General features: G+C 37.6%; 1 protein-coding gene and 2 non-coding genes across 5 annotated transcripts; 1 reads left to right on the plus strand and 2 right to left on the minus strand.

Annotated features, from left to right (window-relative positions):
* Positions 1 to 233: 233 nt before the first annotated feature.
* HYCC1 (hyccin PI4KA lipid kinase complex subunit 1) lies at positions 234 to 86395 on the plus strand. 3 transcript variants are annotated; one of them, XM_005901252.3, is made up of 11 exons: positions 235 to 442; positions 34419 to 34497; positions 42444 to 42545; positions 46773 to 46952; positions 47801 to 47881; positions 48403 to 48518; positions 48896 to 48991; positions 61590 to 61706; positions 64694 to 64781; positions 65267 to 65426; positions 81568 to 86395. In XM_005901252.3, the coding sequence occupies exons 2-11, from the start codon at positions 34447 to 34449 to the stop codon at positions 82140 to 82142; spliced, it is 1566 nt and encodes a 521-aa protein (XP_005901314.1). In that variant the 5' UTR covers positions 235 to 442; positions 34419 to 34446; the 3' UTR covers positions 82143 to 86395. The 3 variants fall into 3 exon arrangements, with proteins under 3 accessions (XP_070225844.1, XP_005901314.1, XP_070225845.1); XM_070369744.1 differs by lacking the exon at positions 81568 to 86395 and adding an exon at positions 80485 to 80780 and having other exon boundaries at positions 236 to 442; XM_070369743.1 differs by lacking the exon at positions 42444 to 42545 and having other exon boundaries at positions 234 to 442.
* Positions 86396 to 114900: 28505 nt separating this feature from the next.
* Positions 114901 to 115034, minus strand: LOC138987673 (small nucleolar RNA SNORA43). Its single transcript, XR_011464057.1, has one exon. It is a non-coding gene; the product is annotated as a small nucleolar RNA SNORA43 (small nucleolar RNA).
* Positions 115035 to 133424: 18390 nt separating this feature from the next.
* Positions 133425 to 134098, minus strand: LOC102264409 (peptidyl-prolyl cis-trans isomerase A). Its single transcript, XR_001351637.2, has one exon. It is a non-coding gene; the product is annotated as a peptidyl-prolyl cis-trans isomerase A (transcript).
* Between the last annotated feature and the right edge of the window lie 7653 nt (positions 134099 to 141751).

The raw sequence follows: 141751 nt of genomic DNA on the forward strand, positions 1-141751 counted from the left end.
GCAGCTTCAATCTTAACAGTCAATCATCTCTCCTTGGGGACGCCGACCACGTCTTATCGCTCAGACCACGCCCACCAAGTCTCCCTCCCTCCCACCTCATGGCCCCGCCCCGGGCCTAGCAAAAGAAGATCTTCATTGGTGCAGAAGTTGCTCTGATCCCGCCCCAGCGAGCGGCGATACGCCGAGCTGGCGTGGGGCGGTGGTGGTTGGCTGCCTGGGGACGGGTCCCTGGTCTTGCCCGTCAGAGTAGCTGGCGGCTGTGGCGGCGCTCGGGACTGGGTTGTCAGTCAGTGAGCGGAGGGGGAAGATGGCTCGCCAGGACCCGTTCTGCTAGGAAGAAGGCGGGGGCAGGTGGTGCTGCTTATTCGGAGCAGCAGCCGTCGCTGTCGTTGCCAGCCAAACAAGTCGGGGTTCTGGAGGTCGAGCTTGGAGAGCCGCTCTGGTAAGTCCTGTGGAGAGAACCGCGCCGGGCCCCCAGGGCGGCCGGTGACCCATAACTTTTTTTGTCAGGGAGGAGCCGGGGCGAGGCGACGGCGGGGAGGGGACCGGGACTTTGTCCCCGGGGCGGCGGCTTCGTTGGGGGTAACGGCTCCAGCGCGAGGCGCCGCGGATGAGCGCTAGACTGTGCTGGACGCCCAGGAGTCCAAGGGTCTGAGGGGAGGAACTCGGTGGTAGGCTGCGGCCGGCGGCTTCTCGCCCCGAAGTTGGGCGCAGCCCGCCTGCTGCCTGGGCGGCGGCAGCTTTGTGCGCGAGGACTCGGGTCTTTCTCCTTCCCCGGCGAGGAGCCTTCCGACCTCCGGGCGTGACCTGGGTGCAGCCGCCTCGCGCGGACCAGCCGCCCTTCAGCTGGGTTGCCTGGGGTGAGACACCCCACCCCCTGCAGCGGCTGATGCTCAGGTCCGACCTCTCCTACCCCTCCCACCCCTCCGACTCCTCCTTCCCACTTCAGCGAGGCTGCAACTACCCGTCCAGTCTAATGGCCAAAATGGTCAGTGTCGTCCCCCTCGTCTTTGAAAGCAACATTCTTCCCCGTTCCCCCACAAGTCGGAGAGATTCACAAAGCAGCCACGATTCTTTCCTTTGTTATTTACACTGGTGAGCTTTTCATCAGCCCTTACCCTATTTTTACTATGAGTTAGTCCTCCCCAGGTGGTGGTGGTTTAGTCGCTAAGTCGTGTCCGACTCTTCTAATATACTCGAGAATCGTTAGGATTTTGTCCGAAAATTGTTGCATTGAAAGACCCGCCGAAGTTTGCACGCTCTGGCAGAACTGGGTATCCTCCCTTCGGTGTGTACATGTGTGCGTTGTTCCCTCAGAGTATAGATGTTTCTGAAATTTTTAAATTTTGCTCTGGTGGTTTCGTACTGCACAGAATCGGTTCTCCGATACTCTGTCACACGCCGGGCAGCCGCTCGCTTTTCAGGTAGGGGGAGTTTGTTCAGCGGGCAGCTGCTGCTTATCTTTAGAGACCGTCCTACCGGCTGTAGGGCCAGGCTGTCCTTTGGCAAATTATTTGTCTTTTGGGTCACACAGTAGTTTTTGTAGCAGGTATGCCGCCTCTTTGATTCGTGTATCACTTTACAGTTTGAAATTTTCAGCTTTTAAAACCTTACCTGCATAAAGTCATAAATATTGGTGTAACCCTGAGTCAATTAGTAGTCCTGGGAGGCTTGTTTTCCATGAGAACATTCTCCTAACATCCATAGATCACTACTCTGCGTGCCCCCCCGCCCCGTCGCCCAATTTCTAAGCATTTTTCTTTAGGTTAACACATTTTAAGTCCCAGAGCACCGTATTTTTGAAGTGCAGGCAAGAAAGAAAGAAAAAAAATCTTTAGGATATGCTTGGCTGGCCCATAGTAGCTTCAAAGTCGGCTGTTCTAATAATTCATTTCAACAAAGTGGCAAGGGAGAAAATCATTGCCTGTTTTTTTTTTTTTTCCTAATTTTATTTTATTTTTAAACTTTACATAATTGTATTAGTTTGTTTTAGAAAATAAATTCTGGATTTGGAGTATTTATCCTTTCTTGATTTACTATAGTTATAACAACAAAGGGTTTTAAGCCCTCTTAGTTACCAGAATTAACAGTATCTGGATATGGACCTCAGATGAAGCATTGGTTAAGTCAGTGTGTTATCCCTGCTGTGCTTCGTTTTTTTGTTGTATTCCTGTTTTATGAAATCTGCTCTCCATTGCATTTTTAGAGCAGTGGTGTTTTGACAGTCAGAGTTTAAATATATCTTGTAGTCAACTGTTTTATTCAGGATCCTGTTGCCTGATATTTATTTTATAATGAGTATTAGGAGATCTTTAAAAGATGTTAGTATCAAGACTATTTTGGCCCTATCAAGTTTGCATCTTGTAAATAAACGAAATTATGTCAGACATAAATTTGCATTATCCCAGGCCGAATAGGTATACAAAATGAATGTCACAGCTCTTGTCATCTAGGAACTTACTATGCCATATACAAGACAGGTAAGTAAAGTAACAATTATAATACTCTGTGATGAGTGTGAATAGAGACTTGCCTAGCATTGTGGGTGAGCAGAGTAGGAGATGGCTAACTCAGCATGGATGTATGTAAAGTTGGGGGCACATAGTAGAGCTTTAAAGTATGGTATAATTTTGCCAAGTGCATGAGCTAAGTGAATACCTTTCCAGGAAAATAGAGTAAGTGAGAAAATGAGGAGGCAGGAGCAACCCTAGCAATTTAGAGATGTCATTGTCGGTGACAAGTCCAAAGTTAGGAACATTGGTCTTGACTTGAATGTGAGGGTTAGATGGGGTGGAAGATGAGAACAGTGAGGGTGGTAGAGGCCCAACCCAGGATGCCGTATCCTTGGCTAAGGGGATTGCATTGAAAATGATGAATAAGAAACCACGTAATGGATTTGTGTTTTGGGTGCTCATTCTGGTAGAGTGAGGTAGAATCTGATAGATCCTGTCACCTCAGGAAAGAAGGGAGGAAGAATCATGAATCCTGAGGGTTTGACTTGGTTCCATTGATTGGAAATGAGTTGTACATAGAGGGAAGATGATGCCTTCTACTTTGGATTTTTTGAATTTGAGGAAACTGTAGGACATTCAGATGAAGATGTAGATAGGTGTTTGAATGTAGGATGTGGAACTTGTAAAGGAAATCAGGAATAGAGGGAGGATGGGGCGTTGAATTGAAGAAGCTGTATTGACTTGGGTATGTTGAAATGACTCAGATTGGAAAAGACTTTAGCATAATAAAAAGCAGCAATTGGAGAATAAACAAATAAAAGGCAGATAGGTGGAAGAATAGTGTGAAAGAGAATTAGTTAGTATTAGTTAGAAAGATTCGGAGAAGGCAATGGCACCCCACTCCAGTACTCTTGCCTGGAAAATCCCATGGACGGAGGAGCGTGGTAGGCTGCAGTCCATGGGGTCGCTAGGAGTCGGACACGACTGAGCGACTTCACTTTCACTTTTCACTTTCATGCATTGGAGGAGGAAATGGCAACCCACTCCAGTGTTCTTGCCTGGAGAATCCCAGGGACAGGGGAGCCTGGTGGGCTGCTGTCTTTGGGGTCACACAGAGTCGGAAAAGACTGAAGCGACTTAGCAGCAGCAGCAGCAGTTAGAAAGATAGGAGGAACTTCAAGAAGGATGCCAAGGGTGGAGTTTTCAAATAGAGGAGGAATGGGTCAACAATTTTGAAGGCTTTAAAGAGGTGTCAAGTAAGAAGATGACTCCAGGACCAGTGAATTTGTCAGGAGTTCATAGGTGACTTTAACAAGGACAGTTTTAGCTGAGTAGTGGTTTAGAAACTAGTCTCCAGAAGACTGAGAAAGAATGTTGTTTGGTCCGACTCTTTGTGACCCATGGACTGTAGCATGCCAGGCTTCCCTGTCCTACACTATCTCTTAGAGTTTACTCCAACTCATGTCCGTTGAGTCCATCCAGCCATCTCATCCTCTATTGCCTCCCTCTCTGGCCCTCAGTCTTTCCCAGCATCAGGGTCTTTTCCAATGAGTCAGCTCTTTGCATCAGGAGTGGATGATGAAAAAGTAGACATGCTTGCATGGGGCATTTTAAGAAAACTGAGGAAGGACGAGAGAATGATGGCCTTAGAGCAGTGGTTCTCAATCTTATCTACACATTTTCAAATCATCTGAGGGAGTTTTTGAGTCCTGATTTCAAGGGGGAACCCCTATACCAATTTGAAGAGTGAAACAGGACCTAGACTTCAGTATTTATTTCAATAGCTTTATGAAAATATAATTGCCTTGTAATAAACTACACATATTTAAAGTGTGCAGTTGAATGTTTAACATGTTTATATTCATTAAACCATCACCACAATAGAAAATAATGAATATATCCATCACCTCCAAAAGTCTCCTAGTGCTCCTTTGTAATCTCTGTCTCAATCCCTGAAACCACTGGTCTACTTTTTATTACTGTAGATTAGTTGCATAGATACTTCACAGTTCCTTAGGAAATTCCATAGACATAGTTGAAACTGCTGCAGAGGGGTATGAGTTGAAGGGATATTATGCTTGGATTTTTTTTTATATGTGTAAGGAAAGTGAGAAGTAAGAGATTAGGAAAAATGAGATATGTATTGGAACTACGTTCCTGAGGAAATAGTAGATGGAATTCAGAGCTTTGACCAGTAAAGAAGCGAAGACAACATCTTTAACAAAGAAAATGATATTAAAGATAGTGTATTTTTTTCTTATCAGCATCCAGGTTGTCATCATGTATCAAGATTGGTTCTCAGAAGTGCTCAGAAATAATTAGCATCTTAGTGTTATGAAAATGAATGCCCTGTAGAAAAACCCCTTAAATCTAGCCCCTGGTACTACCATGTAATGCTTTGTCATTTTTTGGAGGGGAGCAGATGGAATTAACAGTTTGACTATTGCTTACTGTTGAGAGCCAAGTACTGCTAGAATCTTTTTGACCCCCTTGGAGTTAAGCTGCATATCTGTACTGGGGAAAGAGAACGTTTAACATTTGCAAATCTCCTGTTTAAAGCATCTTTGTTCAGAAGAAATCCTGCTTACTTGCCCTTTGGATATATGCCTTTTAAACACATTGGAGGAAAAAAATCATTCTTCTCTACCAAGGGAGACAGAGAAGAGTTGTGATTGGAAGTTGTCAAAGGTCCATACTTTGTATCCCGAGCAAGGTGGTATCTATATTCCACACTGTCCCTTCCACCTTTTTAAAAAATTTCAGGCTCAAGTTTCAGATGTAGGTGAAAGCTGAGCCCTGCTGGTTCTGAGGTCCAGGGTTTGTTCATCACTTGATTCTTACTACATTTGGCAGGAGCTGAAAGCAAATAGTTAATATCTAAATATTACTTGACATTGCACTTGATCATAAATAAAGATGGGAGTGAAAACTTTTGTCTGATCGTTTTCTAGAGTTCTGAAATTTCTTTCATTGTATTGTTCAGTTACTAAGTTGTGTTTGACACTTTGTGACTCCAGGGACTGCAGCATGCCAGGCTTCCCTGTCCTTCACTATCTCCTGGAGTTTGCTCAAACTCATGTCCATCGAGTTGGTGATTCTATCTAACCGTTTTACCCTCTGCCGCCCACTTCTGCTTTTTGCCTACAAAATCTTTCATTATGATTAAAGTGTAAAAATATGATCAGATATAGAGAGGGTAGGCCTCCCTAGTTTTGGTGCAGCCTAAAAGAGTAGAACTATCAGTGTTAACATGATTTTGGATACTGTTGTTACTAAAGTCAAAGCAATATTGTAAACATTCTGTATTTTCTTAATTACTAATCCAATATGTAATAATTGTAGGCAGTTTGGAAAATTCAGGAAAGCCTAAATGATATAAATAATGCCTTCATCCATTGATGGGCTTCCCAAATGGCACAGTGGTAAAAAAATCCACATGCAATGCAAGAGATGCAAGAGACGGTGGTTCGATCCCTGGGTTGGGAAGATCCCCTGGAGTAGGAAATGGCAACCCACTCCTGTATTCTTGCTTGGAAAATTCTATGGACAGAGGAGCCTGGCGGGCTACAGTCTGTGGAGCTGTAAAGAGTCGGACATGAATGAGTGAGTGTGTGTGCACCTGTTGATAATCATTTTTAACACTGGTGAATATCCCATAGGTCCTTTTTAATGGAATTTACTCTTTTTTTTTTTTTCACCAACTGCCCCCCTCCACCCCTCCCCCTGCCCCCAGCATATTGTACCTACTCTTTTGTTTGTTGTTGATACTGTTTTGTTTCTAGGTTATTTTTACACAATTGAATGAATGCTTACCTGAGTCAATAAAGCATTATTCTTTTACAGCATACCGTCATTTTAAATGTGTGGCTAATAGTCTAGCATTTGGATTTTCCATTGCTTATTTAACCAATATTTCAATTGTTAAAAATTTATCCATCATTTGGATAAAAAGCTGTGGTACATGTTAAAAAGAATACATAATAGTCTAGCATTTGGATTTTCCATTGCATAAATTTAACCAAAGATAATATTTCAATTGTTAAAAATTTAACCTCTTTGAAACATGTGAAATGTCATGTATGAATAATTTGATGGATTAATCATTGGAAGGCCCCAGGGATGGTATATTTTTTATTTTTTTTTAAAAATAAAAAAAGAAAAAAATTCTAAAGTTAAAAGATACACATAATTATTTTTGATAGATATTAATAGATTGCTTTCCAGAAAGTTATGATAGTCATTTTTATTAATTGTGCTTGAGAATGCCAGCAATCTTTCCATATTAAAAAACTGCTATTTTGATATGAAAAGTCTATAAATTTCTTTATTTCATTTGTTACTAGTGACTTTAAATATTTGTGTTTTTTTGTGAATTATCTATTAATGTCCTTTGTTTATTATGCTATTGGATTTTAAAATACTGCGTTATAAAACCTCTTTGTGTATAAAACTATTATGTATTGGTCAAATTGCAATGCAGATAATTTCTCCACTTTGTCATTTGCATCCTAATTTTGTTTTTGGCTTGAATTTTTTATTTTTAAACAGATTTTTATATTTAGTGTAGCTAAATCTATCAAATTTTTCTTTTATGTTATCTACCTGCTTAGACTTTCTTGTGTTTGCATATTCTATAAGTAATTACTTCTTTTTCCTTATATTACTTTCAGAATTAAAAAAAAAATTTATCTTTAATCTATTTGAAATGTATTTTAAGGTAGAGTGGCAAGTCAATTATTTTATACTATTTACTGAATAATTGTCTTTCCCCAGAGATTTTCTGTTCTGCTTCATTTTGCTATATTTTTTGCTCCAATAATTCCAAACAGTTCTAATTATTGTAACTTTTTAATGTATCTTACTATGTGGTTGTGTGAATTCCTGTTATCTTTTTCAAAACATTTTCATAATTTCTCATTTTTTTTCAGATTACCTTTAATCCAATTTGTTAAGAAAGAATTTAATTGAAAATATAAACTAATTTTTTAGAGATAGCTATGATACCTTATGATCTATTTTAGAGATAGATATGAAATACTTTACAATATTTTCATCATTTCTTCAAGTCATCTTTTTTTTTTTTTTTCTTCAAGTCATCTTTTATGACTCAGTGTTTTGTAGTTTTCTTCATGTGGTTCTGCCTATTTTTAAAGTTGACTTTTGGTATTTTAAAACCTCTTGTTGCTATTGTGAGTGAAATACTTTTTCATTGTATTTTAAAGAGGGTTACATCTTCCTGATGGAACATAGAAAAGTTGGTGATTTGTTGTACTATTTTCTAATTGATCATCTTATGAAATTCTATTTTTTAAATTTATTTTTTATGAAATGCTTAATTGTAATAGTTTCTATTGGATTTTATAATAAGGCAGTTATAGAATTTGTGAATGAGTTTTCTTGCCAATATTTAACCTTTTCTTTTTTTAAAAAAAAATTACACTGATTACAGTGTCTAGAAGATTGTTAAATTATATTAATGAATAGTGAGCATCTTTGGCTCATTTCTTATTTGAATGAATGCCTTTAGGGTTTTCATAGTTGTGTATTCTTTTTGACAGGTTTTTTTTTTTTTTTTGGTATGTTAAGGAAGTAGTCTTCTATTCCCCTTTTTTAGAATTAAGTTTAAATTGGATCACATAAATTTCATAATATATTATATGATTATATGGCTTTTCTTCTTTGCCTATTGTTTGATGAATCATATTAAAAGCTTTCCTAATAGATTTCACCAATTTTGTCTCTTTGGAATAAAAACAACTTGGTAATAGCATACTTCTTTAAAGCTAGATTTGATTGCTCTGTAAGATCTCTAGTGTTCCTTTTGTATTATCTTTCTCAGGTTTTGGTTTCTGAATATGCTAGCTTTGTGAAATAGAGAGAATGGGGAGAGAACTTATAAGTTCTGGCACTGTCTTCCTTAAAGGTCTGAAGTAGTATAACTTCCTTGCTAACACTAGCAAGGGAGGCGTTCTCCGTCCCCCTTCTGATGTCTGTGTCAGAAGCTTGCTCTGTCCCTTTTCTTACTTTAATAAAACTCTGCTACACACATACACACACACACAAATGAGGTAGTTTAGCTATATGAAAATGTCCAGGTCTTTTTGGATTGAAAACAGTTTGTTGATATTTTAACATCTGCTACTTTCTAAGTGAGTGAGTGAAGTCGCTGTCGTGTCCATGGACTGTAGCCTACCAGGCTCCTCCGTTCATGGGATTTTACAGGCAAGAATACTGGAGTGGGTTGCCATTTCCTTCTCCAGGAGATCTTCCTGACCTAGGGATTGAACCCAGGTCTCCTGCATTGTAGGCAGATGCTTTACCGTCTGAGCCACCAGGGAAGTCCACTTTCTAAGTACTTTGCATAATTAATTTCATTTATCTGTGTACAACTTTGCAAGATAAGTATTAGTTATCCTTATTTTTCAGATAAACTGAGATGAAAGAGATTAAGATACTTGTTCAAAAGCAACAAGTAGAGGTAGAGTTTAAACTCAATTCCTCTCTGATGCCATAACTCATGATTTTTAATCAATATCCTAATTGTTTTCCTAATTAAGACTCTTTCTTTATTCTTTATTATTGAGAAGTTGGCTTAATTATTTTATTTAAGTGTTTTACTAACTGTTTTCCTCTTTGCCCAGTTAGTTTCAGTTTTTGGTAACCCTATGATAATTATGACTGGTCTGTTCTATGTTGATATCGTATCTTCTGCTGTTTCAACAAACAGTCCAGTATGGTTATGATAAAAGATACTGGAATGGGAATGGGATGGTATTTATTTGATGTACTTTATGTAATTCACATTTTAATGTGTTGGATGTTCAAGATCAGTTTGCATTCCTAAATAACACATCAAGGAGCTTTAGTACTTTACCATTCGAGTTTAAATATTTGTCATTATTGAAGCTTTCATCAGGGTAGCCTTTTAGTAGTAAATGTTAAATGATACTTGTTTGGTGTGTGCTTTCTGGAACAAAGAGTCTTTTGAGTAGCAGATGAACGTTAGTTGACTTCTCATATAAATGTGTAAACATTCAGTTATTTGCACTAGATCTAAGGAAAACAGTATATATGAGTTTTCTTAAGCTGTACAATCAAAAGAAGATATACATTACTCTTCTATAAAGGAACTTAGAGGCTTGAAAATTTAAGAGAATAATGTAAGCCTTAAAAATGCTTAATTTGGGCAAGCAGTTGTAAATTCTATCTTTTTGAGCTCCTCTGTTTTTTTCCCATTTAGATGTAATTAATGTTTAATTAATTCATTATTGGTTATAATCAACATACAGACTATAGTCACTACCTTTCACTAATGAGAGGCAGGAAAATCTGCTAGTCTGACCTGGCATTTATATACTCTTTTGATCTAAATGTCAAAGTTCCTGTTGCTTTGTTAATCCATAGATATTATTGTGGTGGACGGAGTGACCACATAGTCCTCAAAACAGTGCACACTTTAGTAGGTTAGAAGAGGGAGAGACTATTTTTGGGAAATTATGAAACTTTGAGTGAGTTTGGATAAAGGAGTGGGGTGGAAGGTGGAAGTATTATAGAAACAGGTGAGAGGAGACACATCCATTAAGTATGAAAGGTAGAAATATGCAAATCAAATAGACTATTAGAGGAGTACAGAAAATCAGAAGAATGGGTTACATGGATGATAGAAGTAGAATATTGAAGTCAGTGAAGTCTTCTTAGTAGGGTTTCAGAAAGGAAGATCCTTGTTGCAAGGTTAAAGAGAAAGAATGAGTACTGAGACAGAACTAGTAGAATTGTCATTTTTGAGGTCATGGAGAGTATATGATGAGAACCAAATATATATTGTAAAGGGGGTTAAGGAATAAACTGGTGTTGGAATAATTGGAGGCAGTGGCAGTAGATAAGGCTACTAAATCAGAAAGTTAATCAGCGAAGAACAAATAAAGATCGAAGTATTGTAACTGGAGGGTATTAGAAGCTAGTGAAACTTCTCTCCCAATTCCATCCTAATCCCTTACCCCGCTCTCCACAGATCCTGAAATGCATTTTGTTCAGTTGAATGAAATGCAGATTGTCCACCTGAAAATATTTTGTTAGTGATAGTTAGAGCTATGGTTATTGATCATCAGTGATGTGCCAGTGCTTTATTTATATTTGATCCTTAGAACGTTCCTGAAATACAGATGTTATTACTTACTTTTCACAGGGGAGGAAAGTTTAAGTAACTTGCTGGAAAGTGGTTATAGGTTTTTTGGGCTCTGTGTGTGTGTGTGTGTGTGTGTGTGTGTGTGTGTATCTGTATGTGTGTATGTGTGAAATTTGAACAAAATCTGTACTTTAGTTAATAATACTGTATCACATGTTGATTTCCTGGTGTTTTTTTTTTTTTTTTACAACATAGTGTTTCTTCACATTCTCAGAATTGTATTAGAAGTTTCAAGCTTCATTCAGTTTTTTAAAAATCACTAAGGAAATAAATTTTCTAGACTTTAAGCAGTAATGCTGCTGCTGCTGCTGCTGCGTCACTTCAGTCGTGTCCAACTGTGCGACCCCAGAGATGGCAGCCCACCAGGCTCCCCATCCCTGGGATTCTCCAGGCAAGAACACTGGAGTGGGTTGCCATTTCCTTCTCCAATGCATGAAAGTGAAAAGTGGAAGTGAAGTCGCTCAGTCGTGTCCGACCCTCAGTGACCCCATGCACTGCAGCCCACCAGGCTCCTCTGCCCATGGGATTTTCCAGGCAAGAGTACTGGAGTGGGATGCCATAGATGCCAAAATACATGGAACTATATCAAAGTTTTTAGTGAATATGTATTAGAAATATAGCATTCTATTCATACTAAGTCAAACAAGTGGAATAAAAATGTCAAACTTTTTAGATAGGTAAAAATTCACAAATTTTCTAAAATATACATATTATATTGTACATATTATTTATATGGATATGTATACAAAGATTTTCTACTACACTTGATAAAGGCTTGAGAAAGAACAGCAACAACAAAAAGATGAGGAAATTGGAAAACATAAACTAAATGAAATGGGAGTACTAAATATGGAATACAAAAAATAAACTAGATAAAAGTAAAAGGTCATCATATAATCCAGTTGTTTTTAAACTTGACTGTTCATTAGAAACACATTTGGAGCTTTGGAGATAAAGCAATAGCTGGGCATTTGTGTTTTTCAAAAAATTACAAGATAATTCTGATATGCATCTGGATTTTAAAAAGTGATTACAGGTTTTCCTATTAAATGGTAGTTTTAGTGATATAGAATTCTATTATTTTCTGCTGACCAATCATAATACAATGGTATTAAGAGAATAATAGTTACATAATCACAGTAGTAAAAGATGTTTATCAATTTTCACAATCAATAGCCAGACAGTAAATAAAAGATAATTACAATTGCAAACTATAATGAAAACATGATTAACCTAACAATATAAAATAACTACATAAAATTTGGGGGGTCAAGCAGAGTGATGTAGTAAGTGGAAGTGCATACATGCATGTTTTCATTCACCCAGCCAGTCTGTGTCTTTTGGTTGGTGCATTTAATGCATTTATATTTAAGATAATTATATGTATGGGCCGATTACCATTTTCTTAATTGTTTTGAGTTTATTTTGTGTAGATCTCTTCCTTCTCTTGTGTTTCCTGCCTAGAGAAGTTCTTTTAGCATTTGTAAAGGTGGTTTGGTGGTGCTGAATTCTCTCAACTTTTGTTTGTCTGGAAAGCTTTTGATTTCTCCGTCAAATCTGAACAAGAGTCTTGCTGGGCAGAGTGTTCTTGGTTGTAGTTTTTTCCCTTTGCTCACTTTAAATATATCATGCCATTCCCCTTTGACTTGTAGAGTTTCTGCTGAGAAATCAGCTAATAATCTTATGAGAGTTCCCTTGTACGTTGTCATTTTTCCTTTGTTTCTTTTAATATTTTATCTTTGTCTTTAATTTTTATCATTTTGATTACTGCGTGTCTTGGTGTTTCCGTCCTTGGGTTTATCCTGTCTGGGACTCTGCACTTCCTGGACTTGGTTGACTTTCCTTTCCCCTGTTAGGGAAATTTCCAGCTATTATCTCTTCAGATATTTTCTTGAGTCCTTTCTCTCTTCTGCTGCTGCTGCTGCTAAGTCGCTTCAGTCGTGTCCGCCTCTGTGCGACCCCATAGACGGCAGCCCAGCAGGCTGCCCTGTCCCTAGGATTCTCCAGGCAAGAACACTGGAGTGGGTTGCCATTTCCTTCTCCAATGCGTGAAAGTGAAGTCGCTCAGCCGTGTCTGACTCTTCGCGACCCCATGGACTGCAGCCTACCAGGCTCCTCTGTCCATGGGATTTTCCAGGCAAGAGTACTGGAGTGGGGTACCATTGCCTTCTTCCCTTTTCCTTCTAGGACCCCTATAATGCGAATGTTGGTATGTTTAATGTTGTCCCAGAAGTCTCTTAGGCCATCTTCATTTTTATTTTTTTTCTGTTCTTTTTTCTGTATTCTGTTCTGCAGCAGTGATTTCCAATATTGTGTTCTCCAGGGCATTTATGCATTCTTCTGCCTCAGTTGTTCTGCTGTTGATTTCTTCTAGAGTATTGTTCATCTCTGTTCTTTAGGTCTTCTAGGTAAACATTTCTTGCACCTTCTCCTTTCTGTTTCCAAGATCCTGGATTGTCTTCACTATCATAATTCTGAATTCTTTTTCTGGAAGACTGCTTATCTCTATTTCATTTAGTTGTTTCCCTGGTGTTTTTCTTGTTCTTTCATCTGGGACATAACTTTTTGCTTTTTCATTCTGATAAGTCTTCTGCAATGTGGTTTTTGTTCTAGCTGCTGCAGGATTGTGGTACTTCTTGCTTCTGTCTGCCCTCTGGTGGATGACACTAAGAGGCCTGTGTAAGCTTCCTGATGGGAGGGACTGGCCATGGGAAAGACTGGATCTTGCCCTGGTGGGCAGGGCTGTGCTCCTGATAGGTTTGTCCCTGTTAGTTGTTTGACCTGAGGCCGCCCAGCTCTGGGGTCTGCCACCTCTATGGTAGGGTTAATGGTGATCTCCAAGAGAACTTAGGCCAAGGGGCACCAATCCAGGACTGCTTCTGCCAGTGCTCCTGTGTCCACGGTGACCCACTGCTGACCCACATGACCCATACCTCCACAGGAGACCCTCTAACACTAGCAGGCAGGTCTGGTTTGGTTTCCTGTGGGGCCACTGCTCCTTTCCCCTGGGTCTTGGTACATGCAAGATTTTGTTTGTGTCCTCCAAGAGTGGTGTCTCTGTTTTCCCCAGTCCTGTGGAAGTCCTGAAATCAAATCCCTCTGGCCTTGAAAGTCAGGTTCCCTAGGGATTCCCAGTTTTTTGGAATCTTTTCATTATGTCATGTTGCTTATTATTGAGCTGTGTTAAAACACTTGGAGAAGGGGGTGGTTGTCAAAGGAATATAAGGTATGATTTCTCTCCTCATAGGAAGAAGTGGAAGATAAATATTAGTTATGTTTGCTGTAATTTGTGTCAACTATTAATATGTTTTCTATTTAAAATATTTTATAAAGGGATTCCTTTCAATAAACTCTTCTATCATGTATATGTTATTTAAATTTTAACAGTTTTATTTGGAGATGATATTTATCTGTGATAATTTATCTGTGATAATAATATGTTGAGGTTAAAGGAAAGACAGTCCAAGAAAGACAATGTAAAGAAAAGTAAGGGGAAAACTTGTTCTTTCCACTGTGAGAGCTACACATATGTTATACAGTTTTCAGTAGCACTTCAGAAAGACCAGCTTCTTTGTGGAAATCATATTGAATTGGTCGTTGGATGGTAATCAGGGCAGATATTTTTCATGACACCAGGTTATAAAACTCCAGAATTTATTGTAATATAATGTGATTTATTAAATTTGGATTTATCAGTTAAGAATTGGTTATTAGTGACAGAACTCAAAGATATTTAATTTTCTGTTATAAGCCCTTTCTTCAGAAACACTGCATAATTGAATAGAAATACTTAAACTACTTTAGGGATTAAACATTCTTACAGGACTTTCAAATAATTTTGAGAGAACCAAGATAGAAATTTTTGCTGTACTAATTTTAGTTGCACATTCAGCTGCAAAGCAACATCAGTTATACTACCATATAACATTATTAAAAACTTTATTGAAAAAATAAGTTTATAATTCAGCCTCTGCTAAAGCAAATTGACTGTTACCCCAGTGAATCAACATGATCTTACTGAACTGTTTCTTTCATCTTTGGTTACTATAATTTTTTAAACCAAGGAAAAGCAGCTGTATTAATAAGATCCACTGAGTTTCTGATTGAGACAAATAGGATTTTGTAGTGTAGTCAAGATCTGTTGCTTTTATTATTATGGCTCTGTTAGTACACATTACCACCATCAGCTGTGTTTATTTGCATTTTATCATTATAACCCCTCCCTCCCCGCCGCCCTGGCCCCGTTTGTCCTCATCAGTTTCTAATTGAGCATCTGAACTTCTGTTGGCAGGCATCACTAATGGTTGAACATCTCATTCCAATTTTTGAAAGGGCAGTGACTCACCCTAAGACATCAAGCCAACCCATGAGTCACTTGAAATTTGTTTCTCTTAACATTTCTCTCTTCTTTTTCTCCAACACTAGAAAAAGGAAAACTGCTGGTTGAGAATGCAAAAAACTTTGAAGGAATTAAAGTAGAGCTGTGCTTTGGAAAGTGTCTATGTGCTGTTATTTTGGGGAAAGAGAAAGAGGGGCAAGTGATAGCAAAATGATTGCAAGATAATATTTCCACTGGACTTCCTTTAACATTCCTTCTCATTTTCCTCATGGTGTTTGCTTTTATTATTTTGTTTGCTTATACTCTGATTTGCCTTGATTTGTTTCAGAAGAGATGAAAGGACACTCATTTCTGCTGTTTAGGTTTACTTGTTTCCCCTAATAGACTATGAATCCCTCAAGTCAGGGATTATGTCATATTCATTTTTGTAAATCTAGCATCTAGGACTTAGAAGACATTTAATAGTTTATGAATAAATATGGCACCCCACTCCAGTACTCTTGCCTGGCAAATCCCATGGACGGAGGAGCCTGGTAGGCTGCAGTCCATGGGGTCGATAGGAGTCGGACACGACTGAGCGACTTCACTTTCACTTTTCACTTTCATGCATTGGAGAAGGAAATGGCAACCCACTCCAGTGTTTTTGCCTGGAGAATCCCAGGGACGGGAGCCCTGGTGGGCTGCCATCTCTGGGGTCGCACAGAGTTGGACACGACTGAAGCGACTTAGCAGCAGCAGCAGATGATATTTCAGCAACTCTAGTGCAAGAGATGAATTGCTGCAACCCTAGTTTATTGCGTGCAGCTTTGATGGTGTTAACAGGCTGGATTACGTGTCCCTCCACCCCCACTCCAGTCCCTCTTTCATATGTCGAAGTCCTAATCCCCCGTATTTGTTGGTAGGGTCTTTATATAGTTAATTAAGTGAAAATGAGGTAATTAGGATAGCTCCTAATCCAATGTGACTGGTGTCCTTATAAGAAGAAATTTAGGTATATCTTTACAGATAGAAGATAATGTGAAAGCACAGGGAGAAAATGACTTCAAGGAAAAAGGCCTGGAATAGATCCTTTCCTTAACAACTCTCAGAAGGAATCAACCCTGTTGACACCTTGATTATTAGACTTTTAACCTCCAGAACTGTGAGAAAATAATTTCTATTGTTTAAGTCACTCATTCTATGGTACTTTGTTACAGCAACCGTAACGAACTAATACAGCTAGTTTGAATGCTTGGTTGTAGCAGATACTCTTAACTTGCCCATCTCCAAGGAACAATTTGCTAAACTCAGTGCCAAAACCTTAGAACTTTTTAATCTTCCCCTAGGCAAGGCAAGGGAGATAGAAATTTGTATAGCTTAATGGAGAAGGTAATAACTGTTTGTCTCAAATAAATAAATAGATAACTATTTGTCTCCTTCCATCTCCCTAAAAATATAGTCAATGGCAAGCAGCTAGCTAATTCTCTAGTTCAACTGAATTTTGTTTGATTTGGCATGGAGGAAGTATTTATGAGTTATTTATGTTTTAAGTGTTCAGAAGCTTCTGCCAATAAACCTAGTTGCTTTTTCAAAGTATGGAGATGGAAGAGAAAGACCGAATAAAATAGTTTTTATTATGACATTAATTTGAACTAATTGCTTGTACATAATCTCAGCCATCTTACTTTGCCTGTTATAATAACAGCAGGGCAGAGCACTGTGTCTTTTATAGTGTTTTGAGACACTTGGTTGAAAGAGAAAATCTTGGACCTGTACAAAAAAAGAACACTTGGTTTTTCATTATTTGGAAGTAGTTTACCAGAGTACTGAGAATAGGGTAAACTAAATTATCAAACTGAATAAAAGTCTCAGTCCTAGATTAAAAAAAAATTAAAAAATTATTAGCAAAACAAACAACAAAAACCTCCAATTTATGGGCAAATAAAAATTGTAACTTAATTCTGGCATTTAAGCTTCAGTTAGCATCACAGACTCCGTGGGCATGAATTTGAGCAAATTTCAAGTGATAGTGAGGACACAGGAGCCTGGTGTGCTGTAGTCTGTGGGGTCACAACTTAGCGACTGAACAACAACATATCCACACAGTCTGGAGCACCCTTATTAATAGTCTGTTGTTACTGTGGTAATTATCAGTAATATACTTTTTCATCCCCTTTCTCTTCCTTCATTCCAGTTGTTGAGAAAAGCACTGAAACCAAGAATTTTCTCAAAGTCAGATGCTACCAAGTGGCAGAGGTGGGTTTCCCTGTGAAATGAAGAAGACTTTCGCTTGGTCACCCTACCATGTTTTTCTGTGACCCTATAGTTCTCAACCGGAGAAGGCAATGGCACCCCACTCCAGTACTGTTGCCTGGAAAATCCCATGGACGGAGGAGCGTGGTGGGCTGCAGTCCATGGGGTCTCGAAGAGTCAGACACAACTGAGCGACTTCACTTTCACTTTTCACTTTCATGCATTGGAGAAGGAAATGGCAACCCACTCCAGTATTCTTGCCTGGAGAATCCCAGGGACGGGGGAGCCTGGTGGGCTGCCGTCTATGGGGTCGCACAGAGTCGGACACGACTGAAGCGACTTAGCAGCAGCAGCAGCAGCATAGTTCTCAACTTGGCTGCAAAAACAGAATCACGCATGTAATTTGTTTTCCCCCACCGATTTATTTTGAAATGAAAATATTCTAGTTTTCAGTTTAGTATAAAAATGTGAAGAAGTAAAGGATAAAAGAGTAAATTGTTCAAGAGACAATGTACTATAAACTTTGAACTGTTATGTGCTGTGGGTTGGGATTGTTGATAACATGAAGAGTGATTGAGAAAGGGGACTCGAGTTGGGCTGCTTGCATTCTGATCTTAACTCAGCGACTTAATTAGTGTGTGACCTTGGACAGGTTATTTCTTTAAGCTTCATCTTCCTTTTTTTGTGAAATGGAGATTATTTTAATTTACCATTTAGGAAGTCTGTGAGTATTAACTGGAAATTCCCATAAGCACTTAGCAAAGTGCCAGATACATAAGGGCTTGAGAAATGTTAATCATTATCCCAACATCATCCTTGGACATCTGTTGTTGACACATTTGACTTGCACTGTTTTCTAGACTATATTCCTGATGATGCCAATTATATCTGGACCATAAAGGATTTAATGGTCAAATACTCCTGGGAAAATATTTCATTCTCAACACTGTTCTTGGAGGTTCATAACACAGATTTAGCATATTAAAAGGTGCTGAGAAATCCTTTGATTAAAAAGAAAGAAAACTCTTTAACTTTCTTGAATAAAATTTTCACAGGAAAAGTCTTTTCTTCTTTGGTACAACTGTTAATATCTTTTGGAACATTTTTAAGAACAGTTTAGGAAGCACTGCTTAAATTATAGTGCATTTACCTGGTTCAGTGCATTAATAAGGACAGTGATCTTTTTATTTTCCCTGATTATTTGTACTCTGCAGCAAGAATATGATGTGTACTTGAAAGGAGTCAGGGGTTTGGTATTCTACTAGTATTTCTGTAACTGCGTAGAAGAGTGATCTTGTATTTAACCTGTGTATGTGCCTTGATTTCCTAGTGGGGGACGGGGAGGTTATAGCTTCAAAATTGTTTCTTCTACCTCAGAAATTCTGAATTATTGGGCTTTGCAGAGATTTCAAAGAATGTATCTTTTTCCCCTTTAAACGTAACAAAATAAATGAGAAAAATGATTGTAAGCAGCTAGTTACGTTAAAGATTTGTCATTGAAATGACTTGCCTATTAGATTTAACTTTTTTCCAGCCTTAATACCAACTTAGTCATACAGCTAGCATTGCAAATAAGTTATATGGATAGGAGCTATGTTCCTGACAAGTTCAAATTCTGTATTTGGTTTTTGTTTTTAAACAAACTTGATTTAGATTACTTTGCCATATTCTGATAAGTTTGTAGCCTAACTTATTTAAAAAATCATAAAATCTGTCCTCAAATAGAGATAATTTTTAACATACAGAAATCTGTTGTATTTCTTTATACTAACAACAAAATACCATAAAAGAAAAGTTTAAAAAAATCCTTTAAAAATCACACCCGTAAATAAATAAATAAATACTTAGGAATAAACCTGACCAAGGAGTGAAAGAGCTGAGAATTATGAAATGTTGATAAAGGAAACTGAAGATGATTCAAAGAAATGAAAAAAGACTGTGATTGGAAGAGTTAATATTGTTAAAATGGCCATATTATCTAAAGAAATCTACAGATTCAACACAGTCCCTATCAAATTACTCATGACATTTTTCACAGAACTAGAACAGATAACCCTAAAATTTGTATGGAACATAAAAGACCCAAAGTTGCCAAAACAATCCCGAAGAAAAAGAGCAAAGCTAGAGGCATAATAGTTTCAGGCTTTAGACAGTACCACAATTTGTCTGTAGTAATAAAAAAAAACCTAGATAGCATATTGAAAAGCAGAGACATTACTTTGCCAACAAAGGTCTGTCTAGTCAAGGCTATGGTTTTTCCTGTGGTCATGTATGGATGTGAGAGTTGGACTGTGAAGAAAGCTGAGCACTGAAGAATTGATGCTTTTGAACTGTGGTGTTGGAGAAGACTCTTGAGAGTCCCTTGGACTGCAAAGAGATCCAACCAGTCCATTCTGAAGGAAATCAACCCTGGGATTTCTTTGGAAGTAATGATGCTAAAGCTGAAACTCCAGTACTTTGGCCACCTCGTGCAAAGAGTTGACTCATTGGAAAAGACTCTGATGCTGGGAGGGATTGTGGGCAGGAGGAGAAGGGGACGACAGAGGATGAGATGGCTGGATGGCATCACTGACTCGATGGACGTGAGTCTGAGTGAACTCCGGGAGTTGGTGATGGACAGGGAGGCCTGGTGTGCTGTGATTCCTGGGGTTGCAAAGAGTTGGACACGACTGAGTGACTAAACTGAACTGAACTGATACTCAGTAGGCACTCAAGGCTTGTTGAATTATTAATATTGCAATTTTAATATATAATATTTTTTGCATGTATAAAATTACTGAGTAAATTATACACATGACCGATTCTCATCCTATGTCTGTTTTTGTCTAGCCTTGTTCTCTTTTTTTCTTCCTGCTCAGGCCCTGCCTGGCTGCTGTCTGGATAAATTGTATAAGCTAGACAGGGGATGGGTATATAATTTGTCAGCTTGAGGTCCTGGTCTAATGAATGTGTAAAAAGCATTACTGATCACTATACTACTTACTTATACAATAATTACGTCAGTGAATGGTTTTGAGGTAACTTTTGTAGTTTGAAACTTTTATAATCTGTCAACATAAACTTTATAGTTTGTGTCTTAGGTGTCAGGGTATCATGGACTATGATTTACTGAAGTAATACTTAAATCATTTAGTGTATACTGTAATTATGTTTTGTAAAAAACGCTATAAACATTTTGGAAAAATCATAATTCAACTAATAATTGCCCTTGTAGATTTCTTCCCAGTATTAAATATAAAATAATTCAGTTTCTGATTCTTTTATTTTGTTATTATTTTTACTTTATTTTTAAATTACTTTTTTTTGGAGTATAGTTGACTTACAATATTGTGTTAGTTTTTGATGTACAGCATCATTCCATGTTATTACATTCCATGTTATTATTCCATGTAATCATTCCATGATATTACAGAGTATTGAGTAGAGTTCCCTGTGCTATACTGTAGGTTCTTATTAGTTGTCTATTTTATAGTAGTGTATATATGTCAACCCAGTCTCCCAATTTATCTCTCCCTTCCTTTCCCCTTTGATAACCATAAGTTTGTTTTCTACGTCTGTGACTCTGTTTCTCTTTTGTAAATAAGTTTGTCTAGTACTTTTATATTTAATGAAATGCATAACTTCTGTTAGTGGAATCTAGAATTCTTGTAAAAATATTCTTGAAAAAATTCTAGTAAGATTTTTTCTAAGTCAAGGTCAGTCAATCAATCAGTCTTTAAATAAGTCAATCAAATGATGCTTTTGTGGCTCACAGATGTCGTGCCATAGTTCTCTCCTGACCATTTGCCTTGCCAGCCCTTCATCAGTGCAGGCCCTGAGTATTTCCTGGGAAGGCTGTAAAAAACTGAGGCATAAAAGGAAGATATAGTAGAGAGGAAAGGCATAGGCAGGCATGGGGGTTGGAATGACAAGATGCATTTTGGAGAACAGCAGTAAGTAAATTGTGGCTGTATTACAAGGGAAGCTTGAGGTAGAACATCTGACAGATATGATATGGAAAAATGTCATAGTATGTTTCAGGAGAAAAGCAGTGTTTTAGGAAGATTAGTTTGGCGGTAATGTATATAGTGTCCTGGAGAAGAAACAGGAGCAGGAAGGCTGTGACTGGAGCCTACAGAGGCAATAAAAACTGAGACTGAGGGTGTTGCCGTAGAGATGGAGAGCAGATGGCATGTTTGACAGGCATTATGAAGGATTAAATTTATTTCTTTATTCAACAAATCTTTATTGAGTACTTGACTGTATATATTCCTGCTTCTAGTATCTGAACTGAACTTTGCCTGTAATTACCATACAATCTTAAACTTTAAATTTATGTACACTAGTGGTGAAGTTCTTCATAGTATTCTCTTTTCTAGTGATTTGTAATTAAAAAAAAATAATCTTATAGATCTTTTGGCCACCAGATGCGGAGAGCTAACTCATTGGAAAAGACCCTGATGCTAGGAAAGGTTGAGGGCAGGAGAAGGTGGGAGTGACAGAGAATGAGATGGTCAGATGCTATCACCGGCTCAGTGCACATGAGTTTGAGCAAGCTCCGGGAGATGGTGAAGGACAGGGAAGCCTGGCGTGCTGCAGTCCATGGGGTCACAAAGAGTCGGACATAATTTTTAACTGAACAAAATGAAGAGCAAAAGCTTTTTCTTAGCCTTCCAAAATAATTTGTACTTTATTTGATTAACAAATTGAAACCAGCCACTTAATTATAGATATAAGAAATCATCTGGCAGGCAAATGGAAAGTTCTTAACCAGAGGGCTTTATTTTTTAAGAAAGCTTATGTTTATATTTGTAAAGACTAAGAATGTTCTAGTATATAAAAATTCTTTTCATTATAGCCTTGTAATACCAGCTATTACTGTGCCATACTTCTAGCATCTTGTTAGTATGATTTCTGCATCAAAAAAGGCTTAAAGTAGGTTGTTGGTTTAAAAGAAACTGAGGCCTTCCCTGGTGGTACAGTGGTTAAGAATCCACCTACCAGTGCAGGGGACACAGGTTGGATCCCTTGTCTGGGAAGATTCCACATGCTGTGGGGCAACCAAGCCCGTGTGCTGCCAACTACTGACTTTGCATGCCTAGTATCCATCAGCTGCAACAAGAGAAGCCACTGCAGTGAGAAGTCCATTTACCGCAACTGAGAAAGCCCTCTTGTAGCAACGAAGTTTCAGCACAGCCAAAAATAAATAAATAAATAAAAATTTTTAAAAAGGAACTGAAAAGCATTGATACTTTAAGTTCAAGGTCATTTTCTCTGGTTAAAGCCAATGACGGGGCTTCCCTAGTGGCTCAGACAGTAAAGAGCCTGCCTGCAATGTGGGAGACCCAGGTTTGATCCCGGGGTTGGGAAGATGCCCTGGAGAAGGAAATGGCAACCCACTCCAATGTTCTTGTCTGGAGAATGCCATGGACAGAGGAGTCTAGTGGGCTATGGTCCATGGGGTCGCAAAGAGTCAGATACGACTGATTAACACACTTTCTAAAGAATGATGAAAGTAGATGTGAATCTACTCAAAGAGCTACATTAATCGTTCTTATATGATAAAAGAAGATTTTCCTTTTATCAAGTAATGTTGATAATGCATAATGGTTTGTATGTTGGAATATGAGGGCAGAGTGAGGCAATGGAGGTAAATCTTCATGTTATAAATAATTTATTCCCTAGTTTCTTGGGGCTTCCCTGATAGCTCAGTTGGTAAGGAATCTGCCTGCAATGTAGGAGACCCTGGTTCTATTCCTGGGTTGGGAAGATCCGCTAGAGAAGGGATAGGCTACCCACTCCAGTATTCTTGGGCTTCCCTTGTGGCTCAGCTGGTAAAAAAAACCCCTGTGATGTGGGCGACCTGGGTTGGATCCCTGGGTTGGGAAGGTCCCCTGGAGAGGGGAAGGGCTACCCACTCCAGTATTCTGGCCTGGAGGATTCCTGGGACTGTATAGTCCATGGTGTCCCAAAGAGCTGGACATGCCTGCGACTTTCACTTAGTTTCTTGATGATAAAGACTGGAAAATTTCAATTTTAATGGTATTGTCTTCATTGACAACAGGCAAAAGTAATTTTTCTTATGTTTTAATTGTAAAAATCCTGTGACTGTACTGCCTATGTCATTTTTTTTTCTTTCTATTAGATCCCAATGAAAGCACTGGCTTTCAGTGCTTTCATTTCATTGGAACTATTTGTTTACTTTGTTGTCTTCTTGGACAGTCATAAGAGTCATTGTTATAATTCTTGTATACTTTTATTTTCTCCTTGATATTTCTCCTATTATCTGTTTCAGAGATTCGTATTTCTTTGGCTGATCTGGAACTTTGTTCAGCCTAGGCCCCTATTCCTTCTCCATTCTAAACACTGAAAATAGATTTTTATCATGGATATGTACTTAGTTTTGCACCTTCTGTACTTAGCCTGTGTCTACTTTGGGAAAAGTTATTTATTGTTACTGCATTAATAATTTCTTACATATAGATAGCTTGACAACATATCTCTAACCCCATTTCCTTACTTTTCCTCTAGTACAAAATTCCTTGCTTTCAGGATCACTTTTATTGTATGCTGTCATGTCAGCTATGATAGAGAGCTAACATAACAAGGTAAATGTTATATTTAAAAACAATGGAATTCAGGGCCCAAATCAGCAAAGTTTCAAAGGTTTGCTCACTTATTCATTCACTGAGCAAATGTTTATATATCTATGATGTGTGAATCAATCTAAAATGCTAAATTGTCACTTAGATTCTTAAGAGTTGATTGGTTAAGTATAAAATAGGAGTGACCTGGTTTGGAAACAATTTGTATGAAAAAAGTCTTGAGGTTTAGCTAACTCTAAGCATATGAGATCTTTCTGTGAGACAGGATTACAAAGGAAAGTTAAAAAAAAAAAGGTTTTCCTGATTGAAATGTTGTGTCCTGGTATTCAGCTTGTTAGATTTCTCCTGGGATGTTACATCTATAGTAGTTACTAGATACGTTTACTCTTTTTGCCCACACAAAGCCCCTTCAAAATAAACTTGCATCTATATTTGTCTATATCTTTGATCTCAACCGTTAGACCAAGTGGAGATATCTGTCCTCAGATTGGCCAGTTTCCAGGTTGGCTTTGAGTTGTGGTCAGGATCAAAATAAGGAACTGGTACAGAGAATTACTTGAAGAATTTAGATTTGGGAATTGAGAAATGCTGATGTGGTGTGGAGGAGAGTGTGGGTCTGGAGCATAAAGGTTATGATAGGACTAGGATAGCCATGGGGGACATAGACAAGATGAGTTAGTTAGAAAGGCATTCAGCAAATACAGAATGGAACATCATCACTGTGAAAGCAGCCTGTGTTCATCCTGTGTTTTGAGATGTGGCTATTGGACACATGGGTTTTGTGGTCTTATGCATATATCCCTTTCTGTAACTTTAAGATGGTACATTGTTATAACATTTTACTAAACTTTCTTTTGAGTAATTAATCTATATATGGATGTAGGATGAGCAGGGACTTTAAGAATTTTTCTAGTTTACCTCTCAGTTTTTCATGAGAGTTTATAAAATCCTAGACAGATGAAAAATCTCTCACAGTCTATAATAATTTTGGAAATTGTATGTTTCCTCTTAGTTTGGAAACTTAGTTTCCTCTAAGTTTCCTCTTAGCTTATTTTATATTGAGGCTTCCAATAATAAGGGTTATTAATTAATTGTTCTATCAAACCTGAATCCCTTATTGTATCATTTAAAATTTTTTACTATTTCAAAATTGGCAAAGATCTATACTATAAAGAGGGTTTCCCTGGTGGCTCATGGGTAAAGAATCCACCTGCCAATGCAGAAGATGCAGCTTTGATCCCTAGGTTGGGAAGATCCCCTGGAGAAGGAAATGGCAACCTACCCCAGTATTCTTGCCTGGGAAATCCCATGGACAGAGGAACCTGGCAGGCTACAGCCCATGGGGTCGCAAAAAGAGTCAGACACAACTTAGCAATTAAACAACAAACAGTACTATAAAGAAGAAAACCAAGATGCAACATCATTTTTTTAACTGAAAATTTAAGTGAAATCATTTGATGTCTTAGGAAAATTCAGAGGCGCTGGTATCAGGATATGTACAAAATGAGATAGTTTATACCTAATGAATAAAAGCAACTTTTATATAGCATAGTGATGACTGTGATGATTACTCTGATAAGCTTGCTCTGTTGATCAAGCATAGCGTTTAAGATAAGATAGTTATTGAGTTTTGTTTGGCTTTGTGGCTATGGACTTTTCCAAACTTTGAATTCTGGCCAAGCATATCACAATGTCTCATCATTAACAGTAGGATAGGCAAAAAGTATACATAAGCAGAATGTAAACACATTTATTGAACATTCGTAGATTATGTCCTATTTATAATAAGTTTTACTACAAGTTTTTAGAGAAAAATTGAATTCCTTGATGGCAGGGATCGTGTTTTGAAAAATCTGATATTCTCTAATAAGAGGACACTGCCTTGTACGAAAAAGGTATACCCTAGATATTTGATGAAGATGGTGTTCTGGTTATCTGTTGCTGCCTAACAAACCATCCCCAAACTTAGTGGCTTCAAACAGCAAGTATTTTTGATCTCTCACAAATCTGACCTTGACTAGATTAATTATAGCATGGCAGGTCTTCTGCTTCGTGTTGTCAGCTGAAGCTATAGTCATCTGGAGGCTTGGCTTGGTTGGAATATCCAAATGGCTCAGTCTTGTGGCTGGTACTTGGTACTGAGTCTCAGCCAGGGTCTTGGTTCTTTCCCTTGCAACTTTTCATGATGGTCTGGGCTTCTTATAGTATGGTGGCTGGATTCTAAACACATGAAAGTGGAAGCTGCATAATGGTGACCTAGACAGAGAACAGACTTGTGGACTTGGGGAAGTAGAGGGTAGGACAAATTGAGAGAATAGCATGGAAACATATACTTTGAAAAGTGAAAGTGAAATTCGCTCAGATGTGTCTGATTCTTTGCAACCCCATGGACTGTAGCCCACCAGGTTCCTCTGTCCATGAGATTCTCCAGGCAAGAACACTGGAGTGGGTTGCCATTCCTTTCTCCAGGAAATCTTCCTGACCCAGTGATCGAACTTGGGTCTCTTGCATTGCAGGCAGATTCTTTACGGTCTGAGCCACCAGGGAAGCATATGCATTTTCCTTGTGTAAAATAGATAGCAGGTGGGAATTTGCTGTGTAACACAGTAAACTGAGCTCAACCCAGTGCTCTTGTGACAACTGAGAGGGGTGGGATGAGAAGGGAGATGTGAGGGGTGTTCAAGAGTGGGGGACGTATGGACATATGTATACCTGTGGCTGATTGATGTTGATGTATGGCAGAAACCAACACAATACTGTAAAGCAATTATTCCCCAATTGAGGGAAAAAAAAGTGAAAGCTGCAGATCAAGTCACAGCATGTGTTCACTGCATTCTTTTGGTGAAAGCAGCTTATGGGGACGATCCAGACACCAAAGCTGTTGTTGACAAATAGTTTTAAAAAGTTTTTCTCCCTTATATTATTTGAATTCAAATCAGATATCCTTTCCCTGGACAAAAGATTCTTCTGAAGTCTGGGAAGTTTTGAGAATAGGAAGCTGGAAATGGGGAATGAGAAGAGGGATTGCTACCTTTCTTCCATTTGTCCTACCTTTTACAAAAGAAATACACTGGCCTGGTTGCCATAATACTTTGGTATCCCAACACAGTTGTATTTGTCCTTGGGATAGGCAAAAGATGCTGAATTCTAAAGACATTTGCCATAGTAAAAATCTCTGTTCTATTTTTAATAACCAGATATTTTTGATTTATGGGGAAAATAGGCCTAAGTTATAGGTCTTTGGAAAGATTTCCCATGCTTCTGCTACTGGCTGTAAATTCTATTCCTTCTCCCTGTGCCCTGAGAGGAAACTGTTCACTTGAGAACACATGTGGGCAGTGAGGCCGTCAGCACCACTTCTTTTCAAACAACAGCCCAGGTACACTCCTGTTTCATAGACCTCTCCAGTTGATTGGTCATTTTCTAAGCAGTAAAATCACTGAGATTAAATTAAGTTTATTCTGTATCATAATCTGAACATTTCCTTCTGCTCTGTTTTCCTAAAATTCAACCAAGAATCTTGATAATCTTCTAATAGCACTTAATTTACTTATAATGGCCCTATTTCATAGGACAGAAAAGTTAAAACTTTGTGATATGTTATTATCAACTTACAGAAATTTGTTTATTCTTTAGATTTATAGAAACTTGATTTTCATGACATATAAAGCAAATGGTTTTAGAAGATTCAGAATTAATTTCTAGTTAATACTTCATGATGCATGAGAAATAATAGTAAAAATATTTTTTAGAGTTTTGCAGTGAAAATTATAAGTATTCTTTTTGTGTTCTTCCTTAATTGGATGAAAGTAAAACATAATAAGGTATAGACCTTTTGTGACAACACTTTTATGATATGCTTTCTGGAAAGTTTCTTGAGGAATTCAGGAAACATTATCAGGGTTAAAATTAAAATGCAGCTACTAAAGAATAAGAGATTTAGAAATGTTTTATTACATACTGAAAATATAAAAAATTAATTTCACACAGACTAACTCTGCTTGTGAAATATTGCATTGAATCTTAGCAAGCTTTCTAATACAATTTAAAATATTCTTTTCCAAGATATGTTTGAGAAAAATAGGAAGTTAGTTACACAGTATGAAACACCTAATTTTGTTCCTTTTGCCTTTGAGAAGAATAAAGTTGTTTTTTAATGTGAGAATATATTTTAAAATATTACTTGAGATATCTAATTAGTTTTGTAAAACTTCAAAGTTACATAATCAAGACTGCCAGAAATGTTAAAAGATTACATCTTAGATATGAAATGTGGGGGTGAGATAGCAACTGTGGAGAGCTTCTTGCTGAGTGCTGGTAGAGAGAAATGATTTTTAAAACACTGTTTCAATTTTGTGGTCCATTTGCTTCTTGTCCTACCTAGTCTTTAGAGGTACCTTTAGTCATAACTGTTATTCATCATGGAAGCCAGGACTAATGGAGAGATTTTTTAGAGTGCTGCAGTGTGTGGTAAGGACAAAGAAAAACTCTCTCAGCTGGCACACACTATTGCTTTTTCATCTTCTGTTTCTCTAGATACTTATTCTACATTTTATAAAATTCCATTAACCTCTTCTTCATATAATGCATTATTGTTTCCGGTCTCATTTTTAATATTTGTACATTTTCTATTTTTCTTAAGATACTTTTCCTTCTATGAAATTTTAAAAAACTTGTCATCTAAAAGAATTTTTAAGTTTTATCATATTTAGATTTGTTTCAAATTGGCTTGACTTGGTAATTTAAAACTGCATGAATGCCAGTGGAAATTTTTACTTTTTATTATTTTATGGTATAGTTTAATATTTTTATGAAATTACAAATTTAATTAAAAATATTTCTTTTTTTTTTTAATATTTCTATATTGTGCTGAGGATTTTTTACCCCATGGAAAGACAACGAAAATGCTTGAGTTTATTACTGTCCGTAAAACACAACTAATGATAAGTAAACATGATTTGAATTTTCATTCATGTTTATAATTCAGTACTATAATTATTTCCCTTTTTTTAACTTTCAGCAACTAGATAAGAAATCTCTTCATAAATTAGTTTTTTTGTCACCTCAGTTTAGTGCAGAGAGTGAGGTGTAATGGAGGAGAATTTGCTCCTTAGGTTTGAGAAGCCTTTGTATAATGAAGTATTATGAAAGTATTGAAATTGAAGCTCTAATAACGAATGGTGTAGAATGTTGTCAGAAGATATGAATACGTGTTTGTGTGTTGATGTACTTTAATGTTTTGTTTTGTTTTTGAATACAGTATCATTTGGATTGGATACTAGAATAGAAATACATCAGAGCTTCAATAATTTTTTAAACAATTTAAAATTTCTAGAAAAGTTGCAAAGATAACACGGAGAACTCCTATATACTCCATACCCAGTTTCAGTTTCTCCTAATGTCATATTATCATTGTATATTTGTCATTACTATTACATTGCTGTTAACTAAATTTAAGTCTTTATTAGAAATTCACCAAGGCTTTTTTTTTTTTTTTGAAACTATCCCTTTTCTGTTCTGTTCAATATGATCCAATCCAAGTGACCATATTGCATTTATGGTCGTGTATTTGAACTGTGGTGCTGGAGAAGACTCTTGAGAGTCCCTTGGACTGCAAGGAGATCCAACCAGTCCATCCTAAAGGAGATCAGTCCTGGGTGTTCTTTGGAAGGACTGATGCTGAGGCTGAAACTCCAATACTTTGGCCACTCATGTGAAGAGTTGACTCATTGGAAAAGACCCTGATGCTGGGAGGGATTGGGGGCAGGAGGAGAAGGGGACGACAGAGGATGAGATGGCTGGATGGCATCACCGACTCGATGCACATGAGTCTGAGTGAACTCCGAGAGTTGGTGATGCACAGGGAGTCCTGGCGTGCTGAGATTCATGGGGTCGGAAAGAGTCGGACACAACTGAGCGACTGAACTGAACTGAACTGAAGTGTCACCTTAGGCTCTCTGGCCTATTAGAGTCTCTTAGTATTTTTTATTTTTCATGACCTTGTTAGTTTTGAGGAATATAGTTCAGATATTTTGTAAAATGTCTCCAAAATTAAGTTTCCTCTAATGTTGGTATCATGATCGTACTGGGTTTATTGCTTTTTAGAAGGAATATCACAGAGATAAAGTAAGTGCCCTCTCATCATATCAAGGGTACATGATATTCACATGACATCATGGGTGTTGTTAACCTTAGTCAAGCCAGTGTTTATCAGATTTCTCTGCTGTAAAGTTACTGTTTTCCCCTTTTCAATACTCTTTTTCTTTGGAAGCAAATCACTATGACCAGCCCATTTTGGTCCATAGGGAGGCATGGACTAAACTTCCTGAAGGGGGATGTATCTACATTTATTATCTGAAAGGAAGGCTTGTCTCTTCTTCTCTAATATTTATTTATTTAGTCATTTATTTATTTCAATATGGATCTGTATATTTATTTTATACTTTGGATAATAATTCACTACTATGTTGTTTGTTTTGTTGTTCAAATTGTTCCAACTTTGACTGTAGGGTGTTCTTTCCGGTAGGCTCAATAAATTAATATTAATATTTAAAATATTTTTTAATATGGTCCTGACCTGAATTTTTGGTCTAGGTTATGATCATATGACTGAGTTGCTGAGACAGGGAAGAAGTCAGTATTGTTGGAGGAGATTTTTAGGAATTAAGAGTTCACCGAGTGAGAAGAAAACACTAGATTTTAGAAAACACTAAGATTTTAAATATGAATAATTTGAAAGCATGACAATAAGCCAGAGCTAAAATCATCTAGAAATGAAGGAGAGGGATGACTGGAGGGGAGGGATTGCTTGATAGATGACAGCTACATGTGTTTCGGAACAGCGTTGGGTGGATGGGAGAGAGGGAGATTGATCTGAAATGGTAATATTACCTCTAGGACCAGTGGTTTCTTCCAGGATTATGAGATGAAAGGCAGTCAGTCACTCTTTGAGAAGCTTTCAGGGAAAGCGGGTATCTTCAGAGAAGAGCCAGGCTTCTTGTTAGAACAAGAAGAAAGTGACATTCAGAAAACTGTTGAAGATTTAGAGGGTTTTGCTGGTAACAGATTTGTTAATGTCAGAAGGCTCAGGGAGAGAGAACTTCCTTCCAGAATTAGAGTGGAATAGGAGATGGGGGTAAAGTAGAGGGCCTGCAAAGAGTTATGAACATGTGCAAGTGTAACCTGGGAGCTGTAGTTTCTAGTGGTTCCTGACATCAACAGGGGGAAGGGAAAATGACATTAATCCTGATGGACCAGCTGCAGGAAGTGGTGGTGAGGCTGTGAAAGTTTCAGGGTGGAGGAGGTGTTCTGGAGGAGGTGTTCTTTTGGGCTCTGCAGAGGAAGGCAAAGAGGCATGGGGAGGGACAATTTCATGGTTGAGGGCTCCCATTTGACCTCTAACAAGTAAATAAGAGGCCCAGGGTGGTCTGGGGTTACTAATGTGTAATTTGCTGTTGTTCAGTTTCTAAGTCGTGCCTGACACTTTGGACTGTAGCATATGCCAGGCTCCTCTGTCCTCCACCATCTCCAGGAGTTTGCTCAAACTCATATGTTCATTGAGTCGGTGATGCCATCCAACCATCTCATCGTCTGACGCCCCCATTTTCCTCGTAAGTTCTTCCCTTCCCCTGCCCCAGTTTTACTGGGATATGATTGCCAGATAATTATGTATTTAAGGTGTACATGATGTTTTGGTATACCACAATCAAGTTAATTAACAAATCTATCATCACACATAATTACCAATTTTTATGTGTGTAGTGAGAACACTTAAAATCTACTCTTTTAGCAAATTTCAAGTATACATTATTATTAGCTATGGTTACCATACTGCTCATTAGGTTACCAGAACTTATTATATACTGAACTTACTTATAACTGAAAATTCGTACCATTTGGCCAGCATCTCCACATTCCTCCACTGCCGCTGCACCTGCCCCCCCGCCCCGCCCCGCCCCCCCGCCCCAGCCCCTGGAAACCATGACTTTACTCTCTTTTAACATGAGTTTAACTTATTCTACACATAAGTGAGACCTTGCAGTATTTGTCTTTATGTGTCTGGGTTATTTAACTTAGCATAAGATTCCCAGATTCATCCATGTTGTTGCAAATGGCAGAATTTCCTTCTTTTGAAGGCTGAATAATATTCCATTGTATGTTTGTATGTGTGTCGTATTTTCTTTATCCATTCATTTGTTGGCAGACAGAAATTCTTTTAGTGGAGTCCAATTTATAACAATCCCTTTATGATTAGTGCTTCTGTGTCTCTTGTTTAAATTTTTTTTTTGCCTACCTCAAGGTTTTGAAGGTATTCTCTTATGTTCTAAAAGCTTTGTTTTACTTTTTAAAATTAGATCTGTGATCCAACTGCAACTGCCTTTTGCATATGGTGTTAGCTAGTAGGTTATGGTTCTCTTTCTCTACCCCCTATCCCTTGTAGCTGTCTAGTTGACCTAACCCCATTTTTTATAAAGATTACCCTTTCCCTACTGAATTATATTGTCACTTTGGTCATAGATCATATCATCATGTATGTATAGGTCTGTTTCTGGCCATTCTGCTCTGTTTCATTGGATTTTATCAATAGTGATAATATGATAATACCACACTGGCTTAATTACTATGCTTTTGGTAAGTTTTGTAGTAAGCTTTAATATTTAGAAGTCCAAGTCCTCCAGCACTGCTGTTCTTTAAGATTGCTTTGACTATTCTTGATCCTTTTGCATATCCCTCTTGATTTTAACCTTTTAAAAATTAATTTTAATTAGAGAATTATTTTGAACTTTTGTAAAAATTTTACCTTCCCAATTCTTTGCAACTTCTGGTTCTATTTGTGATTGCTTTCTTTCTTAATTTACTAGATGAACAATGGATAAATAAAAAAGAAAACTCATGTGTATTTGTATTTACCTTTCTTCACAAATATATACAAATGTGTATAACAGGATAAAAAAAAAAGTAGATCTAGGTAGGAAGAAAATAAGGGAATGTGTGTAATATAATATTATAAATAAAATTAATCCTAGCCAGCTTTTTTGTGGAGAGAGTTAGGGTAGAAACTTTGACTCCCATTTTATTAAAATCAAAGCAAAGAGAATCTGCTGGGAGATTCACAGTATCCATAATATAAAAGCAAACCAGTTACTCTAAAGGAGACTTTTTCATGGTATTGAAAACTGAAGATGTGAATTTTTTGCTCTTTTGGATTTCAAAGGAGATAACACATGATCAAGCAGCGTTTTCATAACATTTTGGACATAAACTCAAAGCCTGGTTTATGTGAATGAACAGTACTATAAAATGAATAATATGGTACAGATAATATGGTTTTTTAATAGTTTGGCTTGATCCAAGGATAAAATTTAGAATAATAAAAGGGCTATTTTTTAATCCTAAGAAAGTAAAATGCATATCTCTCAAGTAATTCTTCATATATGAGTAAATGAATCAATGAATATATGTATTTTGTTAACCATTTTTAATAGAAATTAGACAATAGAAATATTAGAATGTATTCTTTGTAAACCTGTGTTGTTTATTTAAGATGTATCTGTATACTTTGATAGACAACTAAGCAAAAGTTGTATGAGTTGATAGTCTTCAGTAATAGTATTGCATAGTAAAACAACACTTTTATTGCCAGGTGCTTTTATTTACATTTTTTCATTTAATTTTCACAGTAATCATTTGAAAGTATGTATTGTGGTTTTTCCCATTTCATGAATGAAGAAAGGAAGGCAAATAACTTGCCCAAATTTATACTACAAGTAAGAATAGAATCAAGATTCAGTTTCTGTCAATTTTGCCTCAGTTTCTTCTTACCTGATAATTCTGATGAAAATTAAGAACTCTAATGCAGGGTTTGTGCCTGACTTAGGAGTTTAGCAAATTCAGACTTAGCAAATTCAGATAGAACTAATAAAGTTTTCGCTCAAGAAACAGTCTACTCTTTTATAGATGGAGGTATGAAGAAAACTATATTGTACATTGACAGAAGTTTTGCTTGAGATAAATTTGTTTTGCATTTCCTTTAACTTCCTTTTTTTTCTTATTTATACTTCAGTAAATTCCAGTCTTCTGAATAGCTATTGTTGCATATTGTCATTATCTTGGATATTACCACTTTTACTTCTGTTTTATGAATATTAAGCTTCCAGGAAACCAAGTGGCTTGCCTAGATAGTTATTGTACTAAAGAACTGAAATATAAGCAAATTAAATTACTTTAATGTTTTCGATAAAGTCAAGTTTGGATGCATGTCTTTTTATATTTTCACAATTTTAAAATGTTTTCTTAAGTTGCATTATCTTTTTGGAATTATTTAATTTAAACTAAGGAAAAATGTCCAGTATGTTTTGCAGCTGACATTACTTACTAAAAGCTGAGTGAAAATTGTAGAGCTAATTTCATCATGTTATAATCATTTAAACTTTTGTCATGATTCTTGCATTTCAATACTGTTTGTGCACATTGGTTTTTTATATTAACTCAGTAATTTATGTTTGAAACTTTTAATTTCTCAATAAAAAAGTAGCTAAATTTTATAGGATTACTTCTGTCCTTGGTAATCTGACTATAAAGAAAATGTATTCAAAATTTTAGCGTTTTTCTATGTTAATTTTCAGGTTGAAGATTTAGAACAGATGTGGAAAGATGTTCACTTCAGAGAAAGGGGTTGTGGAGGAATGGTTGTCGGAGTTTAAGGTAATATTTACTGTTTTACTATAATAACTATATTCCAAAGAAGTTTTATCTGAGTTTTAAATTCCAATGGCTTTCTTTTTTAATGACTAAAAAGCTAAATATCTGTGGAAGCAAAAGAATATTCCAAAAAACTTATTGGGGAATTAATTACACATAATAATCTTTCTGGAGAAGGAAATGGCAACCCACTCCAGTGTTCTTGCCTGGAGAATCCCAGGGACGGGAGAGCCTGGTGGGCTGCCGTCTATGGGGTCGCACAGAGTCAGACACGACTGAAGTGACTTAGCAGTAGCAGCAATAATCTTTCTGAGGAAATTGACTCTTTTTTTGCCAGGTGGTTTAAAGGTTTGTCTTCTCCCTTTTATGGCAACATCACAAGAATGGTTAAAGTCTCTGAAAGTTGATGTCACTCTCCCTAACCACCATGAACAATTCACGGTTGAAATGTTTCTCCCAATTTGGGGCGGCAGGGGAAATGGACATGATCAACAATGAGGAGAAGATGGGAAGATACTTGCACAACTTTCTATTAATGCATCTTTCTTTAGTTGGCTAACCCAGTGCCTGTAAAGGGGTATATAACTTTTGGTTAGTGGATGAAAAATAAAAACAATACCTCTGTTTGGTTATCTTATGAACTCTTCTCTATGATAGCTAAAATTATGTTTCTTTAACCAGTTAACTGGAGCTTCCCTGGTGGCTCAGTGGTAAAGAATCCACCTGCCAATGTAGGAGACATGAGTTTGAACCCTGGGTCGGGAGGATCCCCTGAAGAAAGAAAGGGCAACCCACTCCAGTATTCTTGCCTGGGAAATCCCATAGATAGAGGAGCCTGGTGTGTGGTAGACCAAGGAGTTGCACGACTTAGCGACTAAACAATAGCCTTCTTTTTGTCCTCTTTTTCTCACTGTTACACATAATTTATGTGAGCTTCCTATCAGGAACCACAGGAATGGAAAGTTTGGGCTGGCACTTTGGTTTTTGTTTTTTTGTTTTTTTTGGTCCAGCTCGATTAGCCCAAGACCTTGGACAAAAGTCAGAGTTATTAGCTTGTTTCAATGAGGAACACCATACAATAGGTAGTGTGTAGGCATCTCACCAAACAAAAAAATAAATAAAAAATTTAAGGTGTTCAGATGAAATTTAAATGAAATAGTATTTTGATAGGCTCAAGACAAAGCAGAGCTATGTGTAATGGGGTAAAATCAGACCTGGATTGTGAAGTGGACCCATGGTCATGTTGTCTTTAGAAACTACAAAGTTAACATCTGGGTGGAATGTTGGGTTCAGAAACCCCTTATCTGAAGCCTGGTTCTCTGTATCTAGGTGACTCACATCCTCCAGGCAAGCGTGGGATGTTTCATTCTTATTGATACATGTTTAAAGAGCAAAACTTTTGACATCTGTGATTTTAGGTAACAAAGCTTCTCACTGAGTAAGAATACAGAAGTCATTCAAAAATGGAGATTCAAGAAGGAGAGGACATATGTATACCTATGGCTGGTTCTTATTGATGTTTGACAGAAAACAACAAAATTCTGTAAAGCAATTATCCTTCAATTAAAAACTAAATTAGTTTTTTTTAATGGAGGTTTTTATGACACTTTTCAGCTGTAGTATGTCCTTGAGAGAAGAAATATTTCCTGTTAATTTTGTAGCTGGCCATAGCCGTTGTTGTTATCTTATCCTGATGAATGACAGGGATTTTCATTTTGTCAGCTTTTGTAGTCATAAATTATCTTTCTGTGGATCCCCTAATTCATAGAGTGGTATAGTTATGCATGCACTTATAGAAGTGCACTGTGTATAGACTGCATGTAGTGCCATCTACATATTCTAACAGTTTAAATAAATCTGGTGTGTGCCTTTTTTTCTTACATAAGTTGTCTTTGTGTTTTTAAGCTTTTTTTGTTTCTGTTTCATGAGAGTTTAATATGGTTCATTATCATGATTTTTTTGGCAGGTTGATGAAAATTGTCGTTTAACAGCTGACTACCACTTCTGGGATATTCTTATGTTTAATGGTGAAGTAAAATTTGCAAAAGGAAATATAGCCATTAAACCATTTTATAATATGGGAATTGTGGCAAGAGGGCATGATGAAGGTTGGAGAACATAGGGGAGGAGTCAACTATTAAGGCAAATAATTGAAAATTATGGCTAATTCTCTTCCCTTATCATCTGTTTGTTTATTCTCTTCCATTCCTGGGAAGGAAGCTTTTTCATTGAGAGAATAGAAGTAAAATCCTGGACCCCATGAACTGAAAAGTTATTTAACTTTCCCCTAACCATCCAAAAGTAAATATAGTCAATTTGATATAATAAATGATATACATTTTTGTCAAGTATAAGGGAAGATATTTCCTATTCTTTGGTTAATATGGTAGTCATTTCTGAAAATTATTTTGAATTGTGACCCAGATAATCACGATGGTGAGATCACTGACTTAGAGCCAGACATCCTGGAATGTGAAGTCAAGTGGGCCTTAGAAAGCATCACTACGAACAAAGCTAGTGGAGGTGATGAAATTCCAGTTGAGCTATTTCAAATCCTGAAAGATGATGCTGTGAAAGTGCTGCACTCAATATGACAGCAAATTTGGAAAACTCAGCAGTGCCCACAGGATTGGAAAAGGTCAGTTTTCATTCCAATCCCAAAGAAAGGCAATGCCAAAGAATGCTCAAACTACCGTACAATTGCACTCATCTCGCACCTAGTAAAGTAATGCTCAAAATTCTCCAAGCCAGGCTTCAGCAGTATGTGAACTGTGAACTTCCTGATGTTCAAGCTGGTTTTAGAAAAGGCAGAGGAACCAGAGATCAAATTGCCAACATCTGCCGGATCATGGAAAAAGCAAGAGAGTTCCAGAAAAATATCTATTTCTGCTTTACTGACTATGCCAAAGCCTTTGACTGTGTGGATCACAATAAACTGGAAAATTCTGAAAGAGATGGGAATACCAGACCACCTGATCTGCCTCTTGAGAAATTTGTATGCAGGTCAGGAAGCAACAGTTAGAACTGGACATAGAACAACAGAATGGTTCCAAATAAGAAAAGGAGTACGTTAAGGCTGTATATTGTCACCCTGCTTATTTAACTTATATGCAGAGTACATCATGAGAAACACTGGACTGGAAGAAGCATAAGCTGGAATCAAGATTGCTGGGAGAAATATCAATAACCTCAGATATGCAGATGACACCACCCTTATGGCAGAAAGTGAAGAGGAACTCAAAAGCCTCTTGATGAAAGTGAAAGTGGAGAGTGAAAAAGTTGGCTTAAAGCTCAACATTCAGAAAATGAAGATCATGGCATCCGGTCCCATCACTTCATGGGAAATAGATGAGGAAACAATGGAAACAGTGTCAAACTTTATTTTTTTGGGCTCCAAAATCACTTCAGATGGTGACTGCAGCCATGAAATTAAAGATGCTTACTCCTTGGAAGGAAAGTTATGACCAACCTAGATAGCATATTGAAAAGCAGAGACATTACTTTGCCAACAAAGGTCCGTCTAGTCAAGGCTATGATTTTTCCTGTGATCATGTATGGATGTGAGAGTTGGACTGTGAAGAAGGCTGAGCACCAAAAAATTGATGCTTTTGAACTGTGGTGTTGGAGAAGACTCTTCAGAGTCCCTTGGACTGCAAGGAGATCCAACCAGTCCATTCTGAAGGAGATCAGCCCTGGGATTTCTTTGGAAGGAATGATGCTAAAGCTGAAACTCCAGTACTTTGGCCACCTCATGCGAAGAGTTGACTCATTGGAAAAGACTCTGATGCTGGGAGGGATTGGGGGCAGAAGGAGAAGGGGACGACAGAGGATGAGATGGCTGGATGGCATCACTGACTCGATGGATGTGAGTCTGCATGAACTCCGTGAGTTGGTCATGGACAGGGAGGCCTGGCGTGCTACGATTCATGGGGTCGCAAAGAGTTGGACATGACTGAGCGACTGAACTGAACTGAACTGAATGTGCATTGAATTCAGCTCTGTTTATGTTTGGTAAAGAGGTTAAGGTTACCAGACAAAGTTAGCAACATACTAAAAATAATAGAAGACAGGAAAGTACATAAGAACAAATCTCTTACTTTTAAAATTAAAGTATCTTGTCTGTTGAAATGATTTGTTATGTTAGTTACATATTTTGGTTAAAATATTTAAGAAATAAAATTTAGAGATTATTTATCTGTCATTCTATCTGAGTTTCTGCTTGGTTGTTTAAATTAATAACCGTGGTGCTAATAAGCCAAGGTCATCATGACTGATAAAGTAAGTGGTACAGGGTACTTGAGACGGAGAAGTCAAAATTTTCCTCTGGTTTTACAGTGTTGGACAAATCGCATAACTTCTTTGGGTCTCAATATCCTCACCAAGAAAACTAAATAGGTGGTGTGTGAAGATGATTTTAGCTCTACACTTTTCCATGGGTGCAGCCTGAACTCCCAGACTCATAACCTCACTCAGCATTCTCTCAAATGCACAGGATAATGTAGTTTGCTTTGTGCTTTTTTTTTTTTCTTTTTTGCCTTTGGACAAACTAGCATCTACTCCAGCTTTGGGCCTTCATTAATATTCTCTTAGTATACCAACAACTACAATACTCTTGCCTGGAAAATCCCATGGACCAGGGAGCCTGGTAGGATGCAGTCCATGGGGTTGCTAAGAGTTGGACACGACTTCACTTTCACTTTCACTTTTCACTTTCATGCATTGGAGAAGGAAATGGCAACCCAGTCCAGTGTTCTTGCCTGGAGGATCCCAGGGACAGTGGGGTCTCACAGAGTCGGACACGACTGAAGCGACTTAGCAGCAGCAGTATACCAACAAAGTAATTAGACTCAGACTTCATTATTTTAAGATTTCATGAGTTGTTAGTTCAATTTCTATATTTCAAATACTTATTTGTAAAATGTTATCTTACAGATTGTATTGTGTTTTTCTTAATGTTATGTGTAGATTTATATAGCAGATTTTTTTATTTTCTGGTAGTCACTGAATCAGAATATGTGACTCAAAATCTAGTCTTACATGTAATGTTGTTGGTCAGAGTTGTTTTATTTATTGCTTCTCTATCCATCTGTCCATCTTCATTAATTCTCTTCCATCTAACCTGTATCACTTCCTTACATTTTATAAAAGCCATCTGCCAAATGATACTTTAATGTGAAGCATCTGTCTTCTTCAAATTTTGCCAAGACTAATTTCTACCATGTTATCCCATTATTACTTCTTTTGTCTCTAGTTCTGCATTCTTCAAAGTGAGAAAACTTAACTAGTATTTAAGAAGGGCCAGTACCTTTGAACTAGTACAATGTAAATTTAAAGGTTTGTTGTAATGGTATTTAAATCCATAGGCTCTTTTAGATCTTAAGGTTTTCAAAGCACTGTTCATAAACACAGCAATTGTATTTTCTCTCCTTCTGTTGACAAAAGTTAACTTTTTTCACATTCACAAAATGAAATAATGACAGAATTGTACTAAAATGTAATAGCTCACTAATTTTTAGGAGACCTTTCCTCTCATTTAACAGTAGTAGCCTAGGTCCAGAATATTTTCTAGAACTTGTCTTTTTGGAAAAGAACTGTCTTTTTACTTTTGGCTATTTCACAAAAAACATTTTACCTCATGAGGGTTAATTGGTACATAACTAAAAATTGTAATTCACACTTTTAATGACTGTTTCAGTTTTAGGCTAGATAGTGCATGTAAAAATCTTTTTATTCACTAATCATTTTTTAAGATTTATTTTTCAATTCACTTAGTTTGAAGTTTTATGTTTAGACACACATGTGCACACACACATTAATGTGTTTTACATATACAGCTTAGGTTCATTATTTTCCAGGCAATTAGACATCTGTTGTTTATTTGACAGTTACTCCCTTTTATATAAATTCCACCAGTATTAGGTTACTGTTGATCAAGTAACAGAAATGGAATGTTGCCTGGAGATCTTTTGTTACATGCTTTTGAAATATTGAAGAAAGCCCTAATCTCTTCTTTATGTAAGCAGTTGCAGTGAAACTCTCTCCTCCCCACCCAAAGAATGGTGGAAGGTTACCGGATAGTTCACGTTTACTTAACCATTCTGGTAAACAAAACTGTCCTTTTAAATTAAAAAAACAGTCTATTCACTTATATATCCTAAGGTGAAATGTGACCTGTTTTTCAAGAATCTACTGAAGAGTAACAGTGACAGTATTTATTTCTTATTTTGTTCATCTATTATATAATGTCTGCAGCAAAGATTTGAGTACAAGACCTTGTGCTGAATACTGTGGATGGAGAGATAAGATAGGTCTTGCCTTTGAGGAATTCACAGTAAAGTTAAAATGAATCAAATATCCTTATTATAAATATGCTGTTTAATTTTCTATGTCTATTTATGCACACATTTACCTATATATACTAACCATAACCCATTTTAAATCATAAAATACTAGGATATGGGACATGGAAGAAATAATGTATATCTTACAATTACCAGTATCTTGAGACATTAGAAGCAAGGTATCACACGGACCACAGCTTTGTCTGACTCAATGAAGCTAAGCCATGCCGTGTGGGGCCACCCAAGATGGATGGGTCATGATGGAGAGGTCTTAGAGAATGTGGTCCACTGGAGAAGGGAATGGCAAATCACTTCAGTATTCTTGCCTTGAGACAAGGAGATACAACCAGTCCATCCTAAAGGAGATCAGTCCTTTAGGTGTTCATTGGAAGGACTGATGCTGAAGCTGAAACTCTAATACTTTGGCCACCTTATGCGAAGAGTTGACTCATTGGAAAAGACCCTGATGCTGGGAGGGATTGAGGGCAGGAAGAGAAGGGGATGACAGAGGATGAGATGGCTGGATGGTATCACCGACTTGATGGACGTGAGTCTGGGTAAACTCCGGGAGTTGATGATGGACAAGGAGGCCTAGTGTGCTGATTCATGGGGTGGCAAAGAGTTGGACACACTGAGGGACTAAACTGAACTGAACTGAGACATTGTATCTGCTGCAGGATAAACATTGTTGATTAGTTGGTTGATTGATAGAAATACTTTTCCTAGGAAGAAATAAAGACTTGGAAGACAGAAGTTGTTAAAGAAGGCCATACTCTAGAAGGATAGGTTTTTATCATTTGTTTTGAAGTTTTTTTTTTGTTTGTTTGTTTTTCCAGATTTCCCTACTACCTTTACCCAAAACTGTCTGACTTACTACTGGAGTTTTATCTCTTCCCATTCCTTTTTGGTCATGGTGTCCTTTCTGAAAGGGTGACCCTGCCAAACTGTGGTTAGTTGTTGATATTTTAAATGGCATTAGGAAAATTTGTTGGTAGTGTGGCTATCTTTTTCTCCATTCCAAGAAGTAAAAACTTCCCCCCAGTTCTGTAAAGGAGAACAGTCTTACTTAACAGACATTATATGGTCTGTGGCTTTAAGGTTTGAAACATTAGATCCTTATATAACATGTTTATTAAGAAACAGGATAAAATACTGTTAATGAGATTGGTAAGTTGTATGTTGCTACAAAAAATGTATCTCTGGCTTTACAAATGATTCGTATTCTTATTTCCAACTCCAAACTATGATCAAAGATGCAGTGTTGATATTAATTTGTATCCCTGTTGATGTTGAGGATTAACTGTATCTTTTGTTTTATTTTTACCATTTTTTTGTTGAGATATTATTCACATAATGAAAAATTCACTGTTTTCAGGTGATAATACAGAGGTTTTTACTGGTTTTAAAAGGTTGTGCCATTAATACCATCATCTAAGCCTTGGATATTTCCATCACCCCCCCAAAAAAATCTGTATCTAGTTAGTCACTCTCAGTTCTTCCTCTTCCCAATTCCCCCTCCCCCAGTTTCTGACAATCTGCTTTCTGTATTTGGATTTACCTATTTGGGACATTTCATAAAAGTAAAGTGTACTTTTTAAATTTGTTTAGACACTACCAGAAACATCTTTACCAAATTATGCTACAAATTTGAAGGAAAAGAGTTCTTTAGTTTCATCTCTCTATAAAGTTATCCAGGAGCCACAAAGTGAGGTAAGTACTCTCAGAGTTCATCGTGCTAGTAGTTTTCATTTGATTGATTTTTAATTTGTTGTGAAATATAATACATATATTTAAAAAGTAGTAAAAGTAGAGTTTTAAAAACTGTAATATATATTTTGCAGTGTTTAACTGATTCCTTTTGAGAAATGAATAGAGAGGTAAGAATACTTTATATTCAGAAAAATGGCAGAATAAAAAAAATTATGATAAAATGAGCTCCAATGTATCATCTCCTAGGCCAAGAATTAGGATCACCATATTCCAAAGCCATCTCTGAACATGCTGCTGCTCCTCTTTCTGTGTATTATGTATGTATGTGTCTGTCTGTCTCCCCATCTGTGGGGATAACCTTGGAGAGCCTGGGTCACTGCATTCATTTATTCATTCAGCAAATATTTGTGTGTCCGTTATGTGTCAGCTGCAGTGCTAGGCAAGAGAAAATCAAAGATGTACATGGCCTGTGTCCCAAAAGAGGAAATGGAGAAAATAAGTAAATACATACTTTCAGAGCAATGCTTAACTGAGTCCAGATGGATTTGCACACATTTTCCAGTTGTAGAAAGTAAAAGGACATTGCAAGCTGAAGGGAATAGTATATGGAGGTCTGAGAAAATGCAAGAAATTTGAGTAGCTAGTAGTTTGGTTCTGGTGGTAAGTTTTTCCCAGCCCTTGCTTCTTTTCTCTGCCTTCCCCTCTCCTGCATTTCCTTTGCATTTTTAGATAGCAAATTTAGTTTGAAAGTGATAAAGTGAACTGTACTCCCACATTCTGGTGCTTATAAATCCCACCATTCAAAGTAGAAATAGATAAGGATTGGAAATGGTGAGGAAAATAAAAATGCATGGGATGCAGATAAAAGCAAATAATCTATTTTTTAGCCTGATAAATGTGGTAAAGACAGTGTGTATCCTGTATTCTTAAAAAGAAAACTCAGTCTTAAAAAAATGTACTCAGAAGTACTTCTCAGATATAACTGTGTGATCTACTTTCGGGCTTCCCTGGTGGCTCAGCTGGTAAAGAATCCGCCTGCAATGTGGGAGACCTGGGTTTGATCCCTGGGTTGGGAAGATCCTCTAGAGAAGGGAACGGCTACCCACTCTAGTATTCTGGCCTGGAGAATTCCATGGACTGTGTAGTCCATGGGGGTCACAAAGAGTCTCCTTTTGCTCTTTAGAATATTTTGTATCTTAATGTGGAGATATAGTATTCCTAAAAACTTGATGTCATTGTCTGTTGGCATTTTTGAACTTTGAAATGTTGATTCTACTTTATTTGAAATCTGGGAAATTTGGTATTTGGATTTTTACAAGTAGTACCTTTTCATTATGTGGTTAAATTCATTTGATAAATATTCATTGAACACATATAATGTGTCAGAAATCACTTAGAAATGTACAAAGTAGAATAACTTCTTTATCTTATAGATTAGAACTTACATTCTGGTAGGTGAGATAAACATTAAACAAATACCTAAATGTATAATAAAATGTTAGTGGTAAAACTATGAAGATAATAAAGCAGAGTAGGGGAAGTATGTGTTGGGACTGAGGAGGTGATGGTTGAATTAAGGTCTGAATGAATTCGAGCAAGAAAATAAAACTGGGGGCAAGAGCTTTCCAGAGAGGAAATAGTGCAAAGGCCCTGAGGTAGGTATGCGAGTCAGGCTCAAGAAACTGTAAAGAGGCAGTTTATGGATAAAGTGAAGTTTCCTTGACTGGTGCTTTTAATTGACTGTAGCTTTAAGATAGGCATAGGATTAGAGGCTAAAAATGCTTAGGTTTGTTAGGAAGCCAGCTGTTTTTTTTTTTTTTTGAAAGAGCCACATGAAATCTTTTTGGTGTTTTAAACATAGGGAGCCCAGAGTGAGAAGTCAGTTCCCTGGCTACTGGCACCTAAATATTAGTCCCCTCCAACTTCTCTGTATCTTTGTCCTATCCATATAGTCTCAGTAATTGTTCAATGAAAAAAAAGAAGTTTGGAAAATTCTCTTGTAAATTTACCCAAACTTAGCTTTTTCCATCTTCTTTAGTCATTTAAAGGCATTTTATGGTACATTTCTTATTACCATTAAAATTCTCTTAAGATACAGCTTCTTACTTATAAGTGGATGATTGTAAAAATTCATTTGTAACTCAGTTGTTACAGAATTCATAATGTATTTTAGAAGGGAAAGAAGGTACATGATGATTAGACTATAGAAGACCATTTAACATATCAAAATATATTAATACTTGAAGTACAATTCTCTCTTAATATTGTAAAACCTACCCAATCAAGTTTAGTAATGTTTCCTTGAGAAAATGCATTAAAAAATTTGAGCAAGACACTAGGAATGCAGCATATTCTAATGCCCCATTATTTGTCTCAAATATAATCAGGTTAAATAAGTCCAACCCTGCCTGTGTTTCCCACATTGTATGTTGTCTTATTCTTTTCTGACATTTTTCAGGTATGTTTATGAAGTAGTTAAAAAGTCTTGGCTTCAGTCTGGCCTTCCTGAACTGTGTGATTATTTTTGGTTTCGGTAGCTTCTTTGTCTCAATTTGCTTATGTAGAAAGAATACATTGTTAGGGTAAAGACATTGCATCCTAGTATTGTGGGAATTGAATGGGTTTACATATATGAAAGTACTGTGCAAGTGTAAAACCCTGCATAAATATTGGTATTTATCTCTAGTGGTTTGATATACTTAATTTCATCTAATCTTATTGCAATGTGTAACTGCTACATCCCTTTTGAATCTATCTTCATTTGGTTCTGCTTTCATAAATCAAAACTCTGTTTTAGATGTTAAATGAATTTAAAAGACTGGAGTGTTTTGATTAAAATTGATTATGTGCTCATGCAGACTATCAAATAAATTTTCACCATAAAGTTTTATAAATTTTCAAATACTTGTTAGACTATATTGATTTAATCAAAGATTTCCTGGGTATTTAGAGATGAGTGATGTCACACCATAATTTACCAGATTATTGGCACTGGTCCACAAAGAAATTTTAAAAACTCCAGTCTGAAAGCTAAACATTCCCATAACAGTCTTTCTTCCACTACCCGCCTCTTCATTCTTGCAAATTAATTCCTACCCTAAAAACTTTTCTCGTAGTCTTTGAGTGGCGTTACTTTGCCTCTGACCCTTCTGTTTCTGTTATCTTTGCCACGCCACATTGGACACCTTTTGCCCTCTAACAACCATTTTCAGAGTGGAAAAATGTTCTTTAACTGTAAGAAGATAGTATTTCAGTAGGAAAGACCAATTTTGTCGGTTTATTTTTTTTGTCGACGTTTATTAAAAGTATAACTTTTTCTTTACCTTGCATAAATAATTCTGACTTTAATTGTATCAAGTTTACATATTGAACTTTTTTGAAATCAAGGCATCCACTTTAAATCAGTTTCTGTTCATTCCACTTATTTGTAGTAGAAAATCTGTTTCTTAAGTTGATGTAAATCTATTGCGTAAGTTGGGGAAGCGAATGAACTCCCATTCACTGAACTATAATAATAGCCTGTTTGAAAAATAGCCCTGTGAATCTCTTGACATATTTGTAAGTGACCTGTGTGTGATTATTGTATATGCTTTAAAGATCACTCATCTCTCTTAACTGAATACCTGTGGGGGTGTTGGGAGAAAAATGGTTATCAGTAAGTCCAAATCATGTCTAAAACAAAATGACAGAGGTGTTTAGACTATCTAGGGGCAATTAATCATGGTTACAGTAAGAAAGTAGATCTAGGGGCTTTATATTATTTAGCTACTCCACATACCAGTCATTGCAGTCAGATGCTACCTAATTATAAGCTCAGGAAGGCCATGTGACAGTAACTACCTAGGATTCCCATTTCAATTTCTCCAACTCAGTCATTTGTATATTGGCATGTTTTATCTGGAAGGATATTAAGGAAGAAAATTCTTCACAACCTGTTTATTTCAGGAAGTTAAAAAGATATAGTTTTAATAACAATACTACTTTGGAGTTACAGAATGTTTTAAAACTTTACAGAGTACTTGCGTATACACTTAACCTTGCAGTTTGGCCTTCCACTAGAATTCGTAGGTTTACTAACTAGCTTAACTGTGAATAGTCTTGCTGCCAAAAATGGAAATGTTTGCATATTTCAGTACTTACCAATCAGGAAAATGCTTTTATGTTTTATATGTCAGTGTCATTCAAATATAGTCCAATCCTTGAGTTAATGTTTTGTCTTTCTTCCAGTTGTTGGAACCTGTCTGTCACCAGCTCTTTGAATTCTATCGCAGTGGAGAGGAGCAGTTGCTTCGATTTACACTGCAGTTTCTTCCAGAACTGATTTGGTGCTACCTTGCTGTCTCCGCCAGCAGAAATGTGCACAGCAGCGGATGCATTGAAGCTCTTCTTCTAGGGGTTTACAATTTGGTTTGTATTTAATGGAGTTAACAAAATGTTTTAAAATCTAAATATCAGCAAAAATGAATACATAATAGCAACTGTTTTTCATTTTAGTAGAGCTAATGTTTGTTTTTTATTACATCAGATGACTCATACCTCATTCTCCCCAAAATAACCTTATGGAGGCTAAAGCCTGTATGGGCATACATACAATTATGTAAATACACATTTTTTACTGATTGGAGACTAAAAATCAGACCATTTAAATTCTTTTATGGAAATATTTGAAAATATCAGTGTTAAATTTTTAATTTTTTAAACTTAAAAGCCACTGTCTATAAATTGTTGTGACCGTCACAAAAAGTTTGGAGAAAAGATTTAAACTAAGATCTACCACTAATAATTGTATAAAATCTGGACTGTCTCCAGAGTTTACACCATTGATTTAATATATAGTTTGCATTACTGATAATGTTTGTATATTAAATAGTACAATATTCTAGATAGATACTTAAGGTTTGTACTTTTTTTAAATGGAAAAATAATTTAAGGGTCATTTTGTAATATGTTTTAGGACTGTGTTAATTGATTTAGAAAATGGAACTTTTTACATGAGAAAAATCAATGATAATTAAGACAAGACATCTGCATTTCAGCGTTAAAACTACATTACTTACATTTTAAGGAGAAGGTTAACTCCTAATGTTTATAAATAATGGATTATCATAGTTTAAGATTTTAATTGACTTTACAATTTCTTTCTTTTCAGGTCTTTTTTTTTTTCACTAACAATTTATGTGTAAAAAAAATATTTAAATTTATGTGTAAAAAATAAATATTGTGAGACATTTTCTTTTACTTTCTTTTGTTTGTAGGAAATAGTTGACAAACAGGGACATAGTAAAGTATTGAGTTTTACGATTCCATCTTTATCCAAACCATCTGTATATCATGAAGTAAGTTACATTTTTATCAAAGTAAGTTTATTGGTCCTAAGATTTGCAGTTGCTGTAAATTAGGGTTTGGTTGGTTATTGAGGTGAAAAATTTGATCAGTTCGCTAGTACCTTAAAAAGTGTAAAATTTCACACAAAGTATGTTGCTATTCCCAAAGTAAATGGGAAATCAAAATCATTAAAGTTTAAACTAAAACCTGATTGTAAAAGATCTATTAAAAGTATTAATTTTGAATATTTTTCCCTTTATCTGATGAATAAGATTAGATTTTATGTGTGTGTGTGAATTATGTATTTCTGGGGTAGAATTTTTGAGGTTAAACTATTTTGTATTTCTATTTGTGGTTTGTTTTTAGTTATTTGTTAAATCTTTGAGCAGCATACTTGGTAGGCAATCTGAATATTTCTAAGATATATGATGTTTATAGCAGTCATTCTAAATATATATATTGGTATATATATTCTAAATACCACACCTTAAACAGAATGGCTTTTTCTTTATTCACATGTCTTTGTCTTTAGCCTTCCAGCATTGGGTCCATGGCTCTGACGGAGAGCGCCCTCTCCCAGCATGGTTTGTCAAAAGTTGTGTACAGTGGACCTCACCCCCAAAGAGAGATGCTGACAGCACAGAATAGGTATACTGTGGAGACATAACCTACTATTCTACCATGCTGACTTCTAAAGAAATTATTTCAGTAGATTTATAAATAATGTTTAATGAGTTATGTATAACAAGTTTTAAAATGTTGAGTCATTTCATACAAGAGACACCCCATCTTCCCTATTTGTCACTTAGACACTTTGCTTCAGATGTCATCTGGAGCATTGAATTTTTAAGGTAATTTTCGTATAACTGTTACTTCTTTTTCTTTTTGATTTTGTATTGTTGTTGGTGTGATTATATTGGACAGGTCTGTTCTGTAACACAATATCCCTCCCCAGTGCTTGCTTAATTATAGTTGACTTCTTGGAATTCTCAAGATTTGTAAATACTCTTTGGGTTTGTTTTTAGGTTTGAAGTGTTGACATTCCTTTTGTTGTGTTACAATGCTGCCTTAACCTATATGCCCCGTGTTTCTCTTCAATCACTGTGTCAAATTTGTTCAAGGTAAATGCAAATGTTTTTAGTGTTGAAATATATGAATCTAGTATTGCTTGTTTGTTACATATCTATGTTATTTTTTGTTTAATCATTTGTTTGAAACACTAAATAAGTTAATATGGAGCTCCACCTAGTCAACATACAGAAAGCTCCCTAAAGACACAATGAAGTCGCAAAAAACACAACAAAGAGGGTAAAACTGAATAACAATTCAGTGGAAAATTTTGATGAGAAAAGACTTATACTATATAATTAAAAGTATGGAACTGTTATGACTTTTCAGTTTTTGACATGGTTTCTGTTTTGTTTGCTTTTTATCTGCCTATCTTATCTAGTTATTTTTATTGTGTTCTAATTTGGTACCAAGAAATAAGCAGGAGATACTGGTTTTTATTTTTTTATTTTTTTTGAGATACTGGTTTTAAACTTTTCTTGTTAAAAAAAAATTTAGCCAAGAACTTGGTTAAGTAAATTATGATTATTGGGTATTAATATATGCAAATATTTAAGAATTCTGATTTAAAAGAGTATTTAATGATAGTATATATGGTGTGATTTCAACATTGACTGAATATGACCAGAGTATTAACGGTAGTTATGTCTACTTGGTGGAATTATAGTTTATTGTAATTTTTTTCCTGTGTGATTTTCTGTCATTCTCTAAATTTTCTGTGTTGAACATGTTACCGTTTTTTTTGGCTGTGCTGTGAGGCTTGTGAGATCTTAGTTCCCCATTCAGGACTGAACCCACGGCCTCAGCAGTGAAAGTACTGAGTCCTAACCACTGAACCACCAGGAAGACCCTGCCTTTTTTCTTTTTTTTTTTTTTAAGAAAAACAAGATAGAGAAAATGCCCTTTGTAATTCAAGTAAATAAGGGAAAATATAGAATTCAGGAACTTGTAAAGTAATTTTAGATTTGGCAAACTTACTTAGAAAATGTAGCTTTGGGCAGTTAATTAGAGGGAGGGTGCATAGAGCAATACTTAAAAATCAAGTCAAAACAAAACAAAAACCATAAATTGATTCTGTTGATTAGGATAGAAAACCATGCAGGTCAAGAGGGAGAGGAAGGTAACAAGGCAGGGGGATTATTAGAGAAGATAGAGAAGCAGAGAGCCGTTCAACTGTTTCCTGAAGTGAAGCATAATTTCATTGCCTGCCCCTTGGAGGATGGTACCAATGTGCCATCGCTCTCAATTACTTATTCTTCTAATATGTTTCTTGTTTTAACCATTTTAAAGGCAGAAGTGCCCAGGGTTTTTGAATTTCACAGATTTATAAAATTTCAGAAAAGCTGAAGTGGGTATTTACATAATGTTGCCAACTTTTGTCAAGTCATTGTGTTATAAATATCTTACATCAACGTTATTTAATGAAAAGAGAATATTTTTACACCCAAAAAGGGTAGAGTGGAAGGCAAGGACAAAAATTCATAAGTTAAAAGTGGGATGTTTCGCACTTTTCATTCCTAATTTCAGTATGGTCCAGTGAAAATGTTACACTCTAAAATGAGTGTAAGAACCAGCACTTCAGAAACATTGGCTTAAGAGGTAACTCGGAACTTTCACTTGTGGAACTTAAACACACTATTCTAAAGCAGTGTCTTAGGTGGTAGGACCCAGGGAGATGTGTGTGTGTGCACGTGTGTGTGCATACAGATGTTCTACTACAGCCTCCTAAATAAGATCCACTGTTGATGTTTTACTGAAATTACTGATGACAAAGTTAGGAAAAAAATGTGTTGCTGCTGCTGCTGCTGCTAAGTCACTTCAGTCGTGTCCGACTCTGTTCGATCCCATAGACGGCAGCCCACCAGGCTCCCCCGTCCCTGGGATTCTCCAGGCAAGAACACTGGAGTGGGTTGCCATTTCCTTCTCCAATGCATGAAAGTGAAAAGTGAAAGTGAAGTCACTCAGTCGTATCCGACTCTTAGCGACCCCATGGACTGCAGCCTACCAGGCTCCTCCATCCATGGGATTTTCCAGGCAAGAGTACTGAAGTAGGGTGCCATCACCTTCTCCTGTCACAGGTCCTGTGTAACTCCAACGGGCTGTTTTCTAATATAATTACTTTTATCTTCTGGGTAGAAAATAGCTAGTATATCAAGTTTACCTAACCAGGAAATTAGATAACCTTTTTTAAGAATACAAATGGGGCTGATTTTGAAAACAAAGAGAAACACAGATTACTTTAAAACTGTCTACAGGATATTGGCCAAAGAATATTTTAGTAGAAACGTATTAGATTAACTCTGTGCCACAAGAAAACTCATATGTATATTCACCAGCTATAAGAAAATGAAGGAGGAAAGAGATTTATGTAATTCAAAAGACTTAAAAATATTTAAAAATGCTAACTCTTACGGCACAGAACATTCATAATAGGATCTCTATCAGACTTATCATTTCCATCTTTTTTAGTTTGCTTTTGTTTTTATTTTAGATTCTCTATTATTGCATGATTTCAAATCTATTTCTCTTAATCCCTCATTTCCTTAATCATTTATCAAATATTCTAATTAAGGTGTACATTTTTAAAAAATGTATAGATAAAAGTTAGAAAGCACTAGTGGGCTTCCCTGGTGGCTCAGACAGTAAAGAGTCCACCTGCAAGGAAACCCATTCCAGTGTTCTTGCTTGGAGAATCCCCGTGCATAGAGGAGCCTGGCAGGCTACAGTCCATGGCGTTGCCGAGTCAGACACAACTGAGTGACTAAGCACACAGTATCTAATCAAGCAAAGCCTAGTTTATAGCTAGGGAAGGGAAATTGGTTATAGAACTGAGGTGATAAGTTTTAAGTGATTATGATAGTTAAAGTATAAGAGCTTCCTATTGATCTTAGTCCTAATGCAGGTTTTCAAGTGATCACACTGTGCTATGGCTAATCAAGTCATCTTGGCCCTGTAGCAGTTGTTTCAGATTGCTGCTTAGTTTGGATGTTGTTGATGATTATGCAAAATGATTGACTAGGCTATCTAAGAGGACAGATTCATAATACAGCCATAAAAATTTCTTGGAATATATGTAGGTTCCGTGACAGATGTGTTCTGTTCTATTTTTAACCTTCTGATTATAATGAGTTGTGTAATTAAAACAATCCTGGATACTTCCCACCCTCCACTTATCTATTCTACTGGGCAAAAATCTGTTCAGTTAACTCTAAGCTTTGCTTCTTGATTCAGATTGATGGCCAGTTTAATGCTTGTGTTTTCCTCATATGTAGTGTGCACAGACCACTGGAAGGGGAGATCTGAAAGGAGGCTAGATTGAGCTAGATTGAATGAGTTTTAGTCAACAGGTTTTTATCTTGTACTACCAACTCGATGGACAAGAGTTTGGGTGATCTCTGGGAGTTGTTGATGGACAGGGAGGCTTGGCGTGCTCCAGTTCATGGGGTCGCAAAGAGTTGGACACGGCTGAGTGACTGAACTGAACTGAGTACTAAATATTACATTGTTGTTGTTTAGTTGCTAAGTCACGTCTGGCTCTTTTGCGACCCTATGAGCTATAGCCCGCCAGGTTCCTCTGTCCATCAATTTCCCAGGCAAGAATACTAGAGTGAGTTGCCATGTCCTTCTCCAGGGGATCTTCCTGACCCAGGGATCTAACCTACATCTCCTGCATTGCAGGAGAGTTCTTTACCACTGAGCCACCAAGGAAGCCCAAATAGTACATATGACCCTCCTAAAAGCAACATAGCCACCAATTCTACAGATAAGTTTTATTAGTATATGCCTAAGTCTTGTAAATTTGTGAAAATATTTTTCTTTTCTTTGAGCATCTCTTTTAATACAAGTGTGTTTAATAAATGGCTTATCTTGACTTTTGATGTTGAATATAAATATTAAACATGAAAAACTATACTAAGCTATAAGTTAAATTCTCCCCAAAATCAGCAACTGTCCTGATTTTGTTCACTTGGTGAGTTACCTCACTGAGTAACTTGAATATGTACTGCTAGGGATTCTTGATCTGTGTGTTTTTTCCTATATGAACAGTCCTCATTTCTAAGTCAGCCTTCTGATCACCTAATAGATTTGTTCTTGTTTTATGTCTATTAAGGACACCTTTGTGCAAAGAAACCATCCTGTGGATTAATTTTTGTGACTAATAAAAAGAGAGAGGGGGAGGACAGGCTCCTAGCACAGTGTATACCACTTTGTCATCATTCAGTTAAGGACAGCTATTATGTATTGTGCCCCAGTGATGAACACACATTTTCATTGTAGATGCACAGACGCGCTTTCTTTTTTTCCACCTGTTTGAAGTTAATATTCGTTCTAGAGCATACCTTATACTAGGTCATTCCTTGTTGAAGGAACCTACAGTTGACTTTTCACTGCTTATTATTTAATTTGTAAACCTTTCTGCCTTTATAAATCTTCTTCATCCTTCCTTTACAACCGATTTGAAATAATTTTTCCTCCAACAACTTTAGTACTAGTTTTGTATATGGTATTCTCTTTAGGAAAATGAGAGAAGATGCAGCCTTTGCTGCTGCTGCTAAGTCGCTTCAGTTGTGTCCGACTTTGTGCGACCCCATAGATGGCAGCCCACCAGGCTCCCCGACTCCTGGGATTCTCCAGGCAAGAACACTGGAGTGGGTTGCCATTTCCTTCTCCAGTGCATGAAAGTGAAAAGTGAAAGTGAATTCGCTCAGTTGTGTCCGACTCTTAGCGACCCCATGGACTGCAGCCTACCAGGCTCCTCCATCCATGGGATTTTCCAGGCAAGAGTACTGGAGTAGGGTGCCATGCAGCCTTTACTAGGCTGCTAATTTCAAAGAGCATGAGAAAAGAAAAATGCTTATTGCTATATAGGTAATTCTTCCATTTTCTCTTTTCTCCCTTAGTCTTGCACTTTTCTACTCTCCTGGCCTTCTCTTCACCTCCACTCTCACTATTTAAAAAGCAGAGCAGAAAAGGAAGAAGTTTCGAAATTGGTTAGTTTTATGTCATAGTCTATGTTTTATCCAAGTAGATATGGAATAGAACTGGACAGAATTGTAAATATTTCTCAAGCTAAAAAAATAGAAAAATTATTGCTTCCCTTTTTTTCTAACTAGTTTCTACTCATTGGTCTGATGATCTAATGATGGTAGTTAATCTATTTTTTTTTTCCTACTTTAAGTTCTAAATAAATAGTCTCTCCAGTCAGTCCCACTGGAATTCGACTTTCTAATCATTTTGTGGTTTGTAATTCAGTATGTTGACAACAATCTCACAAGTTTTCTTTCAGTCTAAGAATGAGATACTAAGTGTCTCTCAACAGAGAATGAGAATCATGGCAGTAATTTCCCTCACTGACAAATTGATCCTTAGATCTTCTCCCCAAAATATGTTGACAAAATATGCCTTCCAAAAGGAATTTAATTTTATCACGGTTTATGAATTTGGGAGGTATCTATATGTGACCATGTTGTTGTTGTTTAGTCGTTCAGTTGTGTTCAACTCTTTTGCAACCCCGTGGACTGTAGCCCACCAGGCTCCTCTGTCCATGGGATTTTCCAGACAAGAATACTGGAGGTGGCTGCCATTTCCTTCTCCAGGGAATCTTCCTGATCTAGGGATCAAACTTGCATCTCCTGCATTGGCAGGTCGATTCTTTACCATTGAACCACCAGGGAAGCCCATATGTGACCGTAGAATAAGTTTAATACCGCAGTAGGGGTTAGGTCACTCAACTGTTCTTTTGTAAGGTTGAGTTCTTATGTTTTGGATTTGTAAAGGGAAATCACATAACTTCAGGATAACCCTCTAATGCATAATGCATAGAAGAGTCAAGCATTCATGTGACATGTAGCTTTATTGTTGGTTTTTGCTTTGTTATATATCTTATGTAAATTCAGTAAAAATAAAGTAAAATCTATGCAGAAAGAATATCTTTGAAGAGCAATCAGAGTACTGAAGAGTAAATCAGAATTCTTAGGTATTTAAAAAAAAAGAATGGAGAAGAGAAGGTAAACAGATGCCATTATCAGTTAATGCTGCAGCTGTTAGGACTAGATTATTTTGGATGTCACTAAATGTCATCTCCTTGGAGTTGTCTTCCATTATCATCTTTTCTATATAGTAGCATTTTCCTATCCGCCCCAGTTTATTTCCTTTTAGTGCTTATAACACTGTTATTACCTTGTTTGTTCATTTGGCATAGCCTGTCAACTGCTGGGATATCATGACATCAGGAACTTTGATTTTTTTCACTGCTATCTGCTCAGAGTTCAAGAGAAAGGCCTGGCATACAGTAAAACTTAGTAGCTATTTGTTCAGTAAATGAATGAAAGATGATCTCTTCCACTTGAGATTTGTGATCCGATAAGTACAGTTACAATTAAAGGAAATAATTCAGTTTTAATTTGTTTTAAATCTTTCATTGATAAATGAAAAATTCTGTGAAGTTTTAGTAGCTATTAAAAACTATCAGCTAAAAAACAAACCAAAAACCCTAATGTCTATGATCTCAATGTTTGTATTCCCATCCACCCTCAGATTCTTATGTTGGAAGCTTAATGTCCAATGTTATGGTACTAGGAGGTTGGGCCTTTGAGGGGTTCCTCGGTCATTCATGAGGATCCCTCATGAATGGTGTTAATATTTTTAGCCAAGAGATACCACAGATCTCCCCCCACCTTCTGTCATGTGAGGATATGGCAAGAACTCTGCAGCCTTGAAGAGGGCCCTTACCCAACCATGCTGGCACCCTGATTGTGACTTTAGCCTCCAGAACTATGAAAAATAAATTTCTATTGTTCATAAGCCACTCAGTCTGTTGTATTTTGTTACAGCAGCCCAAATGGACTAAGACACTTAACTGTCTGCATTTCTGAATAAAGAAGTAAATAAACCCTCTAATACATGACTGCTTATCTCCTTGGGTAGCTAGTAGAGAAAATGAGAAGGCCTAGATTCCTATATCTTGCCTGAATTGAGAGATCTGGATCTCTAGTTCTTACCTGAAGTAAATTTAACAGTTGGTTGACCATCCTAGAGCCAAGGCAAGGTTGTTTTAAAAAAAAAAAAAAACAACTGTGTAATAATAACAGTAAATGATTTTGACCATATTTTCTTTTCTAAACCATATACTTTTCCCCGTTTTCTAAACCTATGCATCTGATTCAGTAAACATCATTAAAATGTTCCATAAATACCTTATGAAAGTTAGAATTCTTTCTCTTGTAACTGACTGATATCTGCATAAAACTGCATTATATCATCGGGAAAGTTTTTGGCTCCTAGTACTTAGAGAAGATTTCTGAAAATCCCTTGGACAGCAGGGAGATCAAACCAGTCAATCTTAAGGGAAATCAACCCTGAATATTTGTTGAAAGGATTGATGCTGAAGCTGAAGAAGCTTCAGTATTTTGGTCATCTGATGAGAACAGCTGACATATTGGAAAAGACCCTGATGCTGGGAAACATTGAGGGCAGAAGGAGAAGAGGGCATCAGAGGATTAGATGGCTGGATGGCATCACCAATGCAATGGATATGAACTTGGGCAAACTTCGGGAGATGGTGAGGGACAGGGAGGCCTGGCATGCTGCTGTCCATGAGATCGCAATGAGTCAGACCCGACTGGGGGACTGAATGACAACAACTTGGGAAAAGCAGAGATAGAACTGACCTCAGGGTCAACTAGATTCAGAGGCTCAAATGATGTTAGGTTATCATCTGTTGGCATTGTACATTTTTTTTTTTTTGACGATAGGCTTCTTTTGTGTGGTAAGAGCAGTGACTACAGGCAACTAAAAACTGACATTGTCTACCTTTAGTGAACTCAGAAAAAAGAACGTCTCTCCCAGGTTCACTGTGAAAAACAGTCCAGCCCAAGCTTCTGATCTTGCTGTCTGAGGCTTGAGTAAACCCTTCTAGGGCCAAGTTGTATAGCAGTATTGTTGGAAGAATATGTATCAGTTTAAATATTGGTTTGACTGTTTTAACAGAAATAACAGTAACTTAAAGTAGCTATTCACTTTCTTTCACATAAAATCCCAAGCTAATAGATGGTCTGAGGACAGATTGGCTCTGTTTCTAAAGTGTTCATGCTCCTTCTTTCTTGGGATTCTACATTCTCTTCAGTGTCCCTCTTGTCTGTATGGTGATGGCTCACTGCTATTACATCTGCCTTCTATCCTGAAAGTAGGGAGAGAGTGGAAGGCAAGCAGCTGCTTTTTAAGGGTACAACCCAGAAGTCGCACCACTTCAGTTAACAAACCACTGTCTAGAACTAGTCACATGATCAGACTTATGCTAGGAAGGCTAGAGAATATGGGCTCCATCAGGTAACCGTTGTTCTAGCTAAAACTGGCTGGGGAGTGCGGAGGGGTGTGTGCCTTTATATATGTTGTTAGAAGGAAGAAGGGAACGATCTTAGAGTAGCGATCTCTTGTCACAGGCAGTGTTATTGGCAGCCTCACCATAATCACATGGCTATACTTGATTTTATAGGGGAGGACTAGTTCCTAAAGGTAAGAGGGAAAAGGGATTATTAATGGAAGATACTGGAGGTGGAGGAGAGAACATGACAGACAAAAGTGACACCTGTATCATATACCTAAAAATAAACATATCTGAAACTTAGCATCTTCCCAAACAGTATGTGATATTTGTCCAAATTGATTTAATGGCTGCCAGCCAGTCAGCTATCCAAACTAAATGTAGGGCTAATTAATTACACATTTCTCTTATTCTTTCCTTCTCAATCCCTGTTGATACTTAATTGATGTGAGTCCAGTCCCACCGATTCTCCTTCTCCCCACAATTACTTCTTTAGTTCAGGCTCCCTTCCTCCCACTCATGGGGTATTTTGACACTCTCCTCTCTAGTCTCCCAAGATAGCCTGGGTGATATCAAAAGACCAGTCTGATCACGTCAAACCCTTGCTTAAAACAACAAAACAAAAATCTTAGTTGCTTCCCATTGCCTTCATGATAAAGCGCAGCAAATTATAAAATGCTCTGACTCCTAACCAGCTAGCTTCTCTTACTTTTTAGTGTCCTAGCATTCTATTCCTACTAAAATTCTACCAGTCTCCTCAGTATCACAGTGTTTCATCTTTCTCTGGTTTTGCCCTTTACTGTATTTTCACCTAGGGCTTCCCTGGTGGCTCAGTGGTAAAGAATCTGCCTCCAATGCCAGAGACATGGGTCCAGTCCCTGGGTTGGGAAGATCCCCTGGAGAAGGAAATGGCAACCCACTTCAGTATTCTTTCCTGGGAAATCCAAATACCTCTTTTTCTTCAAGGGGCTTCCCTGGTGGCTCAGATGATGAAGAATCCGCCTGCATTGGGAGACTTGGGTTCAGTCCCTGAGTTGGGAAGATCCCCTGGAGGAGGGCATGGCAACCAGTCCAGTATTCTTGCCTGGAGAATCCCCATGGACAGAGGAGCCTGGCAGGCTGCAATCCCTGGGGTTGCAAAGAGTTGGAAGTGACTGAGCAACTAAGTACACATGTAGTTCAAAGAAATCTCTTTTTGGAAAGCTTTCTCTGACCCTCTACTTCTTCCACTAGCATTTACTTCTCTCTCCTTTTTCTACCTCTGTCACTTAGTCATTGCAAATATTTGTTTACTACAGTCTTTTTCATTCGATTATGAATCCCTGTGGGAACTATATCTTTTATCTATATCCCTAGTGTCTGACACAATATAAATCCTTCATAAGTATTTATTGAATGAATAAATGAATTGAGAAATCTTATCTTTCACATAGTGGTTCTCAGTTATTTACTACCATCCCTATCGTAAAGGAGTAAAGTGTAAGAAGAAATTGTTCTAAGTTTGCTTCTTTAGGTAATAAGAGTAGGAGGAGTCTCTTTTCTAATTTGCCTATCAGTTCAGTTCAGTCGTTCAGTCATGTCCGACTCTTTGCGACCCCATGAATCGCAGCACACCAGGCCTCCCTGTCCATCACCAACTCCTGGAGTTCACTCAGACTCACGTCCATAGAGTCAGTGATACCATCCAGCCATCTCATCCTCTGTCATCCCCTTCTCCTCCTGCCCCCAATCCCTCCCAGCATCAGAGTCTTTTCCAATGAGTCAACTCTTTGCATGAGGTGGCCAAAGTACTGGAATTTCAGCTTCAGCATCATTCCCTCCAAAGAAATCCCAGGGCTGATCTCCTTCAGAATGGACTGGTTGGATCTCCTTGCAGTCCAAGGGACTCTGAAGAGTCTTCTCCAACACCACAGATCAAAAGCATCAATTCTTCGGCGCTCAGCCTTCTTCACAGTCCAGCTCTCACATCCATACATGACCACTGGAAAAACCATAGCCTTGATTAGACGGATCTTGGTTGGCAAAGTAATGTCTCTGCTTTTGAATATGCTATCTAGGTTGGTCATAACTTTCCTTTCAAGGAGTAAGTGTCTTTTAATTTCATGGCTGCAGTCACCATCTGCAGTGATTTGGGAGCCCAAAAAAAGAAAGTCTGACACTGTTTCCACTGTTTCCCCATCTATTTGCCATGAAGTGATGGGACCAGATGCCATGATGTTCGTTTTCTGAATGTTGAGCTTTAAGCCAGCTTTTTCACTCTCCACTTTCACTTTCATCAAGAGGCTTTAAAAAAAAAAAAGGCTTTTTAGTTCCTCTTCACTTTCTGCCATAAGGGTGGTGTCATCTGCATATCTGTTTTTATAATATAAAACAAAATTTGAGTTGTTTTATTTCATGTAGAGTTGATTTTTCTGAGCTTATCTCAGGCTGCTATAACAAAATACTGAAGATTGAGTGGCTTAAACAATAGTTCTGGAGGCTGGGAAATCCAAGGTGAAGATGCCAGATTTGGTTCCAGGCAAAGGCCCTGTTCCTACCTTACAGGTGACCAACCACCTTCACATGGCTGAGCATTCTCTGGCCTCTCTCACTCTTTTTATAAGGTCACTAATCCAGTAATGGTCCCCACCCTCATGACCTAGTTACTCTCAGGGTGTCCCATGTTCAAAACCATCATACTGGGGAATTAGGGCTTCAACATACAAATTTTGAGGGAAAGGAAACATTCCATTTTTAAGTATCCCTGCTCCCTCCTACACTTGGTTCTAAAGAATTTTAAGATCCTGTCAATATCAAATGAATTTATATTTATTCTTTAAAGTTGCTTTGAATAAATGATATCGTCAAGGGGGCATTTTTTGAAGTTGTCTGTAGTATACTTGGACATGTTTAAGTGAAGGCTTAGATTTATTGAGTAGACGGAATATTAAGTTCCAAGTAGTAATTGAGGTGGGGGGTAAATTACAGGCTGTTTTCTAGTACTGTATTAAGTGAAGGTTGTGCTGGTGGTTGACGAGGTGATGGGGTGGTGTTGAGAGGTGGGCAAAAATGAGTAAAGGGAGTGAAAATGTACACACTTCTAGTTTTGAAATAAGTAAGTCCGGGGATGTAATATACATCATAGTGACTACAGTTAATACTGTACTGCATGTTTAAAAGTTGCAAAGAGAATAAATCTTAAAAGTTCTTACCACAGGAAAAAATTTGTAACTGTGTGTGATGGATGTTAACTAGACTTATTATGTGATCAGTATGCCATATATACAAATATCCAAACATTTTATGGTATATCTTTGAAATAATATGGCTATATCTCAAGAAAGAATAATAAAGTAAATATTAAATCAGATAATAAAGCAAAAAAAAAAAGTGAGGGCTGTGTTGTATCAGTCACACCATATTATGAGAAAACAACTGGTTTCCAATTTTAGAGATAGAAGCTTAGTGTTTATTTAAAAGCAGTGCATGTGGATTATAGAATTAGAAAATACATAAAAATATAGAGAAGAAAATAGAAAACTCTGTGTCCTTGTATATGATTATTTTACAGTGATACATGCCTTTCACCTACTTGTTTGTTACAAAATGGGATAGGATACATGTGTTTATAATTTTTTCCCTGTCATTTAAATTGACTTTCAAAACATGTTTATTCTCTGTCCCCAGGGTTAGACTTTGAGGTGGCTGCGTATTTACTAAACTAAATACTCTTTAAGTATTCTTTACTAAAGACTAATGCTTATTGTAGATTCTTTCAAAAATGTTAGTAAAATCTATTGGTCTGTAAGATTCTACCTTTGGTGTCATGTTTAGACATGTGAAAACTAGTATTTTATGTTTTATTTATGGTATTTTAACAAATTTCAGTCCATCTGAAATTTATTAAGATGTACTGTATGAAGTTTGAGTATAATTTTAGAATAATTTTTTGGAGCCTGCAGTTTGTGTCAAGAACTTTGTCAGGAATAGAGAGGATCTTATCACTGATCTATTCATGCTAAATAGCACTGAGTTTCATGTTTTTTATGATAACCAAAAATCATTAATAATATGATCAATAATAATGATTGAACAGAATTAGTGAACTAACTCTGAGAATCTAGTTCACTTATATTTTAAGATACCCCTAGCTTTCTACACTTTTTTCTAGTCTTACTTCCTCAGGAAAATGTTCTAGACAAATGTTCTGTTTTGAAAGATTCCTTGTTTCATTGCTATTTGGTTTGTAATGAGAGCATACCTTGTACATTGTTAACTTACAGATGTTAAAAAATATATTATCTATATTTTTACTAATTTTGCAAATATATTTATTTTGGTCTTTCTAGAATCTGTGTTTGTGGATATCCTCGGCAACATGTAAGAAAATACAAAGGTATAAGTAGCAGGGTACCTGTTTCTTCAGGATTCATGGTGCAAATGTTAACAGGAATTTATTTTGCCTTGTAAGTTTATTTCATATACAAAGTTAACCTTTAATCTCTTTGGAAAACTATAGTCTTATTTTATTGTTACTGTATTATAATCTCAATAATCAGCATATTTTTGTGAAAATATGAATCAATATCCTAATAAGTTTTATTATTTAAAATAAATCTTTTAATATTCTAAAGAATTTGTAACCAACTAAACACTTTGTTGTCTTTAATTAAAGGACAGAATGAAAATTATTGATACCTAAATACACTCACAATTTCTTTCGTCATTACTTTTTTTTTTGCTGTAATTTCCAAATAGCATTTTTCCCTAATGAATATCTTTTTTCCATTTCCAGAAATTTTAATTATTTTCCCTAATGAATATCTTTTTTCCATTTCCAGAAAATTTTAATTATTGACATCTTAAAGTCTTTTTTATCACAAAGTTTATTATGAATATGCTGCTAATTTTTAAAATCAACGATATCTTGTTTGTTGCTTTAGGTGTTAATACTTTTCCTTGAACCTGATCTTTTACTTTATAATTCTCTTACTATATATGTTATATTCACTTGATACCCTAATTTTCCCCAGTAGATTATAAACTTCTTCCTTTTTTTTTTTTCCGTTTGGCCACACGACACAGCTTGTGGAACCTTAGTGCCCTGACCAGGAATCTAACCCACGTCCCCTGTGTTGGGGAAGCATGGAGTCTTAACCACTGGACTGTCAGGGAAGTCCTGGTTATGAGCTTCGTAACTGAAGGAAGAATTTATGATCTTTGGACCAAATCTGATCTGCTCCCTTTAAAGAAAAAAGTTTTATTGAAATGCAGTGACATTCGTTTATGTATTGTCTGTGGCTGCTTTTGTGTTACAGTGACAGAGCTGACCCCACGAACCTAAAACATTTATTATCTGGCCCTTTAGGAAAAATTTTGTTGACTTGTGTTAGACCGGTAATATTGTTCCAAAGCTCTTGGATGTTCTGATCTATTTTACTTTTTCTCTTTTTGGCTGTGTTTCTGATTGAGTAATTTCTGTTGATATGTCTTCATGTTCCTTGATTCTTTCCTTGACTGTGTTAAATCTACTAATAAGCCCACTGAGCACATTCTTTATTTCTAGCCTTTTCATTTGGCTTTTTCTTATAGTTCCTCTCTCTGCTAAACTATCCATCTATTCATGCATGTTGCCCCTCTTTTCCACTAGAGACTTTAATATATTAATCTTAGTTATTTCATTTCCCCCAGTAACTGTAGCATTTGAATTCGGTTCTGTTGTTCTTTGTCTCTTGACAGTGGGTTGTTTTGCTTTTGGTTTTTTGTGTGCTTTGTACTATTTGACCATCATTTTGTTCACGAGTAGAACAGTAGAGACTGAGGTAAATATTATTTATGCCTAGAAATGGATATGCCTCTTTTCTAGTATATTAGTAGAGTTATTATAGACAGGAATGAGCTGGGACTGGATTTCATTGTTGCTTAGCAGCAGCAGCAGCAGCATGGTTACCTATATCGTACCATCTACTTCAGATTCCTTTTATGTTACCTGGTACTTACAGCTGGAGAGTTTCTCCTTAATATTCTTGCTCTATCCTTTCAGCTTTTCTGGTATGTCTGTACCTCAGAGAGGGTCTCTCTCCATGTTCTTGCCTCTCCTTTAGCAGCAGAGTGCTGTTGCGTGTTTCTAAATATGTACTAGCCTGTTCGGTGGGGAGGAGGAAGTGGTATTTTCTGGTGTTTTGGTCTAGTCTCATTTCTAAGCAGGCCTTAAGTCCTTGCTTATCAGGGTAGGAGATCCTCAGTGGTCCTGACTCTCCCCTGCAGGTAGAGTTTTTTTCTTTTTCTCCCCTTCACAGCCAGAGTTGGTCTTTGCCTCTGCCCTTGGGGTGAAATGGTTTGCTGGTCTTCCCTAAAGGCTTTAAACTTTTGTTCTACTGAAAGGGTCTGGCTGGCCCTTAGTGCCTTTTCGACTGTGGTGGCCATTCTTTTCCTTCAGGCCTACACTGCCAAGAGCAGCGTTCTCTGGTTCCCTGCTTTGTGCTTAGCTTTTCTTATGAGTGCCTAAATGTGATTTTTGGAGAAGAGCTAATGAGTGGGTATGAATCCTCTTGTATCTACTTCCAGAGTTTCTGTATTCTTGTCTGGCCCACACCTGGCTTTTAGGAATTTGTTGAAAAGTTTAGCTGGATTTCTCTTACCCACCTGCATTTGTGGCCTGACTCTCCTCAGGGGCACTTGACTGCTGTTGAGTGTTGGGCTACTTGGTTGCCCTGTGACCATAGCTCCTTGTTGCATTCATGAGAAGTTATGATTTTTTAGATTACTTGGCTGTATCTTGTGTTTAGGGTGAGAGCAATGCTCCTTCCATTTTTTAGGCCTCACTTGTACTCTTGATGTAATTCACACTCTTATTTTGTTATCATATGAGGAAGCCATTATTTCCCTGTCCATTCCATCATTGAGCCAATTTTTAGAAATGGTTTCACCATATCTGAAAATTAATCCGCACACACTTTTCCCCCTAGTATCTCTGTGATACATGTAGCATATATCATATACACTTTTAACTGACTATGTGAATGCAAAGAAGTAACTACTTAGGATTCTGCAAGCCACAGTAGTTGTAGATTTTCATTAAAAACTGTGGGAGTTACAGAGTAATTTGACCATAAAGTGTTCTGAACATTATTCCAAGGTATATAATTTATTATGCTCTGACTTGCTTTGAAAGCATGAAATGCTTTGAAATGCCTAGCTTTTTGGGTACATGTTCTATAAATAGACATGTTCTTTAGAGAAGAAATGTACATCTATAAAATTTTCTGTTAATAGACTTTCAGATATAATTGAAAGGAATTCAAAGATTAAACAAATATTTTTAATGAGGGTAGAATGCTAAGAAGTGTACTAATATGATCAATTATTTTCCTCATTAAAGATAAAGTTTCTCATTATATCTTAATTCATATAGAATTAATTTAAAATAATTATACTTTACTTAATTTTATAGTTACAATGGAGAATGGGATCTAGCTCAAAAAGCATTGGATGATATTATATACAGAGCCCAGCTAGAATTATATCCAGAGCCATTGCTGGTAGGTGCCTCACTTACTTATGTAAATTTCATAATTTAAAATTTCTCAGCTTAAAACTATAAATTAAGAAGCCATTTGTAGTGCATTAATACATTATTAATACTCAATGATTCATGCTTCTGTTGTAATAGAGAACTTTTATACTTGAAAAAGGTATATATAATTTGAAATTTTCATTAAGCTAACTTCTTAGCCTGATAGTTCTTTTCATATATGTAAGAATGCTTTCTTTAACATGCTAGAGCTGCATTTATTAATTAGCATTAGGAAATATAATGTAATATTTTGGAATTTTAAATTTCATCACATACATTTTTAACTGTGAATTTTGTTCTTACTCCTTAATTTAGAGGATTTATGTATCATGATATATCTTGGAGGAGTTATTCTTTTTAAAAACCTAGTAAAATTTAGCATCTTGTTTTATCTGAGTATAATAATACATCTATTCAATGACAGTCTTAAACTATATTTTTCCTTCTTAGGTTGCCAATGCAATACAAGCTTCGTTGCCTCACGGTGCCATGAGATCTAGTAAGGAGGGTACAAGGTGTATTCAAGTTGAGATCACACCAACTTCCTCTAGAATATCAAGAAATGCAGTAACCAGCATGTCAATAAGAGGTCACAGGTGGAAAAGACATGGTAAGAAATAAAACACTCTTCAGATTAGAGGATTGTTAGTACTATCCTCTTCTTCTCTGTACTTAAGGTGCTGTAACTTCTAAATTTAGTAAATAATATTATGGTGGCATGGAAGAAAGAGCTGTTGACCTTTAACTTTTCATTTACTATCCGTGAATGGCAGTCAATAAGAAAATAGACCCCTTATGTTACATGTATGGATGAAAATTTATTTAAATGTTGACTTGGCTTTAAATTTTATTTCAACACAATAGGATGGTAGGAAATACATGTTTCAATTATTAATATATTTTGGGTTTCTATTCACAACTGCTTGCAAATATTCCTTAATGTTCTTGATTTTTGAACTCTTTAGCAGGTATACTTCTATACTAGAATAGAACAATTATAATATAGGGACTTAAACATTTTCTTCTGAAAGTCTTAGTAAAGAATCCTATGGTATTGATCCAACTCTAGATATTTCTATATTCTGGAAGTTAATTTTCTTGCAAGATTATTTGTTTTAGTATTCGTTCTTGACTGCTTCATTTTATTCTTTAAAAATTCTACTGGAAGTTAATTCTATTTACCATGACCTTCTCAGTGCTTTCCATCACTCTACTTTCTCTCATACCTTATTTTTTATTTGATTTCTTGTTCTTTTTATAACCCTCCTCCTACCTAGAAGTTAACCACAGAATGGGAAACAAAAAGCTGCTTCTTTGCCCCAAGCAAGCATATGTATTGGTGTAAAACAAAATCCACTCTCTGTTTTCTTCTTCCTACAAACTGCAATGAAAATGGTAGCTCCTTTAGTATATTTGATAGTTCCAGTTGTCTCTATGATATCTATAGAGAAAATGCAAAAGTGCCATGATTCACTATGAAATAGAAAGTTGATAGCAGTCACCATTGTTCTACGCAGGGAATCTAGAAGGCTGTATGTCCAAAAAAAAAAAAAAAGATGATGGAATTCTCCAACTTAACCAATGATCATTTTCAATCTTTTCTTTTTTTAAAGTAGTGTGATAAATTCCTGAAGGTCCTTTAGGAAGGCACAAAAAAGTGGAAATATGTTTGCCATTATCAAGGCAAATTCTGCTGTTGTTTAAAATATAGGGTCTAAACATACATCAGTTTCTTCAGTGAAATTTATGCTACAGTTTGACTAGATTACAAATAGAAAGTCATTTAATTAGATATCACCATGTTACCCTAGAGGTCAGTTTTTTGTTTGGGCACTAATAGGTGAAAATAGGCACAGAGGCGATGAACCAGATCATATGGATCCATTGTGGCCATAATTGCTCAAAAACTACCACTACAGGAAATACAAGGATGAATTTTAATTCCTTTTCCACTGTTGCTTCTTTCTATTTAGGTGGACATATTGGGAACTAGGGGGGAAAAATATAGGTCTTGTAGTTAAAAATGTGAAATATTGAAGTTTTAATGCTTAATTGTATTTGTATATATGTACATGTGAAAGAGAAGATTTGCATATGTATCCATAAATGCATTTAACGAAATAAGATGTATACCCAGCAATAAAATAGAAACCATTTTTTCAGAAATATTGTATAGCAGTAAATTACCAAAACAAGAAAAGACTACTTGAATATATTGTATGCACTAGATTCTTACATATCTTCCAGATTTTATTTTGGCTACCACTTGAAGGGTTGGCACAGTGTCTTAAGGCTCCAGCCTCATAGGCTCCAGCCTTTCTTACTACATTTATTCAACCTTCACAACTCTAGCACTTGGGCAACTCCTATTTATGATAACAAAAAAGTCAAGGATGAGGATTTAGAAGAGAATGCACTATGAAAAGCAAGTCAGATGCATGTAGCAGAAACAATATAGCTTAGTCTTGTTGACCATTCATCTTCAGTGTGAATTCTGTTTATCCAGTGGACTCTAAAATATTCCTAGGCCAAGGTCCTTGTTTATCTCCACAGGTAGATTACATTCTCCCTTTTTAGAGCAGTCTTGGCTTTCCTTCCTAGAGCAGTATTTTTCATTGTTTTGCTGAGTTGAAAGCCTTTCCGTTTTCTATCACCATGGTCCTGATTCCTATCTGAACACCTCATCATTGTTCTGGCTCTAGCTGATACTGGCTTCTTGTTGGGAAGATAGGTATCTTTACTATAGTTATTAAATATGTAGATAATTCTCAATTTGTAAATGGATTTTTAAATTAAATGTGTTTATATAGATTATGTTTATTATATTCACATATGAGTTATATATAAATTATAATGAATTTTATTTATACATTAATTTTTACAGAAACAATGTAAAAGGGCCTGTGGATTCCAGGGTGATCCACAAAAGACTTTCTGTCTCATAATGGTTCTAAAGCATAGCACTGTAGACTGTAAGGTTAGTTTATGACTATGTGAAAACACATTCAGAGTTTGTTTCTAGAACGCTAAATGTGTTTTGTGTTCCACCTATATCTGTATCATTCCCTTCCAACACCAACCCTCCCAGAAGGAAGGATTTCTTCTCAGACCCTGAACTGTATCACATGGTAGGAACATGGAATATGCAACTTTAACTCAGTGATGATGAGGGTTGGGGTAGGAGAAGGGACATGAAACATGAATGTTAAGGAATATTTTTTTTTCTCCTTGCTTCTTCCCTTGTTATTGCCAATGCTGGGAAAGAAGAAAGCAGTTGTTCTTTTTCTTTTTTCTTTTCTTGGATCTCTTCCCTTTTTCTTCTTATTTTAAAAATGAGATATAATTGACATGTAACATAGTTTCAGGTATACAGACAGGCATCAATATATGAATACATTGTGAACTGATCAGTAAAGTAAATCTAGTTAATATGCATTTCCACACATAATTACCTTTTGCCCTATCATAATGAGAACTTGTAGGATCTACTCTCTAAGCAACTTTTAAAATACACCATACAGTATTATTTTTAACGAATAATCACTATGCTGTACATTACATCCCATGACTTATGTTTTTATAACTTGAAGTTTGTATCTGTTGATCATTTTCACCCATTTCACCCACTACCATTTCCCACCTCTGTTCTCTGTATCTAGTTCAGAGTTTTTGTTTGTTTTTTATATTTCACATATTAGGAAGCTCACATGGTATTTGTCTTTCTCTCTCTGACTTATTTCTTAGCATAATTCCCTTAAGGTCTATCCATATTGTTGCAAATGACAGGAGTTCCTTCTTTTTTATGAATAAATAACCTATCACATTTTCATTATTTATTCATTTGTTGATGGATGTTTAGGTTGCTTCCATATTTATGTCTTTCTTTATTGCCTCTCTTCTTTTTTCTCCATTTTCCATCCTAGCTGGGGAGAAAAGGGGCAGGAGTAAATAAGGTTTCCGAAGTGGTCAGTCAGAATTTTCTTTTTTTTTACATCTCCCTATTTCATTAAAAAATATAGGTAATTAAGCCATATAAATGTATTTGTTTGTTTGCATAGCTGAGCCACCAAAAATTGCTCATGCAAACAAATACATTAAATTGGAGCACTTAATCACATATTTTCTTTTTCTTGTTTGTAACAACAAATAAAAAGTATCTTTACAGCTAAAACCAATTCATATTTTAGTATGACATTAAGTTTGAACATTTTTAATCATTTGCATTCAAAAGTTTTTTTCTGTACTCTTTTTGAATATTTCAGTATTCTCTGAAGCTTCCCAAAGTTAAGAATTTATCTATAATTTATATATATATTAATGGAAAGCATTCTTTTGGAAAACAAAAAATTGCTTTAGCTTTAGCATTTCCACACATTTCAGAACATATATCTCTTGCCATGACCTTATTATTGTTAAATAACAACCCAAATTTCTAGAGTTATATTTTGGCAATTTCAATTTTTAAATTATTATTATTATTAATAGATTTTATTTTTTCAAGAGCAGTTTTAGGTTCACAACAAAATTGAGTAGAAAGTACAGGTTCCTATATACCCTCTGACCACTACCCTTTATCAACATTCTTTATCCTCCCAACAATCAACACTCCAAGCAAGAGAGATGTTGCAAGGCCCTGTCACTCTAATTTTGATGAGACAGTGATTAAAGAGAATGATTTTTAAAGAAAAGTTAGTTTCTGCTGATGTATTATTTTGGAGAGACCATGTTTGACCATTGGCATCTTTGCCTGATTTTCCCCACTTTTCATTTAGTTTCTTTGATATTGTACTGATGAGGCATAACTTAATGCTGTGTTTTCAGACTTTTGAAATTCTGTGTATAAATTTTTGAGAAAGTTTTAATGAATTTATAATTCCATGTCAATACATATGTTTGGAAACTAAAATTATAATGTAGAATTGCTGCTTTTGACGTTCAAGGGTCATAGTTTCATAATTAATAGCTTTATTTATATATATTATTCATTCTTTCAAACATACTGTGTTTTACTTAGTGTGTAATTTTTAAACCTATATTTTCAAGCCACTTACAGATTGAGGGCTATTTAGAAGTCATAATTTGAAAGTAAAATGCAATTAGAGAATGATAATAACAGAAAAAAGATTTTTAAAAGCATTAAGTAAGGTAAGAGAAGAATGTGAGTAGATTATGACCATAACAAGAATCAAATGAAAATTCCAGTAATAAAGGTAAAACTGTGAAATAATTAATTTTTTTAATTAATAATAAAAATGCAATTTTATTTTCTTAAATGCTTATTACTTTTAAAAAACAGAGCTAAAAGAAAAGCTGAAGGTATTTCTTTATAATAATGCTTCTTGTCTATAGTTATTCTTAAATGTTGCTTCTGAAGCTGTTTTCATTGTCTACCATTTCAGCTATGAGTCCTATTTCTTAAATCCCTGAATAATTCTCTACAATTTATACTTATTTATTTCCTTGTACTTTTCCATTCCTTCTCCTCTTCCAGAGCAAATTTAATTTCTTTTTTTTTTTTTGTCTGTTTCCCCACCACCACCATTATGACTCACTCTTCCATTTTTTAAAATTATCTATACTTGGAACAATGCAATCAACTTTCCTCCTTTCTTTTAAAATGGTATTGAAATACCCATTCATAGAAGTCCCCTAACTAAGTTATAGTTGCAAATAATGAGTACTTATAATTTTTGCCAGCTTGTTATCAGCTGAAGTCTTATCTAGTGAAATCCTAATTTTTTATTACTTCCTACCATTTTCCACTAGTACATTTGTGATATAAATGAGACAAGTCAGTGAAAAGCATTTTGGTATGTTTTAAAACACTACATAAAGCCTGATTGTTTATTAATTAAAAACTATTTGCTTTATTTTATTAACTGCACAATAGTATTCTTGATAAGCTTTTATTAGCAAGCTTGCTATTCAAATGATCCTGTGATTGATTAACTCTTTCATTGACTTTCCTCAATTTGAGACAAACATGTTGAGTTTGAGTATATCAGACAAAAAATATGTGATACATATATGATACAATATGTGATACATATCTGATATAATAGTAACAATCAGTTTAATGATATTTTTTAAATTTCTATAACCCTGAAGTTTAGTACTCTAACTCATATTATCTGACATTTATATCACCATTACAGAAATATATCACATTACAGGAAGGATTTTTTAGAATGTTGTTTCAATACCTGCTGTCTGCATTCCAAATTCACATGTAAATAGAATATATTGAACTTATATTCTCATTTATGTACAATTAGAGCTGTTTGCAACAAGTAAGTATAACAGTAAAAGTGATATTTATAGTCTAGATTCTTTCAATTTTGTCCTACTTTTGGTCCTGGCACATGTTAAGTGATTTATTTTTATAATATTGAATTTCATTATTTTGACTTAGGAGATCCAAGAGTACAAAGCTTTAGATAGTAGAAAAGAATTGAGGGACTTCCCTGGTGGTCCAGTAGGTAAGACTTCACCTTCCAATGCAGGGGGTGCAGGTTCAAGCCCTGTTCAGGGAGCTAAGATTGCAAATGCCTTGTGGCCAAAAGAAATCCTTCAAAACATAAAACAGAAGCAATATTGAAACAAATTCAATAAAGACTTTAAAAATGGTCCACATCAAAAAAACCTGAAAGAACGATGTCTATTTTTAAGCCTTCTTAGTGATATCAAATCAGTACCCTGAGAATTTTAGAGTATTTAGTTAATTATATGGAATGTTTATTATATGGCTTCCCTGGTGGCTCAGAGGATAAATCGTCTGCCTGCAATGAGGGATACCTGGGTTCGATCTCTGGGTTGGGAAGATCCCCTGGAGAAGGAAATGGCAACCCACTCCAGTATTCTTGCCTGGAGAATCCCATGGACAGAGGAGTCTGGTGGGCTACAGTCCACGGGGTCGCAAAGAGTCAGACACGACTGAGCGACTTCACACACACACATGGAATGTTTATGTGAAAAATGAAGCACAATACAGTTCACATAGATTGGATCTAAAGAAAGTGAAGTTTCATGTTGTTACATTTCCAGCATTAAGTTTCTATTTAAAGGATATTAAGGTATTTAAATGAGTTTAAATTATGCCAGAATTCAAAGATAAACTATGATTATGTTTTTTTAAATGACCAAAAAAATGTGATTCATTTCAATTTGCTCAGAGGTTTAGTACTAACTTATTAGATGAGAAAAGAAATGGAATAATAGAAAAGATGCAGTTCATGTTGGAAAATAGTTTATTTAAAACCATTTATTTTTAAAACCTGGTTATTGATTTTTAAAATGTTAATAAATTTCTATTATATATTAATAAAAATAGAGTAATAACTTTCTAATGAACAAATCTGAATAATTATAAAAGATATACTTTAGTTAAATATCATTAAAAATTATTTAAAACATTTAAGCTGGTCTTTCTAGATAGTGCAGAAGGTAAATGCCATAAATCTTGGAATGAAACATTTATTTTGTGAATCAGATTTTATGATTTTATGTAAAATCATTTGGGGAAAAACAAAGTTGCTGATAATTATAAAAGCATTTTGAAAAATGCAGAAATGGTAATTTTAAATTCAAAAGTAGCAAACTAATGAATTGGCTATTGGAATTCTGCATTTGCAGTTAGATATTTATAATACTTATGTTTTTATTTTAAAAGTTGTTTATACTTATTAAAGAAATTTAGAAAAGAAATCATTTTGAGAAACTCTATTATTTTTAGATTCTAAAATGCTATTTGAGGAGCAAACTTTGCTTTCCTGATGTAGATGGTAAAACATTTGGACCAAAAGTAAGCATTTCCTTCTGACCAGACTTAGCATTGCATGAATTTTAACTGACATTTTTGATATTGACCTTCTATTCATGAAAGACAAAATAACATATTGGGCAATATTAGGTGACACAAGGAAAAAGGACATATTAACCAGAGAACTGAAAAACAATTGACATATGTGAAATTAGACTTAAAGAGAAAGATAGTAGTCTTAGAATGCTGGCCAACTTTAGATGAAAACAAAAAAATCTTAATTTATTTCTAGATAAAATAAAGTAAAATAATTTTCTATACAGAGAAGCAGGGTATTTAAAATTATTGGTCTTATGAGACAGAAACGGTTGTTTGTAAATGATTATGTTCTACATTTTTTACTAAGGAGGCCTTATATAATTCTTGTTGTAGTTAAGGAACTTATTTTTTATTTTGTTATTTATTATTGAGCTCTACCTCTTCCCCCCACCTTTTAAGTAGCATTTGGTGCACACTCCAGTACTCTTGCCTGGAAAATCCCATGGACGGAGGAGCCTGGTAGGCTGCAGTCCATGAGGTCGCTAAGAGTCGGACACGACCGAGCGACTTTACTTTGACTTTTCACTTTCACGTGTTGGAGAAGGAAATGGCAACCCACTCCAGTATTCTTGCCTGGCGAATCCCAGGGACGGGAGCCTGGTGGGCTGCTGTCTATGGGGTTGCACAGAGTCGGACACAACTGAAGCAACTTAGCAGCAGCAGCAGAAGCAGTACATGGAGAAAGAAATAAGATTTTATAGGTAGTTTCGTAGTAGATATTCCTTATCTGTTTTTGGCCTGTCTGGTTATGAGGAACTTTAATCATGAAGGACTCACCTGATCCAGCAGCAGTATTGCATTTCTCACAGAGTTTTTTTGTTTTAATACTTGAGACTTAATAAAGATGACAGAAAAAGTTACTGAGAGTGATTGAATCTACCTCGATAAGGAGAATTATAAAAACAAGTTAAAGACTTGACTATTCTTTACTTAAGAAAGTGGATAATATTTCCTAACCAGTGTGTCCATAAATAAATTGTTGTGGTCCAGACTGTGTTTTTCTGTGTAACCCAGGCTGCTCTCTTATCTGGAAATTCTTCTGGCTTCAGGACTAAGATTACTAAATCTCAGTCTTCATTCATGTCCGTGCTCAGAGTGCAGCACCTTCTTAACTGCCAGCACCTTATTCTGTGGTTCTATGTCAGTGCTCTCCTTTCCTCTAATCTGCCTTGCAAATCTGTGGATTTTTACATTGCTGTTTTTTCTAAACCAGGACACACTTTGTGCTCAATATTTTGTGTAAAATGTGACTTCTTTAATAAAGAATGCTAATAGAGTACCCAAGTAATTTATCTCTATACTTGTCAATAGCTGTCTATTTCAGTCAGAACAAAGTCTAAGCTCTAACATTATGGCATAGGTGGCCCTAGTGACACCTTACCTCCCACTGTGACCTCACTTGAAGACCACTCTCACCTTTCCTTCTAACCTTTCAACCCACTAAGACATTTCTACCTTGGGGGCTTTATAGTAGCAATTGGGGACGTTTGAGCTGAGCTTTGATGATTTTGAGAAGAGTCAGCTTAAACTGTCTTCCTCCAGACTGTTGTGTGCCTGCTAAGTCTCTTCAGTTTTGTCTGACTCTTTGCCACCTTATGGACTATTAGCCCGCCAGGCTCCTCTGTCCATGGAATTCTCCAGGCAAATTGAATACTGGAGTGGGTTGCCATGCCCTCCTTCAGGGGATCTTCCTGATCCAGGGATCAAACCTGCATCTATTACGTCTCCTGTGTTGGGAGACAGGTTTTTTACTGCCAGCACCAAGATTATTGTGTAGTCAGTGCTTTTTCATCATTCGGATCTCAGCTCAAACATCCCTTCCTCAAAAAGTTCTTCCCAGACTGTCCATCTAAAGTCTTCTTTACTACCCTGCTTACTCTTTTCCATTATTCATGTCTTCATTGTATTTTCCACTATCTAAAATTCTCTTGTTTGCTTAATTCCCGTTTGTGAGGGCAGTGTCTTTGTCTGGTTGGCCACTGTATCCCCAGAGTCTAAAACAGTGTCTGGTACATAATAGGGGCTCAGTAAATTGTTGAATGCATGAATGAGTGAATAAATGATAAATTTATACTGTAGACTGAGCAATTTCTTTTTTCCTTATTTTATTGAAAAACAGTGCAATAACATGATAGTAAACTGGGTAGAGGAATATTCACTTATAGTCCTGGTACTTAAAAAATTGACGTTTTACAGTTTTTTTCCATATGTATATGTATTTTTCATAGTTATACTCTTTAAATTATTTTTTATATTTTGCTTTCTTCAGTTAGGCTTGTCCAATATTTTCCCAAGTTCTCCTAGTGAGTCCCGTTATTTAAATGGCTACATAATATTACATTGAGCTGATATTCCATCATTTACTTAACCATTTCCTTAATATGCTAAATAATTTGTTTCTAGCTTTTTGCTATTATAGATAACACTGCAATGAATAGCTTAATGAATATAGAAAACATTTGTCTTCCATTGAATAGAATACATTTTAAACTTTAAACTGACAGGATAGTATGCAATTGTTCAGGTATTTTATGACTCTTAAAATATATCTTATAAAAGAATGTGTATAACTTTCTTCTGGGGTCTACTCTAAAATACTTGTCTTTATTGATGTCAATAATTGTATGATACAGATATTTGAGGTACAGATTTTGATTGATTTTGCAAATAAATTTGCAAGTGCCTTAGGGCATAACCAGATTCTTTTTTTTGTTTTTTTCCAGATTCCTTTAGACTTGTGAATCAGTCTGGGTATAGATTTGTGTAAATTCTGTGAATAATAAATTGTTCATTTATTTAAATTATCACTTTCAGTAAAAAGGGGAACTATGAAAAAATAAAACCTAAAGCTCAAATGAAGAGTTTCATGAGCAACATAATGGAATAGATATTTGAGATTCTAAAACTGTATATGAGAGAAATCACAACTTTTCATAATCAGCTTTAATGATATTTGCAATTTTTTTTACCTTTTTCCCCCTCTCAAAGCCAGAAGACATTTTGTAGGGAGAAACGATGCCCTTAACTCTCCTCATTTCTGTATATGGAGAGAAGGTGACCTATTTATAGAGGTTATACAAATAAAATATTCTCTGAGAAGTTTTTATTTGGATGTTTTTTGAACTTTTCGAATTATTTGAAGTCAAATGTAAGTATTGTTTTTTATAGGTATAGAACAGTCATGACACATTTTGCATAAAATTTTAAGTTCTGGGCTTTTAAGCAGATTCTATTTTCTTATGCATTTGTATTCCCTTAAAACATCTCCTTTATAGTCTTTTTCAAAAAAGAATAATTCTTAACTATCTATGTTATCCTCTGGATAGACTTAAAACTATAGACTTAAAAATAACTTTCTGATGTGAACAATCATTTTTTTAAACCTACCTTTAGAGGCAGATACAACACTTTTCTAAAACAAAGAGCCTATGTTTTTCTTTGCCATCTAAAAATTCTTTTAAGCTATATGATATTTTTTTGTTTTATCAAGTCAAGTAACACATTCTCACCTTTCTCATGTCTTTTCTGTGTTCTTTCAACTTTATTTAGGGCTTCCCTAGTGGCTCAGCAGTAAAGAATCTGCCTGCAGTGCAGGAGATGTGGATGTGGATTCAATCCCTGGGTTAGGAAAATCCCCTGGAGAAGGAAATGACAACCCACTCCAGTTGGTTTCTTGCCTGGCAATCCCATGGACAGAGCAGCTTGGCGTGCTACAGTCCATGAGGTCGCAAGAGTCAGACATGACTTAGTGACTAAACCACCACCACCACACCTTGATTTATTCTAATAATAATTTCATCTCATAACTGGAGATTCGTTCAACTTATCAAACAAATTTTATTGGGCACTTACTTAATGCAAGGTACTTTCCTGGGAACAAGGTATACAGCAGTGACCAAACAAGAATCCCTGACGTCTTGGAGCTTCCATCTGGTAGATACGATAAATAAATAATTGTAGGTTAGAAAGTGATGAAGTGCTAAGAAGAAAAACAAAGTAGGGAAGAGAGTGTATGAAACGTGGGTAATATTGAAACTCGATGGGATGATCAGGGGAGATTTCATTGAGAAGGGTAGTTTTGAAAAAAGACCTGAAGGAAGTAAGAAGGTGAGCTATGTAGCTATGTGGGGAAGAGCGTTCCAGGCCTAGGGAATAACAAGACCAATAAGTAGTTGTGTGTAGGAGGAGTGGGTCACAGAATTATATAGGGAAGAAGTTGGAGAAATAAGAGAAAGATCATGTAACAGATGTTTGTTTTTTTTGTAATTATCTTTCTTTATCCTATAATTGTCCTGAGAAATATACTTCTTTTATTCCTAGGTTTTCTTTCTGTGAATTTACTTTAATAAACAGTTTATAAATTTTGTGGTTTTTACCATTTTTGAGTGATAATATACATAAATTGGGGCTTCCCAGATGACACTAGTGGTAAAGAATCTGCCAACCAGTACAGGAGATGCAAGACGTGGGTTTCAATCCCTGGGTCAGAGAAATCTCCTGGAGTAGGAAGTTTTCTAGTATTCCTGCCTGGAAAATTCCATGGACAGAGAAGCCTGGCAGGCTACAGTCCATGAGGCCACAGAGAGTCGGACATGACTGTGTGACTAAGCACACATAAATCTATTAAAGATTTTTGCCTGTGGAAGAACATATCTCATTTACCACTTAGCATTTAATTAGATGATTTTTAAAAATTAGTATTACTGTTTCTTAGCCTGCAGATCTTTACATTTCCCCAGTAAATGTGATTACTAACCCAACTGCCTTGTGCTATTTTATATAATATTCTTGTCATTTCTAGTTTTTCTTGCAAAATTCTAAATTTTCACCATTGCAGCAGCATTTTCACTGATGTCTTTTAAAAAATAAAACCAATTTAAAACATAAATTAACCTTGAAGACTCTGACTTCTTTAGGTTTTCTTAGAGATTTATTTTATCTTGCTCTGTGTTCAAAGTAAATTGTTTGCTTTCTATGAAATGACCAGGAATCTAGGCAAATAAGATTTTTTTTTAATTAAAAAATGTTTGTCAGAGAATATTTAACTCAAATTGACATTAATGAATTGAAGAGTTAGTATTTATAGTATGTTAGAATGGACATTTGATGTCAACAAAAGATTCTACGGTTTAGGTCCTCCAAACAGTAGTTGTTGTAACTGTTTCTGATCTTCAGTTTCCTTGTCTGTAAATGGGAATCAAAATGCCTGCTTCCAGAGGCACACCAGCACATTGTTTTGAGAATATAATTGAATAATACATGTGAATGCTTTCAAGAAAACTATTAAGTGCCAATCAGTGTGGTAGCTTTGTTTTCTATTCTGTTAGGTCACTTATGGTTATCTTTTAAAGTTTTGTTAAATTTTAGTAATCATTGGCTTTGTTAAAATTTGGATAAGAAACCAATTTATAATTATTTTGGACTAGTAAAATCTAACTGAGGTAAATGCCAGAGGCCACTGCAACCGAGAGTAAAATCAGCATGGCACTTGGTCACTTGGGTGACAACCAAGACTTGTCCATTTATGTTGTAGAAGCAGTTTCACAAAGAACTATTAACAAGATCACTGCTGCTGCTGCTGCTAAGTCACTTCAGTCGTGTCCGACTCTGTGCGACCCCAGGGATTTTCCAAATCCCATGGATGGAGGAGCCTGGTAGGCTGCAGTCCATGGGGTCGCTAAGAGTCAGACACGACTGATCGACTTCACTTTCACTTTTCACTTTCATGCATTGGAGAAGGAAATGGCAACCCGCTCCAGTGTTCTTGCCTGGAGAATCCCAGGGACGGGGGAGTCTGGTGGGCTGCCGTCTCTGGGGTCGCACAGAGTCGGACACGGACACAACTGAAGCAACTTAGCAGCAGCAGCAGCAATGATCCTGTTAATAGATCTTCGTTGTGAAACTGCTTCTACAACATAAATGGACAAGTCTTGGTTGTCATCCAAGTGACCAAGTGCCATGCTGATTTTACTCTCAGTTGCAGTGGCCTCTGGCATTTACTTCAATTAGATCTTACTTGCCCTCACTTTGAAGACAGCTTTTAGCAATGGGGAATGGGCTTATTTAGGAATTCTGTCAGGGAAGCTGAAGCAGCAGTGTGTTAAACATTAATACCTCACTGATATCCTCTGGCCAGTTTAGGAAAGGATTTCATTTAGGGTATATGCAGTCAAAAGTTTATGAAGCGCTGCTGCTGCTAAGTCACTTCAGTCGTGTCCGACTCTGTGCGACCCCAGAGATGGCAGCCCACCAGGCTCCCCGTCCCTGGGATTCTCCAGGCAAGAACACTGGAGCGGGTTGCCATTTCCTTCTCCAATGCATGAAAGTGAAAAGTGAAAGTGAAGTCGCTCAGCAACCCCATGGACGGCAGCCCACCAGGCTCCTCTGTCCATGGGGTTTTCCAGGCAAGAGTACTGGAGTGGGGTGCCATTGCCTTCTCCGTATGAAGCACTAGGTAATTGGAAAATTAATATGCCAACATATTGACCTACCAGCCCAGGGCAACATGAAGCTTTGAAAACCCTTGGAGGTGCATATTGCTGCTCGGTAATGGAGTACTCAGGGCATCCATCTTTCAGAATTTGCCACACATTGGTCATGTGGGAAATTTATAAAACCCTAATTCCCAGGTCATAGCTCATACTGTTTAAATCAGAATGTTAAGGGTGAAAGCCAGGCATCAGTAGTTCTTCAAGATGCTCAGCAAAGTGGGGACCCATAGGAATATGTGGCTCGGCCTCCATTCTTCTACCTGTTATTGTTTCACATGCTGTAGCACCATTCACAGAGCTCGATGTTCTATCATGAAACATATTTGAAAGTATTGGGTAACATCACTCACTCAGATTTGTGTTCTACATTTTTAAAGAGTGCATACTGTTTTACATAGTCTTATGTTGTTTTGAACTTTAACTTTCATTACTGGTCCATGGTAGATATATTCATGTTATTTTTTTCCATCTGTTACAGATATTTCCTTGACAACTTTAAATGAACCATGGCTTTGTGATTTGAGACACAAAACAATGTCTACAAGTTTTAACTATTTAGGAGTTTCATTGTTTCAATTACAGATTACCATTTTCAGAATAATGGACCAATAGCCACTTTGATTTTACAAATCCATTTTTATTTATTTCCAGTTTAGTAATGAACTGTTACACGTTAGCCTAAATTTATGGAATTAGTATGTCTGAAGGAATAGACTTTAATTATATCACACCTGCATTAATATTTACTAATATACAAGATGATTGGTGTGTGAAACAAAAACTTTACCTATAGTACTAACCATGATATAAGTGAATAAGCATTTTTCCAACGTCATGGTTTATTAAGGCAGACTTAGTATAATCTAATTAAAATGATTATGCAAGGAGAATTCCTAAATGGCTTGGTTCCTCATGTTGACAGGAAGGAACTAGAGTTTTGGCTGTAAATCCTTGAAAACTTGCGTAAGGCTTGACATAAGTTCAAGTGGTCACAATATTATCTTAAAATAGTAAAAATTCTAAGTTATAAAAAAATTTCTGTTTCACAGTCCATGTCAAATGTGTGTGTGAAAAAATACAGAACATAAAATGATGCTCTGAGTTTTTTCATTGTCATTTGAAATTAAAGAACACGACCCCATTTCTCCAGTACTGTCAGAGTATTGTAAATTATGGGAGTTCCATCAGGGCATATATTTGGCTTAATACTTAAAATTCAGTCGTCCAATTTTTGTTTTGGATCGTTTGCTTTTCTTGCTTTGCATTTTTGTTTTGTTTTGTTTTCAGCCATCATTTTGTCTTATCATCTTCAATTCTAGAGCAACCTGACAACAATAATGATACTACTGAATTGGGCATCCTTGTCATTCCTGAGATTAGTGTCACAAATGTGGCCGGAGAGAGAACCGGGAATGGGGAAAAAGGCAGAACACTAGGAGAGATTGATGCCCAGCATATACAGGGTGTACAGGAAACAGCCACAGATCCTAGAACTGAGAGCAAAGGCTTGCCAGAGATCAGGAGGCAAAAATCTGTAAGAAAAATGATGGAGGATGGAATAAACTCACCTGGCAGAGTGCAGTTTTAGCAGAGCACTTTATAGCTGCACTCCAAGGTATTCATGGCAAAGGGTCACTGCTGCATGTTTTAGGCAACAGTTGCACAGCCACAAAAATTTTGCATGTCGTCTAATCTAAATGCATGAATTATGTACTACAGTTTCTCAATGACTTAATGCTCTTTGGAATGGTCATATCTATACTGTCTCTGAGTAAATTGTTATGAAAATGAGGCAGAAAATGGCTTCCAGAATAATTTACTGCTTGTGTTTTGAGATCTAAAATTACTTTTTTATCCTTGTATTTTTGCCATCTTTGATATAGAAGATAATGTATAAAGAATTTTAACAAGTTTGTGGTTATATTTATGGTCTATATATTTTTCTTTTAGTAAGAAAATCTAGAATATGCAGTGCAACCTTGAAAAAAAGTCTTTAAACTATTTTAATAACTTTTTTTTAAAGTGTTTTGGTATAATCTTTGACTTTACACTGCTTTGCTATTAGGGGAGAGTTTACCCCCTAGTTTTACTGTGTGGTATTTTTCTAATTGTCTCTGATCTTTGCATGAATAGTAATAAAACTTTTCTAAAAACACAGTGGGGTGTGGCTTATGGCATGCTTTTTTATTTAATATACTTTAAATTATTCTAATTTTAATGATAAACTATTGACATTTTATAGAATGTTTTGATTTATCCTTTGATTTTGGTCAGTAGTCTGTTGCTTTACATATTATGCTAAAATTATTCTAAAATTTATTTAAAGTATATTTGATTTGGTATTAATCATGAAAAAAATTACTGTTTTAATATTAATTAACCCTTGTTATTTCTTTGTTTAGAAAATACAGAATTAACAGGTCAAGAAGAACTGATGGAGATATCCGAAGTTGACGAGGGATTTTATTCCAGGGCTGCCTCTAGTACCAGCCAATCGGGTTTATCAAACATTAGTCAAAATTGTAGTAACAAGACAAGTATAGGAAAGACTCAGAGACGGTCAGGAGGAAACAAAACTGGAGGAAAAGAGAAAGAAACTACAGGGGAGTCTTGCAAAGATCACTTTGTTCGAAAACAAACGCAGAGAGCCCAAAGTGAGAATCTTGAGCTTCTCTCCTTAAAGAGACTTACGCTGACAACCAGCCAATCTCTGCCTAAACCTTGCAGTCATGGTTTGGCTAAGACTGCCGCCAGTGTTTTCAGTAAATCCTTTGAACAAGTCAGTGGTGTCTCAGTCCCGCATAACCCGTCATCTGCTGTCGGCTGTGGGGCTGGGACAGATGCCAATAGGTTTTCTGCTTGTAGTCTCCAAGAAGAAAAGCTGATATACACTTCTGAAAGGACTGAACTTCCAATGAAGCATCAAGCAGGTCAGCAGAGACCTCCTAGTATTAGCATTACTTTGTCCACAGATTAATTTGTAAGGGTTTCCTCATGTAAGCAGTGAATCTGGAAATACAACTTGGCTTCTTCACGCAAGTTCCCAGGGTCGTCTTTCATCCCTGCTCCTGACGGGAGCCCTGATGTCTTAAATTCTGATGGCTGCCTTGACTTTATGAAGGGAATAATGTCTAGGTTGTAGTTAAGTTGAAATATGTTTTTGCTATTTCTTGGGTTGTATTTTTTCCCCTTGGCTTGAGTCTTTTTTTTTTTTAATCTTGTTTCTGTTGCCCTAAGATTGACATTGTGATAGTACATTTTGACAGGTTGTGTGATCAGGTTGGTTACATCTCCTGTAAGGTTGTGAATCTTTTTCTTTAATAACTCCTATTTTGGTAGCTATATGTTTGGCCTTCAATGTAAAGGGAATCCATGTATGGAAACTGTTTTTTCAAGAATGAGGCTAGGTACAACTCCAAGAATTTTACAGCTGGCTGTTTAGGAAGCCACTCTGAAAAACAGGCATGTGAAAAAACAAAAATGATTCCTATGAAAAGTGCCTGATAAAAATGTTTGTAGCCAGATCATCTTGAAGATTAGTAGAACAGTAATATAAAGCACTAGAAAATGCCTCATAACTCAGTACCCTAAAATATTATGTGATTCCAGGGAAAGGGAAGAGGAATTGCCATCATTTATTTGGAACATTTTATATAAAAAATCAGGTTGCAAGTAGATGTGTTATTTTGAAGTGTTTGATCTGGATTTAGCAGGTGAAAATCCTTTTCAGTTCCTAAGGTGTAATAGGCCATAAAGCTGGCTTACCCTGCTGCTGGATTTTGGAAATACTGCTTAGTTTGGATTCCCATAATTGAGAGCACACATCATTGAAGACTTCACTGTAAATTTTGTACCTCAGCTCTAAAGATAGCAGTGTTCACCATATTGAATGGTTTGTCTACAAATGAAGGAAATTAGGTAAATTTTTCATCTATTAAATATCATTGAAAGAAAATAAAAATAGTGAAACGTGGACTAAAGACATTTATGTACTAACTAATGTAGGTCATTTATGTTTGTGTTCTTAAATTTAAATTTTTAAATATGAAAAATATTGAATGTGTTTCTTGTTTTTTGAACAGGCCTATTTTAAAAGTTCTTGTTAAGATACGAAGAATAATCAGTATAGTTGCCCCCAGCCAAAAAACAAAAACAAAAAGCTAATTTAACAGAAGCTGAACAAACTTGTATGTAGCTATAGAGGATCGTGTGACCTCCAGATGGATGTAAAAATTTTGATATTTGCTAGTGGTGATAATTTCAGCTATGGTGAGGTTCCTTTTAAATCAAGTAGGCTTAGTTATAATCTAGAGTAAGAGAGAAAAAAGCAGGGTTGAGAATGAGAGAGTAAGTTTACTGGGGAGGAAGACCTAGGAAGCTGTCCCTTTTTCAGTGGTTAGTACACAGTTTTCCTTATTCATAGTCCTTAGCTATAGCCACACAGAAAATGCTAGTTTTCATCTTGTACCTGTTTATGCAGAGCTCAAATATGTGAAAAAGTTGTATGTCTTGAAGACTGCTAAAGTATTTACAGTATGAATACAGTTTTGACTGTAACTACTTTGGCTGTTGTTTTAAATCTAATTTTTCAAAAATCATTAACTAGTTTTCATTGAGTAATCCTAAATAAAATATGGTTTTTAACATAAGTGAACTTGATATTTTTAGTTCCAGTGGTAGAAATGAAGTAAGATCTATTGGCATACATTATAGTTAAAAAAAAAAAAGTCAAGTCAACTGGACAGTGAAAGTTGACAAAATATTAATGTACTGAGAATCCTGTGTTCAATTTAAATCCTGTGTACAATCACTGTGAATTTCCTGTTGTCTTTTTGTAATTCTTTAACAAAGAATTTTTCCTAGGCATAGCTGCTAACAATCTTAATAGTCTTTAATAGTCTTAAGAACTAATTTAAAAGATTGGCATTGGAAGCAAGTTAAGGTGCTTAGGAAATGTAGAAGGTTTTTGGGAAACATTAGTTTGAGGACACATTAGCCAGCACAAATAAGAGATCAGGTTTTAATGTTCAGCTGTTGTAATGGAACCTCATTTTGGTATTATTCTAGATCATTGTGGTCTGAGGAGCAGTAAGGAGCATTGGCAGAATTTCAGAGCCACCTTAGATCTACTGAATCATAACCTGCCTTTTAATAAGATCTCAAGTGATTATTATGCACATTAAAGTTTGAGAAGACAGTATCAAAGCGCAAACAAATTACTTACCTAATATTTAGAATTCTCAGTGGTCTCACAACCCTAGATCAAATATGTTGGATACTATAATCTTCACTGTTTTTAACAGCTAATTAATTTTTTATAGTGTTGACTCACTTAAGTCCCCTAATTCTAAATCTTTAATGAATCCCATTTGTTTTTACAATAAAAATGGTTAACATTTTGTATTTTTTTGATAACTAAAAATGGAATCAGAGCTCTACAGTTTTAAGTATGAAAAGGGTACCACCCTTTTATACAGTGCACAGCAAATCTGCATGTGTTTATTCTTTTAAAAACCCTGAAGGATTACTCAAAGGAATGGTTCTGAATTTTTGCTCCAAGTAATTTTCACCAGTTGATTTTTTGGAATGTGGGATTATATGGAGTTGTGTTAACGAGAAAATTCTTTTGTAGTATCTTTGATGCTATTTCAAGTAAGGATTATACATTTGAAAATTTCTATAGCAATTATAAATACTGGGTAATGCTAACTAACAATTGTAATTGTCTGTACTAGTCTTGTCCCTCTTACTTTTCCAAATTTGAAAGTTGGGGTGGCTTTTGTAGGTCATTTTCTTCTGAAGATGCTGATGTGACCATTTGATCACAGACCTCTATATATTCAGAGTAATATCTTTTATCACAAGAAGGAGTCTGCACAAAACTGGGGCCTTGTACCCCATAGCTCAGAGGATCTCAGTAGACCCTGTAGTCCCATTCCACATTTTAAACCTCTAAAAGATTCTTCGAATTACCCAACCTCTCACTCTTCAAATACCCAACTACCTAGGATATTCTAGTGAAGCTGGATGCCAGATTTTGCCTTTTGGAATCCAAGTGGAGAGAGAAACAAAGACTTAAGGGGATTGTCTAGGGCAGGTGAGCACCCTGGAATCCCTTGTTATACCACCATGGAGCTTTTAAAGGCAACTCTGTAGATTTGAAGAGTAGAAATTCTTAGTCCTTAAATGATTTCAGTGGTTTTTGAAAAAGCAATATTTCATTGTTCTCTTCAATTATGAAGTAACTGCTTAGCGAAGATTATTCATTTAAAGACAAAAGAGTTGAAATAAAGGGAAATAAAAATTTTAAACCAAAATAGATAAAAATGTTCCCATTTTTAGGGGATTTTGCCTGTTTGGAAGAATAAAATTAAAGTGTTGAAACCTTTACATTTAAATTATAAAGAAAAATACACTCAGACTTAATTTTCAGCAAATATTTAAAATAAGGCTATTTAACATTTGAGTCTATAGGCACTGTAAGTCTACACTTTATTAAAGGGAAGCACATCAAGAAAATATGTATGTTAAATAATGTAACTGCAAAAAAAATTTTTTGAAAAGCCATTTAAAAAGAATAATTTGATGGGTACTTAAGCATTGTAGATAAAAATTAGTGTATTAATAGTGTCTTCCCAATCTTTGGATAAAAAAATTAACTCTCTAGTCCTTTGATTAGCATGAATTTATACTTTTAGATTAATTGCTTAGTAAAATTATATATAATGCTTTGAGTTATTCACATTTATATTTAATATTGATAAATTCTTCATCAGAGAATATAAGTATATTGTCTTCTGTATTTTGTAACTTGTGCATATCTAAAGAGACTAACAGTGAACATTTTAGAAGATGCTTTTGTGTTTTTTAATAGTAGAGGTCTAGAATATTAATGTCTTGATATAAAGTTTCTACTAGTAAACTCAAGATCTTGTTTCACATACTGTTATTGTGTACCTCTAATCTTTACTTCTAAGTACGTAGTGATACTAATCTTTTCATAGTAAATATACTTGTTTCTAATTGTATTCCTAGAGTTTACATTCCTAAAGAATAAATTATGACTTTGGATATTTTTATGTGCTCCCTACCTTTTTAAGGTTATGGAAATAAACTGGAGTTTAGTTTTTTGACGTTTTGTATATTTGTGTAATTGTTCTCCATATATAATACTTTTTACAACAGTGCTGCCTCTTGTTTTATTGAAATAAAAACAGAAAAAAAATTTTTTTCCAGATCACTTTACTCATTAAAAAACCATCATAAAATTTTGCAAAAGTCATGTGGAGGAAGAAATTAAAGGAGAAGACTTAGGTGAGTTGAGTCATTGAGAGCTTTTGGGAGTAAGCCATAGGACAATGACATTTCATTCTTGGCTTTATGTTTTACATGGCCTATGGATGAGATGTGTGACAAATTCATTAGTATTCATCAAAAAGAAGATGAGCTCCATGAGTCATGCACCACTGACATTTGTCATACCAAGAGTACAGGCAACTTTAGATAACAATGCTTTGCCCTTTTATCTGTTGTATGAGTCTTTATCTCTTGAATGCAGAGATTATATGCCTCTAGGATAGGACTTTGTGCATTGTAGATATTGAGACACTTAATGAATATGTGAGTTAGGTTGACGTTAGTGTTGGGAAAGAATCAAGGATAAGTTCTCCAATGTATTATATTACAGTAAAATTTTAAAATTCCATTTAATGACTCTAGGAAATCTTCATGACATTACCTTGAATAGTATTACTGTGTGTGCTTAGAAACAAAACCCTCTTAGAAACTTGAAAAAAAAGTCCTGTTTTATAGTTGATTATATATTTGGATAATACCACTTCATCTAAGGAACTGAGTAATTTTGGAAATATTTTCTAAACTACTATTAGAGGAGCATTCACAGAAAACAAGAGAAGTGATTTTTGTAAATCACATGTTAGCCCTATGGAAGAGAAACTCATCTAGTGACTTAACAATCACCATAAATAGTTGACTCCATAGAATCTGTAATACCAGCATAATTATTTTATAATTATTAAGAAAGGCTTTGACAGATAATTCTAGTCACTTGGTAATTTCCCTTGTATTGTTACTGTGGTAGTAGTAATAGCTAATATTTGTAATTAAAATTGTGATCTCATTTAATCTTCAAAACATTCCTATAAAATGATTAGAATCCCCATTTTAAAAAGAGGAAACTGAAGCTCTCAAAAGGACAAATGACTTGCCCAAAGTCACAGAGCTGCTGGGTGGAAAGCTAGGTCTTGTGACTCATTTTTCTATCACCTGGTAAAAGAAAATACTAAGTGATACTATATAACAGACATATTATATATTTGATATTCATTCATTCCATAAGTGACAGTTAAGTTTTAAGGTGAAAATAAAAGTTTTCTAAAAATAAATTATGATACTTTTTGTAGAACTTAAGGTAATTGTGTTTCCTTCAGTGGTAAACTGAATGCTAGTCAGTCAGATATTTAAAACATAGTAAAATATAAATTAAGATTTTGTTTTTTTTTTTACCTGTCAAATAAGGATTTAAAAGATTGAGACTAGTATTGATATAGGAGTTGGAAAATTTAAGTCCATTGGCAGGACTTAAATTAGTACAACTAAAATAATGAGCAACTCAGCAGGATCTATCAAACTTTAAAGTGCATATGTCTTCTGAGCTAGCAACCCCACTCTTCTATGTTTATTTTTCTATATTTTTTGGAAATTTTAGTATAAATGTGTAAAGGTATTCATTGCAGCATTGCCTGTAATAGCAAAAAAAAAAAAAAATCAGTCTAAATAATCATTAATAGAGGACTGGATAAATTATGGTGCATACATACATATAGTGGAAAATGATGTAGCTGTGAAAAACAATGCAGATTTGTATGTGATGATTCAGAAAGATTATTTAATTATAATGTTCCATGGGAAAAAATGTCATAGAACAATTTCATTTTTAGAAGACTTGTGTAGAACATTTAATGTGGATATATATGTATTTATATATACATACATGTACATATGTACAGCACATGTGTGTTTGCTGGTATGTGGGGAGAAAAGCATTATTTCTGTAAGTGTGATCTAATGGTAGCCTGCATCATGGAAAAAATGGTGCTTTTAAAAATAGAGATTCTCAGACCTTGTGCTAAACCCTCTAAATCAGAATCATGGAGTGAAGCATGAAAACCTTTATTTGTAACAAGTTCCTCAGTTGATTCTTATTCAACCTTAACATTTGGTCTACTAGCTAACAGCAGTGAATTGATTATCTTTCTGCTATTAGTCTGTAGTTAGGAAAAACAAATATTTTAAAACGTTAATTGTTAAATTGAGGTGTAGTTTACACATAATGTTAAGTTAGTTTCAGGTATACAACATAATGGTTGAATATTTGTATATACTGCAAAATGATCACCAAAGGTAAGTGTAGTTAACATTCATCACAATACATAGTTTCTTCTTTTGTGATGAGAACTTTTAAGATTTACTCTCTTAGCAATTTTCAAATAAGCAATGCAGTATTAACTACAGTGATCATGCTGTACATTACATCCTCATGACTTTTATAACTGCAAGCTTATACCTTTTGACTCCCTTCACCTGTTTTACCACCTCTCCACCCCTGCCTCTGACTTATTTCACTTAATATAATGCCCCTAATATCCAACCATGTTATCACAAATGACAAGTATTTCAGCTTTTCTATGACTGGATGATATTCCTATGTGCACGTGTGTGTGTGTGTGTGTGTGTGTGTGTGTGTGTGTATAGTATATACCTCATTTTCTTTATCCATTCATCTATTAATGGACACTTAGGTTGTTTCAGAAAGGACAAATTTCTTGAACAGATCTTGTGTTCTAGATGAGGCTTCCCCTAAGATAAAGCCAGTTAACATTGATTAACATTATTAACATAGACCTGTTAGTGAAAAGTAAATTGGCCTGACATAGAAAAATGATTCTTTTGTATCAGTTCAGTTCAGTCGCTCAGTCGTGTCCGACTCTTTGCGACCCCATGAATTGTAGCAGGCCAGGCCTCCATGTCCATCACCAACTCCCGGAGTTCACTCAAACTCACGTCCATCGAGTCCGTGATGCCATCCAGCCATCTCATCCTCTGTCGTCCCCTTCTCCTCCTGCCCCCAATCCCTCCCAGCATCAGAGTCTTTTCCAATGAGTCACCTCTTCACATGAGGTGGCCAAAGTACTGGAGTTTCAGCTTAAGCATCAGTCCTTCCAATGAACACCCAGGACTGATCTCCTTTAGAATGGACTGGTTGATCTCCTTGCAGTCCAAGGGACTCTCAAGAGTCTTCTCCAACACCACAGTTCAAAAGCATCAATTCTTCGGCACTCAGCTTTCTTGACAGTCCAACTCTCACATCCATACATGACCACTGGAAAAACCATAGCCTTGACTAGATGGACCTTTGTTGGCAAAGTAATGTCTCTGCTTTTCAATATGCTATCTAGATTGGTCATAACTTTCCTTCCAAGGAGTAAGCGTCTTTTAATTTCATGGCTGTAATCACAATCTGCAGTGATTTTGGAGCCCAAAAAAAGAAAGTCTGACACTGTTTCCACTGTTTCCCCATCTATTTGCCATGAAGTGATGGGACCAGATGCCATGATCTTCGTTTTCTGAATAGTACATGCCAATTAAATGAGACATCCTTAAAAACAAAAAAACAAATTTTGTTATTGTTGGACTCTATCATCTGATGACCTAATAAAACAAAATTAAGTACTGAAACTTATTGCAGTAAGACATCACACCCACCATCTTCATAAACTTACCTGTGTCTCAGAACCAGAAAATTAGCCATTTGTTGAGTTTTGGGCTCCCCATGGACAGAGGAGCCTGGTGGGCTACAGCGTACGGGGTCACAAAGAGATGAATACGACTGAAGCAACTTAGCACACATGCTATCCTAAAAAGCCAAAGGGTCATGAAATTCTCCCTCTGTTCCAGAAGCCGAAATCCACGCAAACAAGCACGTTGCATGCTTACTATTAATACTTTAGCTTTGCCATGAGAAGTTAGCAGGTGTAGTCTTTGATTAAATTAAACCTCAGGTACTCAAAAGTGAAGTCTAAACAGGTAAGCCCTAATTGAGTAGCTACTTTAAAATGATAAAATATAAATACTAACATGAAAAAATGAGAGCAACATAATTTCTGTTGACTTTCGCGGATTTTTTTCCGAGTGAACATACTTTGGAGAGAACAGGCATACCTCTGAAATATTTTGTTATAGTAACTCACTAGAAGTTAGCTAAAATTAGTTGGCTAGGAAAGCAACAGGAAAATGTAATGATATATTTTATTTCCCAAAGTGATTTGATTGCTTTGGGACCTATGCACAAATGGTTTAAGGCATATCTGTCAAAATAGGGAATTGATTGGATTTGGTAAAGTTAACAAAATGGTTTAGGATTGGTGGACACAGCAAACAAGGGCCTTTAAGAGTCTTCATAAGTAAAACTCTTGTTTGATACCCAGCTCTTTGCCAGGTAGGCAGATCATTGTCTCCATCCCATAGAAAGTTACTTACGTAAGCAAAAAATTAGATTGTTCCTGTCTTTTGGTTTGTTTTGTTTATCACCTTTCCTGGGCAAAGGTTTATTGGAATAAACAATTAACTCATATTGACTAGATGGGCTACAGTCTTATCTAAGCCATATTGACACTGATGGTTTCAGGTCTGTTTTCCTCTCCCCCTTCAAAGATTGTAAGTCAGTACTATGAATATAGTGTATTGACATGTCTTTAATGACTTCTTAGGGTTCTACAGAAGCTCTCAGAGATTTCTTCTGAAGTTACCTGGTCAACCTAGGGGATAAAATGTTAGGCTTTGTCACTCCTCCTGGCAGATTGGACTCTTAGTAGTGGCAGTAATCAGGATAGCCTTGATGAAAGGAAGGCCATATTGTTGAGGTCCATATATATACCCTTCATGCTTCCAGTATAGCCACTTTGTTCATAAGCTGATAGAACAAGAACTGGGATATGAAAGAAAGATCAACTGACATCCTCAGAATTATCTTGAGGATGATTATCATGATTACTTAGCATGTCCTTCAAATGGGGCCTTGGTTGAGTATTTATGTAGGAAAGAAATATTCCTACAATCTGAGCCCACTGGGACAAGTCCGACCATAATTTTAGTGCCCAATTATTATCACTCATCCTCTAAACTTGTTACTTTCATGTCCACCTCCTGGCCAACTATGAGTCATAAAATGGGGGCAGATCTGCACCTTGGGATATCTTTACCATCTGTGAAGAACAGATACTGCTCAGATTTATTCTCCCTGTAAAGAGTTCCTCTCCTAACTGTCCCCCACCACCATTGCTGAGTGGGGCTGTAGTGCCACAGTTACCTCTAACTCATCCCAGCATACTGTGCAGTAGTGCTCATATAGGTTTGATCCCTGGGTTGGGAAGATCCCCTGGAGGAAGAAATCACAACCCTCTCCAGTATTCTTGCCCGGAGAATCCCATGGACAGGAACCTGTCTGGCTACAGTTCATGGGGTCGCACAGAGTTGGACACAACTGAAGTGACTTAGCATGCATGCACACAGCATGTAGACCATTTTAAGGCTCAGCAATTCACTAAAAGGACTTACAGAACTCACTAGAAGCTGTTCAACTCATAGTTTATTACAGGAAAAGGATACAGGTTATCTTCATCTGTATCTAATCTTCTGAAAGGGCATGGGGCAGAGTCCAAGAGAATTCCACATGTGGGATTTTCAGTTGTCCTCTCCTAGTGGAGTCCTGGATAACACCAGCTTCTCCAAGTGATGATGTATAACAACACAGATGGAGTGCTGCCAACCAGGGAAGCCATACCTGAGCCTTGGTATGGTGATTTTATTAGGGCTCAGTCATGGAGATGTGTTGGACCACTACCATGACTAACTTCTAGTCTCCAGTCCCTCTGGAAGCCAAGCTGATGATGCATGGCCAGAAGCTCCTACCCAAAATCTTTCTATTAGCCTGTCAGTGTGGTCCAAGGTGCCCAGGTAAACAAAGACACTCATTAGGTAGGGCATTCCACTGGCTTAGATATCACCTCCCAGCAGCTCAGGGCAAAAACCAGACCTTTCTTGTGGGTGAGATCAATTCTTTACTACCCAAGGCATGAAGATTGGATTCTGGCTTGGGTACAAAATGTATTTGAAGCTGAAAATGTGGCTAGTGGCAGAAAAGAGAATCACTGATACAGTGACAGTGGAGAAGGAGTTAAAGTCATTAGCAGAAGATATAGACCTAAGACATGCATGGAATTAACCAGCAGGTTTAGGGAATGTGGTTTTTATCATTACTTCCCTCCACATTGTACCAGGAGGACCACAATAAGATGTAACAAAACCAAAATCATAAGGAAAAAAAACAAAAACAAAAAAACAGAGCCAAGTTGTGTCTGTGTCCTGGAGCACTGGGGTATGCATTTTCAACAGTGCCACACCAGAATAACTAACCAAAGAAAGCTGCTTAAATTGAGTACGCAATGGAAGTCACAGCAAAGAGGAAACTATGGTTATTAAGGCTCTTGTTATCTAATGAAGAAAACCAAATTCTCCAAAAGAAATTTGTCAAATGGACCTTTCTGCTACTCCATTGTACACTAATCTGCCTGACTCATTTCCCACTTTTCATTACTTAGAATATTTTAAATTATTTCCACTTTAAATTATTAGAAACAAAATTACAGACTCAAAATTTGGGAGCAAGAATGATCTTAAAACTCCTTTAAGTCCACATTTTATCATAAGGATAGCCCCCCAAACTGCCTGCATGAGAACTTTTCTGGACCGATTTCTCAGCCACATCAAAGCAATTTTGGTTCAGTTGATGAGGCATGTGGAGCACAGAAATCTGCATTTTAATAAGCAAGCACAGCCCTCTGTATCTACTTTGCCTTCTCCAGAATGTTTTGCATACACAATGATTTCCTTACAATGATTTGTTTACATTAACTGCAGGAAAACTTTTGTTTCAATGATGTGTCTTGACACCTAGAAAGCCCTCAATAAATATTTTTCAAGTAGTCTTTGATTCTCCTGTTCCAACATATCAGCTAGATTCAAGAGTTTAATTGCAGAGATTGAGGGTTCTCTGTGCTGAGGATACATGGAGGGAACTAGGGTTATATGGCAGCCTCAGCCAGTCGTCAGCTAGGTGTCTCTATGGAATGATTTTTTTTTGTTATTTTTAATCTTTGTTTCATAATAAAGGTGTTTTTTGTTTTTTTTTTTAAATCCAGGCGTATCTTACCTGAACTAATTAACAATAAGTAAGGAGAAAAGGAAATTTTCCCCACCTCTCCTAAACATCTTATTCTTTGATGGGAGATTGGACCAACCTTGGTTGGGTGTATTACTTACACGCTGAATGTGAGAACCACGGGCTTTAGCCAAACCATCACACATAGTTAGAGCAACAAAATCAAGACCAGTTAAATGATTTCTCCAAGGTAGTATCAATACTTTGAACATACGGGTTTAAATTATTTCTTCTATAGTCCCCTAAGTGGAATTACCAATTTAAAGACATTAATTCTTTAATGGCCCATTGCTAGGTAGATTTTCTGAACAATCAAATAAAAATTGCACTGCTGCAAATTATGTATTACTCTCCCTGCCCTCCAACCCCAACTGCCACCAACCAGTGCTTCTAATTTTGAGCCTTAATTTATTTAAAAGTTTTAATTGTTGTGTAATTGTGCCCCACAATGTCCATTTTCATATCAAAGAAGCCTAGCAAGGCTGTGCATTTTTCATTTTGGTAATTTGATATTTGCAAGTCTGCATGTGTAAATAGTTTGTTGATGATTAATAGTTTATTATCTATTTCTCTCTTTATTGCTTTGCTTTTAATACTTTATATGTGTGTCCATTGTGTCATGTATCAATCTATAACTGAGATAAATATGGCAGTCCATTTTTTCTAGCTCTTAAAATAATGTTCAGTGTTCATTTGGAATTACATTTGACCTTTGAACAGCACATGTCCACTTACAGGTGAATTTTTTTCAATATATATGTACTACAAGGTAGACTAAAATTATACATGGATTTTCAACTTAGGAGTCAGCACTGCAACCTCCATGTTGTTCAAGGATCAGCTGTACTTTCACAGTTAATGTATCAGATTCTGATGTATTAGAAATCTCACACCCATCCTCCTGGTTTATTCCTGTCCCACTCTGCTTCTTTGTTTACACTGATATGTGAACTTTCTCTTCATGACTAAGAAGTCAGCAGAAATGGAAGTATTAATTGAGCTAAGTCAGTGAGTCATTCTTGAAAAAAACAGTGGCAGTATTAAGATTATGATGATGGGCGTTCGTGTTACTGAGCGTCGCGGCAGCAGACTTCCTGCTCAGTTCTGCTCCAGTCCCCGGAACAGCCGCTCCGAAGGACGATCAGGCTTCTGCAGGAAGCTTTTCAAAAAAAAAAAAGATTATGATGATGATACTATTACTGCTTCTACTATTCTTCGTCATCATCACCAAGTAATAATAAAGGCATTGTATGGTGGTCTTGTTCACTAATTTTTCCAAATAACGCTATTTATCAAGAGATTGGGCTGGAGACTGAAGCTAGTATTTAATTTAATCTAACTTAGTGAACAATGTTAATGTTTTACTTGAGTCTTTTCAGACAGAAACAAAGTATACGTCTTCATAAATTTATATTCCCCCCTATATTAGTTTAATTTCCCCATAAATAAATTTCTTCTGTTAGGTGGTAAAAATGTTAAAAAATCATGTTAAAAAATCCTACATAACTAATTTTATTTTTATTATGTAAACATAGAAATGAAACATATTTGATATCCTATGTGTAAAACCAGAACATATAATGCAATAAAAATATAGCTGCATCTGGAAAAAGATTAGAAAGAGTTATATAAAATAAAGACATAAGATTATGTTTCTTTTTTCCTTTTTGGCAAATTTTCTTTAAAGATATTACTTAATACTTATGTGAAGAAATTAAAGATGGTGACTTACATAAAATATTTTCTTTTAAGATGTGGGTAAATCCCTTTTCCTCTTGAAATCATACTGGGTATGCCCAATTTTACTTTACCATCCAGTAGTAAGCACTTGGGATCCCAAAGATAAGTTTGTTTAAAGTTTGAATTACTAAGTTTTCTTTAGAATTTTATAATTTTTACATTTTATATCTTATTAATCTTACTATATTATGTATTTTTTTTGCCTTTGTTTTATCAGTTTTCATATTTTTAGTATTTTTATAGCTGTCTCCTAGGTAGTAATAAAATTTGTTGAAATAGAAGAAAATTATATTTCCTAATTTTTCTTCAATACTGTAAAGTAAAAATTTTAAATATTTTAGAAATATTGACTTGGAGAATCAACAATTTTTAATATTTTGCCATGTTTACTTTATGTATATTACACATCTAAATTATAGTTCTGTTTTTGAACTCATATTTTCTCTATTTTCAATAACATGTTCTTCAACAAATATCTATTATGCATCAGTAAATTCTACTAATTAATATTTTCTTTTTCCCTTTTCACTATTTGTGCTAATAGCTGTTTTGATTTTGCAGAATCAACTATTGGTGTTAATTAATTTTATTTTTTCTTCTCCCTAGTATATATTTACTCTTAGTTTTATTATTTCCCTTTTCTTACTTTCTCTTGGCTTGCTAGTTATTTATTTATTTTTTTATCTAAAGTAGGAACACAGTTGATGTTTCTTTTTACTTCTTAGTACTGGAAACCTCTGAAATAATACAATTCTGTTTTTTTTTTTAAAAACTCTTGTGTATTCTGGTGCTTAAGATGCTCCTTGAAAGGATCAGATTTGTTAGATTTCTTTTTCAATCCAGATATTTATCATTTTTTAAAAGGCTTAGCCAAATCACATTTATTATTTTAATCAATTTCTCTGCATTCATATTATTACATTCCTATATAAGCTTAAATATTGTTGCTATGTTGTTGTACTTTTTCTTTTCCTTAAAGGAAAACTAAACCAGTTTTCTTGTGCCTTTCTAAAATCTATGCCTCCCTTCAATTTGATTTTTAGGCAATCACTGTCTGTTTTCTTTACTAAATATTGGTTTTTCCATTTTCTAATATTATATAAATGGGATTATAAAATAATACTTTTTTTTTGGCCTGGCATCTTTCAGCATAATTAATTTGCGATTTATCCATGTTATGGTGTGAATCAATTCAGTTCAATTCAATTCAGTTCAGTTCAGTTAAATCATGTTCAACTCTTTGCATCCCCATGGACTGCAGCCCACCAGGCTTCCCTGTCCATCACCAACTCCTGGAGCTTGTGCAAACTCATGTCCATCCAATCAGTGATGCCATCCAACCATGTCATCTTCTGTTGTCCCCTCTCCTCCTGCCTTTAATCTTTCCCAGCATCAGGATCTTTTCTAATGAATCAGCCCTTCACATCAGGTGGCCAAGTATTGGAGCTTCAGCTTCAGCATCAGTCCTTCCAATGAATATTCAGGACTGATTTCCTTTTGGATGGACTGGTTGGATCTCCTTGCAGTCCAAGGGAGTCTCAAGAGTCTTCTCCAACACCGCAGTTCAGAAGCATCAATTCTTCAGCACTCAACTTTCTTTATGGTCCAACTTTCACATCCATTCATAACTACTGGAAAAACCATATCTTTGACTAGAGGGACCTTTGTTGGCAAAGTAATGTCTCTGCTTTTGAATATGCTGTCTAGGTTTGTCATAGCTTTTGAATCAATAGTCTGTTCTTTTTGTAGTCAGGATAGCTAAATAATATTCTAGTATATGGAAATACTACAATGTGTTTATCCATTCACTTGTTGATAGACATTTAGGTTGTTTTCAGTTTGGGGATGCTATAAATAAAACTCAGAATAAGCGTTTGTGTACAAATTTTTATGTGCAAATATGTTTTCATTTCTCTTTGATACATGCCTAGGAGTGTGTTTTAGCCTTGGCTGCTATAATAAAATACCGCAGGTTGGGTAATTTATAAATAACAAAAATTCATTTCTTGCAGTCCTAGAAGCTGGAATTGTGAGATCAGGACACTGGCATAGTCATTTGAAGGCTCTCTTCATGGTCTCAGACTTCTCTTTGTGTCCTCACCTGGTGGAAGGGGCTGGGAGCTCTGTGGGGTCTCTTTTATAAGAACACTAATCCCATTCGTGAGCGTTCCACCCTCTTGATCCAAGATCTTCCAGAGTATATCTCTGTTCTAATATCATCACATGGCATTAAGATTTCAATGTATGAATTGGGGTGGGAGGGGACACAAACATTCAGGCCATAGCGAAGTAGTATTGCTGAGTTGTTTGGTAACTCTATGTTTAATCTTTTAAGAAACTATTTTCTATGATGGCTGCACTATTTTATACACCCTCCAGTATAGTTCATGAGTGTTGCAATTTCTTTACTTCCTTACCAATACTTGTTATTTTCTGTTTTTTTTTTTTTTTTTTGTCCAGCCATTCATTCTAGTATGTGTGAAATGGTATCTTATTATGGTTTTTATTTGCCTTTCCTTGTTGACTAATGATACTGAGCATCTTTTTATGTGCTTATTGACCACTTATATGTCTTTAGTTGTTGAAGTACAATTTGTCATTTTTCCTTTTGTGATTCACATTTTAGTGTTCTTATCCAAGAAACTTTGTTTTACCCCAAATTACAAAGATCTTCTCCTTTGTTCTCTTCTAGAAGCTTTATAGTTTTAGATTTTACATTTATGTCTGTGATACAGTTTGACTTTACTTTGAAGAAAGAGCTGATACTTATTTTTTCCCATTCATATATGTAATTATTCCAGCACCATGTGTTGAAAAAAATTTTCTTTTCCCATTGAATTCCCTTGGGACTTAAAAAAAAAATTAGTTAACCATATATGTATGCTGTTTCTAGACTGTATTCTCTTCTATTGGTCTACATGTCTACTTTTTACCAGTACCATTTTGTCTTGATTCCTGTAGCTGAGGGCTTCTCAACCTCAGCACTAGTGAAATTTTGGCTCCAATAATTGTTCGTTGGATAGGTAAGAGTTATCCTGTGCATTGTAAGATGTTCAGCAGCATTCCTGGCCTTTATCCAGTGGTCCACATCCACTGTAGACAGTGTTATCTATTAGTTCCTTCTGGTTTGTTTCATTTTCTTTTTTCTGGCTTTGTCTGGGTTGCTTAAACATTGTTTCAGAATTCATGGCATTTTTAAAATTCCATTTTCTTTCAAATCCATATATGTCTTTTTGTGTAAATTGTGCCTTTTGGGGAAATCCCTGGTGGTCCAGTGGTTATGACTTGATGCTTTCACTGCTGAGGGCCTGAATTCAGTCCCTGGTTGGGGAAACAAGATCCCATATGCCATGCAGTGTGGCCAAAAAAATAAATAAAATAAACCATGACATGTAGGGAATATATATTTGGATCTTGCTTTCTTTTCCACTCTAATAATCTTTGCCTTTTAAATAAAATGTTGAGATCATTAACCTGATATGATATTGCTATGGTTAGATTTAGGTCTATAATATCATTCTTATAATTTGTTCCATTTTTTGTTCTTCTGTTCCCACTTTTTTGCTTAAAAAATGTTTCTTACTATTGCATTTTAATTGTTGGTATTTTAGTAACCTCTTTATATTATTATTATTTTTAGTGGCTGCTCTAGGAATTAAAGAGTTCATTCCTAATCAGAACATGTCTTTTTAATTCAGTACATCAAAAGCTATTCTGGAGCATATCTAGCAGATGTTTATTACCATCTTGTCGGCTCAAACTGTGTCTCATCATACCTTTATTGCAGTGTTGTCCACAGGCACTGACTAAGTTAGACAAATTAAGATTCATATTCTGGAAATGGTGGAGAAATCCATCTGCAGTAAAATAGAGGGGCTCTGCTTGCTACCTGAATAAGTCAATAATTTGTTATAGCAAAGAAGGGGTTTGAATATTAGGGTAAACAAGAATCAGTGTCTGTGGCAGTAATTAATTTTATCTATTATTCTTTACCAAGACTTTAACATCAGTATCAGCTCAGTTCAGTTACTCAGTCGTGTCAGAAGCTGTGACCCCATGGAATGCAGCAAGCTAGGCTTCTCTGTCCATCACCATCTCCTGGAGCCTACTCAAACTCATGTCCATCACGTCGGTGATGCCATCCAGCCATCTCATCCTCTGTTGTCTCCTTCTCCTCCCACCTTCAATCTTTCCCAGCATCAGGGTCTTTTCCAATGAGTCAGTTCTTCGCATCAGGTGGCCAAAAGTATTGGAGTTTCAGCTTCAGCATCAGTCCTTCCAATGAATATTCAAGACTGATTTCCTTTAGGAATGACAGGTTGGATCTCCTTGCAGTCCAAGGGACTCTCAAGAGTCTCCTCCAACACCACAGTTCAAAAGCATCAGTTCTTCAGCTCTCAGCATTCTTTTTAGTCCAACTCTCACATCCATACATGACTACTGGAAAAACCATAGCCTTGACTAGATGGACCTTTGTCGGCAAAGTAATGTTCTACTTTTTAATAGGCTGTCTAGGTTGATCATAGCTTTTCTTCCCAGGGAGCAAGCATCTTTAATTGCATGGCTGCAGTCACCATCTGCAGTGATTTTGGAGCCTGGGAAAATAAAGTCTGTCACTGTTTCCATTGTTTTCCCATCTATTTGCCATGAAGTGATGGAACCGGATGCCATGATCTTCGTTTTCTGAATGTTGAGTTTTAAGCCAACTTTTTCACTCTCCTCTTTCTTTTCATCAAGAGGCTTTTTAGTTCCTCTTCACTTTCTGCCATAAGGGTGGTATGATCTGCATATCTGAGGTTATTGATATTTCTCCCGACAATCTTGATTCCAGCTTGTACTTCATCCAGCCCAGCATTTCACATGATGCACTCTGCATATAAGTTAAATAAGCAGGGTGACAATATACAGCCTTGACGTACTCCTTTCCCAATTTGGAACCAGTCCATTGTTCCATGTCCAGTTCTAACTGTTGCTTCTTGACCTGCATATAGATTTATCAGGAGGCAGGTCAGGTGGTCTAGTATTCCCATCTCTTGAAGAATTTTCCACAGTTTATTGTGATCCACACAGTCAAAGGCTTTGGCATAGTCATTAAAGCAAAAGTAGATGTTTTTCTGGAACTCTCTTGCTTTTTCCATGATCCAACAGATGTTGGCAATTTGATCTCTGGTTCCTCTGCCTTTTCTAAATCCGGCTTGAACATCTGGAAGTTCATGGTTCATATACTGTTGAAGCCTGGCTTGGAGGATCTTGAGCATTACTTTGCTAGCGTGTGAGATGAGTGCAATTGTGCAGTCATTTGAACATTCTTTGACATTGCTTTTCTTTGGGATTGGAATGAAAACTGACCTTTTCCAGTCCTGTGGCCACTGCTGAGTTTTCCAAATGTGCTGGCATATTGAGTGCAGCACTTTCACAGCATCATCTGTTAGGATTTGAAATAGCTCAACTGGAATTCCATCACCTCCACTAGCTTTGTTCGTAGTGATGCTTCCTAAGGCCCACTTGACTTTGCATTCCAGGTTATCTGGCTCTAGGTGAGTGATCACACCATCATGGTTATCTGGGTCATGAAAATCTTTTTTGTATAGTTCTTCTGTGTATTCTTGCCACCTCTTCTTAGTATCTTCTGTTTCTGTTAGGTCCATAGCATTTCTGTCCTTTATTGTGCTCATCTTTGCATGCAATGTTCCCTTGGTATCTCTAATTTTCTTGAGGAGATCTCTAGTCTTTCTCATTCTATTGTTTTCCTCTATTTCTTTGCATTGATCACTTAGGAAGGCTTTCTTATCTCTCCTTGCTATTCTTTGGAACTCTGCATTCAAATGGTTATATCTTTCCTTTTCTGCTTTGCATTTAGCTTCTCTTCTTTTCTCAGCTATTTGTAAGGCCTCCTCAGACAACCATTTTGCCTTTTTGCATTTCTTTTTCTTGGGGATGGTCTTGATTACTGCCTCCAATGTCACAAACCTCCGTCCATAGTTCTTAAAGCACTCTGTCTATCAGATCTAATCCCTTGAATCTATTTGTAACTTCTACTGTAGAATCAAAAGGGATTTGATTCAGGTGATATTTGAATGGTCTAGTAGTTTTCCCTGCTTTCTTCAATTTAAGTCTGAATTTGGCAATAAGGAGTTCATGATATGAGCCACAGTAAGCTCCTGGTCTTGTTTTTGCTGACTGTATAGAGCTTCTCCATCTTTGGCTGCAAAGAATATAATCAATCTGGTTTCGGTGTTGACCATCTGGTGATGTCCATGTATAGTCATCTCTTGTGTTGTTGGAAGAGTGTGTTTGCTATGACCAGTGCATTCTCTTGGCAAAATTCTGTTAGCCTTTGACCTGCTTCGTTTTGTACTCCACGGCTAAATTTGCCTGTTACTCCAGGTATCTCTTGACTTCCTACTTTTGCATTCCAGTCCCCTATAATGAAAAGGACATCTTTTTTGGTTGTTAGTTCTAGAAGGTTTTAGGTCTTCGTAGAACTGTTCAACTTCTGCTTCTTTAGCATTACTGGTTGGGGCATAGACTTAGATTACTGTAATATTCAATGGTTTGCCTTGGAAATGAACAGAGATCATTCTGTTGTTTTTGAGATTGCATCCACGTACTGCATTTTGGACTCTCTTGTTGACTATGATGGCTACTCCATTTCTTCTAAGGGATTTTTGCCTACAGTAGTAGATATAATGGTCATTTGAGTTAAATTCACCCATTCCAGTCCATCTTAGTTCGCTGATTCCTAAAATGTCAATGTTCACTCTTGCCATCTCCTGTTTGACCACTTCCAATTTGCCTTGATTCATGGACCTAACATTCCAGGTTCCTATGCAGTATTGCTCTTTACAGCATCAGATTTTACTTCCATCACCTGTCACATCCTCAGTATATTTTAGCATAATTCTTTTTGTTTTTTCATTTTTTTGTCATTAATAATTTATTTTACCAATGAAAGCTATTCCCTTCAAGAAACTACATAAAGTCTAGCTTTTAGTGTTTGTTCCCCTATGCCTCTTATTTCCATTTTATTATTTACAAAATGGGTCTACAGTAGTAATAATTATAATGTATTAGTGAGTAAGTGAATAATTAATGAATGCATTAAAATTGCTATTTTCTGACTGAAAAATCAAATTTGATAAAAGAATTCAGTTTTATTCTAGCAGAATTATTTTGTCATAAAAGAGAGAATCTTAATTAAAATCAAAACAGAAAAGTAAAAAGCTTAATTTATGCTATTGGGTTGTTTTCCATTTTTAAAAATGGTAAGTGTGATAAACAATTGTTACTTGTAATTTTGTTTTAAAAAGTCTGAGTAGCATTTGAGTATGTTTCACTTAATATGTTTTAGCACACCATAGATATTCTTGGAAAATATGCCTCATTAAGGGAAAAATAATTGGCATTTACAAAGCTTAATTACATTTAAAAGGTTTGCCTTATGAAAACCCAGCCTGTGATTTTGAAAGCACTTTTCCTACTTTCTTCTCTAATGGGAGCTTGTAGCTCTCCTTTAATAATGATTGGGTTATAAATTCTCCAGGGCAGAGAATGTATTAGCATCTTGTGTGTGCAGAGAGACTGGTTGTTTAGCCTCATGATGATTTGCAGTTTAATAAATGCATACACAGGCATTATCTTATTGAATTCTTTTAACTTTCCAAGGAGGTACTAAAAATTCTCCCAGTTTATGGATTAGGATGCTGAGGCTGGACAACAATGAATGAATGATCAAAATTCACATGACTTGTATTTTTAGAGTTGAAACAGAGCCACCCCTCAACCTGAGGCTCTTTCTTCTGCCCCAACATCCCCAGATCTCCCATCTGCTGGTATACCACCTCCCTGGAGTTAGCCATATACAATTTGCATGAAGACTTTCCTGCCACCTAGATGTTTTCCAGAGGACTAACATGGGCAGTTGGGATAGGAAATCATTCACTGTGCAGGATTTGACCCACTTAGCATTCCCAGATCTCACCCACTATGTACTGGCACTGGCCCCCAGTCATTGCAACATCCAGAAATGCACCCCCATTACCAGCTTTTAGTTTTGACAATAGTTTTGACAATGCCCCAATAGTTTTGACAATGCATTCTGAACGTCTTTGACCAAACCCATGTCTTTTCATATGCAAGTCTGCTCTAGAATGCAGAAAGAAATGTTTAGGGGAGATAAAGGAGTATATGGTACCCCTGAGCAAGGGGAGTGCCAACGCTTGGAAAAGTATCTACCAGTTGGGGGAGAAGAATCATCTCAAAATCGTGATGATAACAATAGTGATGATGGTAACACTGAGTTATCACTACACGCTAGGTGCTAGGTTACGCCACCTACATGTATTGTCCCATTTTATTCTCACTATAGCACCATTACCTCGTGGTGTAGAGTAGTGAGCGACCATCATCCCTTGTCACAGCCATAAGTTCCCTTCTGGTCTTGCTGCTTCCATGGTTACCCCCATATAGTCCATTCTTCTTGAAATCAACCTGAGCCATTTTTATAATGCGAAATCCGACCATGTCACTCTTCTGATAACTTTCCAACTACTTGGTGACACTGAGTAAATTCTGAAGTCCCACAGTGGCCACAAAGCAGACACGCCCTGGCCACATGTACCTGCCTGACCTCATCTCCTACTCTGCCCAGTATGGCATCACTGTAGTCACACTGGCTTCCCGCTGGCTGCCGTCTGCAGTCACTGTTCTCTCCTTTAAGTCAGACTTACTCCCTTACTTCATTTAGTTTCTGACCCTGCCTCACACCCCAGACAGTGCTTCCCAATGGCTCTGTCTAAAATAGCTTCCCTTTCTTCCTCTTCCCTTCACCATGCTTTACTTTTCTGCACAGTACTTAGGGCCACCTGACATTATTAAATGCCTGTTTATCCATCTGTTCATTATTTCTCCTTTCATAGTAATGAGAGCTTAGTAAGGGCTTTGTCTTCCTCACCCCTTGGGAAATGGCTTGGCACACACTGATTCAATATTTGTTGAATACTTGTGGCATAGAGAAGTTAAGTCATTTGCCTAATGTTCAGAGCTAGCAAATGGTAGATTTGTACTTTGAACTCCCAGACTGTCAGAGAAGACTACTCTTTGAGAAGAAAAAAGATATAGATGGCAGAGAAGCTTAGGACAGGAGATGGGAATGAGACAGGTCTTTCTCTTTTCTGCCAGGAAATGTTCAGTGTAACTTTTTTTTTTAATACATGCAGTAACTAAAGAGAATTGTACAAAAGGAAGAGTTAAGGTGCAAACATGTTCAGAGACTTCAAGTCAGGAGTATGCAGGTAAACTGCAACCAAAGTCCACTTCTCTTCCTGGAGTACAAGTTTTGCCAGATGGTTCCATGCCTTAGCCCGGACACTTAATTTTCATATGAAAGAAATTCATGCAACCTTGAATATGTGACCTTAAAATAGCTCTGTAGAGGTCATTATGAACAAATTAATTCAGAGTTAGTTCATTTCTAATGGTAGGGAACAAACAATAATTTGGTATGTTTTGCACTTACTACCATTTCTTAAAATCTTGAGAAAATCACTGTGTCATCTTTGGGTACTTTTTATTAGGAAAGAAGTTATCTATTCACACTAGAGAGACTGCAGAAGGAATGGAACTTCATCTTGCAATTCTAGAACAAACTTCACAGTAAGAATTAAGTTTTCACAGGGTGGAGAAAAACAAAAGAGAGGGAGAAAATCCCTCAGGACAAGGTTTCTCAAATTTGGCTGCTTTCAAGGACGTATTCTTGGGGGAGGAAACTGCACGTTTTCTTTCATCACATTTTAAATTTTATGTTTTACTTTTGTTCATAGTCTAAAAAAATACACACTTGTTTGGGACTATCTGGACAACCATCTTCTGTAACAGAGTGCTACCACAGGAGCCATACTGCTAAACCAGAACTGCAGTCCATCTGCTAATTCTTGCTTTGCTTCTTTGCTTTACAGGCATGTATTCAATATAGACATTTTCCTCTTCCAGCTCTTAGTATTGTTTCCTTTCGTCCCTTTCTCCTTCTGTACCAAAACTCCCAGGGAGCCTAGCTTGCTGTATGTTGAACCCTTATAATATTTTTTAATAATATCAAGGGACGAAAGGAAACAATACTAAGAGCTGGAAGAGGAAAATGTCTATATTGAGACATCTTTTTGACTAGGAGGAAGCAAGGGAAGTTAACAGAATAGATCCTCAAGTGATATGGACTCAAATTTCTTGTTGGAATTTGCAAAGCCAATTTAAGTACGATCTTATTTGTCAGAAGATTGTTTTTTAAATGTAGAAATTCAAGAAGACAGCCTTTGAGAATGCAAATTTTGAAGAACTTGGAATCTTTTTTTTCATTTCAATTATAGTAGAAACCACAGAGCTCAGCTAGCAGGATATCACAGTGTGTTCAACATAAGGAAATCACAGTAATAAAAACAGCCTCTCTTCCTTGGGTGTTGGGTGCTCTCTTTGCCCTGCACCATTTCCTGTGTGTTATTGATTAGAGGAATAGCAATAAAGAGTTCTACAGGGGTGGAAAATTAAATCATGGTGACTAGCTAAGTAGTGATGAATGGATTTGAGGAGAAGAAATATGATGATTCCTTACAATGTAGAAATGATGCTTCCAGAACTTTTCAAGATTATTTGCCTCTGTTGGGCCGAAATAAGGCTTATGTGAGGACAACAAAAAAGTGATAAGAATGCCTGAAATTCACAGACTGATTAAAACAAAAATGAAGGCAAAACAGTTCACAGGGGAGAGGTACAGATGGAAGAGAGGCCTTTAACTTGAGATATCCCTCATGCCTGCGGGCTTCTGGGGCTTGGGCTCCCAGAGGGATGAGCTGGTTTCAGCACTTGTTGGGACTGACTTGCTGGTCCTGAAACCTCTGGGGATGTCTCCGCACACTAGCATTTACAAATAAACAACTCTATTAGAACTACATTTTTAATAGAGCCCACTACTGAAAAGGGTTACACATGAATGAAGATGAGAAAGAAAGAATGTTAGACCTTCTAATTCAATTTCACTTATTCATCTTTTCACCACACCTAGAAGGCTGTTGGTCACAATGGAAACAAATTATAATTCGAAAGAAATTACTTTATTAAATTCATACCCGTATACAATACACATTGTCATTCTAATCTCTATCTAAAATGAAATTTAGAATGGATTTTTTGATAACTCAAATATTTTCACTTAAAAGGGTAATTTCAAGATTCTAGTCATGCTTTTTCTGAAATCAATTAATATGTGTGGGATGATTCGTGAGAAAAGGAGTGTATATATACACGAACAGCATACATGGAATATTTTTGAGAATTTCAGCCAAACACAGATATAGTAGTTTTAATGACTGCTTTTTAAAGTCCAAAGTGTTTTTGCCAAAGTGCCCATATAATCCAATTTTAATGTACTGATGATTTAAACTTGTTTTACATAAAAGTTGATTTATAACTTGTAATCTGTTCTATCTCTCTGAATTGGAAGCATACAGCAATTTCATCCCCTGATTTCAGCCCTCAAATGTTCAGAATGAAAGAGATATTAAGGAAAATAGAATAATGAGTTTCTATTATTAGCAGGGTAATGTGGGGAGATTTGGGGTGCTGTAGGAAAAACTTAACCACCTGAAAATCACCAACCTCCTTTCATCTAATAGAGCTTGAAAATATATTATTAAAATCAAATTTAAAAAAAAACATTGTTACCCTCAGGAGCCATCTTATACAAAGTCATTTCTTTGGGAGGTATAGGGCAGGCATCTGGTCCTGAGGCTCAGAGATGAGGATGTGTGTATTTACACCATCTTATTCTTTGTGATCTAGACCATTAACAACAACCCTGGGAAGGAGCACTGTGAAGAGTAGTGAAACTGAGAAGGTTCTCCTGCTGTGGGGATTCCCAGAATCAGGACCCTTAGCCTCAGAGGCAGTGGGAAGGCACAGAGGGAAGTCACTGCCGAGGAAAAGGGACCTGCAAGGAAACCGAGGGAACTGCATTACAGTTGTCCTTAGGACCACTCATCCTGGTTTCTGTAGGCTCTAAACTGTTGTGATTAGTGTGGAAAGACTGGGGGAAGGTGGTGGGAGATTGTGGGTGAGGAGATTTCCTTAAGCCCTTCATGGATTTATGTTTAACATTCTATGAAAGAACACTAGGGTTTTCCAATACCTACTTTACTGTAACCATTTTTGACGCAGGCAGGCAGGGAGTCTAAGCAGTGAAGACTAAAAATGGACTTCTCTAGTCAACTTGGAGAGCCAGATGGGATTGGCAGGTTCTGTGCTTGTGTATCTAACTCCATAGACAAGGCTTATCCTGGGAATGAAATAAATTATTTCTGGAGCCCCTCAACGTTGGAGCCCTAGGACTACTATTAGGGAGCAGGTATGCGGATGTGAATAGCAAGAAGAGATAAGAAAGCCTTCCTAGGTGATCAATGCAAAGAAATAGAGGAAAACAACAGAATGGGAAAGACTAGAGATCTCTTCAAGAAAATTAGAGATTTTCTTGAAATTTCATGCAAAGATGGGCTTGATAAAGGACAGAAATGGTATGGACCTAACAGAAGCAGAAGATATTAAGAAGAGGTGGCAAGAATACACAGAAGAACTACAAAAAAGATCTTCACGACCCAGATAATCACAATGGTGTGATCACTGACCTAGAGCCAAACATCCTGGAATGTGAAGTCAAGTGGGCCTTAGAAAGCATCACTACGAACAAAGCTAGTGGAGGTGATGGAATTCCAGTTGAGCTATTTCAAATCCTGAAAGATGATGCTGTGAAAGTGCTGCACTCAATATGCCAGCACATTTGGAAAACTCAGCAGTGGCCACAGGACTGGAAAAGATCAGTTTTCATTCCAATCCCAAAGAAAGGCAATGCCAAAGAATGCTCAAACTACCACACAATTGCACTCATCTCACATGCTAGTAAAGTAATGCTCAAAATTCTCCAAGCCAGGCTTCAGCAATATGTGAACCGTGAACTTCCTGGTGTTCAAGCTGGTTTTAGAAAAGGCAGAGGAACCAGAGATCAAATTGCCAACATCCTCTGGATCACTGAAAAAGCAAGAGAGTTCCAGAAAAACATCTATTTCTGCTTTATTGACTATGCCAAAGCCTTTGACTGTGTGGATCACAATAAACTGTGGAAGATTCTGAAAGAGATGGGAATACCAGACCACCTGACCTGCCTCTTGAGAAATCTGTATGCACGTCAGGAAGCAACAGTTAGAACTGGACATGGAACAGACTGGTTCCAAATAGGAAAAGGAGTACGTTAAAGGCTGTATATTGTCACCCTGCTTATTTAACTTATATGCAAAGTACATCATGAGAAATGCTGGACTGGAAGAAATACAAGCTGGAATAAAGATTGCTGGGAGAAATATCAATAACCTCAGATATGCAGATGACACCACACTTATAGCAGAAAGTGAAGAGGAACTCAAAAGCCTCTTGATGAAAGTGAAAGAGGAGAGTGAAAAAGTTGGCTTAAAGCTCAACATTCAGAAAACGAAGATCATGGCATCCGGTCCCATCACTTCATGGGAAATAGAGGGGGAAACAGTGGAAACAGTGTCCGACTTTATTTTTTTGGGCTCCAAAATCACTGCAGATGGTGATGGTGACTGCAGCCATGAAATTAAAAGACGCTTACTCCTTGGAAGGAAAGTTATGACCAACCTAGATAGCATAATCAAAAGCAGAGACATTACTTTGCCAACAAAAGTCCGTCTAGTCAAGGCTATGGTTTTTCCAGTGGTCATGTATGGATGTGAGAGTTGGACTGTGAAGAAGGCTGAGTGCCGAAGAATTGATGCTTTTGAACTGTTGTGTTGGAGAAGACTCTTGAGAGTCCCTTGGACTGCAAGGAGATCCAACCAGTCCATTCTGAAGGAGATCAGCCCTGGGATTTCTTTGGAGGGAATGATGCTAAAGCTGAAACTCCGGTACTTTGGCCACCTCATGCGAAGAGTTGACTCATTGGAAAAGACTCTGATGCTGGGAGGGATTGGGGGCAGGAGGAGAAGGGGACGACAGAGGATGAGATGGCTGGATGGCATCACGGACTCGATGGATGTGAGTCTGTGTGAACTCTGGGAGTTGGTGATGGACAGGGAGGCCTGGCGTGCTGCGATTCATGGGGTTGCGAAGAGTCGGACTGAGCGACTGACCTGAACTGATGGGGATGTGAACTGGTCTAACAGAATGAAGGGGTGTGGGCAGAGGGGCAGAACTTTGCTGAGGGCTTAGCAACAGGGACTGTGGGCAGTCACAGTACAGACTCCCCAAGTCTTTACCACCTACTGCAGTTCTGAGGGTAAAGGAAAGGAGGTAGGTGACAGTTTGCTGGGGTCTCCCCCTCTTTCTCATCGCACACTGCAATCTTCACATTCAACCTCCCACACACTCCAAATTTTATCACTCTCATCCACACCATAATAGGTCCCTGTTTTCTGTTTTCTAGTTGAAGAATATTTCTTTCTGGTGTCAGTAATGATCATTTTAAGATACATTCTAGATAAAATAATAAAATGAGAGCCATGAAATGGTTACTGTCAACCACCCCTCTCTCCTTTACTAATAAAACATTCCTGGTGGCGATATTGACATGCTGACAAATAGTTCTTCAGGGCTTCCTCTGAAATCTCCAGTAGCAAAGTACCTGAGGAATGGACTGGAACAAGAGAACAACTCCAGAATGCAGACACCTTTTGAATGGAGAACAGACAATGGCTAATATTTGGAAATACAAAAGCTAGTTGTCTTTGTTCTTTAGTATCCTCAGTTCAGTTCAGTTCAGTCACTCAGTCATGTCCGACTCTTTGCAACCCCATGAATTGCAGCACGCCAGGCCTCCCTGTCCATCACCAACTCCCGGAGTTCACCGCTGGACATAGTGCATGTTCATTCAACTGAATGAGCCTTCTTAGGGCACTGAAATCTCTCCCTTTTAGATTTGCCCAAATCTTCCATCTAATATCCTAACTCCTTACCCAGTGGACAGCCCAGATGCAGTTCTTTTCATATCTGTGACTATTCAAAAATATCTTGACTCTTGTAATTTCAAATGAAGCCCACATACTATTGAATACTTTGAGAACATAAAAAGAATGAGGTAAGCCAGACTTTTGTTTATAAATGGGCTGAACTTTGTAGAAAGCATATACCTCTTTGCAGGAAGAACCTCTTCAGGAATCATCAGCTTTTGCCCACTCACACAATTTTCCTCATTCCGATAGCTGGGAGAGAAGTGGTTTTGCTGTCACAATATCCAAACACTGATTATTGTAGCTCTCCCTTTTAGCTTTAGATACTATGTGATCCAGTTCTCCTATTTAATAGATAAGGAGACTGAGTTCTCCTGGTCTACTTCTAGTCAGAAGTGGTAGAACAAAAGAACATTCTCCAAACTCTCAAACTAGTGACATTTCCTCCCACAAGATAACTTTCTGCAAAAGACAGAAGGGGTAAGGGGTTCTCCTCAGATGCATGTAAGCTATCCACTCAGTTATAGGGAATAGACATGCACTGAAGAGAATTAATAAGGTAAAACTATTTATTTATATATATATACACACACAAACATGACAACATTCCAGGCACATGAATTCAAACAGGAGTTGACAAACAGTACAGAGAATGAAGGCATTTATGTAAACCAAAATGAATCATGTACATTTTCCATGGGCCAAGTCTGAAGTTGCATTGCACCCTGATAACAGTGTTTACCTCTGGAGAGGCCTCTAGATCTAGGGGTAGTAGTCAAAGGGGAGTTTGTCCTTACGTGTATTGTTTGTAGCTTTATGAGGAGAATCTACTTATGGGTTAATTATTTAAGAATTAGGCAATGGCACCGCACTCCAGTACTCTTGCCTGGAAAATCCCATGGATGGAGAAGTCTGGTGGGCTGCAGTCCATGGGGTTGCTAAGAGTTGGACACGACTGAGCGACTTCCCTTTCCCTTAAAAGAGTAAAGCTACAATTTTTTAAAATTGTCCTCTATGAGTTCACCGCTGAACGTTTAAGGCTTCAGTTGCCAATGGGTCACTAAATCAGGTGCATCATTCTATCAGCAATGAGCAGTGAGGGGAAAATATTCTCCTTTGGGGAGTAAAGACCCATCTCACAATGATTTCCCAATTACCCTTTCCCTTTACTTAACAACAATAAGAAGAAACATCTTTTAAAAGAGAAAAGCTGCTTCCCTGGGGATGAGTAAATAATCCCTTTTCTCTTCCAATATTGACTTTGGATATGTCAATTTTGTTAAAGGTGTGGAAAGCATGAAGTGGTAAATTTTGAAGTGATTCTTATAGTTTATGTAGAAAAAGGTAATTTTTAGGAAACTGGTCTTCTTCTGCTAAATAAGGAACAGTTTTCTCTCCACCCTCCATTTCTCCCCAGACTTTAGGGATGGTTTTATTACTTCTCTGTTGATGACCAAAGCATCTCAATTCTTCATGAAAAGTCTGAGGTGGATCACAGGGACCTTTATTGGAAATATACAAACATATACTTATGTGTTTGTATACATCAATAATACAGTATGTATGGGTATGCTATTTGATGAAGTGCTGTAAAATTCTTCTCCCATTTCCAAGTGCCATCAAGTTTCTGCCAAGAGAGCTAAATTGGCTTTTCTGATTCCTGCCAAATCCTGTTTAGGGAAACCACCTGTGGTCTCAAAGTTGTGTTACTATTTCCATATACTTGTGAATATTTTCCACTCAAAATAGAATAACTCCCCCTGCCCCCTTCTCATCCATGTGGTGTCACACACGTGTGCATCAAAGGTAAAGTGGTGACACGTCCTTTTTATTCTTTGCCCTACAAGCTCGGGGCCTGGTCCGATTGCCGTTCTTACACTTGTAAATGCAGCAAAGAGGTTCATTTCTCGAGTGCCTGCTCTGTGCCTGACCCTGTGCCTGGGACCTGAGAGAGGGTGGTGAATACAGTGGATGTGAGCCCTGCCCTCATGGAGCTTATGTTACCTCTGCTGCCAGCGGGATCACTCAGGTCCCCAGTTACCAGGGCAACAGCACTTTCAGATGCGTTAAGAAGTTCTAACGAATGTGCAGTATCATGCTCCATTCTGCAAACAAAGCCATTTATTTTAGGCTGAAGCATTTGCAGCAAAATTTAAATAATTTATCTGGATTGTGTCAGATTGAACACTTTGTGATATCTTTTTGGTTTTCTTCAGTAGCACATTTATTCAATAAAAGCTTTGTCATCTTAGATTTTTTTCAACTAACTCTTCAAGCTAGATGTATGAACTAAACAGGAAGATGGGGCCAAGAATCTGCACCTATCTGAGAGAAGTGTTATATAGGTCATTACCAAAGTGAATCAGGACCTCAAGTATTTTTTTACTCAATGCTCAAAGATCTTGGGACAGAAATAACAAAAAAAAAAGAGGCTTTGCTGGGCCACAGCTGCTACTAAACGTTACCTATTCTGAACCTAAGAGCTGGAAACACCCCTGATCCCACCCACCTCCACCCAAGAAAAAGCACTGAGTCCTGAAATTCCCATTAAAAAAAATGGAATCCTTTCGGTTAGCTTAGCATTGCTCTTGGAAAGAGGGCCTGTCAATCTAGGAGAGCCAGCCCTAAACTTGGGCTTGGCATTAACCTTTTGTAAGATTCATATGTGCAGGTCCAAGCCAGGGAATGAGGCACCGCAGGTGAGCATCACTGTTTGAAAGCCTGGAGGGAGAGAGAGAAAGATGCTGGGCAGCCTCATTTGGAGAGACTCGGAGGGCCACAGCCCCGAGAGAGCACTCTGAGCACAGAGGCACAGCATCTGGAGACAGGTTGCTGCTCAGCTCTATACAAAGCCAGTTCTTGTTTTTTCTCTGATTTTTTTTCTTAATTTATTTATTTTTAATTGAAGGATAATTGGTTACAATATTGTGTTGGTTTCTGCCACACATCAATATGAATTAGCCATAGGTATACCTATGTCCCCTCCCTCTTGAACATCCCTCCTACCTCCCACTCCCCACCCTATTAAGTGATTTCTGATATGTTTTAAAGCACAAAATCAAACTTTCTTCTTTCAGAATCTTAACGAGGGATTTCTTTGGTGGTCCAGTGGCTAGGACCCCTTGATTCCACTGCAGGGAGCAGGAGTTCCATCCCTATTGAGGGAACTAAGATCCCACATGCCATTCAGCAAGACCAAAAACAAAAAGAATCTTAACGAATGTTCCTGCGTGTGTCCTAAGTTTTTTCTAAGACAGGGTGTTGGACATCTCCTGTCCTTGCCCCTGAGGCAGGAGAGGTGAGGTGTAGCACCCTATAGGCTTAGAAGGGCCTTGTCAGAGCATACAGTGCTGGGAGGTCCAGGGTAGTAGAACCTGCTGGCCTCTCTTTCCGTAGCCCACAAGACACATTTGTACATCTAGCACTTTCCACACAAAGCAGCCCATGGTAGCAATGCTGGCATGTGGTCCCCGTGCTGTTCACGGCACTGCTCTGTGGTTCATCTTTCTGCACAGCCTCTGGGAGTCCGGCGGGGGAACCACAGCTTCCTGCTGTCCCTGTTCGGTAAGCAGAATGTCAAGGTTTTAGAAATGCCTTGCTTTCACTCCACCTAGAGGTAAAACAGTCGTTAGCAGAAGCACATTTGCTTCTTGGGGATATGTTTGTGAAAACATAACAAAGCCTTTATTTATGAGTTTCATTCATTATTTCAAGCTTAAGAAACGTGGCCTTTGAAAAAGTTGAAAAAAAAAAACTTGTTAAAGATGGAGAAATTATACTATTGTTCCTGGGTTGAATGGTGACACAGATAATTTAGTCAAAACGTATCTCTATTTTTTGTGTGTGATAAGTTTTTGAGTCTCTGATTATAGCTGGCTGAAGGTTTACCCCAAATAATGGGGTTTGGGGCATTAATCATAAACCGATAGCTTTCAACAGCAGTTGCTATGACTTTCTTCATGTGCAATAAAGCACTTCTAATGGATTACACGATTAACTTTCTGCAGTTGAAATGAATGAGATATTAATGGTTTTTGAGAAATCTGATTGGAATTAAGTTAAAACACATTGACTTCTTCCACTTTATGTTCATACTATAGTAGTTTAAATACATTTTTCATTATTTGAAATCTTTTTCTCTCAGCATATACTAATGGTGAGAGAATTAAATGACACTGAAAATTCTGGAAATCAAGAGAAACAGATTAGAACTGCAAGCACCAGGCACATGAAGAGAGAGAAGAGTCGTTAAGGTAGGTCTCCAATTAGACATTATTCTAGTAAGCTCTACTTGAGACGGGGACACATTGCCCCTGTGGAGGCAATAACTGCCACATTGACATCAGCAATGTGAAATTGTCTAGTTCCTCTGAGCATAATGGTTTTAATTAAGTAAAATAGGAAGCTAAAAAAATAAGCAAAGATAATTAAGCAGCATTCGTCCCTTATGCAAGAATGTGCTACAACAGGTTGTTGTGAGGATGGGTGAGTGAGGCATTTTACTGTAGAGAAAAGGTTGAGAGTAAAACTGTCAGAAGTTATATTTTTGTTGTATTTTCTAAGAGAAAGAGTATTGTTATGTTCTCTTAACCTCTGTTAATTACTACTTTGATATTCATTTAAAGCATTGCAAATTTAAATGAGAATCTTTATTTTTTTAATTAAAAAAATTTTTTTATTTTTATTTTTTCCACTGATGTCTGGCTACAAACCATTCTTAGTGCCCACGGTTCTGAGCACTGAGCGTAGAAATAGCCGCTTCCTCTCTGCCCCAACGGCACGGGCGCAGCAGGGCGGCCACACCCGTGGTGCGGGCAAGTCCGGCATCTGCAGGGCAGTAAGAATCTTTAAAGTCAAATAATGACCACCCTGTTTTTGTTGTACTATGTAAATCCTCAGTTCTTTACTTTTGCACTTTCTTCCATTTAGATTTAGTTATATATTCATTAAAAGTTAAATTTTATATGTATAATCTAAGCTTTAAATTTAAACTTAAATTACAAGGGGAGAAAAGTGTTAAAGGTTTAAAAATGTGTTTTCCAGGACACGTCAGCTCCAAGTCAGGTAGTTGGTTCAATCTAGTTGTTGTCCAAGGACTGAATTGTTTTAACATAAGGTTTTCCAGTTCTGGGAGCCTCAGTTCTTTAAAACTCTTTTAAAATTTGTATGTTTAGATTTAAGCAAGACCTTTTTACTCCCCATCAGTTGTGAGATTTAATGCATGAAGCTGATGTGGCTAACAAGTTTATTTTAAGAATTGTTTAGAAATGCTGTTGCTTCAGGTTCTTAAATCACTCAATGCTCCAACTTCTAATCAAATTTTTAAAGACTTACCAATGTTTGCCTGTGTTTGCACTATAAAAAGCACTGGATCCTTCCCATCTATTTGTGCAAAGAATGATCACTTGCAAGGTCAAAAATATAGCCAGATCCAAATCTCTGCCTCCCCTTCCCAAAATAGTTCTCAGTATCTCCATGTAGACTTCCTTTTCTGTATAAAGTTCACTCTAAGATTTCAAAGGCACCGCCTGTTTTACTACATTTTAGTCATGTGAAGAGTCAAGTTGTTTTGTAATAAATAATTGTCTTTATTCATAATAATCTGGTGTGCTAATCAAAAGCCTTGTCTTAATTTTTTGAGAAATGAGTTTAGTGTTTATAAAGTAAATTCCAGTTTGTTAAGTAATGGCTTTGTATTACCTTTCCTGCTAGATTTTTGTTTATTTTCCCTTGGGTTAGGGGCTAAGATGGAGTAGGATGGGGTAGTGAATGTATGTGATGTGATTTGCCCTTGTGTATTACAATCCTTTGTTGTTTTATCACTTAAATGTTGGTAGTTTTCTTCCTGGTTTTCATTTTAGTGGATAAAATTGGTATTTTGAACTCTGAATGGAGACTACCACCACAGCATTAGTTCCACATATTGAACCCTTTAGACTGAAATGATTGTTTTATTTCCTGATTACCCAGTTGGTTGAATATGGGGGAAAAGGGGTGGAGGGGTTGGAGAAATAGGATAGGTTGTATATCGTTTCTATTAGAGAAAGAAGAAAATGGGACTGAATATTTGACAGATACGGTTTTTAGCCACATCTGGCTTAGAAAAGAAGAAAAGAGGTAACCATTTCTTCATCTGTGAAATGCAAATAGTACCTGTCTTAAAAAATTATAAGAGTTGAGGAGACCGTATGTGTAAAATACTTGTTATAAATGTTAATTCCCTTCCTAACACTTTTTTACCTTCCATGGATTTGCCTTGACTCTGGAAATTAGGGCTAAAACTTAGATAATAACTCTTTCACTGACTCTTAATTCATCTTTTTTGTTTGTCATAGTTAAGATGCAAATTGCAGTACACAAGTAGGTCAAATCCTTAAAAATATTTAAATTCCTTTTTTAAAAACTTGAAACAATATTCTTACCAAAGTTAGTTGAGTTTTTCTAATAGAAACAATTGGCTTAGTCCCACTTTTATAGTCAGTTTCAGTTTGACTTATAAACTTAGCACAATGTGAATTTCACTTGCAGCACAACAGAATCATAGGATGTCAGAGCTAGAAGTGACCTTAGAGAGTATCTAATTCATTCCCCTTGTTTTAAGATGAACCATCTGAGGCTCAATGGTGAAATGATGTGTTCAAAGCTATATAACTAATCAGTGATAGCCCAGGCTGGGACATAGTTTGATGGTGAAAAACTTCAAGCTACCTCTCCAGGGAGGTCTCAAATGTTTATTTTTTCAACTATTCTTTATTTTATACCATAACATTCACTACATATTAAATGACACTTTAATACAGTAGGACAATCTTAAATACATATGGCTTCAAATTGTACAATATTGCATTAATGTTTCGGGGGTAAGATTCTTATTTGAAGTCTAAAGTTTGCAGAAATGCATATAGATTTTTTTTTTTCATTTACTACATTCTTCTTGTGTAGCATTAATTGTGTATCATTTAAAATTACTATGTAAGTATATTTTGTCATTCTGTCTATACTTAGCAACAAATTTGCATTTTTATTTGATGTAATAATTGCTTTAATGTAATTTTTGTTAGAAGATTTTGCATTACCTTTATACTTTATATCTAACCTGACAGAATGACTGATTCTTATGTCATTCTAATAGTGTTGTAAATAATCACGTGAAATGTGTGAGATAGAGTACTATATTTGTAAATATAATTTTATGGCTGTTTTCATTTAGTAGAAACTTTTCCATCAGTATGGAAAACTAAGAAAATTGCTTTCTACTGTATAATCTGGCAGTTATCATAGATTAAAGCTTATTTTTCTGTGAATAAAAACTTATCCAATAAAGCACTATTCTTTATAAAAAAAAAAAAAAAATGTGCTACAAAAATCTCATTTGATTTCATTAATTTACATGTCACAGAGCAATTAGCTTTGTTTACCCATCTCTCTCAGAGTGTAGGTGCATCTAAATTCTATCCTAATTATGTTTATAAAGAGTGCAGCTACAAAGGGTGTTGACTATTTAAAATGCACAATTAGCATTGTAGTTACTACAACTATGGGTAAAACATGTCATCTCCTTGTTCATTTTGTCCCACTGCTACATGTAAATTGTGGAGTGGGATGTGGAGTGTCATTTGGGGAAAGGGGAATAAAGTTAGGTAGATCCCCAAACCAAGCGGCTTGCCTCATCGACAGCTTTACAACACACTCAGTGTCCAGAGTCCTTTGCCTCCGTATCTGATTGAGAAGAGTGTTAGGTCATCAGAAGCCCAAGCCCAAATTAGTTTCCAAATGAAAGATGTGTGCCCAAGGTTATTTGGTACAGTCTTAACTCCAAAGCCTTATTCAAGTCTTGCCAGGATCTCCTGGGCTCAGAAACCATCATGGGCTGGACAATGAATCTCTGTTGTTGCAGGAGGAGGGGTTGGTGAATCTTCCTTATCGATTCAAAGAAGAAGATAAAGTAAAACAAAACCCCAAGTCCCATTTGTACCATTCAAATGGAATTTTTCACCATCTATGGAAAGATATTGGAGAAGGCAATGGCACCCCACTCCAGTACTCTTGCCTGGAAAATCCCATGGACAGAGGAGCCTGGTAGGCTGCAGTCCATGGGGTCGCTGAGGGTCGGACATGACTGAGTGACTTCACTTTCACTTTTCACTTTCATGCATTGGAGAAGGAAATGGCAACCCACTCCAGTATTCTTGCCTGGAGAATCCCAGGGACGGGGGAGCCTGGTGAGCTGCTGTCTATGGGGTCACACAGAGTCAGACACGACTGAAGTGACTCAGCAGCAGCAGCAGCATGGAAAGATATTTGGGGTATAATAGAGGAAACTGAATATGGACTAATTCTCAGATACTATCAGAGAATTAGTAATATTTTTAGGAGAGTGAGTGGCATTGTAGTCATGAAGGAAAATTTGGTTACTTTTAGAAGTAAATGCTGAAGGAGTGAGTTATGATATTGACAACTTAATTTCAATATATACTGAAAAGACATATGCAGAGAGATAAAGCAAATATGGTAAATATAAGCAGTAATTAAATTTGATAATTTTATTTAGTTTTGGCTGTGCTGGGTCTTTGTTGCTGTGCAGGCTTTTCTCTAGTTGTTGAAGCGAGCAGGGGTGCTATTCTCTAGTAGAGGTGCATAGGCTTCTCATTGCGGTGGCTTCTCCTGCTGTGGGACATGGGCTCTCAGTGAGCAGGCTTCAGTAGTTGCAACTTTTCCAATGAGTCAGTTCTTCGCATCAAATGGCCAAAGCATTGGAGTTTCAGCTTCAGCATCAGCCCTTCCAATGAATATTCAGGACTGATTTCCTTTAGGATTGACTGGTTTAATCTCCTTGCAGTCCAAGAGACTCTCAATAGTCTTCTCCAACACCACAGTTCAAAACCATCAATTCTTCAGCACTCAACTTTCTTTATGGTCCAAATCTCACATCCATACATGACGACTGGAAAAACCATAGCTTTGACTTGACAGACCTTTGTCATATGGGCAGTCATGGAACCAGTCATTAAGTGTCTGTGTATCATTTGGAAATGTTTCTGGCTGCTAGCAAGAGAAAGCTCAGCCAACAATGGCTGAATCTCAAAGAACCTTCATTACTTACTAAACAAGAAGCGTACAAGTTATCCATTTGGGGTTGGTCCAGCAAGTTAGTCATGCCCTCAAGGTCCTGGCCAGAGAAGGAATGGCATCCCACTCCAGCACTCTTGCCTGGAAAATCCCATGGACAGAGGAGCCTTGTAGGCTGCATGGGGTCGAGAAGAGTCGGACACGACTGAGCTGCTGAGGTCCAGCCCCGGTGCAGTCAGGGGTTTCGAAGGGGAGACGGCATCTGTGAGGATCAGGAAACAATTGCTTAATTAAACATTAATTAAGGATATAAAGAGTAGTAGAATAAGGATAGCTCAGCAGGAAATTCAGTGGAGAAAAGAGGCTGAATAATTCAGCCAGAAGATGAGAGAAAGAACGACATGGGGAGACCAAGCTTCAGTGAACAAGGCCCGCACTTTATTTTCCAAAGTAGTTTTTATACCTTAAGTTATGCATAGAGGATAATGGGGGAAGGGGGTAGAGTCATGCAGTAAGCTTGCATCATCTTCTTGCCCAGAGGCCTGTTAACATTTTAAGACCCTTTCTTCAGAAAACTTATTTTTCTCTAAAGGTGATTAGTCAGGCACCACCCTCCAAAAGCATTAGATAAAGTTGCATTCCTACAGGGCAAATGTGTGGTGGGCTATAACAATAAAAAGAATTAACTCAAGGGTCCAAGGTTACAAACATTAAAGCTACTACTTACATTTCTATACACCAATTATATCAATCAATACACTGCCAGGGACACAGCAGGTAAGGGATATGGAGACTTAGCAGCAAACATTGGCCCAATAAGTGAAAAACTCTTCACCAATACAATTTCTAATCAATCTTTTAATTGCTCAAAGGAATCTGTATTTAGACAGTTTAGAACATCTCATGCCTCTCACAGTTGGGAGGCTCTGAACAATAACATGTGGCCGGAAAAACCTATTCAGACAGGCTAGAGGACTTCCAAAGGAGTTTGTAGGTTGAAACACTGTCACACCCGGGAACTTTATTAACTGGAGCTGTAAGTTAACTCTTTTTTCAGAGAGAGGTAGTGGGGGACAGCCCCCCGTAAAGTCAGAGGTGTAGGTGAGAGCACAAAGCAGAAAGTAGGCAGACTCTGGTTTTGGGGGTAGATGCTCGAGAATTTCCAGGGGGACTCCTGAGGCTCGATCCCGCCTTTGCGTATGCCGAGCCTCCTTCCTCATGACCTTTGCCACAGGCGGAGTTCCTTACGCTGGCTCCCAGCACTGAGCGACTTCACTTTCACTTTCATACATTGGAGAAGGAAATGGCAACCCACTCCAGTGTTCTTGCCTGGAGAATCCCAGGGACGGGGGAGCCTGGTGGGCTGCCGTCTGTGGGATCGCACAGAGTCAGACACGACTGAAGCGATTTAGCAGCAGCAGCAGCAAGGTCCTGGCTGTTCTGCCCCTCTGTCTGGTCACCCTCAGCCCATCAGCTTCTGACAGCATCAGTTCATCATTGCAAGGCTGCTGCTGCAGCTCTAGGCATCGTGGCCACATTCAAAACCAAGGGGGTGGGCAAGGAATAACAAAAGCCAGCTCTCCTTCTTTGCTTGCTTCTTTTATCAGGAAGCGAAATCTTGGAGTTGGTAGGAAAAGGATAAATTTGGAATTTGAGATTTACAAAAACTGACTACTATATGGTACTCAGACAGTAAAGAATCTGCGTGCAATGCAAAAGACCCAGGTTCAGTCCCTGGGTTGGAAAGATACCCTGGAGAAAGGAATGGCAACCCACTCCAGTATTCTTGCCTGGGAAATCCCATGGACAGAGGAGCCTAGTGGGCTGCAGTCCATTGTTGTTGTTGTTCAGTCCCTAAGTCCTGTCTGACTCTTTGCAACCCCGTGGACTGCAGCAGGACAGACTTCTGTGTCCTTCACTATCTCCCTGAGTTTGCTCAAACTCATGTCCACTTGCTCAACCTCAGTGATGCCATCCAACCATCTCATCCTTTGTCACCCCCTTTTCCTCCTCAATCTTTCCCAGCATCAGGGTCTTTTCCAATGAGTCCGTTCTTCGCATCAGGTGACAGAGTATTGGAGTGTCAGCGTTAGCAACAGTCCTTCCAATGAATATACAGGACTGATTTCCTTTAGGATTGACTGGTTTGATTTCCTTGCAGTCCAAGAGACTCTTAAGAGTCTTTTCAAGTACCACAGTTTGAAAGCGTCAATTATTCGGCATTCAGCCTTCTTTATGGTCCAACTCACATCCATACATGACTACTGGAAAAACCATAGCTCTGACTAGACAGACCTTGGTTGGCAAAGTGATGTCTCTGCTTTTTAATACACTGTCTAGGTTTGTCATAGCTATCCTTTCAAGGAGCAAGTGTCTTTTAATTTCATGGCTGCAGTCACTGTCTGCATTGATTTTGGAGCCCAAGGAAATGAAATCTGACACTAATTCCACCTTTCCCCCATCTATTTGCTATGAAGTAATAAGACTGAATGCCGCGATCTTAGTTTTTTGAATGTTGAGTTTTAAGCCAGCTTTTTCACTCTCCTCTTTCACTTTCATCAAGAGGCTCTTTAGTTCCTCTTCACTTTCTGCAATTAAAGTCGTATCATCTACATATCCAAGGTTGTTGATATTTCCTCTGGCAATCTTGATTCCAGCTTGTGCTTCATCCAGCCCAGCATTTCCCATGATGTTCTCAGCATATAAGTTAAATAATAGGGTGACAATATACAGTCTTGACATACTCCTTTCTCAATTTTGAACCAGTCTGTTGTTCCATGTCCAGTTCTAACTGTCACTTCTTGTCCTGCTTACAGGTTTCTCAGGAGGCAGGTAATGTGGTCTGGTATTCTCATCTCATTAAGAATATTCCACAGTTTGTTGTGATCCACACAATCAAGGGCTTTAGTCAAAGGCTGCAGTCCATGGGGTTGCAAAGAGTCAGACAGGACTGAGAGTCTAACACTTTCACTTTTCATATGTAAAATAGATAAACAAGGACCTAGTGTATAGCATAGGGAACTATATTGAATATCTTCTCATAAGCTATAATCGAAAAGAATATAAAATATATATATATATACTTATACGTTTATATATGGAGAGAGCTAACTCACTTTGTTGTATACCTGAAACACTGTAAATCAACTGGACTTCAATTGAAAAATAAAAATTAAAAAAACAGAATGAAATGTCACCTCACACCTGTTCGTATGTGTATGATTTAAAAAATAATAATGGATGTTGGCAAAAAAAGAAAAAGCAAAATCTTTGCCAGAAGACTGCAGATTTCTATTTCCACTTGAGGGGCTAGAACAGACAGAGGCCAATCCTAGCTGCAGGGAGTCTGGGGCGTGCCATCACAATAAGTGACTACATCAGTTATGATTCATCCCCTGGGGCTAGGGATGTGCTGTCTCCTAGAACAAGATTGATGTTCTGTTAATGAGAAAAAGGGAGAACGCCAGCTACTTTCCATTTGCTAAACAGATGCCCCTTTTCTCTAGAGAAGATACGGTTCTGTTTTTACTAGGTGACAAAAATGATTTTAAGTGAGAGTAGAGCTAAAACTCATTCTTCACTGTATCCTGTTGCTGTTTAACAAGAAGGTAAATGGCGCCCAAAAGAGACTTCAGGTTTCTTGTCTGTCTGCACAGTGAAACAGAAACTCTAACCATCCTTAAACTAGGTTTTTTTTCCCTTTCGAGTTTGGTAGTACATTTCAATATACAGTTTACTTTTAGAGATTGTTCTCACTGTGATGGACATTATGCAGCAGAATAGAATATATGCTACCATTCAATGTATTTTTAGCCACAGTTGAGCAAGTGTCCTCTGTTTGCAAGGCTCTGTAATAGGTGATTACATGTTCTCTTATTTGTATAAGGATCTGCCTGCCTATTACAAAAAGCCCCAGTTCAGTCTGAGTTATCAGACTTAATAAAGAAAGAAAATGCCTTCAGAGCTTTCAGCAATTGTTCTAATGTCTGCTTTCTCCCAACCAATATAAGATAATCTTGACATCTGGGCTGTTTAAATGGAAGCCCATTTGTTGATCATAGCAAGTGATGGTCATTACTAGAGTTCCTCCTGTCCCCTTCCCTAGGCCTTGGCCCCATAGTAGGCTTTCTTTTAGAAAGAATGCTGCATGCTCATTGCGGATGGATTGAAATGAATTCCCAGACTAACAATAGCCACCTAACAATCACTGGGATTCATAGTCACGTGCCCTTGGAGGCAGGCCTAGAATTGAATGGCCTGGGCCAGAAAGTCTGTAAGTGTCTAAAAGTCCCTCACCACCATAATCGCATATTTGTCTGATGACTTAGTATTTGGTGTTGATGGCTGGTATTGTGTTGAAGTATATCAATGCTGACTGGCCCCTGTTTCTTGGTAACCTCTGGGATGTGGCTGACTGTCACACTGACTGCTACACAGAGGCTCTGTAGCAGGGCTGGCTTAGAGCAGGCCCAAGAGCCCCTCTTCTCTATGTCAACCTGCAACATCCCCAGGCCCCCTGATTCAAGTATCTTACTGGGGGTGCACTGTAGTCTATGGCTTGCCTGTCTCCTTGTGTGACCCCAGGGAGATGTCCCATTGCTGATAGAAGCCTTGTGACTATTTTACCTCCAAACTTACATTTAACCCTTAGGATAAATATTTTGAGTGATTCTCCCCATTTTTCCTGTTGTTGTTTTTTGTGTTTTGGCCACACCACATGGCTTAGGGGATCTTGGTTCCCTGTGCTTACTCAGTTGCTCAGTCATATCTGACTCAGGCTTCTCTGTCCATGGGACTTTTCAGACAAGAATACCGGAGTGGGTTCCCATTTCTTTCTCCAGGGGATCTTCCTGACCCAAGGATCAAACCCATGTCTACCGCATTGGTGGGTGGATTCTTAAACACTGAACCAGTTGGGAAGCCCCTTAGTTCACTGAACAAGGATCAAACCTGTGCCTGGAAATGGAAGCCTGGAGTCTTAATGACTGGATCACCAAGGGCATCCCTCTCCAGTGTTCTATAAGAAACATCTCTTTGTGATTTTAACTTTACTATAGTAAGGACACAGCACTTAAAAAAAAAAAAAAAAGGATCAATGTCCTGGGAAATGGGAGAGAGAGAGAGATATAGTGAGGAGCCAGCTTTGCTGGTGCCCGTAGAAACAGGAGGTAAAGTTGGAGCCACAGGTGTGGACAGGTGGGAAGTTGTGGTGATCGGAACTAAAGGAAGTCCTCTTCTACTGCTTTTATATCTTTCAGTTCAGTTCAGTTCAGTCGCTCAGTCATGTCTGACTCTTTGCAACCCCATGAATCGCAGCACGCCAGGCCTCCCTGTCCATCACCAACTCCTAGAGTTCACTCAAACTCAAGTCCATGGAGTCGGTGATGCCATCCAGACATCTCATCCTCTGTCGTCCCCTTCTCCTCCTGCCCCCAATCCCTCCCAGCATCAGAGTCTTTTCCAATGAGTCAACTCTTTGCATGAGGTGGCCAGAGTACTGGAGTTTCAGCTTTAGCATCTTTCCTTCCAAAGAAATCCCAGGGCTGATCTCCTTCAGAATGGACTGGTTGGATCTCCTTGCAGTCCAAGGGACTCTCAAGAGTCTTCTCCAACACCACAGTTCAAAAGCATCAATTCTTCAGCGCTCAGCTTTCTTGACAGTCCAACTCTCACATCCATACATGACCACAGGAAAAACCATAGCTTTGACTAGATGGACCTTTGTTGGCAAAGTAATGTCTCTGCTTTTGAATATGCTATCTAGGTTGGTCATAACTTTCCTTCCAAGGAGTAAGCGTCTTTAGTGACTTAGTAAACAAAGCTATTAGCTCAGAGTGAGGGTAGGAAATGTTGCAAGAGAGAAGAGAAATCAGGAGAGTTGGAAAGTAAATGAACAAGAAAAACAGTATGAGGGTAGGGCACCCGAAGGCCCCAAGGACAATTAGTGATATGCATTTGAAGTGAGATCAGCCAGTGGCAGGTAATATACCCCTAGCTAGACCCTATCCCCTGGCTGGGCCAGATGGAAGACCCACGTGAGAGGTCAGCTCCCAACAAGTTCATGCTAGTAGCTGGGAGCTAGTGGGGCCGGCCTGGAGCAAACTGTGCTACTGGCCAAAGACCTTGCTCTTCAATGCTATAGCCATCACTGGAAGATTTGTCCAGGGCTGGGCTGTGATGTGGGCAGCAGAGTGGGTGCACCTGGGGGAAGGGCACAGGGTTGGTGATCTCCACAGGTGTGAAGGACTCAAGGTCTTAGTCTTCCTTGAGTCCTCCTTCCAGTGGTGGGTGGCTGGGTGGTGCTCCTGTGTCAGGAGAAGGTATGATCAAATTTAATGTCCTTCCTCAGAGCTTTGTGCTGCCCTTTGGGTCCCAGAGAACCTCCTAAGTGACCTGCCATAGTTTCTCCATGCCTGCCTTGTGGGGTTGACTGCATGACACCCAACACCATCCAAGAAACTCATCATACCAGGTTATAAAGCCTTGTCTATTGTTTGTTATCCCTGGAAAACAGAAGAGCAAGAACCCTGTTGAACTTTTTTTTTTTTTTTTTTTAACCATTTTATCCCCAGTGCCTGGTAAAATTCCTGAAAGATAGTAGATGCTCATTAAATTTTGAATGCATGAGTATATAAAAGAGGGCTGGCAGGAAAGAGGGATGGAAGGGAGGGAGGGAGGGAAGAAAGGAGAGAGAGAGAAGGATAGAGAGAGGGAGGAAGGAAGGAATCCCTGCTACTCTGTTAGGGATATTCTGAATGAGGTTTGCAAAGATGGATCTGAATTGGCAGTACCCTCTATAGAAGACATGGCAATGCAGCTAAGTAGTGGAAGCTGGTGGGAACTGATGAAAAGGGCTTTCAATGGGGCTCTTTAAAATGTGGAAGACACACTGGAGGTCGCATGGGGGAGGCCAGGAAGACTGGGGCATCAGTGGCTGGCACATACGGGATCAGGGGCTATTTTGATGAGGATGTCAGGAAGGTGAGAATAAGGGATGATGGTCAAGGTGGGCAGGAGGGAAGCAAGAGAGGGTTCTTGGATGACGAGCTGAGACAGACCCACACCTCAGTGGGTGTAGTGGATGTGATGGATATGATATGAGGCCCCTGTAGCTGGTAATCCACAGAGGAGCCCAGTGGCTTCAATTATCCACCTCTCTTTCCTGTTCTTTCTGGAAAAAAAGAATCTCCACTGGACTTGCTTCATCCTTCCCGCTACCTACTCTCTCTTCAGTACTTTATACCCCAACCCCTGGATTTTCTTGTTTGCAGTTTGTGATCTCTTTTCTCAAGACCTTCGAACCCATGGTTTTCCTGACCATGGTGGACCAAGCTAGATCCACCCTCAAACCATAGCATGTATATTCTGAAGTTGTCAAGTACACTGTTTTTAACATAACCTTCATGTAGAATACACACACACACACACACACACTCATAAACACATACACAAATATATATGATACATATATATAATACATGACATAAATATATGGGCTTCTCTGGTAGCTCAGCAGTAAAGAATTCACCTGCAATGCAGGAGACATAGGTTCAATCCCTGGGTCAGGAAAATCCTCTGGAGGAGGAAACAGTAACCCACACCAGTATTCTTGCCTGGAAAATCCTGTGGACAGAGGACCCTGGTGGGCTACAGTCCATGGGGTCACAAAGAGTTGGACACAACTTAGCAACTAAACAACAAACAATAAGAAGTACATATTCTTAGTATGTATTTATTTTTGGCTTGTTCTATCAGTTACCAAGAGGGAGGAGGTAAGTTAAAATCTCCCACAACGATTGTCTGTTTCTTCTTTTAATTCTGCACAATTTTCAAGTCATGTATTTTGATCCGTTGTTATTGGGTACATACAAAATTAGAATTTTTATATCTTCCTGATGAATTGAGCCTTTATCATTATGAAGTGATTCTTTTTATTTCAAGTAATGCTTTTTTTGCCTTGAAGTCTACTTTGTCTGATATCAATTTAGTGACATGGATTCTTTCAGTTAGTGTTTGCATGGATGTTATTATATGTCCTTTTCTTTAATCTTTCTTATTCTCTTGTTTTAATGTATCTCTTGTAAGAAGCATTTAGTTGTATTATAAAATCCAATTTGTCACTCTTTATCCTTTAATTTGAACATTTAGACTCACTCAGACTCACGTCCATCAAGTCAGTGATGCCATCCAGCCATCTCATCCTCTGTCATCCCCTTCTCCTCCTGCCCCCAATCCCTCCCAGCATCAGAGTCTTTTCCAATGAGTCAACTCTTCGCTTGAGGTGGCCAAAGTACTGGAGTTTCAGCTTTAGCATCAGTCCTTCCAAAGAAATCCCAGGGCTGATCTCCTTCAGAATGGACTGGTTAGATCTCCTTGCAGTCCAAGGGACTCTCTCAAGAGTCTTCTCCAACACCACAGTTCAAAAGCATCAATTCTTCAGCGCTCAGCCTTCTTCACAGTCCAACTCTCACATCCATACATGACCACAGGAAAAACCATAGCCTTGACTAGATGGACCTTTGTTGGCAAAGTAATGTCTCTGCTTTTGAATATGCTATCTAGGTTGGTCATAACTTTCCTTCCAAGGAGTAAGCGTCTTTTAATTTCATGGCTGCAGTCACCATCACCATCTGCAGTGATTTTGGAGCCCCAAAAAATAAAGTCGGACACTGTTTCCACTGTTTCCCCATCTATTTCCCATGAAGTGATGGGACCGGATGCCATGATCTTCGTTTTCTGAATGTTGAGCTTTAAGCCAACTTTTTCACTCTCCTCTTTCACTTTCATCAAGAGGCTTTTTAGTTCCTCTTCACTTTCTGCTATAAGGGTGGTGTCATCTGCATATCTGAGGTTATAGATATTTCTCCTGGCAATCTTGATTCCGGCTTGTGTTTCTTCCAGTCCAGCGTTTCTCATGATGTACTCTGCATATAAATTAAATAAGCAGGGTGATAATATACAGCCTTTACGTACTCCTTTTCCTATTTGGAACCAGTCTGTTGTTCCGTGTCCAGTTCTAACTGTTGCTTCCTGACCTGCATACAGATTTCTCAAGAGGCAGGTCAGGTGTTCTGGTATTCCCATCTCTTTCAGAATTTTCCAGTTTATTGTGATCCACACAGTCAAAGGCTTTGGCATAGTCAATAAAGCAGAAATAGATGTTAATTTCTGGAACTACCTTCCTTTTTCCATAATCCAGTGGATGTTGGCAATTTGATCTCTGGTTCCTCTGCCTTTTCTAAAACCAGCTTGAACGTCAGGAAGTTCACGGTTCACGTATTGCTGAAGCCTGGCTTGGAGAATTTTGAGCATTACTTTACTAGCATGTGAGATGAGTGCAATTGTGCAGTAGTTTGAGCATTCTTTGGCATTGCCTTTCTTTGGGATTGGAATGAAAACTGACCTTTTCCAGTCCTGTGGCCACTGCTGAGTTTTCCAAATGTGCTGGCATATTGAGTGCAGCACTTTCACAGCATCATCTTTCAGGATTTGAAATAGCTCAACTGGAATTCCATCACCTCCACTAGCTTTGTTTGTAGTGATGCTTTCTAAGGCCCACTTGACTGGCATCACTGATGCAATGGACGTGAGTCTCAGTGAACTCTGGGAGTTGGTGATGGACAGGGAGGCCTGGCGTGCTTCGATTCATGGGGTTGCAAAGAGTCGGACACGACTGAGCAACTGAACTGAACTGAACTGAACTGGTACTTACTGGTAACTCATGATATAGTTACGCTAAACCTACCATGTTATTTTGTGTCTTCCGTTTGATCCATTATATTTCTTTTTCTCCTTTTTCATTTTCATTCCTACAATGTTTCCCTGCATTTGTCTTTCTGTGTTTTATATTGGGTTTTTCTTCAGATATATCTGTAGTTAGTTAATTGCTCTTTAGTTGTAATCTACTATAGGACTTATCGATTGAATTTTTACTTTCTGTTGCAATATTTTTCAGTTCTAGAATTTGTATTTAGTTCCTTTTTAAACTGCCTCTGTCACTTTTTATAGTTTCCAATTCCTTGCTCAGATTGTCAGACTTTGCATTTATTAAATATATTAAGCATTATTGTTTTGCAGTCTGTATCTGATAATTTAAATATCTGAAATCTATTGGCATGACCCGCTTGGAACCAGTTTAAATTTGAGGTTTGAATCTCAAGCCTCAAGTTCAAGACTTGAGGTTTTTTAGACCATCCGATGGAGTAAAGCTGGACTAAGAGTTGAGGCAATGGTTAGTTTACTCTAATTTACCCTGAGGATAGAATTATAGCTCAGCTTAAAGTAGGAACTATTTTATCTTTGTCTTTTGGTGAGCATAGACTTCCATCATCTGACTTTCTAAGGCACTAAAACTGCAGTTCTGTTTCACAGCTGTTTCTTCTGAATCGGCAGATATCTCAGTGTCCCCTGGGCTTAATTCTTGGAATTCTAATTCTCCAAGTATTCATTTGATATTTTCTCATGGGCTTCTTGGCTCTTTGGTGTTTTAAGATTTTAAAATATATTCTGTCCTGCTTTTTGGGCTTACCAGTTGGCACTAATGGTAAAGAACCCGCCTGCCAATGCAGGAGATGTAAGAGATATGGGTTCAGTCCCTGGGTTGGAAAGATCTGGAGAAGGGTAGGACAACCCACTCCAGTATTCTTGGCTAGAGAATCTCATGGACAGAGAAGCCTGGTGGGCTGCAGTCCATAGAGTCCCAAAGAGTCAGACACAACTGAAGCTACTTAGAATGCACTTAGCACATCCAGCTTTTTAAAGTGTAACTGTATTGCATTAAAAATGTTATATCTGTACTGCATAAGAATATAATTTTGGACACTCAGGTTTTAAATCCTGCATAATATTGATACATGTCCTTTGGGAGAAATGCATCTTTCTGGATTTTAACTTTGTTTCATCTTTTAGATCAATGATTAAAGCATGTTTTGCTTATACTGCCTTGCAGGGAGACCACATATGGCACTTTTGCCATATCTGTGTTCCTGGTAGAGTTATATGGATACCATCTTCTACTAATAGCAGTGTTTGGCTTAGTGGTGCTGGATCTGTATTAATATTTGGGGTTTTAATGATTGGATTGACAGGAAACCAAGGATAAAAGGGTAGTACATAAATAATTATAGGGTAAATTATGGCCGCACTTGAATTTTTTGTTTAGCAAAATAAAATACAGATATGAACTTAATAGCAATAGGGCATAACTTATAAGAGCTAGAAAAAGAGTTATCCAGCTTCCTGTCATTCCCTGGTACTATATTTAGAATATTTTATTACGGTTTTTAGATTTTTTTATCCACCACAGATTTTTAATATTAAATTCCTGAAAATATATTTTCTTTTTAATACTCTGGTATTACCTGTTTATAATAGTCATGTTATTTTTATTAAAGACAATTTCTACATGTAAAAGATATCTTTTGTACCAAGTAATCTATCTGAACTGGGAACTAATATCTGGAGACTTATTTGTTCAAATGCCAATCTATTTTTAGCTTTTGCCTCTAATATATCTTTAACCTTCTTTTACTGAAGAAGAATATAGGATTTCCTAAATTTTTCCAATTCTTGTGATTACCAGTCAGCCTGATTGTTTTCATTCCACCTAGGAGGCTTCATAAAGCAGTCTCTGAAGCCATTGCATTGAACAGGTTAACTTATTTAAAATTTGGACTGTTGGTCCTTAGGCCATATTGATAATTTGAGTCATGAATTAAATCCAGAAGAGTGATATATCAGTAAATTTTAAGTAAATCAGGAAAATTTAAGCTTTGATTTATTGAACATCCTGCTTTTCATGTCATCTTTCTCTCAAAGCATGTTTTCATTTATTTGAAAAGCCCAGCTTTTTTCTTTTCTTTCCTTCTTTTGGTTGTAAAGGCTTTGCCTTTAGTGAGCACACAAGCCTGCTCCTTGCCTCCTACTCAGCCTGTGATAGCTGATGGAAATAAGAGCCCTGGTTGGCATGGGGATTTGGTCAAATGCAGTTATTCTGCATTAAACAATGATATATTTGTAACCTGTCTCTTAAAATGAAGAGGAAATATCGCTTCTCTCTGCAGTTGCTCACACCTTGCTCTTCACTTAGAATGCCTCTGTCCCCACCTGCTATGTCGTCCTGATGCTGGTATTCTCCTACAGAAGGGAGATGGAGCAAGAGTGGCATGGCTGGCTCACCCCAATTGTGTCACTGTCTCCCCCTGGTGCCATGAGTGTGAAAGTCACAGATGAGACTGCATGCCCTTTGGTGAGTCATCACTGGATGGCCCTGCCTACTGATGTGGGATCTAGCTAAACTTTAACTAGGGTTCTCCTCACCCCTAATTTGTGAATCAGAGTCTACATACCCCAGGGATGAAGGCAATAGAACAGCAGAGTCTGTCTGCAAGGTACAAATTAGCACCAGATCTGGTGCCACTGGGGTGGAAGAAGAAAATGCTTAGAATAAATGCAACATTTGGCTTCAAACCTGCCTTGTAACGCTTTCTCTCAAAAGTCTTCAGGTTTATTTAGATGTTCTTCAAGCTATCAGATAAATAACTGTATGTATTACAATGAGCTAAGACAGTTCATTCTTGGGTTCCAAACTCCCTTTCTCTTCCTTCTGTAGGTGGTCTACTTTGCAGCTGTGGCCACCCTGGCAGCCTTGATGAACCTAGCCAGCACAGTACTGACCATCACCATTTAGAGGGATGGTTTGTGAGCCTCACAGGTAAGCAGAGGCCAGCTGGCTGGTAAGTTGTGCTACCTCAAGACATAATGGATCACCACGGGTCTCTAATCTGCTGAGAAGTTGTCCTGGCTTAGTGAACACAACTGATGAGACAGTTGGGTCTTCGAGAGAGGCAGTAGAGTAGCCTTTAAGAAGAGGTGTTTTGGGACTTCCCTGGTGATCCAGTGGTTAAGATTCCACCTTGCAATGCAGGGAATGTGGGTTCAATGCCTGGTTGGGGAACTAAGATCCCACATGCCAAAGAGCTACTAAGCCTATGTGCTGAACCCACATGCTGCAACTAAGACCTGACACAGCCAAATAAACAAATAAATATTAAAATAAAAAGAGAGAGAGAGAGAGAAGGTGTTTGAAGTCAAAGAAACTGGATTTGAATGCAGCTAAGACTAGCTGTAGCTCTTACCAGCTGCAAATTACTTAACTTCTCTGGACTTTATTTTCCTCGTCTGTAGAATGGGAGAAATTACGACACCCCCCACGCCCCCACACACACCTTGCCACCAGTTCAGTTTTGGGAAGGCTTCTGTGAGATACAGGATTTGTAAAGCATTTAACACTATATCTGTACATAGAAAGCACATAAGAAATGGATCAGACCATTATTATCATAAGGATATATAGGCTGTACTTTTGGGAGAGAAACACCTCTGAATATATTATTACAGAGGTTCTTTGATCATTTTAGACTTGGAAAAATAAGGGAATTGAAAGATTTCTCTTTTTAAATTTCCTTAAAATTTCTTTATCAATAAAAAGCATCTTGAAGCAGTGGAAAGATTTCGTAATTCTAGTCAGTGATATGCTTCTGCTTTACTTAGAAAATTCATCCCCAAATGTGACTGTTGATTATTACCTAATCACTGATAGGGAGAGATAGCTAAGTTGAAGAATCTGGCATCTTCTTTATTTTTTCTTCCATTTATAAAACTTGGATCATTTTCCTCAGGGGATATTCAAATTGCCAACCTAAAGCTGGAGATCTTGTCCTACCCTGTATTTGTGCAATTGGTACTCTCGCTAGAAAACGTTCTTGAATGTTGATAGCCAAGATAAAGGAAGCTATTACAAAGGACACTATTAAAATGTACTTCTTACAAAGTGTAGAAGCCCCTTATAATCATGTTTTCTTCTAAACTACACTTATTTGGATGTGCTGTGGTTTAAATAACAACACTCAAAATAAAACAACTGTGTGGTTAAAAGCTGGGTGACATGCTATTGAAAGTGTCCTGTCTTTGGGTAAAGAAAATCTTCCTACTTGCTGTTAATTAGTTTTTAAAGAAATCTAAATAAAGCATAGATTCAGATTTATTTATTTATTTTTTAATTGTTTAGTTTTTATTTCATAATCATAAATTTAACTTTGCAATCCAGCTAACCTTGAAGGGGGATAAGGAAAATATGGAACCCAAAGAAACTGTAGCGAGAGCACAAAGATTATAGGATATTTCGAGCAGATGGGGGTGAAGGGGTGCTCTCCTGGGCTACAGAAGGAACGGTCTGGTGGTTAAGTAAAACACAAGTCAAATTTATTAGATTTGTCCACAGTCAGCAATGGTGATCTTCTTGCTGGTCTTGCCATTCCTGGACCCAAAGCGCTCCATGGCTTCCACAATATCCATGCCCTCTTTCACCTTGCCAAAGACCACATGCTTGCCGTCCAACCACTCAGTCTTGGCAGTGCAGATGAAAAACTGGGAACCGTTTGTGTTGGGGCCAGCATTTGCCGTGGACAAGATGCCAGGACCTGTATGCTTCAGAATGAAATTCTCATCATCAAATTTCTCGCCATAGATGGACTTGCCACCAGTACCATTATGGCATGTGGAGTCACCACCCTGGCACATAAATCCCGGGATTATTCTGTGAAAGCAGGAACCTTTATAACCAAATCCTTTCTCTCCAGTGCGCAGAGCATGAACGTTTTCTGCTGTCTTTGGAACTTTGTCTGCAAACAGCTCAAAAGAGACGCGGCCCAAGGGCTCGCTGTCGACAGCGATGTTGAAGAACACAGTGGGGTTGACCATGGCTAGACAGCAAGGGAGGTTCCGGGGTGGCTGCGTCTGCAAGGCCATAGATTCAGATTTAAAGTTTGTTTAATTTATTCTAATTTTAAAAATCATCTTGCAAATACGTTCTTTAATGATGGTAGAATAGTTAAGAGAATAAACTTTGGGGTGAGACTGCCTGGGTTTGAATCTCAGCTCCACTGTTTACCTTTTCTGTGACCTTAAATAATTTCACTTCTTTATGTCTCCATTTCCTAATTCATAAAAGGGAGATGCTGTGGACTCCTTGGCATTGTGAAGATTAAGTGAGATGAATATGTACAGAAGACTTAGAACTGTGTGTCTGGCACAGAATAAGTATTGAGCTGTCACTGTACTTTGTGCTCTGTGCTTCCCCTCTCATCCCTGTCAATATTTTAGTCATAAAAATGGATATTAATACTGTTGTTCCGATAGTGGGATGTGATAGAAAGTACTGAGACAGGAGTTAGAATAATTTGTTCTAAGTGACCTAATTTCTTTAATTTTCAGTTTACTCATGGGTTAACTGTTCAAGTTCCAGAAGAACTGATCTCAAAGGTCTTTTCCAGATTGAAAATCCTGTGATTAATCTATAGTCAGACTAAAAGAGATGTTTTCTGTTTTCACTGCCACTCACCCAATGTGATTATAATCCAAATGTCACTCAACTCTAGTAAATACACAGCATTAAATTCACCAGGAGGAGAGATCTATCCACTCTGTTGCACTGTTTGTCTCCTCTCTCTTATAAGGATGAATGCAGCTGCCTGGCATCTGGACCAGATCATCAGTATATTTGCTTCCCTCTCCGTGCACCAGGTGATGACATGGGCATCTCATGTGATCAGTGTGGTTTCATTCTTAAATGGAATTTGGTTTCACTTCTTGTTGAGTTTCTGTCCAGGGTTTTTCAACTAGTTCCCCAATTGGCTGTAAAACCCCAGCAATAATACAGGAGGGCATTTCCTAGAAAGGCAACAAGAGGCTGTAAACATTCAAAGTAATGCAAACTCAGAGACAGCTCTTGGTTTTTTTCCTTCCTATATGTCAATGTTCTATTTCTCCTTTCCAGAGCTAGTTTCTAACCATAATCTCAATATTTTGTCTGCAAATATGCCTGGAAACTGTGAGAAATGAGAAGGCTCCAGTGGAACTGCTGGTCATTCAGCTCATACGGTTGATCTCATTGGTGAGAGCAGATGGTCTGCCATGTACAGTTACACAGGTTGTCTACTAAACAACTCCAGTGATTCCATTCAGAGAGTTGCCACTGTGAGTAGCACTCCCCCAGGGAATGTGCAGTTTACAGCCTGAGAAACCTATTTCATGGTCCTTAGGGCAAATTACTCCTCCCTATCTTACTTAGAAGCCTCTTTCCTAATGATGCTAAGCTAGAGAGACAACTATGTCAGGGAATATGGGCTATTTGTTGGTCAAGACAATAGATAAAATGGCCATCCCTGCTACCAGCAGTGTTTTTAAAATCAGAAATTGTTTATCATTAGGATGAGGATGACAGGAAAGGGAACCTGCCAGTACTAAATATGACCCCATTCTCTCAAGACAAGAACCACACTTGCCTACTGACAGTGTTGCCCATCTGCCAGGGCAACACAGCCCAGGGATTGTTTCTGGTGTCAGTTTCCCTTTCTGGACTCCTTATAATTATCTTTCCTCTTAAGTTCTTTTGCAATTAAACCTCACCAGATCTCACTATATGGATGAAATATAAGTATCTGTAGAGATAGATAAATAGATATACATATTTACATGATGGATGAATGGAGTAAGTAGATAGATAGGATAACAGTAACAGAACTAATGGCAGGGATGTGATTAGATAAGACAGTCCTCATAAAGCCCTATTTCCTTCCACATATAGTAGAACTTGTCAGTGTTAGCAGCTTTATTCATTATTGTTGTTATTGCTGTCTTTAAAAAAAAACCTGCTATGGCAATAAATTTTTTTCTATGACTAAATTCACCCTTCCCACAGCTCTTGAGCTAGAGCAGATTTAGCTCACATAACCTGTTCTCCTTCCTTTGTAGCCTTATTTGGCTCTTCTAATCCTTTTTTGGAGTTTAATTTATGCTATGTCTTACAAATACTTGCATATTTAAAAAATCTGTTTGCAGTCATTGCCTATTCTGTCCTGGAAGACAAAAAGGTATTTGTCATTCTCTTTTCATGAGTATCTACTTCTTCAGAAAAGAACTTCAAAGGAAATATCTACCACTATTTCCAAGAGCTCGTTGCTGCATCTCTGCTTGTGCACTTCTGTTCTTTACTCTCTCCTGTGTCTTCCCTCTCTGGTCAGCATCCACCTCCTGACTTCACTGTATGTCTTAGTCTGGGTTCTCTCCAGTGCAATCCTGGAGACAAGGATTTGAGGTGAAAAGTAATCTATTTGGAAGGTGATCCCAGGAAGCGTGGCGAAGGAATCGGATGTGAGACGAGGAAGGGAGACAAGCCAATAAAGAACATGTTACTGTATGGACTAGTGTTGCAGGAAATTAGGGGTCTGTTCCCTGGGGCCCTATGAGAGACAGTGCAGGACAAACCTCCAAATCATCCCACCAAGGGCGAAGGAACTGGAGTGAAACACCAAGTGTTGTCACTCATTGATCAGGGCTTGTTGCCAGGGGTGTTGACTTCTGGACACTTGCAGCCTGCCCTCACGTTGCTATTTCTGGACAGAGACTCTCATTTAAAGACACCCAAATACTTGGGGTAGGAAGCCATCAGTGCCCCCAGGAATTGTCCAACAAAGAAGCAGATGAGGTTGGGATGGGCTGAGGGCATCAGGGCAAGTGCTGACATGCAGCTTATTTGGATTTTATTTCAGGTGAAATGGACTCTTGGGAAACCACTGATGGATTCACTGACAAGTCCAAAACTTTGGAAAAGCCAAAGAACTATAAGCCTAACCTTGCAGGCCAACAGGCCACAGTCTCAGAGTTTTCTGTCTGCCTTCAAAATACATGGAGGCTGGTGCACATGTGCCATGAGGGTGGGAAGCCTACTGCAGGCAGACTGTCTTCTTGGCCTGGCCTGGGCCTGGCTTTCCTCTGCATAAAGGTGCTGGGCTTTGACTGCATCACCACTGGCTCCACCTATGTCCAAGGATCGGAGGCTCTCTGCTTAGCATCTTCACAGCCCTTTCTGCTTTATCTGGCCTGACGGACACAGTTCTCTTCCCCAGGCTCAGGGGACACTATGGCTTGGTCACCATGGGAATCCTATCTAGCTGGTTCCACATGGGTTGTCTGACACTCAGTGTATTTTCTGTGTTTGCTCCTAGAAGTCCTTTTGATCTGGCTGTTTTCTTACTTCCATTAAGCAAAAACTTTTCTTCAAGCCATGAGTTGCTAAAAGACCAGGTCTGTATTTATTCCTTTGAAAGAAACATGAACCAACCTATCCTTCCAGAATGTTCCTCCAGTCACTGGACCAATAGCACAGTTCTCTTTGAATGAGGGCAGGACCCTGAGCATCCTGTCTTACATCTCCATTACCTTTCTTTTCTCAATGTGATCCTGGCAAGAATCAGTGAGCAGTGGGTCATGTGTAGCATAGGATTTTCTGCAGCGTGTGATGTTGCTAAGTAATTGTAGAAGCATTTCATGGACTCACCGCTGTGTCATTGTAAGTCTTCATCATTCATTCACCAAGAACCCATTACATGACAAGAGCCGTCTTAGACACTGGGGATACAAGAGTGCTTTATCAGACGAGGTCTTAGCTCCACTGAGTGTCTGCATGGGAGACCAATGAATGAGTAAGTAGCAACAGCCAACAACACAATGTGACAGGAGCTGTGTTAGGAAAGGACAGAGGATCGGAGACACATAGGAGAGACACCAAATCTGGTCTTGGGGGCTGGGGAAGCCTTCCCAGAGGGAGACACAATTAAGAGATCCCTGAAGGGCAAGTTCCATGTCCAGTTAGAACTGGACATGGAACAACAGACTGGTTCCAAATAGGAAAAGGAGTACATCAAGGCTGTATATTGTCACCCTGCTTATTTAACTTATATGCAGAGTACATCATGAGAAATGCTGGGCTGGAAGAAGCACAAGCTGGAATCAAGATTGCCAGGAGAAATATCAATATGCAGATGACACCACCTTTATGGCAGAAAGTAAAGAGGAACTAAAGAGCCTCTTGATGAAAGTGAAAGAGGAAAGTGAAAAAGTTGGCTTAAAGATTGCCGGGAGAAATATCAATATGCAGATGACACCACCTTTATGGCAGAAAGTAAAGAGGAACTAAAGAGCCTCTTGATGAAAGTGAAAGAGGAAAGTGAAAAAGTTGGCTTAAAGCTCAATATTCAGAAAACAAAGATCATGGCATCTGGTCCCATCACTTCATGGGAAATAGAGGGGGAAACAGTGGAAACAGTGTCAGACTTTATTTTTTTGGGCTCCAAAATCACTGCAGATGGTGATTGCAGCCATGAAATTAAAAGATGGTTACTCCTTGGAAGAAAAGTTATGACCAACCTAGATAGCATAATCAAAAACAGAGACATTACTTTGCCAACAAAGGTCTGTCTAATCAAGGCTATGGTTTTTCCAGTGGTCATGTATGGATATGAGAGTTGGACTGTGAAGAAAGCTGAGCACTGAAGAATTGATGCTTTTGATCTGTGGTGTTGGAAAAGACTTTTGAGAGTCCCTTGGCCTGCAAGGAGATCCAACCAGTCCATTCTAAAGGAGATCAACCCTGGGTATTCTTTGGAAGGACTGATGCTAAAGCTGAAACTCCAGTACTTTGGCCACCTCATGCGAAGAGTTGATTCATTGGAGAAGACTCTGATGCTGGGAGGGATTGGGGGCAGGAGGAGAAGGGATCAACAGAGGATGAGATGGCTGGATGGCATCACCAACTCAATGGACGTGAGTTTGAGTGAACTCTGGGAGTTGGTGATGGACAGGGAGGCCTGGCGTGCTGTGATTCATGGGGTTGCAAAGAGTCAGACATGACTGAGCAACTGAACTGAACTGAACTGAAGGGCAAGCTAGGTGGGTGACATGAAGAGTGAAGAATGCTCCAGGCAAAGTGGACAGTTGTGCAAAGGCCAAAATGTGAAAATGTGGAGATCTGGGAAAGTGAAAATAGTTATTTCCAGGGTGTAGCTCAGATGGTAAAGAATCTGCCTGCGATGCAGAAGACTGGGGTTGAATCCACGGGTCAGGAAGATCCCCTGGAGAAGGGAATGGTCACCTAGTCCAGTATTTTTTCCTGAAAAATTCCATGGACACAGGAGCCTGGTGGGCTGCAGTCCATGGGGTTGCGAAGAGTCGGACACAATTGAGCAATTAACACTTTCACTTTCAAGCATGTAAATGCTTCAGATGGCATCTACACTGAAGGAGTATTTTGACCTGGATCTTTTCTCTGTGGAACTGGGATGGGGAGAGGGGAAAGAAGACAGCTTGGTGAGGCCAAAGTTATCTTTAGTTGCCTGGGGAAGAGGAGGGAAATCCTGTCCCAGAGACAAGGTGCCTGACTGAGCATCTACAAGCTTGTCACCCTGAGAACTTGGTCTCAGAGCTCTGTCACCAACCATATGTCATTCACCCCTGGCAATGAGGACATTAATGATTTGGTAAGGGTGTTTGGTAAGGGTGTTTAAAAAAGTTTTGGTCATTTTATGCCCGATGAATTCATCAGTGACATGTTGGGTATCAGCAGTGATGGGGTTAACAGCCTGTTGGCCCTGAGTGATTCAACCTGCAGACGCTCAACCTGCAAAGAGTCTGGACTTTGTTCTTAGACATGAACTGCCTGTAATCCAGTTTCCACCCAGGGAGCATCACTTTTGTGCCCAATCCCTGACCCCTATCCCCAATCCACAGTCATCGTTTCCAGAACTCCTCCCTGAGGCCACAGCTCTAAGCCAGGTAATCCTCCACCCCCAGGGCCAAAGTGATGGAATGGAGGGTCCTGGTGGGTGGTGGAAGAAGGATCGAAAGCTGACTTCCTCCTTTACTCAGCATCTCCCAGCCTGCTTCTGCTGTGAATCTCAGCTGGCGCTGGGCTTCAGCAAGGCCCCCGGCCTTCCTGTGGCTCAGAGCTTCCCCTCCTAACCTCCGAGGCCAGCCACAGTGGGGTGGGGGCATGGGGTTCGGGTTTCCTGATTTCTGTCATGTCTTGGTCCACAGAATCTTGGGGATATGGGGAGAGCGAAAATGAGAGGTTTGTAGATCTAGTTCCAGGGTTTATAAAGCCATGGGCTCGCCTGGGAACTGCATTCCTCTGATGTGATGTGCATGTTTGAGAAAGGAATCGTTCCTAATTCCAAATAGATGATTTAGAAACCTGTCCTTTCATCTGGAGATGACCTAACCTCTAAAATATTTTAAGTGAAGGACCTGATGGGTGAGTTACCTTTTATTAGGCTATTTGGTTTGTATTTCCCAGTCTTTGATTGAACAAATGATTGAATGCAGGTTGGCAATTTAAGATTACGCAATTCACATTATATTATGAGAATAAACTAGTTCTAAAGGGGAAAAGAAGTCCAAATGACTCTTCCTGACAAAAGAAACATCACGTTTAGAGAATGTGGAATTTTGTTGGCAATGCCTACAATCTAGAGGAGCCTGAGAGGAACTTGGGGTTTTTCTCCATGGCAATAGCAGTTCTTCTTGTTGACTCTTGATAAGGATACCAGAAACACCAGAACATGCTTGATACTCACGAGGGAGCCAGCTCAGGATGTGGAGCCAGGCTGCCCAAGGATGTTGACATGTTACCTAAGCTCCCTATGCCCCTGTTTCCTTATCTGTAAGATGGGATAGTAATGATAGTATCTTCCTATCAGGGAAATGCTGAGGATGCCTTGAAACAATTCCTGCAGGGGATGTGCTTAGTGCAGAACCTTCACAGGTATCAGAGCTATTTACTGAAAATGAATATTAACTCTCGTCTTCAGTCGTCATCATCATTTGTATATTTTGGCTGTGACTGTGGTGCGTTCACGAGCACTGTTGTGTAAGTGCAGAGAGCGGGCTGGGCAGTGAGATGGAGAGCCAAGATACTGGATGACTCCCACATGCATGGCCACCACCAGCAAATGGCACTCACTTGTATTCCCAGCAGAATTGCAAACAACCTCAGGGCTGGCGGCGTGGTCAAAACTGCACATGGTAAAAGCACCAGTGCCCCAAAGGATATAGTGTCGAGCCCTGGTTAGCGTGTTTAGCGTGGCCAGGCCTGGTGGCTGTCTTGGTCATGGGACCAGTGGCCTGTGGCCGCCTGGCTGTCCACCATGAATCCCCAGGCACAGAGTGCACCGTAGGCATCTGCTCAGCAAATACTTGTTTCCATTCCGGGTGGAAACTAAGTTACAGAACTTTGGCTACAGCATGATTTGACACATTGCTCCACAGTCCCTTTGCTTTCTAAAATCTAAGAGCCACGATTCTTTCTGTCCTCAGTTTACAAACAGTTCTGTCAGTGCAGAATCAGCTCTCACCTTGTGCGGCTGCAGCATTTTATAAATATCTCCAACCTGTCAGCACCGGGTCTTAGGGGCCACGTGCCAGTTTACAGGTGAGCTCCAGGTCAGAGTCCTTTGGCAGGCCAAGCTCTGGGGCTTCGAGGTTGTGTGCCGAGTGGTTGGGATGGCCCGGAAGGAGGGGGAGCCCGGGCCAGAGTCCCAGGAGAGGGCCGCCGCATGGTGACAAGGGCAGCCTATGAGGACA

This window comes from Bos mutus, chromosome 4 (genome assembly GCF_027580195.1).
Source record: "Bos mutus isolate GX-2022 chromosome 4, NWIPB_WYAK_1.1, whole genome shotgun sequence".
Taxonomy (NCBI): domain Eukaryota; kingdom Metazoa; phylum Chordata; class Mammalia; order Artiodactyla; family Bovidae; genus Bos; species Bos mutus.

Bases quoted from the DNA above. Each gene is read 5' to 3' on its own strand.
- HYCC1 (XM_005901252.3), top strand. From the start codon at position 34,447: ATGTTCACTTCAGAGAAAGGGGTTGTGGAGGAATGGTTGTCGGAGTTT. The intron at 48,992-61,589 runs GTAAATGCAAAT...TGGTCTTTCTAG, and splicing joins CTGTGTCAAATTTGTTCAAG to AATCTGTGTTTGTGGATATC. The intron at 61,707-64,693 runs GTAAGTTTATTT...TTAATTTTATAG, and splicing joins ACAGGAATTTATTTTGCCTT to TTACAATGGAGAATGGGATC.